The 110,380-nt window shown below is 47.4% G+C and overlaps 7 protein-coding genes and 1 long non-coding RNA gene across 12 annotated transcripts; 6 read left to right on the forward strand and 2 right to left on the reverse strand.

Annotated features, from left to right (window-relative positions):
* Positions 1 to 1,730: 1,730 nt before the first annotated feature.
* On the forward strand, positions 1,731 to 3,748 carry LOC112894565 (sugar transport protein MST8-like). The gene is made up of 4 exons (XM_025962316.1): positions 1,731 to 1,921; positions 1,999 to 2,321; positions 2,425 to 3,057; positions 3,138 to 3,748. The coding sequence occupies exons 1-4, from the start codon at positions 1,795 to 1,797 to the stop codon at positions 3,591 to 3,593; spliced, it is 1,539 nt and encodes a 512-aa protein (XP_025818101.1). The 5' UTR covers positions 1,731 to 1,794; the 3' UTR covers positions 3,594 to 3,748.
* Positions 3,749 to 23,739: 19,991 nt separating this feature from the next.
* On the forward strand, positions 23,740 to 26,060 carry LOC112894559. Of its 4 annotated transcripts, none has more exons than XR_003228995.1 (8): positions 23,740 to 23,916; positions 24,470 to 24,772; positions 24,868 to 24,911; positions 24,992 to 25,054; positions 25,215 to 25,347; positions 25,435 to 25,477; positions 25,562 to 25,812; positions 25,898 to 26,060. XR_003228995.1 is itself a non-coding variant. In XM_025962308.1 (7 exons), exons 1-6 carry the CDS (start codon positions 23,805 to 23,807, stop codon positions 25,467 to 25,469), a joined length of 690 nt encoding a protein of 229 aa, XP_025818093.1. In that variant the 5' UTR covers positions 23,740 to 23,804; the 3' UTR covers positions 25,470 to 25,477; positions 25,562 to 25,896. The 4 variants fall into 4 exon arrangements, 2 of the variants coding, with proteins under 2 accessions (XP_025818093.1, XP_025818094.1); XR_003228996.1 differs by having other exon boundaries at positions 25,880 to 26,016; XM_025962308.1 differs by lacking the exon at positions 25,898 to 26,060 and having other exon boundaries at positions 25,562 to 25,896.
* A 486-nt stretch (positions 26,061 to 26,546) lies between these two features.
* On the forward strand, positions 26,547 to 27,518 carry LOC112896008. Its single transcript, XM_025964042.1, has one exon. It carries the CDS (start codon positions 26,775 to 26,777, stop codon positions 27,144 to 27,146), a length of 372 nt encoding a protein of 123 aa, XP_025819827.1. The 5' UTR covers positions 26,547 to 26,774; the 3' UTR covers positions 27,147 to 27,518.
* An 8,311-nt stretch (positions 27,519 to 35,829) lies between these two features.
* Positions 35,830 to 36,717, reverse strand: LOC112895913. The gene is made up of 2 exons (XM_025963917.1): positions 36,002 to 36,717; positions 35,830 to 35,886 (listed from the first exon to the last, which is right to left on the reverse strand). Exons 1-2 carry the CDS (start codon positions 36,517 to 36,519, stop codon positions 35,862 to 35,864), a joined length of 543 nt encoding a protein of 180 aa, XP_025819702.1. The 5' UTR covers positions 36,520 to 36,717; the 3' UTR covers positions 35,830 to 35,861.
* Positions 36,718 to 52,420: 15,703 nt separating this feature from the next.
* On the reverse strand, positions 52,421 to 58,684 carry LOC112891827 (pentatricopeptide repeat-containing protein At5g61400-like). Of its 2 annotated transcripts, XM_025958804.1 has the most exons (4): positions 56,658 to 58,684; positions 55,935 to 55,992; positions 55,651 to 55,829; positions 52,421 to 52,956 (listed from the first exon to the last, which is right to left on the reverse strand). In XM_025958804.1, exon 1 carries the CDS (start codon positions 58,662 to 58,664, stop codon positions 56,754 to 56,756), a length of 1,911 nt encoding a protein of 636 aa, XP_025814589.1. In that variant the 5' UTR covers positions 58,665 to 58,684; the 3' UTR covers positions 52,421 to 52,956; positions 55,651 to 55,829; positions 55,935 to 55,992; positions 56,658 to 56,753. The 2 variants fall into 2 exon arrangements, with proteins under 2 accessions (XP_025814589.1, XP_025814588.1); XM_025958803.1 differs by lacking the exon at positions 55,935 to 55,992.
* Positions 58,685 to 69,828: 11,144 nt separating this feature from the next.
* Positions 69,829 to 76,044, forward strand: LOC112895520. Its single transcript, XM_025963471.1, has 10 exons — positions 69,829 to 70,005; positions 71,051 to 71,211; positions 71,576 to 71,707; positions 71,810 to 71,860; positions 72,115 to 72,211; positions 73,670 to 73,716; positions 73,861 to 74,077; positions 74,585 to 74,714; positions 74,809 to 74,851; positions 75,722 to 76,044. The coding sequence occupies exons 1-10, from the start codon at positions 69,948 to 69,950 to the stop codon at positions 75,794 to 75,796; spliced, it is 1,011 nt and encodes a 336-aa protein (XP_025819256.1). The 5' UTR covers positions 69,829 to 69,947; the 3' UTR covers positions 75,797 to 76,044.
* Positions 76,045 to 92,350: 16,306 nt separating this feature from the next.
* LOC112891895 (transcription factor LATE FLOWERING-like) lies at positions 92,351 to 94,613 on the forward strand. Its single transcript, XM_025958895.1, has 2 exons — positions 92,351 to 92,846; positions 93,046 to 94,613. Exon 2 carries the CDS (start codon positions 93,062 to 93,064, stop codon positions 94,307 to 94,309), a length of 1,248 nt encoding a protein of 415 aa, XP_025814680.1. The 5' UTR covers positions 92,351 to 92,846; positions 93,046 to 93,061; the 3' UTR covers positions 94,310 to 94,613.
* Positions 94,614 to 102,160: 7,547 nt separating this feature from the next.
* Positions 102,161 to 104,057, forward strand: LOC112896017. The gene is made up of 3 exons (XR_003229315.1): positions 102,161 to 102,494; positions 102,603 to 103,466; positions 103,884 to 104,057. It is a non-coding gene; the product is annotated as an uncharacterized LOC112896017 (long non-coding RNA).
* Positions 104,058 to 110,380: the final 6,323 nt, after the last annotated feature.

The following is a 110,380-nucleotide window of genomic DNA, read 5'->3' on the forward strand; positions in this document are numbered from 1 at the left end:
CTCAGTGTCTCAGCGAGTCAGTAATTCAGTACTTGGTGGAAAACTCCACAGGAGCATCCTATATAGGGTGACTAATCATGTCAGTTATTGTTCCCAATCCCAGATAATATATATTTATTATGTGAATGGATGAGCAGACACTGGTTCAATGCTTCAAGCACAATTTCTATAAGTGCAGCCAAAAGAAGCATATGCTCATCTACACTGCACTGGAAAAAAATGCATACACATTGATCGAGGATAATTATATTGACACACAAAATTTGTTGACCGTACGCCTTCTGTGAAAATACAAAGAGTCTATCACTTTTTGAAGAAAAATAATAAGAAATTTGTATTTCTCTTGTAGCGAATATATGGTCAAGTTTCGGAAGAAAATTTTGTGTGTCAGCATCTAGAACAATACATCTTTTTCCCTCTAATTCTGAAAACGCACAAATGCATTTTTGACATGGGTAGTAGCTAAGCCTAAGGTCACTCAAACCTTTACCCAATTTCTAGTCAAGATTCTGCAAATCGAAAAACGAAGGAAGAAAGCAAATAAAAGGGATGATTACCTTGACGATGTCAAAATTTCTAAGGAAAATCCGGAACTCAGATGCATCGAGCCGCCACTAACTAAACGGACGACATTCGCCGAAGCACAGACGGCGGCGGTGGCGAGCGAGTAAGGGCATTTCTGTGTAGTGTGGTGGGGGGCCATAGCCGCGCTAGGGAATACATGAGGCTTCCTAACCGGCGGCGGAATGCAGTGTCGAGCTCAATGAGTCCGATCGCCGCACGCACCAGATCACCGCGACGGCGGCCGGTGGCTGCCGGAGCTGCTGGGCGGAGTACCTCCGGTGGGACCGTGGGAGTGCGGTGGCGTTTCCAGCAGAGTAGGTTTTGGCCTTCGTGCGGTACGCCGGCCCCCCTTCTGTTCGATGAATGGAGTCAGCCCAGCAACAAAGAAATGAGTCCGAGCCAACAATAAAGCCCATCAAAGCTCGCAAGGTCTAGCTAGCGTGACCGCGTAAGCCCGTAGTATCTAGAGAGAAAAAAATTTAATCCTTGTATGCCATCAAAAATTATACGCATCCCTTCTATGCCATTGAAAATTATAGTTTCCCTTCTAGGCAGCAGCACTCTACTTCTCCATTTTCCGTCTTTGCATCAGACGAATTTGCTCTGCATCCATGCACGAACGAACTAGTAAACAAAAGTAACCCTAGAGTCCAGAGAAATACGAAATACCTTTGGTGTGAAAAAAAAACGTTAAAAAAAACAAATCCACACGCTGACACGATCAATGCGAGCGTGCCGCGCGCAGTAATCCAACGTGGAGCTAGCCATCCACCATGGAGCGGCTAGCTGCCTGCCAGCGTAGAGTGCGGCGTCAGGTACTCCGTACACGTCGAGGAAATGGATGGATCCTATCTTGCTGCACGCGGAGGATGGGATGAGTTTGTTACCGTGGCTCTCAGGGACTTGGTTGGAGACGCGTCCTAGCTAGCGTAGGATCCATGGGATAACGGTCAGCTGGCAATCATACTAGTTCATTGGGTCATTATCCAAAAAAAATTATAGCAAGGTAATGAGCAGTAGAAATCTTTTCTTGGACGGATTTACTCGGGATTACAATGGATAAGATTGGATAGGGCTCTATTCTCTCTCTCTCTAACTACCTTCTATATATTCCGTATAAATACCTACGTTTACTCGACTGCCAATTCATCCTACTTCCTCTCTTCCGACGATCCCCTTCTCCCTCCGCTTCCTGGGTACGGTGTTGTTTCGGTGCATCGGCCGTCGATCATGGCCGGCGGCAACTTCACCGAGAAGGGCAAGGAGTACCCGGGGAAGATGACGGTCTTCGTCTTCCTCGCCTGCCTCGTCGCCTCCTCCGGCGGCCTCATCTTCGGCTACGACATCGGCATCTCCGGTAAGTGATTTAATTTGCGGTATTGATCATCCATGCATGAAGTACTCCGGATGATGAAATGCAATGATCCAATACAGGCGGTGTGACGTCCATGGACCCGTTCCTGCTCAAGTTCTTCCCGTCGGTGTACGCCAAGGAGCAGGAGGTGGTGGAGACCAACCAGTACTGCAAGTTCGACAGCACGCTGCTCACGCTCTTCACCTCCTCCCTCTACCTCGCCGCGCTCGTCGCCTCCCTCTTCGCCGGATACATCACCAAGAGCTGCGGCCGCAGGGTGTCCATGCTCGGCGGCGGCGTCATCTTCCTCGCCGGCGCAATCCTCAACGGACTCGCGCAGAACGTCGCCATGCTCATCATCGGGAGGATCTTCCTCGGCATCGGCGTCGGCTTCAGCAATCAGGTATATATAGTAATTAAGATCGGATCAGGAAATTGGATCTACTCCAATTTGCATGCCGTGTATGACTGTGTGATGTCCAAATAAATTCCTCCGTGGCGTGCAGTCCGTGCCGCTGTACCTGTCGGAGATGGCGCCGGCGAAGATGCGGGGCATGCTCAACATCAGCTTCCAGCTCATGATCACCATCGGCATCCTTGCCGCGAACCTCATCAACTACTTCACGGCCAAGATCCCCGGCGGCTGGGGCTGGCGCGTCGGCCTCGGCCTCGCCGCCGTCCCGGCCGTCATCATGGTCGGCGGCTCCATCTTCCTCCCCGACACGCCCAACTCCCTGGTCGCCCGCGGCAAGCCGGAGAAGGCCCGCGTCATGCTCCGCCGCATCCGCGGCACCGACGACGTCGACCTCGAGTTCGACGACCTTGTCGCAGCCAGCGACGCCACCGAGGCCATCGCGAAAAACCCCTGGAGCACGCTCCTGCAGCGCCGGTACCGGCCGCAGCTGGCGATGGCCCTCCTCATCCCGACGCTGCAGCAACTCACGGGGATCAACGTCGTCATGTTCTACGCCCCCGTCCTCTTCAAGACCATCGGCTTCGGCGGCACCGCCTCGCTCATGTCCGCCGTCATCACCGGCCTTGTCAACATGATCGCCACCTTCGTCTCCATCGCCACCGTCGACCGCCTCGGCCGCCGCAAGCTCCTCCTCCAGGGCGGCACCCAAATGATCCTTGCCCAGGTACCTTCTTTAATCCATTCATTATCCTTTCAACCTTAATAATGGTAGATAAATAATCCAATCTATATGCATGGCGGCAGTTCGTGCTTGGGACGCTGATCGCGGTCAAGTTCGGGACGAGTGGCGTGGCGGAGATCTCGCGGCCGTACGCCATCGGCGTGGTGTTCTGCATCTGCGTGTTCGTGTCGGCGTTCGCGTGGTCGTGGGGCCCGCTGGGGTGGCTGGTGCCGAGCGAGATCTTCCCGCTGGAGATCCGGTCGGCGGCGCAGAGCGCGGTGGTGGTGTTCAACATGACCTTCACCTTCGCCATCGCGCAGGTCTTCCTCATGCTGCTCTGCCGCCTCAAGTTCGGCCTCTTCTACTTCTTCGGCGCATGGGAGGTGGTCATGACGCTCTTCGTCTACTTCTTCCTGCCGGAGACCAAGGGGATCCCCATCGAGGAGATGGACACCATCTGGGGCCAGCACTGGTACTGGAAGAGATTCGTCGACGACGGCAGCAGCAACAAGGTCGAGATGACGTCCACGGCCGTATGACACTTGATATTGTTCTAGTGCTGAACGCTGATTGATGACCATCTTGATCAGTGTCATCATATACATGTTACTGTAGTACCTGTAATGGTAAATAAAATTAGGACTTATATGAAGAGTAGTATCTAGGCATGTGGTATTTACCCCAGATAGATGCAGGCCACAAGGGTGTTTCAAACTGGTTGCTCCAAAAAAAAAGGATACTGAACTGAACAATCTGCAGTTCTGCACCGGCAATGCTCCTAGCTTACTGGATTTATTTCTTTTCTATTTTGATAGATCAGGTAGTAGAATTGATAAAAAAAAATGCTGCTCGCAAGGAAGCAAGGTGTTAGAAATATCAAATTCAAATATGAGCACGAGAGATGATAAGATCGAGGAGAACACACCACTTGCTATTAGTACGTTGCCAATCTAATTCAGAACTCAGAAGTGAGGTAATGCATGAGAAACGAAAACTGTGAAGCGGCCCAAACATATTTTGCTCCTCAAACTAAACAATCTCCTGGATTACAGTCTCTCTTCAACAGATACTTCGAAACGAACCAACAACAACAACATGACTATATTTCAGCAGCACACATGCAAGGTCGAAGCTAACGAACAATAACGTTGTTCACACAGGAATAACATCGGCAGTAATCACATTCACATCACAAGTTCAGAAGTTCTAGATCAGCAGTAAAATTAATTGACTGATGACGAAACAAAAAAAAAAGGATTTACTAGCGCCCGGACATCCGACGTCAGGGTCTAGCGTCGGACGGCACGCAGCTCCCTCCGTGAAACTCCCACCGCAATATAGGTATCGTGATCAGACGGAACATCCCAAAATACCATATGCCTCAGAAAAATTCTTGAACAACACGTCCAAATATAGTTGCAACATAAGAAATATGAAAAAGATATCTCATTTACCATCCAATCAGGAGAGAAAAACACAGCCGCGAACAACAAGATGAAAAAAATCTTAATGTTGCACGTACTGTTATTGTTAGTTGCACATCTGACACGTGAATGTTGCAAGAATAATTTATAATTGCAACATGGAAATGAGACAACCTGAACATCCCAAATGATCTACTGCAACAAAATAGAAAGGATTCTAAGAAAATACATTTCTACAAGCATCCAATGCCGAATCCTCGCCATAACACATCTCAAATAAGTCATTGCAACAACCGGAATCAAATATTGAGACCTCACAAATCTCAGAGTGAGAAAGGTAAGCAGAAGGGGGACGTTGGTGACTTCTACCACCGGCCCCACCAGCAAGGGCATGCGGCCGAGAGGCACCAGATGCTCACTCGCCAGGAGAAGAGGGATACAGGGCGAGGGGAAAGAAAGAGGAGAGCGGAGGCGACAAGAGCGGGTGGACGGCGTGAGGAGAGTCTTGAGAAAATTAGGAGTTACTAGGTGTTGGCTGGATGGGTACGTAGGATAGAGGGATGAAGGAGGGAGATGGGAAGGAAGGCAGACCACCATGACCTTGCTGCTCTCGGGGCAGTTCATGGCGATACCTGTGAGCGAAGCAGATCAAATAATGCTGAATCCTAATGCTGGTAGGTGCCTTGGTGGGATAAGTCTCAGGTGGGACCCATCTGATATTTGTACCAAGCATGAGACAAGTTGCATTGAGCATTTGCATTGATGCTACCTCGGCTGGAATGCGTCCAAGAAATTAAGCGGTATTGAACGTATGATGTAGCATTATCGAAGAAAAATACTCGAGCAGGGGCAAAAACACGGGCTGGGAATGGGCCGTCAACAAAACATGGGCTAAATAGAGAATAAGGGTCCGTTTGAATGTTGTGATTTTAGAAAACTATAGTATCAAGAAACTGTAGTTTTATAAGTTAAAAGATGTGTAAAACCACAGGTTTAGAACAAAGATCTGGATTGGAGTTTTTTGAACTCCAAAAAGACTACGATTTCAACAATACTACGATTTTTAAAACTACAAAGTTTGTTACATCCAAACACCTATAAGCTTTTATAAACTAAAGTATTTTGTAAAACTATAGTATTTATCTAATACTCCAAAAATACTTTGTATCAAACACGCCCTAACATTTTTACCGGTTTCTCTTCTCCAAATGGGTCGCTCGGCACGATCCGGTCCTAGCACGGCTTGGCCTAGGCACGATTCGGCCTGGCCCTATCTAGCCCGATCAGTTAATCAGGCCAGGCTGGACCGCCCGACGTGCCGACTCAGCGGCCTAGGCACGACCCTAAGCCCTCGTAATAGGGCCGGGCCAGGCCACTCGGCACGCGCCCTACATGTCTGTGCCGGCCCAGACACTATGCCACAAATCACCACTCATTCAACTCATGCTCTATGTATCAAGCGGAAAACATGAATCATTCAAGCAGTTTCACGGTACCAGATCAAGAAAACTTATAATTCAAAAGAGAAAGAAACAAAGACAGGCCTAGAGATAAGAGATGATCCAAATATTGAATATTATTGAGCTATAGTGCAATGGCTGCCTCATTAAAAATCTATCTAGGTAAAAACTCACACCTAGTGAGAAAACTCTAGATAGGAAAAGAGTCCAGCCCAGCTCAAGTCAAATAGTTCAAGTTCAACCACATTACAGTACAGTTACACCCCAATATTACAATTACAAACTTGGACCATCAAGAAAAAGTTCTCTAAATGAAGTTTCAAGATCTTTATTCTCCACTGAGTGTTGGGCCCTTGCTTGACAAGCTTCCCAATCCTTGGTGCAGGTGAGCATCTCCTCCATCTCCGGGTTTAGTCGACGCCGCCTTTCTTCAATGATCCTGCCAGTAATACTAAATGCAGATTCTGAAGAGATGGTAGAAATAGGGAGAGTTAAAACATCCTTAGCTAAGATTGAAAATACTGGATAGGTTAGTTTGTGCTCATACCACCAGATTAAGATGTTGAAGTCATCAGCATCATATTGGTCCACAATGTCACTATCTAAATATGAAGACAATTCAGATCCAATACCAAGGTCAGCAGTAGTGCTTGCTGCATGCAGCACGGCACTTGCTGAGGTCCTTCTAGATAGAGAGGGTGTGGAGGAAATACAAGAACCCATACCAGATGAACTTGAACATGAAGCACCAGCACCATCAAATGCAAAAATCTTACCCCAGCCAGCACCATCAAATGCAAAAATCTTACCCCAGCCTATTTTCTTCCTACCAATAGAGGGTTGTTGCGCAGACTTCTGCAATCTCACTGTACCAAACTTACTATTATACATGTTAAACATGGTTGCAAGCTCAGCTCTTACCTCAGTGAAGTAAGCAGAATAATAGTACCAGTAAGTTTAGCTAACAACAGTAACACATTGTTGAAACCTCTTAACTTAGCTCTAGGATCCAAGATGAATGCAACAGAATAAAGTATGAGAATGTCACTCCAATACTTCAGGTATTTATCTTTCATAGGGACTACAACATTTTTAAGTAAACTATCATTCTCAAAGAATTTAGGTGGCCAACAATCTCAATTATATGATGCAGTATTAGTGGAGATGTAGGATAATAAATACCAGAGAGTGCAATAGTTAAATCATAAAGTTGAGTCATAGAAAAGTTGAAGAAATTCAAAGATCTTCTCACCAACATATCAATGTGCTTCAGTCAAGAGCATAGGATCACCTTGTCCCCTGGGATAGTGAGTCTGGAGGAACACACTGAATGTGTTCCATGTCCAAACCAAACTTTCTAGGTCGTGCACCAGTAGCAATGCAATAGTTTTTGTATGCAGCAATGCGCTGGTTAGAAGAGTTCAAGAATGAAATTGCAGTTCTGAATACCTCCAGGTAAGGCTTAAGCCTTTTCAAGCCACACTTAACAATCAGATTAATTATGTGAGAGGCACAACGTTGATGCAAAAAGAGTTCACCAACATAAGCAGACAATCTAGGGGTCAGTCTTTCCACCGCATTAGAATTAGCAGAGGCATTATCTAAAGTAATAGCAAACACCTCATCAGCCAAAGCATACTCCTCAAGCACATGAAGCAAACGCTCAGCAATATCTCTCCAGAGTGAGACACATCAATGAGCCTAAGATCAATTATCCTTTTTTCTAATTGCCAATCAGAGTTAACAAAATGGGCAACCACACTAAGGTAGTCCTTAGCATTTCCAGACCATATATCATAGATGTAAGAGCAACAGAAGAAACCCCATCACCCAAAGTTGCAATAAGCTTAGCATGACAATCAGCATAATACTTCACAATATCTCTAGTCGTGGTCTACCTAGACACAGAAGCAAACCTAGGGTTGTAGGCAATTTTAATGTACTCCTCAAAAGCATCAACCTCACCCAAACATATAGGAAGATCAAGTCTAGCAATCAAACGACAGAGCTGGGTACGAGCAACCTCAGCATTATACTCCCAATGCCACACACTACCATCAGGGTTAAACTGGATCATGGTTTGAGACATACGAGACTCACGCGACTTAGCATTTCTAACTTCACATCTCTCTCTATGCTATTGCAGATGACCAGTACCATTGGAAGACATACCAGAGTAGACAGTTTTACAATACTTGCATACAACTTGGGAGCGAATGTTCTTACCGTCCACAATTTTGTAGACCTTGTCGAAATCATTCCATACATCAGAGGTGCACGGGCGCCTCCTCTTGGCGCTGATGGTCACGGTGTCGGGCTCGGCACTAGCACCAGCCGCATCACCTGCACCATCACCATCACCGTTGTCAGCAGCAAGATTAATTGGCGAGGCGGTGCTACGGCCGAACAGGGCTTCCTGGTCCACCACAAGGTCCTCTTCGTCATCTCCAGGGAGCCCCATCATACGAAGATCATCATTGATGGAGTACCCTTCGTCGTTGGTGGCCATCGCGGCTGCTCTAGTCCCTCAACGGCCTGCAAAAGAACAAGAACATAAGAACAAGAACAGAGGCACAAGAACAGAAGAACAAGACCAAGGAAATGGGGTTTACCTGCTGCAGGACTGGAGCACCAGAGCAGTCAACGAGGTCAACGACCAAACGACCCACTGGTTCCTCATGACTTCACAGATCTGCAACCGATATGCAAAGCCGGAGCACCATAGCGGCTGCTAGATGGAGCACCAGGACCAGGGCACCAGGATCTACGAGACCACGAGAAGGAGCTCTAGAGCAAGAATACAAGAACAAGACCAAGGATCCACGAGACCGGATCACCGGAGCACCATGGTTCAACATAGCTTCACAAATCGGCAATAGATCTATCGGAGCACCATGGCGGCCGCCGAGTTGAGGAGAGGATGAGAGCTCCAGATCTAGAACACGAGCGTGCTCAAGATCCAGTGGCAAGAGTGGGCGGAGAGAGCGAGGTGAGAGCTGGAGGCGACGAGTCGGTCAGGGTGCCGTTGTCGGCCAAAACCCACTGGCGGGCAATGACAGGCAACACGAGGAGCCGGGAGGCTTCCGGGACGGCTGGTGGGCCCCGGTCCCTCGGTCAACGGCCCAGTGATCTGGCGCACACCCTAACTTGAAGTCTCTAGGCGTGCCACCTGATCCTGCACCTAATCAGGAAGGTGTGACGTGTCAAACTCCTGCGTACACAAACATGTGTAAAGATTAGTCCGAGCCGTAGTCGGCTCATTACCTCCTCCCCGGTATCGGCTATAGAGAGCCGATTGCATCAATACCGGATCGGATCTTTGGAACAGCCAACATGCAACGTGTATATATATATATATATATATATATATATAAATAAGCCTTGCTTCGTAAATATCAATCTAATCCAACCCACGATAACTAAGCCCTCACTGCACGATCGGAACATCCTACACGTGATTGAGCCTAACAGATACACGAAAGCATCGGAACAAACAATCTAAACAGAGATTACAGAAACAACCGAAAAGCCGATTCCTAGAGCGACCCCTGTTCAAGCTACAAGCCGATACTAACGCGTCCTGTCGGAACATTCAACTCGTTTGCAAGGCCTAATCATGCACATATCAAACCAAGCTTCTAAATAAACAGAAACTAGCCATAACAGATCGGATCTACTGATAAAGACGAAACAAGATACAATCATCGCGTTCGTGATCGAACACGATGATTAAGCACACGAGAGCAACGAACAAAGCGTGATTAAGATGCAAAAGAATAACATCACTCTATGCGTGCTAGGATAACTAATGCCACTCGCCATCTACGAGGCTTCAGAACGAGCAACATATGAACAAACGAGCAAGGGTAATGCTACCCCGATCACGCAAAGCATGATCGGGGCCGCATGGCACTTACCCGATGAAAACCCTAAAACAGGGGAGGCGATGCGCCGAGAGTTGTTGATGAATGATTCTGTCCTTCTTGTTTATTCATGGTACATATTTATAGTCTGTAGACTTGTCCTCTTTAACTAACCCTAACCAAACACGACACGAATCTTAACTGCCTATATCTAAATTACACGGCCTTTCTGGCCCCATTCTCCTGTACACGGTCCGATTCGCAAGTTTATCGTGACTGCCTTCCAAGCCCATCTTGCTCCATGTTCCACTTCTGGCCCGGTCAGATTATGGCGATAGCACATGCCCCCTGGTTTCGGCAATGGTAATTCCGAAATCACCTATTTTTAAAATCGCCTCGACCCTTCGGCTTCCGATCCGTACAGCCACGCCCTTTCGACTTCCAATGGATGTGCCTGCTTTGTATCAGTCTCCTAGGGAACTGTCACGGTGCTGATTCACTTCACCTCTCTGTTTACCTTTATAAACTTACCCCCGGCATCTCCCCAGTCATCTTTCTCTCACAGCCATTAGTCATTACGCTTCCTTCTTCTCTCTTGTTATGGCCTCTTCTTCTGCTGCTTCCTCTGTCATCTCTTTTGAATCCGAAACCTCCCAAGAGCCAACTCCAGAATATGATCCGATAGCTGCTTACGAAGTCTGTGCTCCCCCACACTGGGATGCAGAAGAATGGGATTTCCATTTCCAGTCGGAGGATGATGAATCTCTGACCGATGGCGAGGATCTTGCACTCCTCTTCGGAGCCGAGCTGGAGGAGGACGAAGATGATGCATCTTGGGGCGAAGACTTCTCCTCCTCAGAAGAAAAAGTCGATTCCTTTTCTTCCGATGAAGACCCAATGGCAGGTAACTTCCTCTTTGGCAGGTCATCAGACGAAGCTTCCGACAACACCGAGAAAGCCGAAGATGATGACAGCTTCACCCACACCAGCAGCGAGAATGATGGCAACAGTGACAACAGTAGCGATGATAGTGATGCTAGTGTTGCTCCGCCGACCAAGCGCCGCAAGACTACTCGCGTGTACTAGTGGTAGGCTGTAGTACCACCATTAGTTTGTTTCAAAGAGCAGTTAGCTCTTTTTTTGTACTTACTGGCTTGCTGTGAATGGAATCCTCTTTGTATCAATAATTTTCTTGCACATAACAATCTGCTCAAGAGCCGATGGCAACACATCGGCCTTAGAATATACCAATCCGGATCCGAAATAACCTTCCAATTTGTTTTACCCTCTGCCGGACCTCAAATCCAAAGCAGATTTCTGGTGATTCTGGAATCCAGGCTGACTGCGCAACTCTTTTGCTCATAAACCCTAGCCGCAAGATCCTCCTCTGCTCCTTGAAACGCACACTCGATCCTGCGCCGCCAACCCTAGATCTACTCTCCAAGATCTCGATTCAAGACTCCTGATGGCGGAATCTTCAAACACCGCCACCGCCGTCTTTGGTCTGAAGGTAAACTTCGACCCCCATTAATTTAATACAGCAACTGTGAAATTTACTGCGTGGTTAAATGACTCTTTCCTCGGCAACCTTGTTTCCTTGGGGTTTTTTCAGGCTTCCGATATCTTCTTACCACACCCTTTTTCCCCCAATTCTTACTGCCTCGGGCCTCGTTCCTTCGAGAAGCCCGTAGATCTGATTTCATCCGAAGCCAATCAGATCCCTTTTGTGAGTCAGGACATAGACCTAGAGTCTTGGTCAGATAGCCTCCGCGCTTGGCCAAATCCTCCTGAAGGTTGGATAGTTTGGTACAACAGAATGGCGGATGCCTACCAGCCCCTATGGGAATCCATCGGGATAGCCAATGCCCTGTCTCTGTCCCTTTCTCCTCTTGAAAAAGATGAGAACCTTCTGAAGACTATCGGCTACTTCTGGTCCGATGCCTTGAATTGTTTTCTTTTTGGGCACGGTCCGATGACACCAACGCTGCTGGATGTCATGATGATCACTGGCTTAGACATATCATCAGCTTGTCCTTCTGCTTATAGACTCTCTATAGTTCCCTTCAAACTGTCTTCCAAGGCAGAATGTACTAACTGGAGTACATACTTGAGCCAACATCAGAAGAGCAAGGGTCCTGTATCGGAGAAGGAGCACACGGCCTTTCTAAATCTGTGGCTTGAACATTTCCTCTTCTGCAGCCCTTCCCTTGCCCCAACCAAGAATTACCTCTCCCTGGCTTACGAGCTGGCCAAGGGTCACCCTGTTGGCCTTGGTAAACTATTTCTTGGGGAACTTTACAGATACCTTCATCTGATGACTTCGAGCCTTCTTTCACAGAAGAAACTCAGAACTGGTGGTCCGTGGTGGTTCATCCAATTGTGGGCTCACCTTTATTTCCAAAGTTCCATCCCCAATTTCCCTTCCTTAGTTGGCAATTCTTTCCCTGATCTGAGTGGGAGACAGATTAGGTGTACCAGTTTTGGGCAGGCTTTATACAGTCTCCCCGGCGGGAAATTGAATCCCCTAGATGCTTCTCGCTGGTTCAGGATTTTCTACAAAGTCCTAGTTAACCCAAACTTCCTTCCATATGCCGATTCTGAACTTTTCAAGAACCCAGCTATGTTCCGGCTGGCCGATCTTTCCCATGACGCTTACACTAGGCGCCTATATTCCATCATGGTTTGGCCTTGCCTTCTTCCAGTTGGCATGAGTACCTCTAATCGGATCATCAAGCCTAGTTATGAATTCTACCAGCCAGTCGTGGCAGCCCGGCAGTTTGGTCTTGGGCAGGTGCCTCCCCATTTTCTTCTTCACTTCTTGACATCCAATAGGGTGGATCTCCCTGATGCCTTGACCACCCAGAGGTGCTACGGTCTGTTTACAGACCTTCCCCTATCTGTCCCTGCCAATCTAACCTTCACTTCTTCAACTGTCGAGTTTGAGGGGTGGTGGTCGATGTGGAAAACCCACGTTTTCCGAAGAGCTCTGGGTCCGATGCTGCAGCAGGTTCATTCCGAATATGAAATTCCCGCTGGAGAGGTATTGCTTCTCGACTAATGTTTCTCTTTTGACCTTATTGAACCCTTTCTGACTTCGTCTTTCATTTCTGTAGCAGGAAGATGGCCCAGAGTCGACAAATGATGATGGATCGCCCTTCCGTTTCTCGCCGATCACCCCTGTGGTCCTTTTCGGCAAAAACACACCATCTCCTTCGAAGAGCATCATGCAAATCCAGCCCAGTATTGCAAAGCTGACCCCCAAGCGGAGGCAATCTTCTGAGGCTGTTGCCCCTCGAGCTCGCGCTAAGACGAGGAAGGTCCTGGTCAGAAAGGTTCGGAAGGAAACTGCGCCATCTTCCCCTAATCCAGAAATTCCAGTTGTTAACCAGGTTCGGATCTTCCTCCTATCTTCGTAATCGGACTTCTGTTCGTGGCTGTCTTCTTTAATCATACTCTGTCCCCTTGCAGCCTGCCGTCGTGGACGTCTCCAGCGGGGAGGAGCCCCTATGCCAGAAGGGCTCATCTTCGAAAGTGCTAGAGGACGTGGATGTGCCCATCAGGGCTTTGATCACTCTTCGCGATCCTGGTGCAGCAATCCTGGAGGATCCTTCTGCATCGGCTGACGTCTCGGCTGCTTCGCCAGGTCCGCAGGAGCCTGTCGTGACCGCGTCCCTTGTTAGCCCTTCTATGGAAAGACCATCCATCACTTCAGTTACTGCCGATCTCCCTGCACGAGAGACACATCCAGCAGAGCCGACCGCCACCTCATCGGCTGTTGCTTCTTCTTCTGGAGGCGTGGCTCCTCTGGCCTCTACCGTCGTCGCTCAGCCTTCGGAAGGGGCGCGCCCTCAGGAGCCGATCGTTCCTTCATCGGCTATCACTACATCTCTCTCGGGACAGGTATGCCTTATTCTTTTTTACTACTTTGGTCTTTTTCCTCTATGCCTTACTCACCCTCTTTTCCGCCAGAATCTGGATCTTTCAGAGCTCCTCGCGTTTGATCCTGCCTCAATCGGATCGGCCATATTGGAAGCCGATGACTCTCCCCTGGGCTTGACCAGCATTGCCAATCGTCTTCTCCGTATGAAGGATCTCCTATCGGGTCCGATTGACGCCCTGATCCAGGATTCCAGCGCGGTGAAGCAGATCCTTGACGAGGTCAACTCCCAGCTCCCTGTGAGCCTTCAAGTCAAGCTTTTGCCAGCCGGGTACCTCCCTTCTTTCCGAGCAAAAGTGGCAGAGGCTCGCCGTCGGATTGAGACTCGGCGTTCCCAGTCGCTCTTAAGGACTATCATCACCGAGATGTGCCAATCAGTCAACAAGAAGAAAGCAGAACTCGACGCCAAGGTTGACACAACTGCCTCTGCCCAGCGGCTTCATCTCCTGGAGAGAGAACTAGAAGACCTTGAGGCTAAAGTCCGGGCCACCAAACAGCGCATTCAAGAGGAGAAGGATCTTATTGCAGGTTCCAAACAGGAGGCAGCAGTCTTGACCGCTGAGCTGAAGGCAGACCTGGCCGAGCTGAGCGGCCTAAGCAAGCAAGTGGTGCCGGGGGCGGACGAAGAAGATGAAGCAGTGATTGCTGAAGTTGACCGCATCCGCCTTGATGCCATTGCTGCCATCGATGATTTCCTCCAGAAGACCCGCCCAAGATGAACTCTATATTTTCATGTCGTGACCCTGAAGTCGATGGTTGTACATCGGCCATTAGCTGACCTGTGGTGATTAACTGCTACAAAACTTCTAGAGTCGATTGTTTCACCTCGGCTGTTCTGATGTCTTTTGTTAACGTATGGGCCGATCATACTCATCGGCCTCCTTTTTCGTTTCTTGTCTTGTCAAAACGCCATCGACTCGGCCCGTGTTACCTTTCTTAGTTTGCTGGCCATATCGGCTTATTGCCTGATGGGTGCCATCGGCTTCACTGTTCGTCAGCCCACATACTTGGGAAGTATTTCTTAAGATGTTGGCCGTTGACTGCCACTGAAAACTTGACGCCAACCAATTCTTCAAGCATGTACGCATTTCCAGGTAGGACCTGGTCAACCCTGTACGGCCCGTGCCAATTCGGGGACCACTTGCCATATGCCGCGTCCTTAGTTCCTAATGGTAGTACTGCTTCCCAGACCAAGTCTCCTACTTGAAATTCCTTCAGTTTGACCTTTTTATTGTATGCACGGGCTACCTTAGCCTTATTCTCCTTAATCTTCTCTAGCGACCATAGCCTGAGTTCCGTGAGGTCCTCCACATTGTCACTCATCAGAGTAGCATATTCTTCAGCAGACAAGTCATTCTGGAATTCTACGCGCCTTGACCCGGCCGTAACTTCCCATGGTAACACGGCTTCCTGCCCGTAGACCAAGTGATAAGGGGAAGTTTTTGTCGCCCTATGACAGGATACACGGTATGCCCACAGTGCTTCTGACAGGACCTCGTGCCAGCGTCTGGGGTATTCATCAATCTTCCTCTTGATCAACTTGATAAGGCTCTGATTGGACGCTTCGGCCTATCCATTTGCCTAAGCATAATATGGAGACGATCTAATCAGCTTGATACCCATATCAGCGGCAAACTTCTTGAATTCTTCTGAAATAAAAACCGAACCACCATCTATTGTAATGGTCTGTGGGATCCCAAATCTGTGAATGACGTGTTCCTTGACGAACTGAATAACAACCTTAGATGCCACTGATTTCATTGGGACTGCTTCCACCCATTTGGTGAAATAATCTGTGATAGCTAAAATGAACTGATGACCCTTGCTAGATGGAGGATTGATTTTGCCGATCATATCCATACCCCAGCCTCTGAACGGCCATGGTTTAATGATGGGGTTCATCACGGATGCTGGCACCATCTGGATCTTTCCGAACCTCTGACATGCTTGACACCCTTTATAATACTTAAAACAATCTTCAAGCATGGTGGGCCAGTAACACCCTGATCGCCTAATTAGCCACTTCATCTTGTGAGCCGATTGATGAGTCCCACATGTTCCTTCATGAACTTCATGCAGGAGCCGATTGGATTCGACCGGCCCCAAACACTTAAGCAATAACCCTTCCAAGGTCCTGTAAAACATATCATCCCCTATCAGGACATACCTCTTGGCTTTGTACCGTATCCTCTTGGGTGCCCCCCGAGCCGAATTCTTCAAGTAATTGAAGATATCGGCTCTCCAATCTCCCTGGTCCAGTAAGTACACCTGATGATTTGACCCATCGGTTTTGTACCCTGAAGCCAGTTGCGCTAGATCATTGGCCTCTGCATTCCGAGCCCTAGGTATCCAATAAAAATTTATATACCTCAACTGGGCCATTAGCTCCTGGCATTGAACCCACACCGGGAACAGCAGCTCACTTTCGCATCTATATTCTTCCGTAAGTTGGGAGATTACCAATTTTGAATCCCCGAAGACTTCCACTGCTTCAGCTCCGGCCTCCAGAAGCAATTTCAGGCCTTTATGCACCGCCTCATATTCGGCAAGGTTGTTGGTACAGATAGCAGGTAATCTGATCGAGAAAGAATACGTTGCCCCCCGAGGCGATACCAGTAAGATGCCGATGCCACATCCGTCTCCACAAACTGATCCATCAAAATACATAGCCCAAGCTCGTACAGAAAGTGCTGCTATATTGGTATTAACCCTCTCAGCAATGAGATCCGCTAACGCCTGCCCTTTAACTGTTTTTGCGGGTTGATATCGGATATCGAACTCTGATAATGCAAACATCCATTTTCCCAATCGGCCTTTCAATACAGGAGCCGATAGCATGTGTTTTATGACGTACGATCTGCAAATGATGATTACCTTAGCTTATGGCAGGATATGGCGAAGCTTGGTGCACGTAAAAAATAAACAAAGACAAAGTTTCTCCATATCAGGGTACCTTGTCTCTGCGTCCAACATTCTCCTGCAGAGATAGAATACCACCCTCTCCTTGCCATCATATAATTGTACTACCAGTGAAGCAATAGAGGTATCGCCAACTGACAAATATATGTAAAATGGCCTATCCTGTTGTGGTGGCACCAACACAGGCGGTCTCGACAAATATTCTTTAATTTCTTCGAATGCCCGCTGCTGTTCTGCTCCCCAGCGGAATTCTTCATTGGTTCTGATTTTCACTAACTCCATAAAGGGTTCAATCCGCCCAGATAGATTAGAAATAAACCTCCTGACGAAGTTAATCTTGCCAATAAGTTGCTGGAGCTCCTTCTTGGTAGTGGGTGGCACCATAGTGCGTACAGCTTCCTAGCTTTTTAAGCCAATCTCTATTCCTCTTTCATGAACCAAAAAACCCAAGAACTGCCCGGCTGACACACCAAAGGCGCACTTTTTCGGGTTCATCCTGAGCCCGAACTTTCTAGTTCGTTCCAGAACCTGCTGTAAATCTTCCAGATGTCCCTCAACCAATGCTGACTTTACCACGACGTCATCGATGTAAACTTCTACCAAGTTGCCGATCAAATCATGGAAGATGTGGTTCATGGCACGCTGATACGTAGCACCAGCATTTTTCAGACCGAAGGTCATAACCACGTACTCGAATAGACCCACCGCTCCGGGTACTCTGAATGCACTCTTGTGTATATCTTCAGGGGCCATAAAAATCTGATTATACCCAGCATTACCATCCATGAAACTCAAAATTTTGTGACCGGCAGCTGCATTAATCAATATTTCTGCAACAAGCATTGGATATTCGTCCTTAGGAGTGGCCCTGTTGAGATCTCTGAAATCCACGCAAACCTGCCATCGGCCATCCTTCTTCTGTACGGGCACAACGCTGGAGATCCATTCAGTGTATCTGCAAGTCCTGATAAATCCAGCTTCTAACATCTTTTCTACTTCTTTCTTTACTTCAACCAGGACTTCGGCTTTCATCTGCCGTGCCCGCTGCTGGAATGGTCGAAATCCGCTCTTAAGAGGGAGCCGATGTTCAACTATACTCCTATCCAGCCCAGGCATCTCTGTGTAATCCCAAGCAAAGCAATCGGCATATCCCTTCAGCAAAGTTATCATCGGCTCTCGTAGAGATGGGTGCAACTTCCTACTTATAAACGTTGGTCGTGGCTTATCCCCAGGACCAATATCTATCTCCTCAAGTTCGTCAGCCGACGTGAAACCGTATCCTAGCTTCCCCTCCTGCAGATGGAAAAGGAAGACAGTAAAAAGAATTCCGGCCGATCGTTAAGATCGGCCGTTCCACGCATCCCATTATTTTCCAAGTTTTTACAAAAAGAATAAGGCCGGCTCCTAGCACTGGCCATCCCATAACAACTATTTAGAACACTTGACCTTACAAATTCAATTTTTTGGGGCCGATTGCAGGAATCGGCCTCTATGGCTTCGCTGCAACGTCTAGCTCCTTGCGGCCCCTTTATTCTGTAAGGCCGGTGGATAAGACCAGCCTTACTCCGTTTTTTGTAGCCTCGATGCGGTCACACCCTTCTAGGCTCATCCCTGAAATCGGCTCTTGATCTTCTGCATCCCAGATGCTCATGGCAGCATGCGAAATTTCGATCGAGTCGTCTGCCTGGACCACCTCCACCTCGTCTCCATCCCACTGGATCAAACATTGATGCATTGTGGAGGGAATGCAACAGTTGGTGTGAATCCAGTCCCTGCCAAGTAAAACATTGTAAGTACTTTTGCTGTTGACGACGAAGAACGAAGTTGGGTCGGTCTTGTTTCCAACGGTGAGATCCACACTGAGGACGCCCTGAGCTTCTGAAGTCTGCCCATTAAAGTCACTCAGCGTGACGTTGGTCTTAATTAGATCTCCGGTGGACCGCCCCAAACGGCGCAGAACTAAGTACGGCATGATGTTAACTACCGCTCCCGTATCCACCAGCATTTTATTAACAGGCTAACCATTAATATACCCTTTAAGATACAAGGCCTTCAGGTGCTTGTAGTTCTTGGCTTGTGGCTTTTCAAATATCACCAGCCGTGGTCCCAAATCAAGCTAGGCTACTGACGGCTCCTCCTGGGTCCGAGCATGGAACTCTGCAGGAAGTACAAAAACCATGTGTGCATCAGCCGATACCTTCTTATCGGCTTTCGTTGACTTGGGCCGCCACTCCTTTCTGGGTGGGCGCGACTCTTTTTCCTGCACATAATGGACTTGTTCTGCCAGATCTGGTCGCGCTTTCCTTAAAGTCTCGATGTACTTGGCCTCGGCCTCCTCCAAGCTACGCAGCCGCTGAACCCTGCGCTTCTGGGAACGATTAAGTCCATTGGGGCACCAACGTGGACGATGATATCTATCTTCTTCTTTATCTCCCTTTCGTGGTGACCGAACCCGCTCTTGCCGGGTTGGAGCAGGTCCTAGCTGCCAGAAAACTGAATCCCTTACTTCTGACTTCATTGGTCCACACTCTGGGCAATCCCTGACAGTAGGCAGTCGGCTCATACCTGAATCCCAACAGTACCTGAAGAACGGGCAGTGCCAATGATCACGGGCATCTTCGTGCTTCTTCAAGCGTTTTACGGTGCGACGCTCATATTCTTCTTCCTCAGATTCCCGCTAGAGACGCTGCTGGTATTGGTATTCATATTTCCTGAGAAGATCAGAGGAAGTTGGCCGTTGATTCCTTACATACCTTACTTGTCTCTCTGTGACGTACTCTTTCTTCTCTTTTTGGGGCCGATCACTGGGATCAGCCTCTCTGTTATTGCCCTGACGGCGTGATTTCACCCCCGCCATGTTGATGCCAAGCGCGAAATCCAGTTGTTGCCTTGCAGACCGGTCGTAATTTTCCACCATATTGACACCAGGGAACGGTTGAGTGTCGACTTTCATGGCGGTCTGGCCTATGATCAATCGGCCCTGCTCAATAGCCGATTGGATTTGCCGACGGAGCTCCTTGCAATCACTGGTGCTGTGGGTAAAAGAATCATGCCATTTACAATATGATCTTCCTTTTAACTCCTGTGCCGTGGGAGGTTTGTATCCTTCTGGAAACTTCAACTGCTTTTCTTTTAATAACAAGTCGAAAATTTGTTCGACTTTACTCACATCAAAATCGTACCCCTTCGCTGGCCCAGTTTGCTTTACCCACTTGCATGGTACGGGATTTGCACCACGAGCCCATTTTGCAACTGATACTTCCATTTCTTCCCCGGAGTCATCGGCTTCTTCTGTATCAGCTAGCGCTCCTTGGCACTTAAATTTTTCTTGGTACAGCTCAGGGTGACGCTGCTCATGCGTCATCAACTTTTGGACTAGATGCGCCAAGGAAGTGAACTCCAATTGAAAAGCCAGATCTCTGATCGGCTTCAATAATCCCAATGACGCCAACTCGACAGCTTCCTTTTCTGAGATCCGTGTTGAATAACACCTGTTCTTCATCTCCCTGAAGCGTCGAACGAACTCTGCCACGGTTTCTCCACGCTTCTGTCGGAGCTGCGCCAGATCAGCAATTCCCGCCTCTGCAGCTTCTGAATGGTACTGAATATGGAATTGTTCTTCCAGCTGCTTCCAGGTTCGGATGGAGTCAGGACCTAATGACGTATACCACCCAAAGGCCGGTCCTGTGAGCGATTGCGAGAAGAACCTTACTCGCAACGGATCTGATACAGAGATCATACCCAACTGTACCAAATATCGGCTCACATGTTCGATACAACTAGAACCTTCTGCTCCACTGAACTTGGTAAACTCAGGGAGCCGATACTTGGGCGGCAATGGAATTAGATCGTAGTCACTTGGATACGGCTTAGTATAGCCGATTGCTCTCCTCTTTGGTAATATGCCAAACTGATCCCTCAGAATGGCGCTGATTTGCTCCGCTATTTGTAATCCAGGGGCCGAGTGCATACTGTCATGACTCGGCCCGGTAGCATAAGTTGCTAGCCACGCTTGCTTGTCTGCGTCGGCTCTAGAAACCCCTCCAACTACTTTTTGTGCGGAATGTACCGGGTTATTGCTGTCCGGTATGTATGCACACATGTAGCCATGTGGGATTTCCTTGGGTGGCTCGCTGAAGAACTGGTGATCCATGGGATCACCTCCCACTTTATAAACCACATAAGCTGGAGCGCCATATGATTCTCTAGCTGCAAGTGCATAAGGCAATGGAGGTCTGGTCTGGAACGGCAATTCTCCCTTATAACTTCCCAAAGTAGGCCCAGTTGGAGAATGTTGATGCTTCATAATTTCTTGGACCACTCGCAAAGCTACACGCTCAAAAGCGTTGACCAAACTTTCAGAATGCTGGTGCAATGAATGAGCCACCGCATAATTTACCTCCTGCCGCAAAGCTCTAGTGCGATCTTCAGAAGGGGTAGATAGATCTACTCCATCAAGAGCACCCTCAGGTGAAAACCCTCTCCACCTGACACCGTGGTTGCGAGTCCTTTCAAAAGAGCCGATGAGGTCAGCTTCAAATTGAGCCTTGATTTCGTCGTATCTTTGCTTATGCTCGGCAGAGAGCTCTTCATAAGTGATTGGATCATCTCTTGCCATTCTACCGTCCGCGGTTGACGCAGTCAATCGGTGATGATGAAGTCGATGAAGATGGTGATGACGAAGTCGATGAAGATAGTGATGACGAAGTCGATGAAGATGGTCCCACCGGGCGTGCCAGAATGTGTTGTCGGCCAAAACCCACTGGCGGGCAATGACAGGCAACACGAGGAGCCGGGAGGCTTCCGGGACGGCTGGTGGGCCCCGGTCCCTTGGTCAACGGCCCAGTGATCTGGCGCACAACCTGGCTTGAAGTCGCTAGGCGTGCCACCTGATCCTGCACCTGATCAGGAAGGTGTGACATGTCAAACTCCTGCGTACACAAACATGTGTAAAGATTAGTCCGAGCCGTGGTCGGCTCATTACCTCCTCCCCGGTATCGGCTATAGAGAGCCGATTGCATCAATACCGGATCGGATCTTTGGAACAGGCAACATGCAACGTATATATATATATATATATATATATTTAAATAAGCCTTGCTTCGTAAATATCAATCTAATCCAACCCACGATAACTAAGCCCTCACTGCACGATCGGAACATCCTACACGTGATTGAGCCTAACAGATACACGAAAGCATCGGAACAAACAATCTAAACAGAGATTACAAAAACAACCGAAAAGCCGATTCCTAGAGCGACCCCTGTTCAAGCTACAAGCCGATACTAACGCGTCCTATCGGAACATTCAACTCGTTTGCAAGGCCTAATCATGCACATATCGAACCAAGCTTCTAAATAAACAGAAACTAGCCATAACAGATCGGATCTGCTGATAAAGATGAAACAAGATACAATCATCGCATTCGTGATCGAACACGATGATTAAGCACACGAGAGCAACGAACAAAGCGTGATTAAGATGCAAAAGAATAACATCACTCTATGCGTGCTAGGATAACTAATGCCACTCGCCATCTACGAGGCTTCAGAACGAGCAACATATGAACAAACGAGCAAGGGTAATGCTACCCCGATCACGCAAAGCATGATCGGGGCCGCATGGCACTTACCCGATGAAAACCCTAAAACAGGGGAGGCGATGCGCCGAGAGTTGTTGATGAATGATTCTGTCCTTCTTGTTTATTCATGGTACATATTTATAGTCCGTAGACTTGTCCTCTTTAACTAACCTTAACCAAACACGACACGAATCTTAACTGCCTATATCTAAATTACACGGCCTTTCTGGCCCCATTCTCTTGTACAGGGTCCGATTCGCAAGTTTATCGTGACTGCCTTCCAAGCCCATCTTGCTCCATGGCCCACTTCTAGCCCGGTCAGATTATGGCCATAACAGGTGCAGAGGAGAGGCCAGCGGTGGCCGCTGCCGGCCGCTGGAGAGCTAGGGTTTTGGGAGGGGAGCGGAGAGCGGAGAGAGAGACAAGAAGGCGAGGCGTCGGGGAGGCGAGTGGAAGGAGCCGGAGGCTAGGGTTTCAAGTGCTGAGGGAGGTCGATCCGGCAGGGCATATATGCCCCCCTCCCAACGGCTAGTGGGCTGGGCCAACGGCTCGCAGGCTGGGGGGGGGGGCAACGGACCAACGCCTATAGCAGGCTGGGAAACCGAGCCGTCATCGGGCTTGGCCATTAGTTGGGCTGTGCCTAGGCCAGTACTATAGGCTAGGGTGGCGGCCTAGGCACGGCCTGCTCCATCGTGCCGGGCCGGCCCGGGCACGATTGCCATCATGCCAGGCCGGGCTCGAACTGGGCTTTTTTAGGCCAGGTTTCGTGCCGCCCGTTTGGCCCATCCCAGGTGGCCAACTATAGGTGGACGGCGTGGGGAGAGTCTTGAGGAAATTAGGGGTCACTAGGTGCTGGCTAGATGGGTACGCAGGATAGAGGGATGAAGGAGGGAGATGGGAAGGGAGCCAGACCACCATGACCTTGCTGCTCTCGGGGCAGTTCATGGCGATACCTGCGAGCGAAGGAGATGAAACAGATACTGAATCTTAATGCTGGTGGGTGCCTCGGTCTCGGATGGGACCCATCTGATATTTATAACAAGTATTAGACATGCTGCATTGAGCATTTCCATTGATGCTATCGCGGCTGGAATGCGTCCGAAAAATTAAGCGTTATCGAACGCTTGATGTATAGCATTACCGAAAAAATACTCGAGTAGAGGCAGTCACACAGGGTGGGAATGGGCCGTCAACAAAATATGGGGTAAATAGAGAATAAGGGTCTGTTTAAATGTTGTGATTTTAGAAAACTATAGTATCAAGAAACTGTAGTTTTATAAGTTAAAAGATGTGTAAAATCACAGCTTAGAAAAAAGATCTGGATTGGAGTTTTTTAAACTCCAAAAAACTACAATTTCAATGATACTATATTTTTAAAACTACAAAGCTTGTTACATCCACACACACCTTTAAGCTTCTATAAACTAAAATATTTTATAAAACTATAGTATTTATCTAAAACTCCAAAAATACTTTGTATCGAACACGCCCTAACATTTTTACCGGTTTCTCTTCTCCCCACGGAATCTTCCCCCGCATCCCTTGCCTTCACGAGATCCTCCTCGATGCCGCCGAGGCGGCGGCGGCGAGCGCCCCCCACCAAACCGCAGCCGGAGGAGCCACCAGGCGCCGACGCGCCGTTGGAGGAGCGCCTGGCATGGGAAAGCCACCAAGAAAGTACGGCACCCTAAACCCCTCCCCACTCCCTCCTTCCCCATCTATGCCAGCGGAATGCTCTAAATTTCCCCTCTTAATTGATGCGCCTTGCAAACATATCATGCGGCCGTAGTTTCTGTAATTTGGGCAAGATTAGGATGCGAAGGATTTCGTTGCTCTCAAGTATACTGCGCTAGATGTACCAGTTGATCAAGCGGAATGGGTGGTTCACTTGCCCTGTTTCTCGGGAGCTCTTATTGGCAGCAACAATCCACTTCCACAGCTAATTTGGTTAGCTGTTCGAGTTCTTAGATGGAAGAATCGTATGAATCTAACAAAAATTATGTGAAACTACCATAATGAATGGCATCAGAAAACCTGATGGTGGGTTAACTGTTGAAAGTAATTCTGTTTTAGCAGATTCAGAATAGTGGCTTCAAATTATGATTCATGATTCATTAAACCCTGCTGAGCCGCTATTGTTGAAGGCCAATGGAATGTACTGTTCATCGCATTTGGTAGTCTCATGCAATGATTATGATTCAAATTGCTAATCCAGGGGTCCAATAAACAGGTGAACGCCAGATTACTGCCATCAAAGCAATAAAAAAAGCAGAGGCTGGGGACATATGTTCTTGGTTGCAATTGGTGCGGTCCTACTTATCCAAGGAGCAGCTAGAGGCAAATGCCTTGGAATATTTTCAGGAGAACTTGCCCAATTTATCAGCTGTCCCTAATGAAAAATATGATGTGCTTGAGCTGAAATGGAATGGCGGTGACAGATGCATAATTGGAGACTTTGTAGATGACAAGAATCTGCAAGCTTCAATCGCATCATTGCCAAATGCTGGTGGCCTTCAGTGCCCTGGTATTTCAGGTTAGACCATGTCATCTACCTACTAATTGTTTATTTACTTGATGAGAAGTAACCAGTAGCAACGTGCTTAAATCATTTTATCACCACATATGTAGTTGGAAAGGATTTCTATGGGCACATTAGCAGTTTCAGTGATTTTGTAAGTATTTCTGTGTGTCCGGACACCAGATGTTTCTGCTTTACCCTTCACCACTCTTATCAGTGTATGTTGCTATGAAGGCTTGTAGTGAGCAGCTACCTGAAGGCCAAAGGGCAGGAGCAGATGCTTTTCAGACTCCTGGGGTATGCATTTTTCCTCTTTGTGGTTTACAGACCTGGTAACACATTGTATTACTTTAATTTGTACTTCCGCAGTACGCATCATGTCTGCTCCAAGTGGATGAGTTGCTTCTGGATTCCCTTGCAATCTCACCTTTTGAGTTTAAACATAATCCTTCAACAGGTTGTGAGTAACCAGCTGTCCTTCGGCATGACACCCAAAACCGTAAGGTTACCCAAGAATGGTGAGATGCTCCTGTCTGTGCATGGTTCACCTGTTGGGGTATACAAAGAAGAAAATTTAGAAGTTATTCAGGGTATCCATCCCTTTTTTCCTCCTTACTTTCCTTTATCATAAGCGCCATTTGGTGTTTTCCCGTTGTCTAACCATTTTTCTCTTCCAGAATCTGGTAATGGAACTGAAGACGCTCCCAGCTAACGCACTAGGTAGGTATTGCTAGTAAGAAAGTTGTGTGATTGGTTCATCACTACGTTTACACTCCTATCTCTTGATTGCTATTTACACTGCAGGATGTTACCAGCCCTGGAGTCCTTGACAATAACCTAAGTGCTGCTAATCAAGAGTTTGACACTGACAATTTCAAGTATCGCGAATCGCTCGGTCTTGAATGTTTATACAGGCAGGAAATGATGTGGGGTTCAATCCTTTTTTTCAGTTCCTTTCTTCATCTTTCTTCCTTGAATCTTTACGAAACAGGGGTGCCAACTCCTTTTGTGTGCAGAAGATAAACTGGGAAAGAACCCTGACCCTAATGATCCAGGTATCTGGACGCGCCCCGGCTTTGATGTATTTAGTTAACTCCGTAAATTTGATGGATCACGTTTCAGGGTGCCGTCTTTATTCAGCTGAAATGGTGTATCAAGTGCGTGGGCACTGTTCTTGTTGGCATTTCTGTCCGGCCAGGATGTCAGCAAAAACTCAGTCGAACAAGAGTTGCTTTGTGTAGCTCTAGCCTGTTGACTCACAAGTGTTTATGGTTTACGAATGCATATCATTTCCGCCACCTCTTGCATCCTGTGTGTAATAGTTGCGAGATGTTAAAAGTGAAAGCTTAATTAGCAGGAGGCCTTAATCTGTTTGTGGCAGCATGACCTAGCCAATGCATATATGGCCTCACATACTCTGCTGGCACCTCCCCACTCCAACTAACCAAACCATGCCTGTCAGTCTGTCACTCAGCCGTCACGCGCACACATAATCCAATCCGCGTCGGCTGGCCGACCACGAACCAACTGGATTAGTTCCCGCGTAATCAGCTCTAATCCCATGTGTAAACCTACCAGAAGATACCACTGCCACCGCACCAATTCGCTCCGCTTGAAATTAAATCAAATCCACATCAACCTCTCGTGCCGGCGCCTCCTCCTTTTTCTTGTTTTTTTTTTGAAAGGTCCTCCTTTTGCTTGTTGGAATTAAGAAAAGAGAGAAGAGAAAAAAATCTTTCATTCTTTGAGCAAAAAATTCTCACGGTCACGGCAACTGGCAGTATTTCAACACACGGCCGTTGACAAAACCGCGCGCTTGGATGCTTAGTCTAGTCTGCCGTTTCCATCCCAAATTCCCAACCCAGCAGACATTCCCAACCACCAAAGCCGCCTCCGCCTCCCTCCATTTCTTGTCTGCTTCGTCCCCCCAACCGTCGCTGAGCCCCCTACTAATCGCCAAGAAGCTCTCCTCCTCTGCCTCCACCGCCAAGAACCCACCCAGTTGGTGGTATCCGCCATGGATCGGTCCAAGTCGTACGCGGGGGGGCGCATGCAGATCGAGCCGTACTACGGCGGCGGCGGCGGAGGCGCGCGGCCGGACTTCCGGTCCTACTCGTACAGCGCCGGCGGAGCTGGTGGCGGGATGGGGATGTCGTCGTACTCGTACCAGTACGAGTACGGCGGCGGCGCGGCGGCGGACGGGGACCTGAAGCGGAGCAAGTCGTCGAAGCGGCGGTGGCTGGCGCTGGGGGACCCGGACATGGAGCGCAAGCGGCGGGTGGCGGCGTACAAGGCGTACGCCGTGGAGGGCAAGGTGAAGGGCTCCTTCCGCAAGAGCTTCAAGTGGATCAAGGACCGGTACCTCCACCTCGTCTACGGATGGTCATGAAGCAACTCACTTCTTCGATCATGTCAAGTCTCTAGTTTTGGCTGCCTTCTTCGATTCTCCCTCTCTGTTCGTTCCTTCTTGCTTGCTTCGACCATGGTGAGTACGATCGAGTACATATTAAGAAACAGTATACATAAACGCTGCTTCGATTTTTCCTCCTCCTTTTTCCAGGGCTTTGGTAGATGTTGTTCTTGATCGATGATGATACCAAGCAGTCGAGTGTTATATCCAAAAAAAGAGAAAGAAAAAGTCGAGTGTTTGATGGATGATGTAACCTAATGAAGGGGATGTTGTTTCAAATTGTTCTTGGATGAATCGATCGATCGATCGATCGATGATTGATGGATGGATGGTGGCACGTGCTTGGTCGTTGCTGCGATCGTTTCAGTCTTTCTCAGTGTTCTAGCTGGGTTTAGATGTAAAAAGCTCTTTGATTTAATTTGTCCAACCTTTTCTGGTCAATTATTGCGCGCTGATGCGATTAGCTTTGCGTGCGTGGATCGAGTAGCTGGCGTGCGTGGAGGGGCCAAGGAAATTGAAACTTTGTCTTTCATGGATGCATCGGTTGGCGATCGATGACACAAGCGAGCATGCCTCTCCTCTGTTTTTTTTTGACGAGTTCTTGGCACAAGTCTTCAGCGTTACTATGCCCAGATACATTACGATTAATTCGGCGAGTGTGCACCCGTCGTCTCAGCTACTAACAAGTATGGATTGTGACTTCGTTTTGTTAGTTTTCTGCGTCCACTAGCTGAACGTACACGTAATCGAGCTTACGCGAATTTTTTTTTGTGAGTCTGAATTAAATTTTTTGAAAAGGAAGTCTGAATGAAATACAGAAGGTTGCGGAATAGTTTGCGGTGTCTCACTCTACCTTTCGTCTGTATGATCAACCAGAGGAGGTTTAATTCCTCAACATAACAACAACAAAATGTAGGGGCTTCGCACAAATCTCGAGCAAATTTGAATTCTGCCAACAATAAATCCACCATCGGTCCATCCTTGCATAGTTGCATGCATGTATCAGTGAGTGATGATGGTGCAGCTTTCAATTTGCTCCCGATGGAGATGGGCCATGGAATCCCCAGGGCACCGCGAACCCAACCCTGGACGTCGACGTGCTCGATCCAACGGCCGCCAGTTGGCCGCCTTCGAAGTTCGACGGGATCCACACACAAAACAGATATTCCTGGCGCACATGGACATGGACAAGGGCAAGGTGGTGGCGGGGGCCTCACGCGGCTAAGCTATACTTGAACCTGAACGGCCCTGTCGCTAGCTGTTGCAATCACGCTGCTGCGCCCCCAAAATCCTTCGGTTCCAACGCTCACGCTCTCTAACCGTCGAACCAAACACTGAGATACGGGCGCGGGGCTTTCTTCAAATGTTCTTCCTCATGTCAGCATGCGCTCCGCCGTGCGTGCCGGTGATCGTCGGCGGCGGCGTAAACCAGCCTGATTAAGTTTTCTGTGAGTTTAATAGCTACTACGTGTATTCCTAGTCTGTGCAGGTGTATAAAGTTACAGTTGCTTTATTGCTAAAAGAATGCCTAACTTGTACTATCTTCGTTCTATCTTCGTTCCAAATTGTAGTTTGTTTTGACAAATTTAGATATATAGATTTTGTTATGCATATATATATCTAGATACGTAGTAAAATTTATGTGCTTAAATTTATCAAAACGAATTATAATTTGGAACGGAAGGAGTAGCTGATTGCTGATCGAGATAACAATCGGGAGATTACGGCCGGATTGGTTCCGTTGGAAAAAGGAGCACATGCTGATTCAGAAACAGGAAGAGGAAAAGCGCATAATCAAAAGTTTCGACTACTTTCTTTTCAAAAGATAGTTTTCGCACCTTGGATACGAACAAAAAAAAACAATCACCGTTTGGTTACTACCAGGGTCGAAGCCGGAAAATCTATAAAAACAGCGACAGAAGAGTTATTAGGATGGCTGTAACTTTTTTCATGATTTATATGGTAAATTTTCGTTTACATTATTGAAGTACCTCTAGCTGGCATTGAATAGAGAAGCAAAGCATGTTTCCCGTCACGTCAGCTTAGTTCTTGTGTACATCCTGAAGGCCTGAAGCCATGGCAAATGCTCCCTCCATCCCAGTCACAAATAAGTGACGGTTTCACTTTCTTAACTTTGATCGATTAAATTTTATGCGTTGGGTTTGGAGATTTTGAAAAATGATATTAGCGTATTTGTCTCGAACTTTAGTTTTATAAAAACATACTTCTACCATATTTCATAAATATTTTATAACAAAAGGTACTAGTTAATCTTACGCTTTGGAGACTCTGTTGATATCTAAAATATCACTAATTTGTGACTGGATGGAGTAAACCTACAGCCACCAGGTACTACCCACTTTGTGAAACAGGCAGCTATAACAATCCAAGGTGGGAAAATGAATGTGCTATACATTAGATACGAACAATACCATGAAACCTGTTTTGAAAATGAACATACGATATTTTCCAGATAACCGAAAATCAAACATTGCAGCCTCTGCATTACAGCGCATATACCCTTTTTTGGATAGGGGAAAAGTTCCCTTTTTTGCATTATGATGCATACCTTGATAGTCACATTATTACTCATCCAAATCATAAACTCTGAAAATGGGGTGAAAAAATATAAAATACATATTATATGTGACACCAAACACATAGTCTACCCTTGAACGGACACTCATTCTTGGTAAAAAAAAAGACTCCACGGCCACCAACTCCATAATATGGCGTGCTTGTGCGATATTCTCTCACTGTCCTTTTGCAACAATCTCCAAGATTTTAACTAGTATGTGCCCCCTGAAAACCACATTCATAGATGATGTTATATTATTGGAAACAACGTCACTCCTATAGCCTAAAAGAAAGCAGCCACCCCCATTAAAGCTTTTCTTAAAAAAAACTCGACGGGTGGGGGAAAGACCGCCCCTACAGCATTGTATTAAGAAGAAACTCAACTTTCTTTTGGTCGAGAAAATCCTCCGAACCCTAACTATTCTTTCGATCGAGAAAATCCTCTGAACCCTAACTATGCTAGCGAGCGGGATTTTTTTTGCAGCGTCCGAGTACAACCCATGCGAGGATGGCCACAACTGGACACATCCGTTCCACCGCGCAAATATGTGCTCCTGCAAGGTGCGAGACCGGGGCTCGAACCCCCCGACCGTTTGGTTGCCCATTGGCAGCCCAACCACCGCGCTACACGCGCGTTCTTAATTCCCGCGTTGATAAGCTAATCATCTATGATATAATTAAAAAATTCCTTCTATTTCAGATAAGATTGTTTTCACTTTCATCAGACCTGACTATAATTGGGAGTCACCAGGCTTCTGTTCCACTTAAGTGGTAGTTTCGCCATATTTAAAACACTACAGCTAAGAAAATAGTTCTATATAAATGTAGAGCATGTGAAAGATAATTATGAAGAAGGGCTTTCATGGGTACTCAACTAACAAAATTGTGTACGAGTAGGACCAACAACTAATTCAGGAGGCATCAAGCTTAACACTGAACATAGAACCTTGTTGCCTCCCGTCTAAGTTTAAATGATGAAGCAGATCAAATTCTTTCAGGAGAACATCTACTGCTATGTTGGTACACAGTGAACACAGAAGAGATGTACTGACAAACATGGTTAGGACAAAAGGAAACAATGGTATCATCCTCAGCCGTAAGCAATTTGAAGCTTTATAAATGTTGCACTGGAGCGAGTCCATCGAGAAATCATCTCTAGGTGCATTATTTTTGTATATAGGCCATGCACAATTCAGCTGCCTTTATGTCAATAGTATTCAAGCTCATGAGCATTTAGCTTAAATGGCATCGCAAGAAATAAATTCTAAGTTCACATAAAGCAAAACGAATTTGGCAACTACTTGAGATCAGCTGTAGTTAACATGTTGATTGATACTTTAAAATGATTTTCACAAGTGAGAGGGTACTGGTAATCTACCACAGAGCAGAGAGAAGCCCTGCTCGGGACAATAGAGCTTCTAAATTGATCGGGTAGAACTATACATCTGATGTAGTAAGGAACATAAAAATGCTACAGCAATCAAGCAAATCAGCAATATAATTTCTCCTGCAAATCTTAAATCTAAACGGATACTCCGTTGTTGTCTTCAGATGCCTTCAGATGAGGAAAAGGTGAAAAATCAAAAGGTACAAAGATGACCAAAACGGATACTTGAATCTGTTAGATAACTAGGCAATTTTCGGTATATTTTAATTCCAAATATTAATATCAATTTCATGATATAGATGAGTGATAATGTGTGTACAATATATGTGCTAGTGTTCATGTTATTCTCACTAATAAGCATGAACAAAGAATTAAACAAGAGTAGGTTTAGTAAGTACCCCAAGGCGGGACCAGTGCCGGAGGCACCGGTTGCGCCGTTACCAGCTGGAATAGACATGCTATTCGACTGGCCTTGCTCGAAGTAGCCGAACTATGTCGATGCAGGAAGATGTTCGCAGTGCAGTCCCACGAACGGTCACGCCGGGAAGTAGACGAAGTAGTCGTTCGCACGAGCGGTTACGCCGGGAAGTAGACGAAGTAGTCGTTCGCACGAGCGGTTGCGCCGGGAAGTAGACGAAGGAGTCGTTCAGGGAGCGAGCAGTCGCGTCAAGACGCTCCCCAAAAACCTAATTGCCCGCGTCCCGTGCAGGACCTTCAGCGAGCAGAGGTTCCGGAGGCCCTGCTCTCGCTAGACCTGTGCGCGCAGTGCTACCGGTGGGGAAGGCAGAAAGCAGCTGAGGGAGAAGGGAGAGGTCTCCTGAAAGAGGAGTACCTGGATGAGTGCTTGAGATGAGTGAGGATGGGAGGAGAGGGTGCTGGTCATTAGAATCGACATTAACCCTCTGTTTGAATGCTCTTTACTGCAAAAACGTTCTCATCACGTCGCACGTCACGTCCGGCCGCGCACGCGCACGCGCACCGCACCGCCCGGCCGCGCCTCGCCTCGCCTCGCCTCGCCTCGTCCACGGCCACGGCTCGGCGAGGCGAGCGAGCGCGCGCGCGCGTGTGGTTCACCGTCCTCCTCTTACCGGCTTCTCAAGTGGTGTACACGAAGTCCACCTTTTAAGTCGGTTGAGATCCTCCTCAATTCCCGGTACGGAATTAAGCATTGATTCCCTAGCATTAATAGTGGGCTTTAAATTCTTTTAATGCAATGGAATGAATGGGCCAAGCCCATTACTCCAACAATCCCCACCAAGAAATTCAAGCCGCACTAGAAATGCCCTCATTCCCTCATTGATATACCAGTATTCGACAGAGACTGTTAAGTTGAACTTCCATCTAGGATAAAGGCTACACTTATTCACAACTGTGCAATGGACTATGCCTTGAATTGCCAGTTTTATGTAAACAAGTTTGACCAGAGCCCTACACTGATACTAGGCTGCAAGAGCATCCCCGCGGTTTGGAGCTTATAAGTCATACTCCAGGCCCTTCTTGAGTTTTTAGAGAATACCCGGTTCTCATAGACCATGACCAGTAGTCAAACTCATATAGGTGTGTTCCTTTCAGATGTTCTGTAGGACAACATCTTTGTTTCAAGAAAACAACTCATTTGTTTTAAAGAAACCACCTGGAACACATTAAGGTATAGACCAACCTGCCATACAGATTAGAAGAGAAATGCACCTTATACACGGAATGAGCCCTTTTCACAAAGGTTCTCTTCTCACCGTCAGACTTTAGTTTGTTTCACCATCCTAATTCACGGGATCTCCGATCACATAGGACAGGTTTCCACTATAGAATGACTCACGTGGGTCTCAAGCTCAATTCCATAGATGCATTGTCTATCACATTTCGTGAAAGACCCTTTGTAAACTGATCTGCCAGATTTTTAGCCGTCTGAACATAGTCCAGGGCTATAACTCCGGAGTTTCTCAATTTCCTGACAGATTTCAACCGCCTTTTCACATGTCTAGATGACTTCATGTTATCCTTTGAACTATTCACCTTGACAATTACCGTTTGATTGTCACAGTTCATTAGGATTGCCGGTAACGGTTTTTCAACTATCGGCAAGTCCATAAGGAGCTCACGAAGCCACTCAGCCTCAACAGTGGCGGTATCTAATGCTGTGGGTTCTGCTTCCATAGTTGACCTTGTTAAGATGGTCTGCTTGCAAGACTTTCAGGAAACAGCTCCACCACTAAGTGTAAACACATATCCACTTGTGGCCTTTATCTCATCAGCATTAGAGATCCAATTTGAATCACTGTACCCTTCTAGTACCCTTGGGTACCCGGTGTAGTGAATTCCATAGTTCATTGTCCCCTTCAGATAGCGCATTACTCTTTCAAGAGCCTTCCAATGATCATCTCCCGGGTTTGAAACAAACCGGCTCAGTTTGCTTACAGCAAACGAGATGTCAGGTCTTGTAGCGCTCGCTAAATATATTAATGAACCAATGATCTGAGAGTATCTCAGTTGATCTCGCATTATCCTTTTGTTCTTTCTAAGAATTAAACTGGCATTATATGGTGTTGAGACAGGTTTATAGTCGCTATAACCAAAGCGACTTAACACCTTCTCCACATAGTGAGACTGTGTAAGAATCACCCCACCATTGATCTCTTTTACCAGTTTTATATTAAGGATAACATCAGCTTCTCCCAGATCCTTCATCTCAAAATTTTGAGATAAAAACTCTTTGACTTCCTTAATCACATTAAGGCTAGTGCCAAAGATCAGTATGTCATCCACATACAAGCACAAAATCACTCCTTCAGCCCCACCATAGCGATAGTACACACATCTGTCAGCTTCGTTCACAACAAAGCCGGCAGAGGTCAAAGTTCTATCAAACTTTTCATGCCACTGCTTAGGCGCTTGCTTGAGACCATATAAAGACTTTAACAACTTACAAACCATTCCTTCCTGACCCTTTGATACAAACCCATCCGGCTGATCCATATAGATCTCCTCTTCTAACTCTCCATTGAGGAAAGCCGTCTTAACGTCCATCTGATGAACGAGAAGACCATAAGAGGCTGCCAGGGAAAGTAACACTCGAATTGTGGTCAATCGGGCAACTGGTGAATAAGTGTCAAAGAAATCTTCTCCTTCTTTTTGGGTATAACCCTTGGCCACAAGCCTAGCCTTGTACTTTTCAATAGTACCATCTGGCCTAAGCTTTTTCTTGAACACCCACTTGCATCCAATTGGTTTACATCCATAAGGACGTTCAACGACCTCCCAGGTTCCATTAGACATAATAGAATCCATCTCACTCCTTACTGCTTCCTTCCAATAATCAGCATCAGGAGATGAATATGCTTCTTCAATGGTTCTGGGTGTATCATCTATGAGGTATACAATGAAATCATTACCAAAAGACTTTACAGTCATTTGTCTCTTGCTCTTTCTCGGAGCATCATTGTTCTCCTCATCAAGATTTTCTACAAGTGTATGTTCATTGTGTTCTATCGGCTCAGCAGAGCCATCATCCTCGATGAACTCTTGCCTAGATGAACTTGTTTCATCTCTCATGGGAAAAATGTTTTCAAAAAATGTAGCATCTCTGGACTCCATTATAGTACCAACATGCATGTCAGGTACTCCAGATTTCACTATTAAAAATCTATATCCAACGCTGTGAATAGTATAACCTAGAAAGATACAATCCACAGTTTTAGGTCCAAGCTTACGTTTCTTGGTTATTGGCACACTCACTTTTGCCAAACAACCCCATGTACGTAAGTATGACAGTGTTGGCCTTTTCTTCTCCCATTGCTCGAATGGAGTTATCTCTTTATTCTTTGTAGGAACACGGTTTAGGACATGACATGCAGTCAATATAGCCTCACCCCACCATTCCTTGGAAAGTCCCGCTGTATCTAACATGGCGTTAACCAAATCCGTTAGAGTGCGGTTCTTTCTTTCGGCAACCCCATTTGACTGAGGTGAATAGGGAGGCGTCCTCTCATGAATAATACCATGTTCCTCGCAGAATAAAGTAAATAAATTTGATAAATACTCGCCACCACGATCTGACCTAACTCTTTTGATCTTTCTCTCAAGTTGGTTTTCTACTTCAGCTTTATAGACTTTAAAGTAGTGTAAAGCTTCATCTTTTGACTTCAACAAATACATGTAACAAAATCTAGTACTATCATCAATCAAAGTCATGAAATATTTTTTACCACCTTTTGTCAACACTCCATTCATTTCGCACAAATCGGAATGAATTAATTCTAAGGGTGCCAAGCTCCTTGCCTCCGCGGTCTTATGAGGCTTACGAGTTTGTTTTGATTCAACACATACGTGGCACTTAGAATTTTTGACAAAAGTAAACTTTGGAATTAAGCTCAAATTAGCTAAGCGCATCATACAACCAAAATTAACGTGACAAAGCCTCGAATGCCAAACATTTGTTTCATCAACGTTAATAACATTGTATGCAACTTTATTACAAACATGTGACAAAGAAAGACGGAACAAGCCTCCGCTTTCATAACCTTTTCCAACAAAAGTACCACACTTAGACAAGATACATTTATTGGACTCAAAGACTAATTTGAAACCATCTCTACACAGTAGAGAGCCGCTGACTAAATTCTTCTTGATGGTGGGGACATGCTGCACGTTCTTCAGCTGCACGGTCTTCCCCGAAGTAAACTTCAGATTTACCGTACCAACACCAAGAACACGCGCATGTGATCCGTTCCCCATCAGCAAGGAGGAAGTCCCGCCGGTCTGGTAAGAAGAGAACAAAGAAGCATCAGCACAAACATGAATATTAGCACCAGTGTCAACCCACCACTCGGGTGAACCAAAGACTGAAAGAACCGTAGGTAATAAATTACCGTACCCCGATGTTCCTCCAGGCTCGCTAATAACCATGTTGGCGGAGTCGTTGCCTTTGCGGTTCGGACACTTTGCAGCAAAGTGATCCGTACTACCGCACACATAGCAAGCTCCCGTCTTCTTCTTCTTCTTAAAAGTGGTTGTCTTCTTAGTCTTTGGTTGGTTCTGCGGTGGCTTTTTCTTGTTCTTGTGGGAGTTGTTCTTTTGAACAAGATTGGCACTTGAAGCACCAACAACTCCTTTCCCACGTATGTCCTTTGCTCTCGCCTTCTCCTCAACATCAAGAGTCCATATGAGTCCATCTATTGTGAACTCTTGTCTCTTGTGTTTTAGAGAAGTAGCAAAGTCCCTCCAAGAAGGTGGCAGCTTAGAGATTATACCTCCGGCCACAAACTTATTGGGTAACACACATGGGGACTCTTTGCTGCAATTTTTGAGATCTTTTGCTAGAGTATGTATTTCATGAGCCTGTTCCACTACAGAACGGTCTTCGACCATCCTGTACTCAAGGAACTGCTCCATGATATACAACTCACTCCCGGCGTCAGATACTCCATATTGAGCCTCAAGAGCATCCCACAATGCCTTGCCAGTTGGCAGCCGGATATAAGAATCCACCAGGTTATCACCGAGAACACTAATGATCAAGCCTCGAAAGAGGATATCAGCCTCATCGAACGCACTCCCTTCCTCTGGAGAGAATTGTTCAGGCTTACCCTCTTTCACATGGATCACTCTCGACAGTGTTAACCACAGTATAAGCCGCTTTTGCCAACGTTTGTAATTTGAACCATCAAAAGGTGGTGGTTTGATTGATGCAACAAAGCTAGATACCGAAAGCCTATTAACAAGATTAGGTTTTTGGATTGTTAGATAACTAGGCAATTTTCGGTATATTTTAATTCCAAATATTAATATCAATTTCATGATATAGATGAGTGATAATGTGTGTACAATATATGTGCTAGTGTTCATGTTATTCTCACTAATAAGCATGAACAAAGAATTAAACCAGAGTAGGTTTAGTAAGTACCCCAAGGCGGGACCAGTGCCGGAGGCACCGGTTGCGCCGTTACCAGCTGGAATAGACATGCTATTCGACTGGCCTTGCTCGAAGTAGCCGAACTATGTCGATGCAGGAAGATGTTCGCAGTGCAGTCCCACGAATGGTCACGCCGGGAAGTAGACGAAGTAGTCGTTCGCACGAGCGGTTACGCCGGGAAGTAGACGAAGTAGTCGTTCGCACGAGCGGTTGCGCCGGGAAGTAGACGAAGGAGTCGTTCAGGGAGCGAGCAGTCGCGTCAAGACGCTCCCCAAAAACCTAATTGCCCGCGTCCCGTGCAGGACCTTCAGCGAGCAGAGGTTCCGGAGGCCCTGCTCTCGCTAGACCTGTGCGCGCAGTGCTACCGGTGGGGAAGGCAGAAAGCAGCTGAGGGAGAAGCACGTCGCACGTCACGTCCGGCCGCGCACGCGCACGCGCACCGCCCGGCCGGCCTCGCCTCATCCACGGCCACGGCCCGGCTCGGCGAGGCAAGCGAGCGCGCGCGCGCGTGTGGTTCACCGTCCTCCTCTTACCGGCTTCTCAAGTGGTGTACACGAAATCCACCTTTTAAGTCGGTTGAGATCCTTCTCAATTCCCGGTACGGAATTAAGCATTGATTCCCTAGCATTAATAGTGGGCTTTAAATTCTTTTAATGCAATGGAATGAATGGGCCAAGCCCATTACTCCAACAGAATCTAGCCACGATTCGTCCGAAACAACCCAACCGAACACAAAAACTCTCATTTGCCAAATTGCGAGCAAAGGTTCAACTCCCAATATTTTAGCGCTGTCATTGTTGGTCTATTTCATTCTTTTCTCCATTACTGAAGCCAGTAGGGAATGTCTTGTCTTCCGAAGTGCATTAATTGGGCTGGTAAATAGAGTGGACCCTCCACTCTAACAGAGGGATATTGGCATGCAACAATGCCCATGTTGAACTTCGCACGGAACTGGCAACAGTTATATCATCAACATGATATTCCGTTGTTGTCTTCAGATGCCTTCATATGAGGCCTTAGTCTGCCACCATGAAAGTGCATCTAGACCTCTAATAGATTTTAATAAATAGAATAACACCACGATTCAAGAACTAATGATTATGAGCAGAAATTGTTATATCAATAGAATATTTATGATAAAAGATATTGAAAGTAAAGATAAAAGGCTCATATAACAAGATGTGTAACTAGGTTATGATTAAAGTGATAATATTGACAAGCAATGAATACTATATGGATTGAGTTACGTGTTTGATGATATCTATTTATTCTTATATCCAAATGAAGCTTGTTGACAAAGTCATAACACTAGAAGGGAATTTCTTGTGAAGAAATGGACGTAGAAGATATAAGTTGCAAAGAATTGTGAAGAATGAATTTTATTGATGATTTGATTATGATATAAACCTATATGGAACTCTATGTGATGCAAGAATGAAGAGTTGGAATTCGGGATAGTGTTTCGAGGGGCTAAGCTTGGTGAAGGGTAATTGGTTTGTGCCGAGGTACCAACGTTAGGGTGAAGAAACTTTTTTTATTCAACTTGAAGAATCTTAGTCATGTACAGTATTCATATTAGCAAGTATCAATCTTTCTAAAATCTTATTGTGAAGATGGTAATTTGAACTATGTCGGAGGAATTCTCCAGCCGGGTGGCGGAAAGCACCCGCCTAATCCTAGTTAAGGATGGGTTTGGAGGGGACTTAGGGACGCTCGACCAGTGGACAGATGAACACAGGAAGGACACGAAGATTTTAGAGTGGTTCGGGCCGCCGGAGCGTAATACCCTACGTCCACTTTGGTGTTGTATTGGCCGCATGAGCCTGAATGGGAAGCCGCATAAGCTTGTGTGTGTGCAACCTGGAACTTGGAACGTCTAGTGTGAGTGTTTTTGATCTTGTGTTCTAACGAGTGCATTCTCCCTTTTATAGTCCAAGAGGAGTGCTTACACTGAGCGGGACCCCGACATGTGGGTCCGGCCAACAGGAGCTTGTTCTACGAGAGATATGGAGGTCATCTCCTCGAGCTCCTCTCCGTAGTCCTCTCGATCGGGAAGTTGATGTGCGTATCCACAGTCGGGATACGGCCGTGTACAGCCTTGTCTTGTACAGTGTTCGGTGTCAGCGTTGCCCAACAGTGTAGCCGTGCTGTCACTGTTGGGATGGAACCTCCAGTCAGGGGGTGAGCCAGCGCTGGCTCGTGCCATGCGCACTGTTACAGCGCAAGCCTTAGCACGCCTATTACAGACCATCATCACGCGCGCAGTACCATGACGGGACTGCACACAGTCCGCGCACTGTGCGCGGTGATACGACGCGCCGCCTTCAGATCAGGCAGGCTTACCGTGGTGTCAGCTTACCTGCCCCGTGTGTCAGTGGCAGGCCGCACCTTTTGACCTTGGCGCGCCCAACTCAGCTACCGCATTAAATGCTGGTAGGTGGAGAGGCGACCCGTAAGGGGCCTCCGGCCGCAGGCACGCGGCGGGGTCAGCCCCGCTCCTCCCGCTGGGCAGCACATGGCGGCACCGGACCCCTTCCCGGGGGAAAGAGGGGGTCGGGGCCCCCGTGGCCGGCCGGAGCGGGCTGGCCTGTGATGGTCTGGCCATCACTCGTGGCGGCTCCGGACCTCCCAGGGGAGGCCGGGTCCGTAGGGGTTACCCGAGAGCTCTCCCGCCCACGTGGGTGTGCAGAGGACCCGGACCTCACGGAACTCGGGGAGGGTCCGGAGACCGTGGTCCCAGCTGTCAGGCCCGGAGGCCGTATGCCACGTGGCCCAGAGGTGAGGGGGAGCGTGGATTATGAGAAGTCCCAGGGCCTGGACACCCTAGCAGGAGGTACCCCTATCTGTATGTACCGACAGAGGCCCCCAGGCCCACCTCGGGAGAGGGATGAACCCGCAGGTGGGGCCAAATCCCAGCATCGCGCCGGGTGTACAGCTCGTTCCCGCCAGGCGAGGGCACAGATGTCCTTTCGCCCGTAGCGGGATCCCCGAGGGACCCGTCTTCCGCGTGCACCGTGCGCGTCAGACGGTTCAGATTCTTGTCTCATTCGAGCCCGCCGCGCGGCTCGGGCGGTTCGGATTCCGCCCTTCCCACGATCCTCCAGCACCCACGCCAATGACTGGTGGACCCGAGCCCACCGGTCATTGAGTGTGAGGGTAGGGGAAGGCGGCGCTGGCGACCGCTCGGCTTCCCCTCAGCCGCCGCGGGATGCTAAGGGGGGAGCAGCCTTTTGCATAAAAGGTATGCGCCGAAGGGAACGGCTACCTTTTCGCTCTTGCCAACAACAGACGCCGTAGCGCCCCTTCGTCTCCGCATCCCTTCTCGCGATCAGCTTCCTTGTGCCCGGCTCCTCTCTCCTCCTTGCCCCTTCGCGATCCACACCAACAATCTCCATGGCTTCACTTCCTTTCCCGCGCCGCTTCCAGACCCAGGATCAGCTGGACGCGGTGCGGCGCCTTCTAGGGTGGACCACGTCGGCGAATGCCGGGAAGGTCAGGGCCGGCGAGTTTCCCCTCCGCGACCTTGCCGCGGGGGAGTTCGTCCTCTTCAACTCGTACATTATGTGCGGGTTGGTTCCTCCGATCTCCTCCTTCTTCCTCCTGCTTCTAGAGGAGTTCGGCCTCCAACTCCATCATCTCACCCCCCACTCCGTTCTCCTCGCAGCGGTCTTCGCCCACTTCATGGAGATGTTCGTGGGGGTGTGCCCCTGCACCACCATCTTCAAGCACTTCTACTCCCTGGTCGGGACCGGGAAGAAGCGCGGCGAGATCGGCGCTTACTACTTCCAACTCCGGCACGGGATGTCGAGCGCCTACATCGCCGCCTTCCCCAGCTCCAAGTGGGAGGACTGGCGTGAAGGCTGGGTCATTGCGGTGACGGACCCCCACGACCGCCTAGAATTGCCGGAAGGGGGCCCCCAGAGCGACCGGAGCACCTGGAAGGCCAGGCCGTCAATACCGGTAGAGCTCGACCCAGTCCTGAACCGGATCAAGAAGCTGGCAAGGAGCGGCCTGACTTCCATGATGGTGCTGGGCGACTTCCTGAAGCGGCGAATCGCCCCCCTGCAGCATCAGTCCCGGATGGCCTACGTGTACACGGGGCTAAATGACTGCTGCAGGATCGCGCGGGGGCCCGGCGGCGACTTCACCCGGGCGGAGCTGGAGGCGGCGATCCGGGCGATGACCGGCGAGGCGTTCGTTCCAGAGTCCCTGGTCCTCCCGAGCGGGGTGAAGGCCCTGTGCGAGGACCAGGCTCTGCGGTCAACGGTCCTGGCGTCGATGCCGACCCTGGACGAGGGCGGCCTGGCGATCCGGCAACTGGGGGGCGACCCCAACCGCGGGCTCCAGATCCCTGGCGCCACACCGGACCGCCAGCAACGCCCCAGCGGAGGTGCCGGTGAGCCGGGACCCAGAGGTCCGGCCCCCGGCGGGAAAGGAAAAGAGAAAGCGCCGGTGCCAGAGCACCGGCAGAAAGACAGTGCGGGTGCTGCCCCGGCCTAAAGGAGCGGCGAAGCTCAGGGGGCGGCACCCGAGCGGCGCAGCCAAGCCGAAGGGAGCAAGTCCCGGAGGCTCCAGCGAGGCGATGGCTCCCTGGTGGGGGAGCCAGCGCCCAAGCGTCAGAAGACAACGGGGGTGGAAAAACAGAGCGGAGCTGCACCACCGCCACCACAGTACCGGCCTCCGCCGGGACAACAGTCTCCTCCGCCACCACCACCAGGGCCGCGGCCAGCGACACCACCGCCTCCGTCCGAGACCAGACCACCGTCCCCAACGCCGCCGCCAGGAGGCTCAAAGGTCGGGGACAGCCCCCAGAGATCCGGGGGGTCCTCGGCAGGGAGGAAGGTCCCCCCGGCCGCCCGGGGCAGATGGGAGTGGTACGACTTCCCGTAAGTGGTTTTATCAAGGTTTTTCATTTCCTTTCACGGCTTCTGGTGCTTAACCAAACAGGTGGTGCGGCAGGCCGCAACCTTCAAATGCTCCAACTGGGGGACCCGGCCCCCAGCCAGCGCCGGAGTCCTCGGCATCGGCTCCAGCAGGGCCTCCGCCAGGAGCAGCCCCAGAAGCCTCCGGACCCAGTGGTCTGGAGCTGGAGGCTACCACGCCACCACGTCCAGAAGCCGCCCCCCAGGAGGAGGCGATCAGGCCCACTGCGGCGGCAGAGGCCCCGGCAACAGCGCCGGGCGCCGAGGTCGGGCCTTCCCCAGCCGAACCGGCAGCTGAGGGGGTCGCTGCTACGGCGGAGGCTGCTAGGCCAGAGGCGGCGGCGGCGGCGGCGGCACCGGAGGCAGTGGAGGTGGCGGCTCCGGAGGCAGCGGAGGCTGCGGCTCCGGAGGCAGCAGAGGTTGCGGCTCCGGAGGCCGCCGAAGTCGCCAGCAGCGCCGCCCCACCAGCGGAGGAGGAGGAACCGGAGGTGGTACTGGGAAGGTATCTCCTCCCGAGCACAGCGGAGGTCCCACTCCCCCGGCTCATAGCCAAATGCCAACAAGCTCAACTGGAGCTAGAGGCTGGCATGCGCCGGGAGTGGGAGAGGCTGGAGGCGGAGCGCCAGCGGCTCTCCGACTGGGAGGTCCGCCTGGGGGACCGCATCAACACTGTCTCCGCCCGCTACGCCGAAGAGCACGCCAAGCTCGCACAGGGACGCGAGCTCCTGCGGGAGGAGCTGGAGCAGGCGCGCTATCGAGAGGCAGCAGCGCTCGAGCGGGAGAAGGCAGCCAACCGGCGGGAAAAGGAGGCCCTCGAGGCGCAAATCGTCGCGGAGAGGCTGAAGGAGGCGGCGACGGCCAGGGAGCGGGCCGCCCGAGAGCTGGCGGAGGCGGCCAGGGAGGCGTTTACAACGGCCGAGGTGCAACAGGCCTCCCTCGCAGAACAGGTGGCGGCAGCAGCGAAGAAAGAAGAAGAGCTGACCGCCCGAGAGGCAGAAGAGGTGGCCCGGCTGCAGGAGCTCCGGAAGCGGGAAGAGGCCGTAGAGAAGGAGCTGGCAGCCGGGTACCAGAGGCTCCAGGAGCGCGAGGTAGCGCTCCAGGAGAGGGAGGCCAAGGTGGAGGGGCTCCTTGCAGAGCAGCACGCCGGCGCCAACCGATTAACAAGATGGGTTGGCGCGGTGAACCCTCTGCTAGAGGCGCTCAGGGTCAACCTCATCTGGGTACCGGAGGCTCCTTCACCATTCGGCGCCGCACTCCAGCTGCTGGACACCACCGCCAGGCGGCTACAGGATGCGAAGGCCGGCCTCCAGGACCTCCTGGAGACAGAGGGACGAGCAGTCGCTCGGGGGGTGGCGGAGTACATCCTCACCAGCTTCCGGAGCCATGATCCTGCCGTCCAGCTGACGCCCGTCCTGGTCGGACCCCTCCGGGCGACAGCGGCCGCCGCGCGAGAAGGGGTCCAGGAAGCGGTGGACATGGTCGCGGCCCGCCTCCGGCGACGTCCCGAACCTTCAGAGGGTGGAAGTGCCTCCGGACCGCCAGAACAGTAGTGCTAGTATTTTTTAGTTATTTCTTTTGTAATATAACTTTTGTTATTGTAAGATAACCTTATAATATTACGCGTATTCAACGCAATTTTTGTGAAAAACTTAGCTGTTTTCCTGTTGTCGGTTTGTAAGGTGTTCTTGTGCATACCGAGGTCCCGTGTGGCCCCCTGGCAGGTAGTCGCGATAGGATGGGACTAGCTGCCATAGAACCGAGGTCCTGCACATGACTTAGAACGACGCTTAGTAGACGTCCCTACGAGGTACCGGTCCGGCCAGCGAAAGCCTACTATGTTGCGTAACGAGTCAGAGCACCGGAGCCATAGTTCGGGATTCTAAGGGGTCCCGGCCCCCGGGTCCATTGTTCAAGGTACAACGATACCCGTCCTAGGGGGGCAGGGCGTGTAGGCTTAGGGTACGGAACCAGGCTAAGCGGCTACACAGCCCTGGACCCCGGCAAAGAACGAGCACGCCTCCCTGAAGCCAGTCCCGGGTGCCCAGTTCCTTTTCTTCCGCGAGACAGGGGTCCCGGGCAAAGACATAGTGTAGCAACCTAAGTAGGACCTTCGACACGACACAGACGCGAAACACCACGTGGGGGTTAGCGTAACAAGATGCGAAAAAACCTTAGAATCGCATAGAGTTCAAGGACGCGTTTGAGAACAAATTTCCCCTTAAATGAATTGGTACAGAAGAGTTGTGCGATGTACGCCAGGGGCCGGATTTACGAGGGCGGACCTCTACCGCCCTGGTCCGCACGGCAATGCTACCAATTACAAAGGAAAAATTTCCTCCCAACCAGGTCCTAGGGGTAGAACTTACGGAGGTGCTCAATGTTCCATGGATTGGGTAGTTGCATTCCATCCTCCGCAGCCAAACGAACAGATCCGGGTCGGCACACCTTTGTCACCTTGAAGGGCCCCTCCCAGCTGGGGGAGAGCTTGTGCATACCCTCTCGGTTCAGGATCCGCCTTAGGACTAGGTCCCCGACCCGGAGCTCCCTACTGCGCACAAACCGTTGGTGGTAGCGCCGGAGCGCTTGGTTGTACCGTGCGTTTCGGACTGCTGCTCGCCATCTGCGCTCGTCGACGAGGTCCACATCTTGACGACGCTCCTGTTCCTGCATTCCCTCATCAAAAGACCGGACTCGCAGAGAGCCCATGGTGATCTCCGGGGGAAGGCACGCCTCGGCCCCGTAAACCAAGAAGAAAGGGGTTTCCCCTGTTGCCCGGCTAGGTGTGGTCCGGTTCCCCCATAACACACTTGGGAGTTCTTCAATCCACCTTGCGCCATGCTTCTCAAGGTCACAGTAGGTCCGGATCTTGAGCCCTTTGAGGATCTCGGCGTTGGCCCGCTCAACCTGGCCATTACTCCTGGGGTGCGCCACTGAGGCGAAACAGAGCTGAATGCCCATATCCTCACAGTACTCCTGGAAGTACTGGCTCGTGAACTGGGTCCCATTGTCTGTGATGACGCGGTTCGGGACCCCGAACCGGCACACAATTGACCTGAGAAAAGCTGTTGCTGACGCCTTAGTGATATTGACCACTGGGGTTGCCTCCGGCCACTTAGTGAATTTGTCAATGGCAACATAGAGGTACCGATACCCGCCAACGGCCCTAGGGAAAGGTCCCAAGATATCCAACCCCCATACCGCAAAGGGCCAAGAGGGAGGAATCATCTGCAGAGCCTGAGCTGGAGTGTGTATTTGCTTTGCGTGGAACTGACACGCTTTGCAGGACCTTACCAACTCAGCTGCATCCTGGAGTGCTGTCGGCCAGTAAAAAGCCATGCCGGAAAGCTTTACCAACCAGCGTGCGGGATGAAGAATGACTTCCGCACTCGCCTCCATGGATCTCCGCAAGCAAGTCACGGCCCTCTTCCTGGGTGATGCACCGCATGAGGACGCCGTTGGCGCCACGGCGGTAGAGATCCCCTTCTACCACTGTGTATCGCTTAGCCATCCGGACTATGCGTTCAACAGATGCTTGATCTTCAGGAAGGTAATTATCTTTCAGGTAGTCCCGGACCTTAGAGATCCATGCATCGGGACCTTTCTGAGAAACTGGGCGTGGCTCCCCGAGGTCTCCGGGACCCTCAAGGGAGCACACGACCCTTGGCGGGCTCCACGGATGGAGCGCCGCCGGGACCGCCAGCTTCGAGGTGCTAGTCCGACCCCCTTCGCCCAGGTCGGCAGGCTGGGCGGAAGGCTTCAGCAGACGTCTCTGGAAGACGCCCTCAGGCACAGGTGCCTGGGTCGATGCGCTCGCGGAGAGTGCATCAGCTGCTGTGTTGCCTTCGCGTGCAACATGTTGCAGTTCCAGCACAACGAAGTCCTTCTCGAGCCTCTTCACATGAATGAGGTAGGCCGCGAGCTGGGGGTTGTTGCAGCAACACTCCCCCCGGACTTGCCTGATGATGAGTTGGGAGTCCCCTTTGACCAAGAGCTCTCGGACCCCCAGGGACAGAGCCGCCGTAAGTCCGAAGATTAAGGCCTCATACTCCGCCATGTTGTTGGTGGCCTCAAAATCAAGGTGCACCATGTACTTTAGCTGCTCGCCATGTGGGTCGATGAGGACCACACCAGCCCCGGCCCTCTTGCTGCGGGCGGACCCGTCAAAGAAGAGGGTCCAGTGAGGCCTGGTGAAGACCGGAGCCCTGTCCACCGGACGTGGGGGGTCCGTCCCTTGGTCCGGACCCCCAGAGGCGTTTGGTGCCGGCGTCCATTCCGCGATGAAGTCAGCCAGGATCTGGCTCTTGACGGCGTGACGCGGCTGGAAGTCGAGCTGGAACCCCGCGAGCTCTGCAGCCCACTTGGCAATGTTGCCTGTGGCGTTGGAGTTGTGGAGGATGGCCCTCAACGGATAGGCGGTCACCACCACAATCTTGTGGGCCTGAAAGTAGTGGCGGAGCTTCCTGGACGCAACAAGTATAGCATAAAGGAGCTTATGCGTTTCAGGATACCTGGCCTTTGTCTCATGAAGGACCTCACTGACGTAGTAGACCGGCTTCTGGACGGTCCTGACTCTGCCAGGTGGACTGGATTCTTCAATTTGGGCTGAGGACCCTTCGGCCCCCAAGCTGCTCAGTGCTTCTCCGGGTCGGAACCCGGCCGGACCCTCCGAAGCAGAGCCGGTTGCTGGAGTGGAGGAGGCCGGACCTCCTTCTCCCGCAGGGGGGTCCACAGGGGCCCCCTGCGAGGGAAACTGGGACCTCTCGGTGACCAGCACCATGCTGATCACTTCGGTCGTTGCTGCAAGATAAAGAAACAGTGTCTCACCTGGGTCCGGAGCGACCAGGACCGGCAAGGAGGTAAGGTACTGCTTTATCTCTTGGAAGGCACGTTCTGCCTCTTCGGTCCATACAAACGGGCCGGACCCCCTCATCAACTTGAAGAAGGGAAGCGCCCTCTCCGCCAGCCTCGAAATGAAACGGCTGAGGGCTGCAAGGGACCCCGCCAACCTCTGTACATCTTTGAGGCGTGCAGGAGGCCTCATTGCCTCGATCGCCCGGACCTTGTCCGGGTTGGCCTCGATCCCCCGGTGGGAGACCAGGAAACCAAGGAGCCTTCCCGCCGATACGCCGAAGGCGCACTTCTCGGGGTTAAGCTTGGTGGAAGTCGCCCGTAACTTGTCGAAGACTTGAGCTAAGTTTTCTAAGAGGGAATTCGACTCTCTAGTCTTGACAACGATGTCATCAACATACACCTCGACTATATCTCTAACCAAATCACCTAGAGTGATGTTCATTGCTCGAGCAAAGGTGGGTAGAGCATTAAGCAACCCATAAGGCATCACTACATAACAATAAAGTCCATCCACTGTTACAAAAGCTGTGTGCTTCCTATCATCACAAGCCATCTTGATTTGGTGGAAACCAGAATAGGCATCTATGAAGGACAGCAAATCACACCCGGAGGTGGAGTCTACAATCTGGTCTATACGCGGAAGTGGATAAGGGTCTTTTGGACATGCCTTGTTTAGATTGGTGTAGTCGATGCACATCCGAAGCTTCCCGTTGGCCTTTGGGACTACAACCGGGTTGGCCAACCATACGGGATGGTAGACCTCCTCGATGAAGCCAGCCTGCAGCAGCTTGCGGACCTCTTCACGGATGAAGTTTTGCCGCTCGATGGACTGCTTGCGTGGCTTCTGCCGGACCGGCCTGGCGCCAGGGTGGATCTTCAAATGATGCTCAATCACCTCCCTAGGGATCCCGGGCATCTGTGACGGTTCCCAAGTGAACACGTCAACATTTGCCCGGAGGAAGGCGATGAGCGCGCTTTCCTATTTCTCTCCCAGGTTGCCACCGATGCGGGTGGTCTGGGAGGTCTCCGCTCCGACCTGGACGATCTTCACGGGGACATCGTCCATATCGGACGGACGGACCTTCGGTGCCTTGGCCAGGGCCTTGGCTCGTGAGGTCGAGGGGTCGGACCCCTGGGTGCCAGCTGCAGGGGCAAGCCCCGTAGCCAGCGCATGGAGCTTTTCGACCGCTACAACAGCAGCGGCCCGATCGCTTTGGACGGTGAGGACGCCCGCCGGAGAGGGCATCTTTAGGACCAGGTACCCGTAGTGGGCAACGGCCATGAACCGGTACAGGGCCGGTCTGCCGATGATGGCGTTGAAGGGGAGGTTAACTTCCGCGACCTCGAACTGCACGTTCTCGGTACGGAAATTGTCCTCCGTCCCGAATGTAACCGGTAAGGTGATGGTCCCTACCGGGTACACGGGATCGGGTCCCACTCCTGAGAATGGGCGTGATGGAGCCAGCTTGGACTCCGGGATCTGCAGGTGCTTGAACGCCGCATAGCTGATGACGTTGAGGCCGGCGCCTCCGTCGATCAGCACATGGTGAAGGCGTACATTGGCGATGGTGGGTGCCGTGATGAGCGGCAGCACCCCTGCACCCGCCATGTTCTCTGGGCAATCGGATGGCCCAAAGGAGATGGTGATGCCCTTCCACCGCTGGTGGGGCGCTGCCCTCGGCACCCCTGGTTTCACCGAGAGGACCTCCCGGCGAAGGGCCTTCACGTCCCGTCGGGAGACGAGCTCCGAACTGCCACCGTACATAACGTACAGCTTTTTGCGGCGCTCATCCCCGCCGGACTCGGAATCGGACTGCTGGAACAGTCCCTTGAGGTCTTTATTGGGGGTTTGATACCCCAATTCCCTCTCAGTCGCAGCAGCGTCGGCATCAGAGGCCTTCTCCTTGCCGGACCGCCGCGGAGGGGAGGAGCCTTCCTTGCAGGCTTGGTCACGCCTCTTGCTGAGGCGTTCCGCGAGCTTCTAGATCTCGCGGCACTCAGCGGCGCTGTGGCGAGCCCCAGGATGAACAGGGCACGACCCGGGGTCGGTGCGCTGCTGTCGTGGGCGCTTGCCGCGGGAGTTCTGGCCCCCGGTCGTTGCAGCCGCAACGGCCGGACCCCCGACCCGTGACTTGTCGAAGCCACGGTTCTTCTTGTTCTTCTTCTTGCCGCTGCCAGGGCAGCGACACTGGGCCCGCTCGTTTGAGTAGGTCCTACCTGAGTTGCAGAGTGCCACGCACGGCCTTCTGCAGCTCGGGCGCATTTGTCCGCCAGAGCGAACAGGGTGGTGACGGCTTCCACCTGGTGGGTCGCCAGCTTCTCTAGCATCTTCTCGTCTCGGACCCCCTGTCGGAAAGCCGTGATAATAGATGCATCGGAGATACGTGGGATGGTTCCACGTACCTTAGTGAAGCGGGAGATGAAGGCCCGGAGGGTTTCCCCGGGTTGTTGCCTCACGGCGTGGAGGTGGGCTTCCACGCCATGCTGTTGGTACGCACTGGCGAAGTTCGCCGTGAACTGTGCGCAGAGTTCTCCCCAGGAATGGATGGATCCCGGGGTAAGGTTCATGAGCCAGGTCCGGGCCGGCCCGGTCAAGGCTACATGAAAGTAACTTGCCATGACGGCTTCGTTACCCCCAGCCGCCGTGATGGCGGTGATGTAGACCTGCAGGAACTCTGACGGGTTGGAGGACCCGTCATATTTTTCCGGCAGGTGAGGCCGAAACTTGGACGGCCAAGCGACCACACGAAGGTGGTTTGCGAGCGCTGCACAGCCCACGCCCGATACCGGCGCCTGGGCTAGTCCTTGCGGCCTGGCCGCAGCCGCATCGAGCTCGGGCGCAAGGTCCCGACCCTCAATGTTAAGCCGTCGGTTGCGTGCTCGCTCGATGGAGATCCTGGCAACCTCTCCCGCATGCCTGCGGTTGAGCTCTGCCCGGAGGTCCTCAGTCCGTGCACTCCTTACTGATGGTGAGTGCACAGAACCGGATGCGCCGCCCTGGCGACGGCGCTGCCTGGATACAGACCCCCCCGCTGAGCCTGGGGAAGCCTGTGCCAGGTTGAGGAGGCGGTCGACGTCGTCACGCCATTGTCTGTGCGCGTCTGGCCGACGCCGCTTCGCCAGGGGGGTTGCGGAGCAACTCCCTGGCTGCCATGAGGGGCCCGCTTGGTGGGAGCACCGATTGGGCCACAGAGGCTTGCACCGCCGCACATGGTGGAGCAGCGCGCGGGGCCACCCTGGAGGCGGGATGGCGCGAGGCGTGTGGCGCCGTCGATGCCACTTCTTCACCGATCAGGAGGTTGTGGTGACCATTTTCCTGCGCCATCGAGGTTGTGAAGGTCGACCGAGCGCAAACCAAACTTCCCCCTACCTGGCGCGCCAAATGTCGGAGGAATTCTCCAGCCGGGTGGCGGAAAGCACCCGCCTAATCCTAGTTAAGGATGGGTTTGGAGGGGACTTAGGGACGCTCGACCAGTGGACAGATGAACACAGGAAGGACACGAAGATTTTAGAGTGGTTCGGGCCGCCGGAGCGTAATACCCTACGTCCACTTTGGTGTTGTATTGGCCGCGTGAGCCTGAATGGGAAGCCGCATAAGCTTGTGTGTGTGCAACCTGGAACTTGGAATGTCTAGTGTGAGTGTTTTTGATCTTGTGTTCTAACGAGTGCATTCTCCCTTTTATAGTCCAAGAGGAGTGCTTACACTGAGCGGGACCCCGACATGTGGGTCCGGCCAACAGGAGCTTGTTCTACGAGAGATATGGAGGTCATCTCCTCGAGCTCCTCTCCGTAGTCCTCTCGATCGGGAAGTTGATGTGCGTATCCACAGTCGGGATACGGCCGTGTACAGCCTTGTCTTGTACAGTGTTCGGTGTCAGCGTTGCCCAACAGTGTAGCCGTGCTGTCCTGTTGGGATGGAACCTCCAGTCAAGGGGTGAGCCAGCGCTGGCTCGTGCCATGCGCACTGTTACAGCGCAAGCCTTAAGCACGCCTATTACAGACCATCATCAGCGCGCAGTACCGTGACGGGACTGCACAGAGTCCGCGCACTGTGCGCGGTGATACGACGCGCCGCCTTCAGATCAGGCAGGCTTACCGTGGTGTCAGCTTACCTGCCCCGTGTGTCAGTGGCAGGCCGGCACCTTTTGACCTTGGCGCGCCCAACTCAGCTACCGCATTAAATGCTGGTAGGTGGAGAGGCGACCCGTAAGGGGCCTCCGGCCGCAGGCACGCGGCGGGGTCAGCCCCGCTCCTCCCGCTGGGCAGCACATGGCGGCACCGGACCCCTTCCCGGGGAAAGAGGGGGTCGGGGCCCCCGTGACCGGCCGGAGCGGGCTGGCCTGTGATGGTCTGGCCATCACTCGTGGCGGCTCCGGACCTCCCAGGGGAGGCCGGGTCCGCAGGGGTTACCCGAGAGCTCTCCCGCCCACGTGGGTGGTGCAGAGGACCCGGACCTCACGGAACTCGGGGAGGGTCCGGAGACCGTAGTCCCAGCTGTCAGGCCCGGAGGCCGTATGCCACGTGGCCCAGAGGTGAGGGGAGCGTGGATTATGAGAAGTCCCAGGGCCTGGACACCCTAGCAGGAGGTACCCCTATCTGTATGTACCGACAAACTAGAAGTGGATTTCATTCTTTGAAGATGGTGATTTGAACTAGAAGTGGATTTCATTCAAAGATAATAGTTTAAGTCACCAACTTAAGGAAGTTGTGTTTCAGTTATAGAAACCAAGTTGGATGCACTCCTCATATTTGAGAATGATCGAGGTACAATATGGTACACTTTTGAGAAACTCAAATGCTTGAAATGTAATCTATCTTTGATCTTGAGTATAGGTGTGTCGTACTATCAAAAGGGATGCATCACATTGTATTTTAATTTAGTCTCAGTGCTCAAGTAACCCAAGTAAGTTGAGAGAAATACAAAAGCCTCAAATGCACATATGGTGGAATTAATAGAAGCAACCCGGAAGTTCCGAGTTTTGCATACGTGGCACTAATGGCCAGTAGGTTTGAAAATCCGGAAGTTCCGAGTACGAGAATTCGAAAGTTCCAGGTTCTAACTATCATATAACAGCTAGTTTATTTTGACCCAGCTATTTATACCCTTGAGTCCCCTCCTTCGTGGGCTACTGTTCCAGGCATTCTTTTGCTGCTTGCTGGTCGTCCTAAGAAAGTTTGACAGCCTTGTTGAGCTCTCCAACCTCTCTTTGTGAGATTGTGTGGTTCTTGTAATATCTTTAATAAGTTGGGTTTGAGAGAGTGAAAGTTTGAGAGCATTAGAGAGCACAGCAAACCTTGAGCATTTGAGTTTGGCCGAAATCATGTGTTTTGCATTTGCTACTCTTGGAGCTTTAGCTCCTAAACGGCTAGATGTTGCCCAGACGATAAACGGCTAGGTGTTGCCCGACGAGCATCCAATTGTATTGAGTTATCGCGGAAAGTTTGTAAGGATCAATTTCCACCTCCTCAAGAGAAGGGAATCAAGATAGTGGAAGATCAAGATGTGCTTGTGTAGCGCCTTGGCGGAGGCTTCGCGGAGCTACTCAACAAAATCTGTATGATTCACTGAGCTTGTATAGCACATGCAGTGAATCCGAACTTCGGTAAACAAAATTATGTCAATTGTGTTCGATTTAACCTTGTGGATTTGAGGAGCTCTCCATTGAACATTTGTGTTCTTTAAGAGATTGTTATTTTTTAATTACAAGTATTGTATGGAGCTGCTCTAGAAACTCCACTTAACCTACTCTAGTTCTAACGGGGTTTGATCTTGTATCCATTTACTCGCACTAGATTTACTGTCTTAACTCTACTCTGTGTGAACTCGGAAGTTCCGTTTTGTAGAATCCGGAAGTTCCGAATTTATCTACTGCCCTACTCAAATTCGGAAGTTCCGGATTTGCTAATCTGGAAGTTCCAGATTTACCAGGCAGTAAATTTTATCCGTTGAAGTGAAAATTTATAGATACGGCTATTCAAGCCCCCCTCTAGGCAATATCACAATCCTTTCACTCCAGCCTTCAGCTTCTGGAGTAGTGGCTTTCAACTAGCAAATCTCCACGTCTTGAGGCTGCACGCATGTTGGATGGTTGCCTGAGACTTCAGATAGTGTGCATCTGCTGCAGATATTCATTGTTTTCCTTCCTGGAACAGGGAAAGCAAACTGAAAAATCAATCACCAATTAATAGAGGGTAGAAGACGACAGTAATAATACCACTCTTGGTAAACAAACATTGCGCATTTATCACGGAAACTTTGAAATACCAAAAAAAAATAGTGCAAGAAATGCCATACAGCATATTCAAATCATTCAGAGAGCATGAAAGTATTCATTCAACTGGATAAGAAGTTTAACTTCAACTTCGATAATGAAGACATGGTAATAACAATCCATTAGGCCAATAAGAATTATCCGTTAAACCATAAGGTATGTATATGTGTCGCACAAAACAACATAATGCGTACAAACTAAAAAAGCATACTATCTGCAACCTAAAATATAGCTACTTTCACGTTCAAAATTTGTCAATATAGCTATTTATGTGTTCCCAGGAGTGATTCGAGTCGTACGTCTATCTGCATCCATATGCTGTGACGCATGTTTATTTTAGTTGCATATACAAATAAACTTGGAAATGTGTTGGCGGTAAAAAAATGGTGGGCATGCAGGTGTAGCATGCATGTTTAATTTTATTGCATGCAAATAAATGTGGACCTTTACTGGCACATATAGCAAGACTGGGTAAATGAAGGGCATTTAGACATTTAATCGCTCTCATTATTCAGTCTGAGAAGGGATGGAGGGAGTACTACTAGGTAACTTCTAAACCAATGCCATTGTCATAGAATACATGCCTAGTGCTTCCACTGAAAGAAGACATGGTCAGGAAACAGAATAAAGTTCCAAACCTGACAGGAAATTCTACTCTTGCATTAATTATCAATTATCATTATGGCATGTACTATAGATAAACATTCAATAGTTAGCATTAGTGTTAAACACACTATTAGGCACAAACTGCTCAATCCCCACAAACGGTGGTGAAAGGGCAATGTGAGCAAGTGAGCCAGAAACAGATGGCCATCGGGGCTATTTTGCTAAAACCTGGTTAAACCGTGGTTTATGCTGCAATTATTCAAAACTAACATTAGCTCTACAATCTTTCTGTCTATGCCAGATCTCCGGTATGCTATAAATATTGTAATTTGCAGTGCAGAATGACTGAATGAGCATCATACTACACAATACTTTCTTTCAACTACTGCCATGATAATTGGCAAGAATCGGATGCAGCATTTGTCTGAATAAACCCTCTTAAATTTTTCTAAAGCAACTGAGGGATTGTTTGGATCCCTTGCCCGCCATGGCCCATGGCTTGCTTTGCCTGGCTGGACAATGAACGCAGTATTTGGTTGCCTTGCTTGCTACCTTGTTTCCTGCACTTTCCAGGATTTCCATCGCCAACACGGCAACACGGCTGAGTGAAACCACTCTGCAACGCTGGCAAGGCTAGCCTTGCCAAGTGAGGCGAGCTGGATGGGCAAGCCAGCCAAATGTGCCTTGACTCAACCTTGCTAAGGCAACTAAGCAAGCCAGACAATATTTTAAGATAACTAGGATTGCCAACACAATTTTATTAAAAAATGTTAAATTATATTGGCTAGAAATATCCAACCTTGTAGCTCCAACCTCAAGCCTAAAAAAATGTGATTTTTGTGAAGTTAAGAGCACCTGAGTAGCACCTTGCAGGCCTGGGAGCTCAACTCCCAGTGGGAGCGAATTAAATGGAGCTGGATTAGAAAAAGGGCCCTCGCTGTGCAAACTACTTTCAGCTGCTGGCGCAGGGAGCGCCGCCTGGGTGGGGCAGCCTTCGGGACCATTTGTAGACCCAGAAGTGGTTAGGTTTCTTCTTAAAGCAATGCCGTGGAGGCAGTCTTTCCCCCGTTTTTTTTCATAAAATTAAGATGCAAAATTGATTCACTATAGTTCTAGGTGCCATAGACCTTAAATTACCATTTCATCTTTGAAGGTCAGAAAGTACAAAACAGAAACATGATGGATCACCCCACAACAATTAGCAATTAATTGAACAAGCAGAAAGACAGTTCATGTTTATTGTAGTTTAATGTCTTGTACAATGTGGATAAATGATAGTTAACAATTCATCCAGTCAGTCATGAATACAGAATAACTGAACCGTAGTCTGCAATGGAAAACAGTGTTAAGTTCATTATTTCATTAAGGTTACAGAGTTAAGTTATTGGACAGTATGGTAACAATGGCAAATAATGTTAAATTCAATATTTCATTTTCCTATGAGGATATCAAAAGTCATAAAAATATAAATGCACATAAGGCCAGTCTCAGTGTAGTAAGTATAACATAACAATGGTTGCTTGTTATATGTGACGTATCTCTCAAAATACCATTATAACAGATGACTGGTGCATATCAGACTTAGAAAACAATGCTAAATGGATTTGATAAGCTTCCAAGTTCCAACCATTGAAACAGAACATTTCAATAGACACAGAAAGTTGACCTAGATAAGCATGTCCTGCAGGCACGATTAGTTTTGGCATGCTACACTAACCTACCAGTAACCAAAAGTTCATGTGCAGTCCTACAGACGTACAAGTTGGCATGCTTATATGCAAGGTAAAAAAAAACTAAGTGGAGATATCTACACATGCAACATTTTGAATCCCAATCTTAAGAAATTAAGTTATTGCAATCATGAATTTATTGGATCTGAGATCCAGCAGGCTAAGACAAATAACATATATGCATTAATGTGAGATCAGGAAGGCATGCTAAATAAAAGAAATAATATTACCTGTCAACCATCAATTAAAGTGACTTTGGATAGTTCCTGAAATTGTGAACACCTCAATGCTAATTTTTTTTTGAGGATTTGCTACTCCATAGCCTAACTAAACATGGGCACATGGTCGGCATGTCAGTTTGCAACCAGCACCTTCTGTACGGCTCCACGGCCAACATCAGCTATTTCCCCTGTCATTCAAACCAACACAGTAGAATCAGAGCATGCACCGAATACACATATCACAGATATAATAAAAGAAAATGTTGGCCGATGAAACATCTTTAAATAGACACCTGAGTTCTCATATTTAGGTGTTAGGCTAGGCAAGCATAAAACTCCACCAAATTTACTCTGTTGCAGAACCATCCTGGTTAGTGGTTTTCATCAACGAAAAATACTAAAAACATGTATACCCTCTAGAGACTGCAAAGCTAGAGCTTTTGAACCACCTACAGGCTTACATACCAACATCCATAAACATCATTCAAGACTAACAATGTACAGATCACATTCATATTGATAATGAAATGAGGAATGTAGTGCATAACTTTCAGTTAAGGTGCTAAAAATATTATCACATAAAGAATACACCACATTTGCTCTGCTAGTTGAGATTTTGGGAAATAAAGCAATCCTAATAAAATTTGTGTTGCACTTCATCAAAACTTCATCAAAACTGCATATAATTGCAAATGTAGGGGTGCCAATTAGTGCCCTTAAGGGTCAGCACCAACCCTCTTGGGTTTAATTAATTGAACTATGTCATCAAAATCTGCCATACTTTGAAAAAAATTGGTTTGATTCAGTGAAGTAAAGAGGGTCGGTGGTGCCCCTTGGAGGCACCAATTGGCACCTCTACACAACTGTAAGTCTGAAACCTATCACTTATGATGAAGTAATGGATGGCAAGCATGTTTAAATAAATCCTTGTGCTAAATTTGCAAAAGAAATCCTTAAGAGTTTAAAGTATGCATGCTTATCCATATATATAAACATATAAATAAAAATGAAGCAACCTTAATAACAACGTGATATTTTCATCCACATGATCGTCTGTAGGCTGCAGTAGGACAGATAGAGATGAGGCTTGAATCTTAGTTGAAAGCTGATTCCTAACTTGCAAAAGTTCTGGTGTCATTCAGTGGTACCCGTGACCAAATCTCAGGGCAGACTGTCTTGTACCTCATTGGTTTGACACCAATCTTCACCATATCAGCATAGAGCATCATGGCATTTAAGACATAGCCAAGCATGCACTGCCCACGAATCAGTAGTGTATAGGTAAAGCTATCAGGCACCATACCTGACTTTCTCATATAAGAGAAGAGCTTACCAGCTTCGCAGTGTTGGCTATCTATGTAGAGTCCATATATCAATGTCATATATATCACACAGTTTGGAATCAAATGGTCTTCTTCAGTCGTAGAGTTTGAGAAGAAAGAATGAAGATCACTGTACTTCATCCCTGAGTACTCCATCACAAACCTGACCGCATCCTGAACCCGATTCTCTCTGCACAGACCATCAGCAAGAACTGACACTGTAATAGCATTAGGTGAAATACCTTTCTCTATCATCTCCTTATGCAAACGAAAAGCAGCATCTATGCCACCATTCTTGGCATGGCCACAAATAAGAGCGGTGTATGTAACCACATTAGGCTCAATCCCCTTAGCCACCATTTCAGTGTATATAGCCATTGCTATTTGCGTATTCCCTACCTTTGAATGCCCATCTATCAAGGAGGAGTATGACACCACATTGGGATCAATTCCAACCTCAGTCATTCTTGTGCATGTTGCTAGTGCTTCCTCCAAATTCCCATTCTTGCAGTACTCATCAATCAGTGCATTGTAAGCAGCTGCATTCAGATTAGCACCAGATTGCCTCACTCCTTCAAGGAACCTGGCCGCTACTTGAATTTGCCCTCCGTCACAAAGGCCTCTCACAACTATGCTGCAGGTGAACTCATCTGGGCACAACCCTAGGTGAGTCATCTCCTGATAAACTGCTAATGCTTCTCGTGCATTTCCAGATTTGAAAGCTCCATCCATCAAACTGTTAAACACAGGAACTGTAGGAGCAACCCCAAACCTGGGCATGTCAAGAAACATCTCCTTTGCTTCACTGAACCTCATCGCCTTGCAGAAACCATCAATCAGGGTTGTAAAGATAATAGCATTTGGGACGAGGCCACTCTTCAGTAGTTCCTGGTACAGCATAAATGCACGGTTGACATCTTGTATCTGACAATGGCTGCTCATCAGCACATTGTATGTGTACAGATTAGGCTGCATCCCTGCTTCCTTCATAGCGTCAAACACCTGCTCAGCATCACCAATGGAGCCCTCTTCACAAAGCACACATATCATTGTCGTGTATGTGACCACATTCGGATCAATCCGCCTCGCCACCATCTGATCCCACACCTCCTGAGCCTTCGCCACAGCACCCTGATGCCGGCACGCGTTGATGAGCGTATTGTACGTCACCACACTTGGCACCATCCCCCGGCTAAGCATTTCGTCGAACAACTCCCAGGCGCACCCGAGCCTGCGGGCTTTGACGAGCCCGTCCAGAATCGCGTTGCACGCAGGTAGCTCCGGCAGCGTCCGAAGGCGGCGGAACACGAACAGCGCCTCGTCGAGCAGCCGCATCTGGCAGAGGGCGATGACGAGCACGCCCAGTGCTGGGGCCGGGGAGGTGGAGGTGGAGGCGAGAGCGGCGAAGGCTGCTCCGGCGGCGGTGGGGGTGGTGGAGGCGGGGCTTCGTCCGGGGCAGGAAGAGGAGGCCTGGACGAGGGATTTCGTCAAACGGATAGCGTGCGCGAAGCTCTTGGCCGCGGCCGCGCCGTGGACGGCGGTGGCGAGGCGCGCGGCGCGGTCGCGGGATGGAGCTGGGGTGGCGGCGGCGCCCGCTGAGGAGGCGGAGAGGCTGTGGCGGCAGCGGAGACGGTGGTGCGTAGTGAGGGGGTGGCGACGGCAGAAGAGAAGGCGGCGGAGCGACGGGGAGGAGGGAGTCATGGGTTAGGCATTGGGACGGCGGCAAATCTCCCGTGTTTGACTACGGGTTTGGTCATTGTTCTACCATCTGATGACGTCACAACTATTTGAACGCCAAATTTTTATTATTTTTTTAAAAAAAGCTTTGAGCACCAAAGGTTTAAGGTTCTCTCTTGGGGAGCAGGAAGCTGCTGCTACTGCTCATTGAACCCGGACGAGTTTCAGCTAATCAGCCATCACAAATATAGCTGTGTTTGATCCTAAGCATAATCGTATTGGTGCCTAGGAAATGTGACAGTTTCACAGGATTTTTGTGAATTTGATAAGAAACAATTCATTTGGCATGGTGGTGCTTAGTCTCCTTCTATTTTGAAAATATTATGATAGCGGAAACTATAAGAAAGTAGTAATCATCTACATGGAAACTCAATAAAAAGAATACGTTACGCATTACGTCTCACCTTTTGAACATCCATTCTAAGGATGGCCATGGAAACGGTTCCTCATTCCCGTTCTTTTTGTGTGTGGTGGTGGAAGAGTGTATTTCTAATGGTGATCTCCCTCCCTGCATAAACAGAAGCTAGGATGCTTTTTTACATCCATAAGTTGCCACACATCTCCATTGAAATATGCTTAAGGCGTAATCAACAATTTAAAGACTACACTTTAGGCGAGGTTTGGTAAATGTGCATGTCTATATATGTGATATAGAAATTTTAAAAAGTACGACAAACCATAATTTTGATACCGAATGTGCCTAACTTTTAGATTCGTATGCTGTGGAAATAGATTAGCAATCAAATCTTTTTTCGCGAATGTGACTGAGTACATATTTCATTTAGAGGAAGTACGAGATTATCCTCGTAGTGCAAAGTTACAAAACCACCAAACAAGTGCCAAACAACCGAATACGTACTGAAGCAAATAAAAAAGAAAAGAAAGGGCATTCACTCAGCCTAACAAACCTAGATCTCAAATAAACGACCAAGAATATCTATTTCGCTGAAGAGAGGCATTGTAACAGTGATTATCTACGGAAATTACTAAATGACTAAGGCTTTGTTTGGAAGAGCTTCCTCAAAACAGCTTTACCGGTGAAGCTGAAGCCACTCAAATAAAAAAATGGCTTCACCAGGCGTCTAGACCCTAAGGTACAACTATGGTGGCAAAACATTCGTCTAGACCCTAAGGTACAACCATGGTGGCAAAATATTCATCTAGAGAAAATGAAACATCAGTCACGGCACGATCGGGGCAGCTATATATCGCCTGTGCTGCAAATCAATCATCCCTGAAGGATTTGGTGAGATCAATTCAGCCTAATATTACTTAGCGCGCGAAGTTCTCTTTTTTTACTGATTCTTTATTATATATTGGGATGTTGTGATCCACGTGCTATTAATCCATCAACCTGCTAGCACGCTGCTTTTTATATTATCTTTTTTTTTCTTTTCTTCTTCTTATTCTTTTTCCTTTTTCTTTTCTTCCTGGTTGCTTGTCATGCTTTTTCCTTCTTCCGACCTTGCTTCCTTCGTGCCTTTACTTCCTATTTTCTTTTCCATTTCTATTTTTAATTATTTTATAGATGACTTCTTGCTTTTCTTATTCTTTGCTTTTATCATTTCTTCAATACCTTTTCATTATTCTTTTTTTCACGTTTTCTCTTTTCTTAATTTTGGATATTTTATATTGTATAATATTCATATTATCTATTTTTTGGTTCATATATCTTGTTTCTTTAAACTATGTGCATAAATGGTGGAAAGATATTAAAATTTGATGTTTCTTTTTTCTCTTCTTTATAATATTTTAATTTATTTGGTTCCCCTCATTTCTTATATAATAAGTATTTTAATTTATCTTTCTATTTCATATTAAATTGCTTATCTATTTTTACCTATCTTATAATTTTATTCTTATTTAGTTTAATTCTCCCTTACTTTCTTTACATAACAACATCCATTTAAAATTTTTAAAAGATTATAAAAGTTATTGTTTGTTTATATAGTATTTGTTTGAGGTATATAAATTGTTGCATTGTGCATGATGTCATTAATTTCATCTCCACATGCATGCATGCGTCCATTATTTTATTTCCTTCTCATTAATTTTTATTTTCTTCTCTATTTTCTTTCTTTTCTTTAAATGCACTAATAATTGATGTATTTTTCCAATATAGTTTTTCCATTATTTCTTATCTAATTTTTTTCTTTTATTCTTTAATTTCTTATTCCACTCTTTTTACCTATTCTTTATGTACCTATCCACTTTTTTTATATTTTCTATATTCTTCTGTTACTCCTTGTTGTTCAATCTATCCATTAATTTTTTATAGGTAGTAATATCAAGTTCTTTTTTATAATATAATTATTTCAGATGTGTAATTTACTTGTTCACTTTGTAGATTAAATTGTTCGGCCATGTTAGCTCATTTGTTCACGGTTTTATTTCCTATTATTTAAATCTATACAATCAAATGTTCACGATGTTTAATATTTTATTCGCTGCATATTATTATTTGTTCCTTATGTTTAGTTTTCTGTTCATAAAAATAATTATTTGCTCGTGTTGTTAAAATACTAGTGGAGATGTACGTGCCACAAGCACATGTTTAAAGTTAAAATATTTAAAAATGATTTGATTGCATCGAATTACTACTAAAAAATCTTATTTGTCGCGTGATGGAATAACCAATTATTTTTGCTATCTATAAGTCTAAAAGGTAAGTAATATTTAGCATCTATATAAGACTACCCTTGATTAAATATGGAAGCATATTATTTTTACGTGGATATTTATGGAATTAGTTAGTCAACAAATTGGCGAGGGACGTAGTGAGCCAGTGCTAATAGGAAGGAATGCCTAGCCTGGTTTGCTACCAATAGGAGTTTGCATGAGTTTATTTGGAGCGACTTCTCTCTCAGCCCTTTTACCGATGTAACTTTCCTACCTATTTGCATTCAACTCTGCTTTTTTATCAGCTGGCAGACTTGCGTACTTCTCCCTTGCCCTTTGCCGCTTAGTTTCTCTTTGATAAGTGGAATCACCTGCAACCGTAAAAGAACCATAAATAGATTATTTGTTCATTAATCACAACCATGAAGCACAAAATTTATAATAACAATTTACTAAAAGAAGATATGAGAAAAAGATACCATCACCGACATCATGGATAATAGGCTCCTCATTTAATTATCACTTATGACAATTCAATGTGTTTGTGATATCTCCAAATGGTCGACGGCCATCCATTCCTAGAAAATATTCAATTGATCAAAATATATATCGTTTGCATAAAGTCATAATAAAAAACTACATGATCATGGATCTTTATAAACACAGAAACCTAAAATACATGGTTTATTATAAGCATTATACTAAAAAAAATTATTAAAAGTTAAATGAGAACAATATCTTACCTCTAGTGGTTTCAGCAAAGAGCTCGATTTTTCGGTGTCAACGTGAAATACAGGGCAAGCTGATTGGCGTCCCGGTGCAACGGTGGTGAGCAACACGCTAGGGGCGCCGATCATGAAGATCAACACAGGATGACCAGGTAAACATTCGAATGCATGAATGCATGTAAGAAAAAATCAATGAAAAATATTTAAATGGATAACAGAACCTTACCTCTACAAACTTCTATGCACCATTGCATCCATGTAACATCCCAGTTTTCATCACTATTGAAAGAAATGCAAGGCAACATCTAGAACATTCTCCACTAAGCAAGAGTGAGATATTTTCCATGGAGTACTCTAGAATTAGTAATAAGTAAAATTTTAAAAATGTTAGAATATTTTGAAATTCTCTAGAAGGGGGGCACTTGTCCTAATACCATGGCTCCCCTTGACCTATAAATAGAGCCCCCTCCTTGCTATGGCATCCATCCATGAGCAAGATAGATGAGTTGTGGTAGGGCTAGAAGGGTGAGTGCTAGGCTAGCCACTTAAAGGTGTGTATTCAAGGTGTGTGTTCCTTTGTAACTTGGTTGCTCCAATAAGGTAAATGTCTTTATAAGTGTTAGTCTTCTGTTTAAACTTAAGTACTTAGTGTATAAGTTGTGATCCATTGAAAGTTGGCTCTGTCACCCGGGATCACAAAAGGGGCTAGGCTTCATCGAAGGTTGGCTCTGTCACCCGGAAGCCAGCTTCATCTGTTGATAGGCTCTGCCTCCCAGAAGCAAAAGGCGGCTCTGCCGTCAAAAGGACCCGGTACACTAAGTAACTAGAAGCTGACCGACTCTGAAGTGAGTTGGTGTGTCATAGGGGTAGATCCTCAACCTAGTGGTTATTAGGGCCACCTCAATTTCCAACAATCACTGAAATAAAACTTATGTTGCAATTAAACTAGTAACGTAAAATAATACTAACGTTATATGAGGTATTACATAACTACTAGGCAAACTATTTTATACTCTCGCCTTGCGTTAGTACATTCGTTCCCTTCGGTAACCAGCGTACGCATGCTTGCACCTACGACAAAAATCATCTCGTCTCTTTCCATAGAAGCCTCTCGAGTCACCGTACCACACCATAATTCCCAGACAATCATGACAGCGCCTACTTTCTTCGCCATAACTTCATCATCCCCTGGAAGCCACAGAGTACCCACACTATTGACCTTGAAATGACCCGTCATGATAGCACGCACTCCAGTTCCTGGAAGCTGGCAAGAGTGCTCACAATATTAAATAACCCGCCATGCAAATATGGCGGCACCCACCTTGCCATAAATCGGGGTCGTCGCGCACAGTGCCGACCGAGATTTTTTTCCACCGCACGAACCGCCTCACCTCGTCTATAAAAGAAGTCGACGCCCCCTCCCTGCCGTCCTCACCCGCGCTCGCTCTCGCTCGCGCACGCGCGACACGCCGGCCCCACGACGGGACCGCGCACTGCCGTCGGCACCACGCCGTGCCGCCCACCTCCGCATCCCCACCTCGCCCACGCCGCTGCAGCGTCCTCGCCGGCTTTGCCACCTTGACGCTCGCGCCTTCAGCGCTGCCACTGTTCGCGTTGACGACGAGCTGCAGCAGCCCACGCCGTCGCCCGTCCCTGCACGACGCCGTTGCTGCTCTCCTCGCCTATAAAAGGAGCGAGGCCGTGACGAGCCCCATCATCAGGCCAAGCACACCAAGCTGCTTCGCTCCACTAGCTGAACCACTTCTCACGAGCCCAGCTCACTCACGAGACGAAGCTCCAACAGTTGGCCCTCTTCCTCGAGCTGTTCCGCGCCACGGTGAGATGGTAGGCAGCTCCCTGACCATTAACTCCGCAATACTAATAAAGGCCCAAAACACGCACCAGGCCGTGAGCACTTAATCCAAATTATTCTATTTTCGGAATTAAATACCAACCAATACTATAAACTCAATATCTCCTTCATATCAACTCTTTTTCACGTAACTCTTTTTCCTAAACTCTCCTCAAATCATATACTATCTATTCCTCCTATTTTCATCTCCATTTGAGCTTATTTTATAGCTTGCTTGTGTTTGTTTGCCGGTTGTGCTATTTTCGCCCGTAGATCACAGAGTGACCGAGGAGGAGCCTGCCAAGGAGTACGAAGGCCAGTACAGCGAGCCGGAGCCAGAAGACCCATACCGCGAGTAGGAAGCCGTCACCGCCGACGCGTACGTAAGCGAAGGCAAGTTTCATCGACCCCTACGTGAGCGGTTGCATCCATGTGAGGACGTCTAGTTGTAGCCCTAGTTTAGGATCGATTACATATACCGGTACTTGAGTGATTGAGTGTGCTCATACATGCATATGAGTAGTGATGCATACCCAGAGTTGAGACTAGGATATGAAGGGATTTGGCTGAGGCTAGGGCAGCTGGGTATGCTGGAGCCGGCGCTACCGTGGTGGTAGACTGGCAGACGAGTGCTACCGTGGTGGTAGGCTCGAGTTGACATGTTGAGGGATGGTTGCTGCCCTGGTGAACCATAAGGACCGAGTCGTTTTAACATCTCACCTAGCTTACTTTAGTACGACCACAGGTTCCGGTATGGGCCAGACTTAGCCTAATCCCACTGGTTAGACTGACGGTCGCAGGGATGGTTTACAGGTATAGACCACTGGGGTCAGGGCCCGAGGGTTTGTGCGGCCGGGCTAGGGCGTGACCACGGCTGGGTGTCGGCTATATTGGTTGTCCGTTCGGGCAGTCGAGCTTGTGGGTACAGTGTACGACCTCTGCAGAGTGTATAATCCATTCGAATGGTCCGTGTCCACGGTATGGACAGGCTACGGTGTGGTCGTGACAACTAGTGAGCTACCTACCGCGGGTTGTATCGGGAAGAGTTGCATACCATGAGTTGCATTGCTAATGCATTGTGCTTAATGTGCGTTGTGCATGTCATTCCCCTCCCGTAGGGTGAGGTGGAACTTGCTGAGTACTCTTGTACTCAACCCTTGTTGATTATTCTCCAGAGGATCCTGACTTTGTGCCAGAGGACTGCGAGTAGATCATGTCTGCAATCAAGCTGATCGAGTGGAGTCGTGATGGATGAAGACTAGTCCTCCATGCCGTCATGCTAGTCGTTATCCTATGGTTGTGCTGTGTAGCTCTGTGTTGTCGCTTTACCCCTCGTGTACATGTTGAATAAAGCTCTGTATGACTTTGGACTCCACTTGATGTAACATGTATTATGCCGGAGACCTCATTCGGTAATTAATACATAGTTTAGCCCTGATCTTTGGGTCGGGGCTCTTCAATCCAGCAACGAAACTACTAGCACAGCTTAATTCACACCTCCAGGGCCAGCTTCTAGCGGGATAGGGTCACCGGTGACCTCTAGGACAACAGGTGCTGGTGCTGACGACCTCGCAATGTGCGACGTTAGGAGAGGCAGGGAGAACGAGGAAACGCCAGACGAATAGGAAAACACGGTCGATATGTTATGCCGGTGACCTAAGACATGGTTTCAATACCATGATGAACAACATTCTTGCCTAACCAACAACATAAAACTGCTATCACAGCAAACATTGCAACATGGGCAGAGGTAGACCTTGGTATTGGATGCGATGTTTTCTGTTGGATAGCTTCCGATCGGCGGAGAGGTCCTATCTTGAAAGAAGAAATCAGATGGTACCAACTTCTTTGCGCGGCGGCGTCAATAATGGGGTGACTAATTAACCCTATAGGTGCATGGCTTTACAAGTGCAGTGATGGAAAGCAGGAAGACATCATGTTTTTGAAACACTTTCTGCGGCAATAAGATCACCCGCAATTAGCCTCTTATTGATTAACATGATATTTTGATCTAGTATCCAAAGAATTTATACTACTTAATTTATTCCTATCCATTTATACTACTCCATTTTCTATTTGTCCGTATAAGTTATTCATAAGTAGGGAAAGAAATATTCATAAATCGAGTTTATGCACAAGGAAAGAAATATGCGGTATCAATTTTCTTCCTTAATTGTGCATGTCTTGATGTTGCAATTAGCCTCTTAATTGATTGATAGGGATATCTTAATTTATTTTGATTTATTTAGTATGGAAAGAATTTATAATACTTAATTTATGCCCCTCCATTTACGCTACTCTATTTCCTATTTGTACGTACGTAAGAAAGAAATATGTGAGGATCAGTTTTCTCTCTTGATTGTGCGCGTGAGGGTGCTCCATGCGTGTGACGCCATGAAAATTCGCCAAATTAAATCACGTGCTAGGATGTTTCATTTAAAAACCGCTCGTCGTCAAAACCCTAACTTGACCCCTGTCCCGCACCGCTCGGCGGTCCGACGACCGCGCGACCGCTTTTCCGCAATCAGCGCCGGCGCGATTCTTTTCGTCTCGCGCAGCGCGCGGATGACGCACGCGCATGGCCGACCGACCGCGGTCGCCGCCACGATCGGCGCCGACGCGATTTTCCCCCTTTTTCTCCTCGCGCAGCGCGCGAGCGTCACGCGTGCGTGGCCAACTGGCCACGGTCGCCGCCGCGAATTCCGCCGGCACGCGTCGTTCTTTTCTTTTTTTCTCTTTTCCCCATTTTCTTTCTTTCCTCCCCTCCTTTTCTCTTTCTCTTTTTTTCCCATTTCTTTCTCCCCTTTTTCCTTTTCCTCTTCCCTTTTCTTTTCCCTCCTCCCTTCTTCTCCCTGTTCCTCCTTCCTCCCTCTGCTCCCGAACGCCACACGGCTGCGCGCTTGCCGTGCCGCGCGCACGCGTTCGCCCCGCGTGCCCCGCGTGCCCAGCGTGCACCGCGCGCCGCGCCCGTGCCGCCGCCGCTCGCGCCCCGCCCTGGCCCGCGCCCCGCCGCGCCGTGCGCGCACGCGCGCGCTCGGTCCCGCGCGTGCCGCGCCGCCCGCCGCTAGCGCCCCGCCCCGCCGCGCGCGCCGTCGCTTCCCCGCCCTGTGCCGCACAACGCCCGGCCCTCCTCCACGTGCCACGCTCGGCGCCCTCGCCGCCACGCCACAACACGACGCACACAAAGGGCCGAAACGCCATTAATGGCGCTCCGCGCCGGCAACCGTCGCGACCCCCTCCCCACCGCCTTTGGTCGCCTATAAAAGGACCCCACCCCGCCCCCGAGCTCGGCACCCGCATCCACCACCACACGGCCTTCTCCCCAAGCTCGTACCACCGCCGCCACGCATGCCACCACCGGCCGCCGCCCACCCCACCGCGGTCCCGCCTCCTCGCTGCGACCCAAGCCGAGGTGGGTAGGGGAATACGACCCCCTCGCCTCCCTTCTCCTTTTCCCTCTGCCCCGAGCCGCCTCTGGGCCCGGCCGGCCGTATTGGCCGCCGCCGCCGGCGCCCTGCCCCTCCTCTGTTTCCCGTGGGGGAGGCGGAAGAAAAGGGCTGATGCCCAAAAGCCCCCCCCCCCTTTTTCTGTTTTTCCAAGAAGACCCCCCCCTTCTCTCTCTAATTCCCATAAACACCTCTATTCACTCCTGTTCGCAAAGAAAGCCTCGCTCTTTTTATTATTTCAAACCGAACCCTTCATTACATAAACCTAGATACCCTTTAGCATGCCCTGAATATTTCTAGGGTTCGCAAATAGGTCCTTAGTCCCTTTGGATAATTACGAATAAGCCCCTGGACCCTTGTTTAGCCCCTGAAACCCCCTTCGCGTCGTCATTTTATGCACCAAACGACCTCCGATCGACCCGAAACTTTACCACGCCCTTTCTAGTAAAGTTTTAACCATGCCATTAAGAAACCATCCAAAAATATTACCCCTACCTCCATAACTAAATTATTTCCGATTCAAGCTCAACAATAAAAGCTTTTAGTTCTTTCGCTTGATTGTGTGCCTGTTTGTTTGCGTCGTAGGACACGGAGTGAACGAGGAAGGTCCCGAGTGTGATCAAGTGAACGAGTACCAGTTCTGCGACCCCGAACCCGAGGGACAGTGCTTCGATCAGGACCTCTCGCAAGGGTTTGATGATGGCAAGTTCAATCCCGCCCTTTGATGCATGTTTCTGTCCTAGTTTTTATAAATACAACACAGTGGCCTGTTTTATAAAATTGCATGGTTTTGCTTGCTGAAAACATGGTAGGATAGCCACCCTTGTTTGTGATAACCATACCTTGACAACCTGGTTTTATAAAGAAATGTGTGCGTGTGGGAAGGGATAAAATATGGTTTTGAAAGATGAGTCAGACGGGATGGATGGCATTTCTGTGTGAATTGCCGTTGGTGTGCTCGTACCTGTGTGGTTGAGCGAGGAAGGGAGATATCCATCTTGTCACCCCTAAGGACCGAGTTGATGTGTCATCTCACCTAGCTTCCTGTCGTGCAAACCACTTGACCGTTGTATGGGCAACGGCTTAGCATAAATCCCACTAGTTAGTCTGGTAGCCATCAGGAGAGCTGAGAGCAACGGGTGATCAAGGAGAAGGGATAAGCTCTGTGTGACTTATGCCCCGGTTAAACCTCGGAGATAGGTCGAATGACCCCTTGATGGATCCCGTGGTGGCTAGTCAGGTCTAGCTAAGGTGGGTAATGACTTTGTTGGGATCTGCACCGTCACTAAGGTGATCGTGCTGTGGTACCCGACCTGTGGGTAAAGTTGCACACCTCTGCAGAGTTGAAAATCTATTCGAATAGCCGTGCCCACGGTATTGGGCAAGTTACGGTGTGGTCACATAACTAGTGTTTCTCTCTGTGGATGGTTGGATTGGTGTGAGATGTTTGGAAAGTATCCGGCAGTTGTGCCGTGTGCTACGGCGGACGGGGAGTCCGGTAGCGGTTTAAAACTTGGATCCTGTGTGGATCAACATCGTGTGCTCCTTGGTACTAGAAAACTCGTTTTGGAAATGTTTTTAAAACGAACCTTTGCATACAACTAAGTTTTCCGCAAATGAACCATAACCTTATCCTTGGATTGTCCTGTGCATTGATTTCTGTTATACCTCCTCCGTGGGTGTGACTGGACTTGCTGAGTACGTTTGTACTCACCCCATTCTTACTTTTACAGTGGAAGATCCAGACTACATCCCCGAAGACGTCGAGTAGGGTTTCGTCCTGCACCCAGTCTTACTTGTGGTTAAGGCCACCGCTGGAACTCCGCATGGCGCAAGACTCTGATAACCCTCTTTTCGTAGCTAGTATAGTAGTGTGGGCTTTAGTTGTAATCCTCGCGATAGTGGCGTTTCACTGCCCATTACCGCGTAGAGCTGTACGGTGATGTACCATCTGATGTAATAAAAGTGTTATCAGCCTCCTGGGACTGATAAAGCATCACTTTTAAGTCTTCCCTGATGGGAGGACGCTTCAATACGGCGGGTACACCGGGTGGGTATGTAGAAAGCTTTGGTGAAAATTTTTTAAGTTTTTGGGTGGAAATATTTTTCTTCTGTCAAAAAATAGACTCCACCCCTTTTGTCAAACCTTTTTGCCTGCCAAGTGGGATCTCCGTGAGAAGTACGGTGGGTCTAATCTTCGTGATAATTTTGATAAGAAAGAGTTTCGATTGTTTCAACTACAAAACTAATTATTTAGTATAAAATATATTTTTAAAAATATCATGTAAAGGTAGACGAGTGTGGCCAATACACCGTCACGGGTTGGGCTTCTAGCGGACCTCACCACCACGAAAGGGCCCTCCTTGTGATTAAGGCCATCACAAAGCCCAGGCCCAGCCGACACCCGCGGAACACGGCCGTAACCGTCGCCGCAGCACCGGCGCGGCGAGCACAGTAGTACTAGAGCCAGCCTAGGCGCAGCCGGGCAGTCTCGCTTCCCGTGTCCCCTATTCGTCCTCGTCCCTATTCCCGTTCCTCTCCCGTCGCCGGTGCGCCCGCGCCCTGTCTCCCTCCCACGGCGAGCGATCGTGAGGGGATCGGGATGGCCTCCCACCATTCCGAGCCCCTCGACCCTGTCCCCGCCGCCGACGCCCCCGCAGGTGCGGCGCCTGCCTCTGCCTCCCCCTCCCCCCTCTCGCTCTCGATCCTACTGGTGCCTCGGCGCCCCGAAGCGCCCCTTCTGCTCTCGGCGTAGGCCGTGGGTGGTCCGGTCGCTGCGATCCTGTTGCCCCTGTGCTCCGTTGCGGTTGGAGTGGCCTCGGATTCGCGCTCGGAGTGCTGCGCCCGTGCGGCGCGAGCGCGTGCGTGCTTGCGCGGCCGCATCATCGGCATCCGCTGCTTTTAGGTTCTGGGAGTTTGTTTAGGCCTTGTGACTTGTGTTCTAGCTTCTGCGTTGCTATGTTTTGTTGGAATGTTTTGTGCTGTGGTTTAATCCTAGGGTTTTAGGACTGGTAATGCTGGGATGCAGATGGTCCTGGATTGTGCTGCTAGCCGCTTCGTGCGGATTCCCTATTTTGTGGAATTGATGGGTGATTTTTAAGAGCGGAATGGTCGTAGTTCCAAGTGGAATGATTGTGCTTGTTGAAATGTGAATAGTTGTGTACTTTATATGCAAATCATTTGTAGAGTTCCTAGTGCCTGATCTTGTGGATGTTTTTTGTTTTAGTTACCTGCTGATAGGTGTTTGCCACTAGCCTTCATAGGTACCTTTAGCATTGATTGTGAATCATTTGTGCAGCAGCATTGGATCTGAAATTCTGGAACAGGACGATTCTTATGATTCGATTCACATGCACCTTATCCATTTATTTGATAGTTTGGCTGTGAAATTAGTTGCATCTAGGCATCTAGCTAGCTATATACTCCTTCTGTTTCAAATTTTAGGTCGTTTTTGCAAATCTAGATACATAGTTTTTGCTATGTATCTAGACATAATGTTTATCTAGGTGCATAGTAAAATCTATGTATCTAGATTTACCAAAATGGCCTACAATTTGGAGCGGAGGGAGTAGTTTACGGGAGACCTCCACTCAGAACTGCTTTTGTCCACATCTTACATTTCCTTGACTTGGTGTTGCTTGTACAGATGTGCACCAATGAACCAATATTAGTTGCTTTGTTATGATCATTTGAATCCTCTTGCAGATAACAACCCAGAATTGCCATCCCCACCCTATCATATTGTCACCAAACCTGGTCAACTCCCAGTCGAGTTTCTTGAACCCTCAGCTGCCCAGAAGTTGGTAATCGGATTTGACTGTGAAGGTGTTGATCTCTGTCGCAATGGTGCTCTCTGTATCATGCAGGTGAGCTGAACACTCACCAGGCATGATATTTGTATTATGGACTTCTGTTTCATGATTTTAACATCACAAAGCTGTATGCGGCAGCCATAGTTTTTCTTAACTGCGCTACATTGCTGCATCGATTCTGCTAGCAATGCTGCTTCATTACCTTCAATTCAAAGCCCATGCATCCACATGTATTTCTTTTCAGGCATCTAGAGATATACCTGCGGTTTCATCTGAATTCTTATATGTGCTTATATTTCTCTTCTTATATATGCTTATATTTCTCTTCTTATATATGCTTATATTTTTCTTGAGGTTGTCCTGAAGTAGCAATAATTCTGTTTCTAAGATGCTGATGCGAGTTGTCTTGATACTGCAGCTTGCATTTCCTGATGCTGTTTACTTAGTTGATGCTATTGAGGGTGGAAAAGAACTCATTCAAGCTTGTAAGCCCGCACTTGAGTCTGATCATATCACCAAAGTTATTCATGATTGTAAAAGAGACAGCGAGGTGCCTAACTATGTATTTGTGAAGCTTGCTATGTTTTTCTTTAACTTTTTAGGGGATTTTAGACTTGACTAACAAGTTTAGAGTTTATCACTTTTTTTGCAGGCTTTGTACTTTCAGTTTGGCATCAAATTGCATAATGTGATGGATACACAGGTAATCACCATATACATTTACAATTCTAGTGATTTTCATAAGCATGGTAATTTCTCTGTACTACTCAAGCATTGTGGTTTTCTCTTCTTTGGCAACAAGCTTTAGAACTGAGCATTATCTCAAATTAGGGACTGTGTACTCTGCCGAGAACTTATGTGACCTCCCCTTTTCTAGAGAGTTCTCTGAGTACTAGCTAAGGTATTGGGGTTATTCTTCGCAAAAAAAAAGGCTTCAATTGCACTTATTGTGTGCAGATCGCTTATTCTCTGATAGAAGAGCAGGAAGGGAAAGAGAGAACACTTGATGATTACATATCTTTTGTCAGTCTTCTTGCTGATCCGCGGTACTGTGGTATGTACTGAACTCTGATTCAAGCTTTCTACCTTTGCATGAATGCTAGCAGACCTTTTACATAGTTTCCTTATTATATTTACTCAGTGCAACCTTCACTTTATATTGTGAAACCTAGTCCCGAAGATACTTGTGTTTATGCTTATGTCATATGCCATGGGAGCTATTGGAAGTGTTTGACCAAATTCTTGTTGACTCGACTTGGTAGTCTGGAATTTTTATCTAATGGTGGACTTTATGCCTTACTATATACTCAGTTGCCTAAATATGATTAGGATGCTTTCTATTTTCGTTTGCAAATATAAAAAAACTGAGATGATGTCATCATTCGATTTTATAATTTTGATATAAAAATTTGATACTTTTGAAATAAAATTTCGATATACTTTAAACAGCAGAATTTGGATATGATGTGCTTTCAATTCTATGTTACCTGTATTGATTGGTGTTTTTGGGGATACCAACCTGCCTGGTTAGGTCTACTGGGACCTTTGACTCAACTAGCAGGGGTAAGTTGACTGGACAGCAATGACCAGAGACAGTCTATCCAAGAGACAGAGGGTGGGTGAGGTTGAGAAGGCTCGTAGGTCTTGAGTGCAGGACATAGCCATGTGATGTATTACAGATTAACACACAATTCCTACTGCTCAGCTAGTCACATCATTACAACAGACCATCAACAACTAATAGAGCCACAAGAACAGTGCAGCTTTGATGAAACCCCAAAGTCCTAAACCAATAGTCACATACGGAGTGAAAGCCAGAAAAGTACCCATTGCGCTCTGCAGCCACCATTCGTCCTACATTGCTGCAACTTCCTATCATCAACTCATGTGAGCTCTTGTGCATTGCAACCCTTGCTGTCAGCTATCACCGTCACCTTATTACTATCCATTCCCATCCTCCTTTTGTCTCCTACAGTCCTACTTCACTCAGCCTTCTCCCTTCCTCTCTTTCCTATTTTTCTCTGCTCTGTTCTAGATCTAGATATAGTAGCAGCAACAGCCAATTTCAGGTGGTAGATGTAGATTATGCTAAGTTGCATTAGGTGGTAGTGCCATAGTGAACTATTGGTAACAACTAGCAAGTAGCTCATGGTTGCGGCAAGACTTGAAGTCATCACAACTAGTCAGCCAATTCTAGAACCATGTTTGTCAGCTTGTTAGTAGCCTATGGTTGATCTTGATCTGATTGGTTTGGCTAAGTGAGCTGATATCTTTGTTGAGATGATAATTGGGTGCATACAGCTTAGCTAGAAGCATAGAACTGATATCATCTCAATCGCTCATATTGTTAAAAAGTGCTGTTGCTACGAAACATCATATTTGTTTATCCTGCTTTCTGTACACTGTATATGTTCGTTCGGTGTATGATGTGGTGCGTTTCATTCCTCATTATTTTCTATTTTTAATGTTTGGTTGTCCGTATGGTGTGATATTGTGGTACTGCTTTATGTAGGCATACCATATCCTGAAAAGGAAGAAGTCCGTACCCTTCTAAGGCAGGTTAGCAACCTGCTGTTTAGAACAACCTTGTTGCTGATATTGTGTTTACTTTCTACGACATTGCCTTGCCATTTGATGTTCTGTTATTTCAATAATGTCTTCCTGAGGAAACCTGATAAATAATATTGTTTTAATGGATTTCAGGACCCTAACTTTTGGACAATTAGGCCCTTGTCCGATATGATGGTTAGAGCAGCCACAGATGATGTCCGCTTCCTTCTCAACATCCATGAGAAAATGATGGAGAAGTTAAGCAAAGTATCTTTATGGCGTCTGGCAGTTCGCAGTGAGCTATACTGCAGGTGTTTTTGCTTAAACAACAACCAGTTTGCAGATTGGCCACTTCTTCCTCCTGTCCCAGGTCAGTACTATAATAATATTTTCTAATCTTCTTTTGAAAATTAAGGAGCTTTCCAAATACTAAATCTATTTTACCTTTTGCTTTGAGTCTCTGAGATAAATGTGAATGCATGACTGTTATTTTAATGTGGGTTTACTGTAGGTCTGTATAAAGCTGTTCACAATCCTTTTTTGAAACTGCTTGTTGTGGCTAGCAAGCCACACGACAGCAAACAGCTGTAGCAAAGGCAGCATGCTGCTGGATCAAACCAATTTTTCATGGGTTAGCAAAACTCAGTTTGAACAGCCGCAGTTCACAATGTAGGCTCAGACTTCTATAAACTAACTTGAAAATTTGACAACCTACCTTGCTCTAGATATAATCCTCAATAACATGGCATGGATTTGTTCAGATAACATTTTTAAGTTCTTTGACCAAAGATTTTCTATTTTGTCAGTCGAATCAATTGAACATTTTTTGGCATTGCAGAGCATTTGTTCTGATTGATATTTCATATTTGTGAGACAGGTGACATTGAAGCTGATGTTCATGTTCCTGAAGTGGATATCCTATCAGTCTTAGATGTGCCTCCTGGGAAAATGGGACGAGTCATTGGCAGAAAAGGATCAACAATAAAGGGTGTCAAAGAATCTTGCAAGTAAACATCTTGAGTCTGATTTTGTAAATATCACATCCTCTATGCTGTTAAGCTTCATTGATCTTCTCTCTGTTTTTTTGGTTCCTCTCTGCAGCGTTGAAATCCATATTGGTGGTGCTAAGGGACCTCCAGACAGGGTAGGTTTCCCATAGCCTTGTTTGTCACAAATAATTTATTCATACCAGAGAGTCATGCTGGGCTTCGCTGAATTGCTGATTCAATTTCCTGTTTGAATATTGAACTGCAATAGCTAGAGTTTTTTTAGAGAATTCAATTAACACGGCATTTTCATTAATACACGTGAAAATATTTTGCTCAAAGCTAAGCTCATTTCTGAATTCGAAATATCACAAACATATGAAAATAGATTCGAACTGTGTGATTCTTGACGGGGAATAGTTGTAAATGACATGTTCTGCATGAGTGTTGCTGTTTTTCCTTTTCTTTTGTTTTGTCCTGTGGAGACCATTCAATCTTTGTCTTCACCATCAGAATGCCTATAGTGATAGACTTTATTGTAGCAATAATTCCTCATATACCACTGATCTTATGCAGTTATGCTTAATCCTGGATATGTTCATTGCCTGTGCCTACAAGTAGTCCTTGGTCCGCATGTCATAGAAACTCTAGAAACAATTATGGCATATTTTTCAGTGATCACTATTGGACGGGCGCATATATCTTGTGGCTGAGGTGTGGTATATACCACAATAGGCTGGCCTGAACGGAGCTCAGGTCCAGATGAAAGTTTTCTATCCCATTTGCATGATATGCAAACCTCTAAATGTCTCAATCATGGCCTTGAATCATTCGAGCTGTATGCACCCATAAGCCAACACCTGCTTGAAAGCGATTGGTGTTAGTGTTAGAATAAGATCACACTAGGAGGTTCTTCCTAATGCACAGACATACGTACTATTTAGTTAATAAGCTTGAATCATTCTGCAGCTACTGAACCAAATGAACATATTGCTTTACTGATGTTTTTATGCGTGTGCTATATGTAGGTGTTCATCATTGGACCAGTGAAGGAAGTCAGGAAGGCTGAGGCCATCCTCAGAGGCCGATTGCTGGAGTTCTAGAGATGCTGCCCCTCTTTGACCCAGGTTTCAACTGCTTTATCTTTTGAACACAAAAGGGGGATATACAAAAAGTGTATGTGGTACCGTGAGTCTTTCTTGATCACCCGTGACATGAATCATTGAAACAAATAAGGGAATTCAACTTGGCTGATGTTAGTGTTCTCCATGCTCTCATAGAATCGGTATCCTGTTAAACAATTAAGTTTCTGGCCAATCTTGGCTAACGCGTCGGATCCAGAAGTTTGTTAGATTTCACTCTCTTAACCCTCCACCTGTGCATTAAACATTGTAATGATCGCCTTAATTGCGGCGCATTCATTTGCTCACCTGGTCCTCCGGAAGCTTAAGCAGAGTGACCACCAAAATAAGGAACTGGAGCCAGAGCTGGAGCCTGTTGTCCTACCAGCACCGTTAGGTCCGTCGCGCAGGATTTAGCTCGGAGATCTTGCTTTGAATGCTGATAGCAACTGGGGGGTTGGGAACAAACTGGCTATGCTTTGCCTGGATGTCCGGCTAAAGCTCATTTAAGGGTAAGAGGGGATCGAGCCCCACAGGAGATCCATCAACTTGATGGAGAGGCCAAAAATTCGGACTTGGCAACAAACTGGATGGACCCGGCACACGGATGGGTATGTCCCAGGAGGACCACCTCTTGTTTCACTGTTCCTCGTGTGATACACCGCTGTCTATCACTTCTTACCACTGTTCCTCATCCTGGTCGATCGTTAAAAGTCAGCTCCCAGCTCCTCTGGAACTCCTCTTTTCGCCGTCACCTTTAGTTTCTTCTTCTCTCATGCCTGCTTATGATATGCTCTTAAGCTCTGTCATTACCGTGTTTTTTTTATGCTTTTCCCTTTGGAATCATCTTGTTTGAATCAAAGCCGAGTTCCTTCACAAAGCCGAGTGTATGTTTTGGAGCATCACATCACTCAATATACGCCATCGCAGCAAGTAGAGTAGACTGGTAAGGACTGATGACGAGTCACGGGTGGTGACTGCTGTCGGAACATCCGCCCTATCCAAAATCCAAGAGAGACTAATATGAGAGTAAACTTGGTGGCTGCGCAACTCCGGCCTGGAAGTGGGAAATTTCGCCAGCAAAGATTTTCCGCGTCTTGGTACTAGGATGAACGCCGCCGTGCTCTCACATCGCCGGCCGAAGCTAGGGCGCAGACCGGCTAGCCGATCGGGATCCGCCGCCTGCCCCACGCGGCATCCACGCGCGACGGCGACCGGCGGCGTCCGACATGTGATGAGAGGTGACCACTGGCCAGAGGACGACCGCGACGGGGGCGCGCGCTTGGCGCCTCGCGCCGGAGTGCTCATCGGGTCTGGCTGGGCCCCTCGCCCACGAGGCCGAGTGGGCCGCCCGCATAACTCGCATACGGCCAAGCGGGCCGACCGCCGGACGGCGACGGCGACGGCCCGGCCGCTGGTCCCCATGTTCGACGGAGGGCGCCGCCTTGATGCGCGCTCGATCGGCCCGGAAAGGGCTGGTTACGTGTTACCTATTCGGAGCCGTTACATGTCGCTTCTCCAGGCTTGACGCGTCATTAATTAACTGGCGCCGATTCAATGATGCAGCGTAATCCTCGGAGCTGACCTGATTGAGATGGGAATGTTGCCAGCCATTGTGGTAGTACAATTCTATTGAGCTAGCTAGGTGAAATACCGACCTTACTTCCACTTCCATGCGCATTCAGCACCATGCTCCTTGGAGTTTAGCTAGCTTTTCACTAGTTTATTTCTGGTCTTTCAAACTAGTGGTACAAAATTCTGTACTATAACTTGCACAGAATAATTGCAGGTCAGATTAAGTACCAGTCATAATCCCCTAGGACAAACACTTAGAAAATATTGACACGTTTTGTTACCATACATGTGTCCCATGACATCACAAGAAAGTAAGAAACCACATGAGAAATGTGCTTGACAAGCCCTAAATAATTCTCTATGAGAAAAGGAGCCCTAAACACATAAGGTGGTACCTTCGAATGGCAATTCATATTAAAATAACTTATGATGTGTCAATCCTTGTGGTTCTTTTGTTCATTGATTGTTAAAACCAAAAGCAGGTAAAAAGAGGTCTATCTGCCATGAATCAATTCCTAGACTTTCTTTGCCAATCGGCATGCATGTTTACATTCGTATTAAGATTAGGGCATGTTTGGATACCTTGGGCTAAACTTAGTCAAGTGCTAAAGATTAGCCCTAAAAAAGGAGGGCTAAAATTTAGACCCTTTTGCTGTTTGGTTTCAAGGTTCAAAGTTTAGACCAGTATGTTGAAAAGATACCTTTACCCATAATTAATACCCATGGGTGGTGGAGAGAGGGTTGGTGGGAGGGTAGGGTGTGTCTTTCGCACCCCTCACTACTATAAAATGGGATAAAGATTCAGGTCTAAAGTACCAGCTACTGTTGCAGCCGGTACTGATCCGAGGTATCAGTACCCGCTGCAACGGCCGCTGTCCTGGAGAGAGCCTTAGCCACTGGGTCGTGCCACGACCCGGTACCAAAGGCTTCGCGGGGCCTCAAGCACCGGGTCGTGGCATGACCCGTGCCTATGCAGCAGACATGAGCACCGGTTCGTGTCACGACCCGGTGTCTAATAACCCCAACAGCATTAGTACCGGGTCATGGCACAACCCGGCGCTAATGATTGACCATAAGCACCAGGTCATACCAAGATCCGGTACTAATGCCTCCGCCTATAAATACCAGACCACCTCCTCTCCCTGAGCTGCCATGAAGTCAGCAATATTCATGGCAGCTGGGTGAGGGGAGGGGAGGGGAATTTTTGCAATTTTTTCTAAAAAGGTTAGAAGTTTTTTCTTGAGCTAGCAATTAATTTTCTTCCATGTAGTTAGTTTTTGATTTAGTTTATGATTGTTATACACTTGCTCATTAATTTTTGTAGTTTCAGTTTGCAAGTGATTCAGATGTAGTTAGCTACCTATTTAGTTTATTATTATATAATAATTGTTAGACATGTGATAATTATTTTTTTAGATGTAGATACCATGTGATTTAGATGTAGTTAGCAATTGGTTTAGTTTATTATTGTTATAATAATTATTATACATATTATAATTAATTTATTTAGACACTCTAATGAGGTGGTTTTATTGTATTTAATTTTAGGTTGTATTTAATTATTTTGACACTCTAATGGTGTATATATGGTATGTTTCCCAAAAAAATTTTATGTTTCTTCTACCATAGTCTTAGAAACATTAAAATCTTTCATGCTTACACTATAACTTATTGAGAACTAAAAATTCCATCAACAATGGCTGCAGCACATCTAGAAAACTAGAATCTCTCCTAGACCATTTTCAGTAAGAGAGAGGACACCAAATGTTAAGATCCAACTTTATAAATGATGTTATAAAGTTGTATCTTCATAAAGATTTTATTCATGACTCCTTCATTGATTTGGTATCCTCTATTCTGTCTAAGAAGGGTTCAGGAGAGGCTCTCCAATTTCTGAATCTACTGCAGCCAGCGTTGATAGAATCTTTAATTCTCTAGGGTTTTAGTGTCAGCCTAAAAGATTTTAATGTCCCGAAGGCTATGTTGAAAGAAATACATAAATCTTTTCAAAAACAAACAGTCATCTCTGAAAGTCTGCTTGTGGAGATGTGATTTGAAAAAAAACTGAAGAGTGTTAAAACAATTCTATTGACTTTTGTATTAAAGTATCGGTTAATGAGTAATTATCGGTTAGGCCTTTTAATTAATCATTGTGTGTGATGGATATTTGGACCTTATAATTATTCATGTTGTTGTAATTATTAGAATTTATTCATTTTTGTTCATTTATTTGGATTTATTCATTTTTGTTCATTTATTTGATCATTGTACCGAAATGGCGTACATTTGAACATAAGTAATTTGTAGATTTACTCTTTATTTTTTCAGATGAGTCGACAATGGATGTACAACGCCAACCGGCATTCAACGGAGTTCATTAATAGTGTACACGAATTCATCGATGCGGCTAAGAAACACAAGCATGATGGTTTCTTTCGTTGTCCATGCTGAATCTGTAAGAATGAGAAGGATTACTCATCAACAGGAAAAATTCACAGTCACTTGTTCAAAAACAGTTCCAAGCCCAACTACAATGTTTGGATTGAACATGGAGAAAGAGAGATTATGCTAGAGAATGATGAAGAAGAAGATGATTTCGTTACTCACTTTGACAACGATTACTACGGTGCCTTCTTTGAAGATACTACAATGGGTGAGCCTGAAGAAGATGTTGAAGCACAGGTTGCAGAAGATGATCTTGGTCAGATTCTGCGCGAAGCAGAGGAAGTATGTGAAACTAGGAATCCAAGAATCTGAAGCGTATGTTGGAGGACTACAGAACATTGTTGCAAACAAGGGCACAAAAAGTTGGGTACCATATTAGAATTGTTGCAATGGAAGGCATCAAGCAGTTTGTCTGACAAGGGATTTGAGGAGTTGCTGAAACTAATAAAAAACCTACTCCCTGAGAGTAACACATTGCCCGAAACAACATACGAGGCAAGACGTGCTGTTTGTCCTCTAGGATTGGAAGCACAAAAGATACATGCATTTCCTAATGACTGCATCCTCTATCGTGGTGAGGAGTATGAATATTTGGATGCCTGTCCGGTATGCAAAGCATGTCGATATAAGATCCCTCAAGAAGATCCAGGAGACGTTGAGGGGGTGCACACCAAGAAGAGAGTTCCTGCCAAGGTGATATGGTATTTTGCTATAATAACACGTTTGAAATGTCTGTTCATGAACAAAACCAATGCAAAGTTGATGCGATGGCACAAAGAAACAAGGAAGCAAGAAAATATGTTGAGACACCCCGTTGATGGATCCCAGAGGACAAAGGTGGACAGACCATTCCTAATTTTTGCAGATGATGCAAGAAACATAAGGTTTGGATTAATTACGGATGGCATGAATCCTTTCGGTAAGCAGAGCAGTGGCCATAGTACTTGGCTTGTGATACTATGTATATACAATCTTTCTCCTTGGCTTTGTATGAAGCGTAAGTTCATTATGATGCCGGTGCTTATCCCCGGCCCAAAACAACATGGTAACGATATTGATGTGTACCTAAAACCACTTGACGATCTTCTTTTGCTGTGGAAAGAGGAGGGGGTTCATGTGTGGGATGCGCAGGCAGAGGAACAGTTTGACCTGCGTGCATTGCTTTTCGTAACCGTCAATGATTGGCTTGCACTTAGCAATCTGTCTGGACACTCTAATGAGGGTTATAAGACATGCACCCATTATTTAGATGAAATCGACAGCATATATCTGAAGCACTGTAGGAAGATTGTATACATGGGCCATCGTTGATTTCTTCCTGTCAAGCATCCATTAAGAAAGAAGCATGCTCATTATGGTGGAAAGGCAGACCATCGTACGAAGTCTAGGCACATTTATGGGAAAATGGTATTTGAAATGGTGAAAGATATAAAAGTAGTCTTCGGAAAGGGACCTGATAGCAGATCAGCTTCCAGTATTGAAGGACGTGCACCTAGGAAGAAGAGTATTTTTGGAGATTTACCTTATTGGGAAGTCTTAGAGATCCACAACGCAATTGACGTCATGCACCTCACCAAGAATCTTTGTGTGAACCTGCTAGGCTTTCTTGGTGTGTATGTAAGCTGAAAGATATACTGGAAGTGCGCAAAGACCTGCAACGTATGAAACAAAGAGCGGCCTGCATCCAGAGAAGAGGGATAAAGGACGCCATTACTTAGGTCCTGCCTGCTGCACTCTAAGCAAGCGAGAGAAGGAAACTATGTTTGAATGTTTGAACAGTATCAAGGTCACATCAGGCTACTCTTCGAATGTAAAGAGGCTACTAAATATGAAAGAGAAGAAATTCGCACATGCAAAGTCACGTGATTGTCACATGCTTATGATGCAATTGCTTCCAGTTGCATTGAGAGTTATTCTACCGGATAATGTTCGAGCAACAATCATAAAACTATGTGCATTCCTCAACGTAATTTCACAGAAGGCAATCGATCCGACGAGTCTACTGAAACTACAGGAAGATGTTGTCCAAAGTATAGTTAGTCTTGAGATGATATTTGCTCCATCATTTTTTAATATTATGATGCATCTTCTGGTTCACCTTGTCAAAGAGATCGGTATTCACGGGCCTGTCTTCCTCCATAACATGTTTCCTTTTGAACGATTCTTTGCAGTCCTAAAGAAATACGTTTGTAACTGTGGAAGGGTGTGGAGAAAGTTTGTGAAAAAGTAGAGGTCAAGGTGAATAGAAGGATGAATTGACTGTTAGAATGGACTTTCCGGTATGTAGGGTCGTTACCATTTTGCATATCTCATATGGTGTTATGTATACGCATACACAAATATTGTATATCTAATTTATTCCTCCTATAGTGTTCGAGACAAGAAGCAGGAAATAATTGGTGTGGGTACTATGTATGTGATTTCATGCACACCCTAACCGATTTTGGGAAGTGTACGACGGAGGACCTAAGAGTACGCACAAACCTTTCATAAATATGTTTACAATTATGTTTACAATTATTCTGACGCGATGAACTAATATATCGAGCTTTATTTTTTTTGAAAATAATAGATGATGCAAATAAAGAATGCTACATGTGGATATGATTGATGCCGTGTCGGAGTAGCTGATAGGATTCATTGAGGGAGATCCTAGATCCTAAAGGTGAGTTCTACCACGACGGCCCTATTAATGGAGTAGCATCCGCATCGACGTCATGAGGGTTTAGAACTTGTAATCGTGATATTTGTATATTTGTAAATATTATTATGTCTAGATAACTTAACTACATGATTGTCAACGATATTTAGTTATTTTCATACATTATTTTCATACGAACGTGATGAATGGATGTACAGTAGTGTATAGCTCGGGTACGCATAGCAATTATGCAAACATAAATAGTAATAAACAATTCAAATAAAACAGAATTTATGAAAAATGGGAGAAAACCCTCAGGTACCGGTTGGAAAGACCAACCGGTACCTAAGTGTGCGTTAGGCACCAGGTAAAATATCCAGTGTATAAAGCCGAAACTTTCAGTCTCGGTTCTCTAGTACTGGTTGAAGAACCGGGACCTATGCCGGTTTTCAACCGTTACTAAGGGCTTATTTTCTAGTAGTGCCTGGACCATTTTTAGACTCTTTTAATCTCTTTCAGTACACTTTGGAGAGACTAATGGTCTAATGAGGTCTAAAGTTTAGACGTGCACTTTTAAACCACGTGTTTGGTTCCCTAATGTCTAAATGAGGGCTAAAAGTGCTGATCTAATCTTTAGACTATAGGAACCAAACAGAACCTAATATTCATTATATTGGGTAGTTGGGGACAGGGCGGGTGTTGACCATTGAGGGGGCATTAATAAGTGTTTTTCTCAATTCCACAAACTCTATCAGACCCTGATGTAAACATGAAGATCGAGCAACCGACCAATATTCAGCTTGTTTTGAAATTTGCGCGGATGACTACTAGTCTCTACAAAGGTTTGAAAAAATAACCGATACTCTCCCTGTCCCGAAATATTACAAGGCATCCTAGAGATTTTGGAACAAACTAGAGAGACTAGCAAAAGACGCATATACCCCTGCGTTATTACGTGGGGAGTTGTATTATCTGGTTGTTTAATGGATGTTGTGGATAATAATAAGGAACTTACTTTAACTAGCCCACCAATCAGCCAAAGTAATAGTACTAACTCTGAGGAGAATTAAATGAAAAAAATACTGAAATGTGCATAGGATTTCTTATATTTAAGGATAAATTTTGAATGCTTTGATACATTATATATAAAGGTAGAGGGAGTTTAGGACTGTTCGTTCTATCTAGAGACGGAGGACTAATATAGCTATAATTCTTAGATGGAATAGAAAACCAGCTTTGACCACAGATTCTACCCGTTTGTGGTACCTCTTTCTCCCTCGTATTGTGTGTCCCACATGAATGTAAGCACGAGGAAGAGAGCAAGAGGTAATAGAATTCAAGTTGTCAAACACAGGTACCAATAGCTTTTGGACCCTTCAGCCTTTTGCAATCTGCTTTTCACAATTCACTATCCACAAGCTTTGTTTTGTACAATCTTTAGCTGAGCCAAAAATGGGTCTTAGAATCCTTCCATTTTTCAACTGTGGAGATGCTGGATAACAGTAGTATTTCTGTGTAACGGATAAAGGAGTTGCAAGGCAAAATGGGGGTCAGGATATATATGGCATCAAGACTGGTTTGTGCTTATCCATCCTCACTTTAGACCGCGATGTGACACTTCTCTAGGCCACCTGCATGATTTATGTAAGAATATGAGAAGGTACAAGGGTCCCCAAGCATGCAAGGGACTGCAGAAAAGTATTAGGTGAACAAGGGTCTCCGGCAAGATCAAGTGGTCTCTTATCTTGGGCCAGCTGGGGTAGCAGATCGATATCACATTCCAGCTGCTGGGTCACTTGATCTCTTCTGGGTCTGAGGATCGAGTACTTCGCAGTTCACACACGAAAAGCAGTTCAGCTTAATCTTCCCGCTCCTCAAACCACAAGCTTGCATGTTAATAGGATGTCATGTCATGACGCCAAACTAGAGTTACTCGGGGTCGAGGACTACCTTAAGAGCTATTACCTTCGTTCTTAAATATATGATAACGTTGACGTATCATCTTTCTACAAATTAAATCTAAAATACTTTTGATGATAGACGTATTGGTACTCGTTTCAGTTTATTTAACTAATTTATTGAACAAATAAAAGAACAAAGTCAACGGCGTTATAGTGTTGTCTCTCCCATTTCCATGTGAACCATATCAAACAGTTCCTAACACAATTACTGAAAAATCTTGCGTTCCAAAGAAGCCTCGGTACGAACAGGGTGGGATTGAACTGAAGAGGATCGGAAGCTAATTAAGTAATGACAAACAAGAAGATCACTTCTCTTAGACATTGAGTAAAATATATATGTTTTTGATCTGCCTAATAATATTTCCATGACTTGAAACATATATAAACCCGCAACAAATTGTTACCAGCTCGGCAGCTCTTAGCTAGTGGTCTATACTGGATTATTTTCTTACTGATAATTCGATACATGTACGCGTCTCCCTCACACATGTGCATCATGCATGGACCAATAACAGCTTGTATCAATCTGCAACTTGCAAACAAGATGATCCAAGGAAAATCAAGTGGTCCCCCGCCAGTGCATCATATGAGACTCAAGTACAAAACGGCATTATGTGTGTATATAGGACCGCCCGATCGCACAGCATTAATTTAGCAGCATGCATAATCGATACACTTTAGCCCAAATTACAAAAATAATACTTCATCAGTTTTAAATTATTGTTCACCCTTAGCTTGGTTTTAAGGGGGTGTTTGGTTCCAGCGGGGCTAAACTTTAGCCCTGTCATATCGGATGTTTGATACGAATTAGAAGTATTAATTAAACGTAGACTAATGATAAAATTAATTGCATAACCTCGGGCTAATTCACGAGAAGCCTAATTAGTTCTTGATTTGATAATGTGGTGCTACAATAAATATGTGCTAATGATAGATTAATTAGACTTAATAGATTCATCTCGCGAATTAGCCTAGGGGTTATGCAATTAATTTTATAATTAACTCATGTTTAGTCTTCCTAATTAACATCCGAACATCCAATGCGTTAGGGTTAAACTTTAGCCTTTAGGATCCAAACACCCCCTAAGTCAAACTTCTCTAACTTTAGCTAAATTTGTAAGAAAAAGGACACCAATATGTATAACATTCAATTAGTTTCATCTAGTCCACCATGAAATATATTGATAGTCCTTTATTTGGTACTATAGATGTTAGTATATTTTTTAAAAACTTGGTGGTCAAAGTTAGAGCTGTTTTAACTTAAAAGTTACAAATATAAAGTGAACTATAATTTTAGAATCGAGGATGTACTAACCTTGCCGTTTGAGATTGTTGTTTTCTTTTGTTTTGCTTTCTCTCTGTAATGTAACCGAATGCAAAGCTGCTAGCTCCAGCTTAGACTTGACACAACTGCTAGCTCCAGCATTATTTTAAAATACCGCTTCATGGGAAATCATCATCTTAATTATGTATGCTTGAGAATTCGGGACAACATGAGATTATTGCTTCATATTAAATTTGTGAATGTCTCGATGATATCTCTTGATCTACTGCTATTTTGTTTCTTCTTTTTATTTTCCTTGTAATACTTTTTCTATAACTTTCAGTTATAATTGTTTTTATGAATACATAACCTGTGTTGGCGGAGGCGACCCTTTAATTTCACTGAAATAGCTTTCAGTTATAATTGTTTTTATGAATACATAACCTGTGTTGGCGGAGGCGACCCTTTAATTTCACTGAAAAAAAGATTGCTTCGATCTGCTGCTAGCTTTAGGTTCTGTGCACACGAAATTTAGAAAAGAAAATAAAGGTAGGGCCCTGTAATTGACCTAGTAAGTGGATCCAGAAATACACTTTTATACCTTTAAATAAAATTTGATTCGCAAAATGCACTTACTCGAAGTTGACGCACACAGTGATCGTCGTCGCAAGATAGATAGTATACTTACTCGCGAATCAAATTTTACAACAGTGATCGTAGTCGCAAGTAAGTGTATGTGCGTGTGATTTATTTAGATCCGTCAGCTTGAAAAATGCATTTCTGGCCACAAATTTGTAACGACGCACACACAGCTCGCACGCAAGACGTTACTCGCGAATCGAATCTTACGACAGTGATCGTCGTCGCAAGGCGTGCGGCAGAATAGAGATCACTTAAAATACTCGGCAAGTTGGTAAAATAATGGGAAAAACATTTTATATTCTCCCTTTTCAACGACAACTGCACTTGCACTCCACCCAGCTCTTGTCTCTTTGCCTGCGCACACAGATAGTAATAATCTATACCTTTATTTCCCCGGTGTCCACGGCTGCGCCACAAACTCTCCACAGCTCCTCCAACATGCTCCAGGCTTGTCGTCTACTACTCACAAGCATCTATGGCCTGATGGGTAAGCAGATAAAAAAAAATGCTGCAGCTATTACTATGTGGTGTGTGTCATTTGTATACATGTAAAAAAAAAATTGCGCCTACAAATCTCACTCTTGTGTCCTTCCCCTTGGTGTATATACATAGCTGCGGTTAGTTAGATGTCCTGTTACTTGGCACCGTTGGATCGTAGCTCCAGTGAGGCAGCAGCCTCTTTGTGCAGTGTTGTTTTCTCTCTTGTCATCACCTTCTCTGGCTGGAGATCGAGCGAGCAACAATGCGATACTACATCAAGTTTGCTGGCCACAATAATCTTGTCCTCTCCTCCTTGGCTATTCTCCATTAGCCGTTTCCTTTGTTTCCTCAATTAATCACATGCCTTTCTCGTGTTTTGTTTAAATTATATTTGTGGGGTAGTTGACAAGTAGTAGTAATTATTAGTAGTAAGTCTTTCTTTATCAGTGAACTGATATATAGAATAGGAACTGAAACCAGCTGCTATCTATTGAATGAATTGGTTTAATTGTTCACACAAGATCAGCTTGTATTTTGCAATTAATACTAATACATATACCAGTTCTACTTCTACCACGTCCACAGAGGCAGATAACACTAGTCAATAAGGATGCAAGTGGGTACCCAATAGTATTTTTAGGTTAGCAAATTAATTACGATGGCATGTCACTCTAGTTCATTTTTCCTCTCTCAAATTATTTACGCAGATGCCATTCTAACTTATTTTATTAATTTTTTGGATCGACCTAATGACCCAAAATATATTTAACTTGCATCCCTACTGGTCAACATTGAATGTATCGTTTCGTTTTGGTTGTGTTATTTCTTAGCGATGCAATTGTTCTTCTACAATTGCAAAGATTGGACCAAAGTCCAGTACTATTGGACCGCTTTTTTTCTATCTCCACTACCGGAATTAGGGGCTTTGCCGAGTGTCTGGGACACTCGGCAAAGCCCCGATTACACTCGGCAAAAGGCACTCGGTAGCGATTTCGTTGGCAAAGACGTCTTTGCCGAGTGCCTTGCCGAGTGCCAAAAAACACTCGGCAAAGAGAAGCACTCGGCAAAATGTAAATCGAAAAAAATGAAACAGGAAAAAAATTTATTAGGGGAGGCATGCACATCCAGCTAGTGACTCATGTAATGGGTTGCACATTTTTTTCAGCAATTTTTCATAATTTGTCGATGATAGGTTTCGAACTCACGACCTCCTGCACACAAACAACTCCCTCTACCACTGCACCATTGGACCAAGTGTGTTAACATTACGTTTTTATTCTCCACATATTATAATTAACCGAGTGTAAATTATTTATTTGAGATAGTAAATAAATTCAAATGAAAAGGTTGTGAACTATAAAGTGGCATAACTTTTTGAGATCTACAACTTTTATTTTGGTAGTTTCTTCATCCGAGATCGTTTACAAAATTTGAATTTCAAATTTGAAAACTTCAAACATATTTTAATGTGACACAATGATTTCAAATCAAAACGTTGTCAACTACAAACTTTTATAACTTTTTGAGATCTACAACTTTAATTTTGATGGTTTTTCCATTCGAGGTCATTTGCAAAATTCGAATTTTAAATTTTCTATATTCAGATGTAGTTTTTGTTGACAAGATGACTTCAAATTAAAATGTTATCAACTGTAAAATCTTATAACTTCTCAAGATCTATAAAGTTTATTTTGATTGTTTTGTCATTTCTTCATCTGACATGATAATTCTAATATTGTTCACAAATCTTATATATCTCTCTTCTAGTTTCATAAACTACGAGAGAGATATATATATTTTGTGAACAAATATACATTTATTTGGTAAAATAAAGAAATATCCAAAATAAGAATTGTGCATCTTGATGAGTTATACAACTTTGTAGTTGAAAATATTTTTATTTGAATTAATTTACTACTTCAAAATATGATTTGAAAATTATCTTTGCCGAGTGTCTAAAAAAGGCACTCGGCAAAGAGCTTCTTTGCCGAGTGTCTAATCAAGGCACTCGGCAAAGAGATTCTTTGCCGAGTGTCTTAAAAAAGGCGCTCGGCAAAGAGCTTCTTTGCCGAGTGCCGGTCTACTCGGCAAAGAAGCTCTTTGCCAAGTGCCTGAAAAAAAACACTCGGCAAAATATTTGACACTCGGCAAAGATTTTTTTTCCGGTAGTGAGCTCGGTTTTAGATCCGTGCTGGTTCAAATTAATAACACAATAGAAAAAGGTTGGGTAATTGTAGCAAAAATTTTGAAAATACAAGACTGTTTATAGGAGTATGGTTTCTATGTACACATGATAATGTGTTTTCCGTGTCAGTAAACCCCGCAGTGCGCAGTTATTCATTACTTGGGTCTACCACACTATGTATATAGCTACAAAATGATGACACAGTAGCAGCAGGGCTACGGCCTACGGCCCCTCGCTGAGATGACCCTATCGATCTGGTCCTTGTACAAGCTCTCCCCACACCCTGCAATCCTAACTTCTCTTTGAATAATATCTCCTCCGATCCCCACTGTGCCATCCAGCCACAATAAACACCTGGCGTTGTTGGTGTTAGAAAATGGAAACATTCAAATTAAAGCCAATATTGTATGCTGAATTAAGATCTAGTAAATCCTTTTAACTTTGCAGCCTGTTTCTACAAAACATGTGAGACTTACGGGAAAAAAATTTCTATGGGATTGGAAGCAAATTTCCTCCACACTGAAATAATCGCTATATCCATTTTTTTGGCACAATTTTTCCAAACTTGAATATTTGAAAATTGGAACAGGCATTATATGACCCTCATCAACAAAACAATATATTTTATTCCTAACACTACAAGATTTGCGATATTTGCTGAGAGATAGCCGTCAAGTAGCCGCCGGGGCCTTTGTTTATTTGTGCACTTGGTCTGATTTTCCTAATCGGTAAATGTATAGTTGGTCGGGAATTTATCTTCACTCATAGGAAATGGTTCCGTTACACTTAAACACAGTAGGCCATTAAGAGGGAAAAATGCTGATCAGTGAATCCCGCTTTGGCCACTTACAAAGTTTTGTCGTTGGTTGTTCTAAATCTAGTAGTGTAGACCCTAAACCTTAACAAACATTGGTTCATGGATAAGACATGGATAGTTTTGCAAAATACGTGCTCAGATATGTTCGCTAAAAAGATATAGATAGTAATCTCAACTGGACTTACACAAATGAGAAACTATAAGCAAGCTTGCATTGGTGCTGGTTGCTCCGACCCAGCAGAGTACAAAGAAAGAAAAGGAAGAAACTCCAAGCTAGCAGCAGTGCCGGGACGACGACGTGACATCATGGGAGTGGAGCAGCAGTATAAACATGTACCGATCCAAACCGTCAATGTCACCCCGCCGCGCTGCATCCATGCATGCATCCATCCAATCCACCGATCGTCTCTGCTCTGCGAGCCCGCTCATATTTACGCCCCGGCCAGTACGAATGTTTAGCTGCGCGCGAGCCCTACTACCACCAAGCAGCACTGCACAGCAGCAGCAGCGGAAGCAGAGCCTACGACCAGTAGCTCCGGCTTCCACAGTGCTGTAGTTGCAGGTGTCGTATATTCATATCGCACACTGTATATAAGGTAGTACTCCATCGATCCCTACTAGCTGTCGCAGCAAATAACGGCATGGCAGATGCTATCTATGCATCGACCGATCAATAGTGTGCTTCTGTAGCCAGCCTTGTACTGTGGGGGGTAAATCTCTGCAGCGCAGCACCAGCAGCACACATTCATGCATACATGCATGAAAGTGCCCAAAGTTAAAGCTGTCAGCCAGTACATACATATATATATGAGGGTAGTAAAGGTAAGAACGAAGTAAGTAAAAACCTTTTGATTCGCTGGTACCACCCTTTTTCTTTTCTTTTCTTTCTTTGCTAGGCTCTGCATTAATCAATAACGCTCTACCTAATACAACATGTGCATGCCTGTATATGCATGCATGCCATGAGAGTATACTGTATAGTATAGGAGACAAGGGGCGGTGGTGCGCATGAGCTCTCCTAGCTCTGCAACCATGCATGCAAGACATGTATGCATGTAGCCCAAAAGACGCCGGTACTTTGATCGATACCTTTCTCGCGCTTAATCATAATGAAATCATAGCGATGCAACTGGATAGATAGATAGATAGATGCTGTCACCTAATTTAATTAATACCAGCAGTCTTTTGCCGGCCTCTACCTTTGCTGGCTATTATACATAAGATCATTCAGGTTAGCTAAAGTAATCCCATCAGATTACTCCTGCCCTGCTATGTTGACTCATCATAGGGCTGGAATGAATAGTACGTCCCTCTCCCTCTCACAAGGTGACGGTACTCCCTCCAGCAAAGAGAGCGTAGTCGTTTTAGGCTGCGAGTAGCTCAAACTTGGAATATCATCTTTATCCAATACTCCCTCCGTTCAGAAATGTAAGACACATTTTAATTCCAAAGTAGATTTTGACTTTTAATTTCTCTTAGAATATAATTAATGCCAGTTACTAAAGACTATATATATAACCGCAAGACTCCATATATATGCCAGTTACTAAAATTTGACTTTTCCCTGATCAAAATATGTAAGAAACGGAGAGAGTATTTTCATTGAACTCATAAAGATGGTATATGTATATTTATATTTGAGAAAATAGTTTCTTCATAATACTACGAGTTCGCCAATTTTGCATATTTTCCATTAGTAATAGTATAATTATACTTGTCAAATTAGCCCAAAGGAGTCTCTTTCATGACTTAAGAGAGTATTGCCTGCACCACATAATTGAGCCCGCCTGCCCCTATCCATCCATGTCTAGGTGTCTCTAGCCCGCTAGGCATCGAGTAGGACCGTGCTGACTGCCGAGTAAAGGGAGGCCCTGCTGCCTAGCTAGGTAGAGCCTAGAGCTTATCTTTCAGAACCCAGTTTAATGAGGCCATTAATTAGCTAGAGGTGCACACCAAAGTGAGTGATACTACAGTGAAAGCCCGGGGCAGCTACATCCTACAAGCTAAGCTGAGATAGATGTCATGTGTATAGTATGTGGATCTACATATCTGTCACCGCACAAAGAGTATGTTCGTTTACTAGGTTCAAAGTTTAGACCCGTCACATCAAAGAGAATCTTATCATTTAGAAGTATTAAATAAAGTCTAATTATAAAACTAATTGCAGAACCCTAGGGCTAATTCGCGAGACGAATCTAATGAGGTATATTAGCCCATGATTAGCGGATGATTACTGTAGCATCACTGTGGCAGATTATGGATTAATTAGGCTCATTAAATTTGTCTCGCGAATTGGCACCCATCTATGCAAAAAGTTTTATAATTAGACTTTATTTAATACTTCTAAATGATAAGATTCTCTTTGATGTGACGGGTCTAAAGTTTAGAGGGTAGGAAACGAACACACCCAAAGTGTGTCGAGTGTGCACACTGTGAGAGGACCATGTACTCTACTGTTGTAAGTGTGTGCTTGTAGTCCCCCTCCCAAGCTACCATATATGCTTATGCAAAATGCAGTGCACACACGCACACACAAATGTATCCATCTATTCCTTGGCTGGCCACTCGGCCTCTTTATAAGAGCATACTTTTTCTCCCTGCAGCCTTTTGCTACAGCACACTCACTGCATACACAGGGGAGGGAGAGAGAGAGCCCTTGGAGAGAGAGAGAGAGAGAGAGAGAGCGCTCAGACTCAAGAGAGAGATAAATTGCTCCATAGCAAATCCAGTCGTTGAGCCTGAGTAGTAGAGTACCTCGCCGCAGGCAGGCATCTTGTCTTGTTGCTTTTTCCTTGATCCGTCCATGGCGCTTTTGCAGCCGCAGGGCTCTCCTCCCCTCCAGCCATAGCGTTTTAGTGCATGAATGCTCCTTCTGCACCTCCCTCGCCATAGCTTTCAGCATCATCATCAGCCTAGGTCGCGAGTATTAGATCAACAGTGCAGTGAAAGTGTCTAGTGCCAGCCACCCCACCGGCACTCATCACCTCCATCAGACCTGCAGCTTTGCCTCGCATTAATCAAGGTGTGTTAATGTGTACGCTGCCCGCAATCTCTCATACTGGTATATCATGCGTCTGTGCAAGTTCTTGATCGATTTAATGGCTTTTCCCGTCTGGGGCTAGCGCACAGCTTTCTTCCACCTTCGGTAGCTCTTCTCTGCGTATCAGATCAGCTCGATATAGCTAACCTGCAAGCGCATGCCTCCGATCGTTTCTTGATAGGTTTCATTTGCAAGATATGGATCATAGCTTCAGCGACATGATCTTGAGCGAGAGCGCGTGGAGCGGCGGCGGCGGGGTTGGCGGCGACGGAGGGGCGGTCTTGCTGCCGCCGGAGGTGGTCGGTGTTGGAGGCGTTGGCGTCGACGGTGGCAACATGACGGTGCTGGAGAGGTTGGTGCTCGACGAGGCCCTGGCGGCGGCGATCGTGGAGCTACAGGGCATTCAGGCGCCCGCCGCCTGCGCTGTCAAGGTGCCGGCGGCCGGTGGTGGAGTGGTCGGGGAGGCCGTCGCCTTCCCCCCGATGGCGACGCCAACGCCCGCCTACGCGGACGTTGACGCGGATGTCCTGCAGCGACAGCAGCATCGCCATCGCCATCAGGGCGCGATGGGGATGGCACCGGACTACGACCTCACACCAGCAACAGCCGCTGTCGCGGTAACTACTGTGCCGGCTGCCTTCACATGCGCCGCAGCGGCGGTTGACAGCGCCGCCGGCCTCGTCGTTGACGCGCCGGTCTTCTCCGGCAACGAGACCGACGCGCCGGGTGCGGCAACAACAGCAACCGCGGCGGCCATGACGGCGACGACGAGCCAGCAGCAGTGTGAAGAAGGAAAAGGTGGCGGCCGGAGGCAACGCCGGCCCAACAGGAAGCGGAAGGCCGCCGAGCCGTCCTCCGTGCCGGCACAGGAGAGCACCCTGTGCAGCCTCCTGGCGTCCACCACGGCGGGCGAGGGCGGCATCCAGATCGCTTTCAACACGAGCGCTCAGGCTCCCGCTGGCGCCAAGAGGGCGAAGCCGTCGCTGAGCGGCAGCGGGTCTTCGAGCATCAGCTTCGACGGCCGGAACGCCGGGGCCAACGGCGGCGTGGACGACCCCATGTACGAGCCGGACACGGAGGCGCTGGCGCAGGTGAAGGAGATGATCTACCGCGCGGCGGCGATGCGCCCCGTCTCTCTCGGCTCCGACGACGCCGGCGAGCGGCCGCGCCGGCGCAACGTGCGCATCTCCTCCGACCCGCAGACGGTGGCGGCGCGGCAGCGGCGGGAGCGCATCAGCGAGCGCCTCCGCGTGCTGCAGAAGCTCGTCCCGGGCGGCGCCAAGATGGACACCGCCTCCATGCTGGACGAGGCCGCCAACTACCTCCGCTTCCTCAAGTCCCAGGTCCGGGAGCTGCAAACCCTAGACCGCCGGAACTTCGCCGCGAACGCCACCAACGTGAACGACGCCATAGCGGCACCGCCTCCACCATGGCCGGGTCACTGAGCAACAACAATGGCAACGGTGTGCCATGCCGGCCTTCGACTTCCCGGCAGCAGCCAAAACCCTACGAGGAGGACGGGGAGGTGTTGATCGAGCTAGCAGCTGATTTAGTCACTTAGCTGGAAGATGCATGATATAGATTTGTAACACTCATGCGCGCGTGTTGCTGTTAACACTTTTTATGTCTGTCCGATGTGCATGAGACCATCTTATGATGTATTCATCATTGTTAGCTCAAAGACTAGGGAGATGATGATCATATCAATGATGGGATCTATCGATGCAACAAGGATGCAAATTGGCTTAATTAACCTCTATTTCTTTTCTCTTTTCTTGAGGAAAATAATCTCTATTTGAAAATTAATCAATCCGAGTGCATGCGTCTTGAAACTTGATTTTCGAGATTATACATATAACTAAATTAAAACTTCTTTTTGCCGAGCACAAGGAGAAGGGCTTGGAAAGTTTGCGCCTTTTTTTGAACTAGCTTTTCTAGGGTTATCGAGTCCAAGCAGCAGCTTAGTCGTCTCCATCTTTTCATGTGCGTGCATGCACCCATGCAAGTAAGCAAGCTGCTTTCCAGTGCGTGTGTGCTAGCAGCAAGTGCTCGAGCTTTGCGAGTCCCGATCCAAATGGAAAAATGGTGATGGAGGGGAGAAGAGAGAGGTCATCAGCAGGCCGTACTTGCAGCTCCAAAACACCATCATGGCGCCTTTCTAACACGCGTTATTAGCCTGCTGATCAAAGCCCCTTTCCCCACCCTCGCTTCGTGCGTATGCAAAACCCTAGCAAAGGTGATTGAAGGTTATCATAGGGCTATCATTGCTCACTTTCTCGTCGCCGTCGTCGACCGGAGGGAAGGCATCGCAGTCGCAGGCGGCAAAGCAAAAGCGACGGTGAAAAGCACAGCTTAATGGTATTTTAATGGCGTCTCGCCTCGCCGAGGCGAGGAGGACGACGGAGCCTCGCGTCCATGGCGATGCCGATGCACCGAGGCCCACCGGTCGGGGGCCGCCCGGGGCGGTGAGCTTTTCCAGACAGGCCTGCCTGGGCAGCTGCAGGCGGGAGGAGGCAGAGGGCGCGCACACTGCTGCATCAAAAGTGATGTAAAGGAATCATTCCCTTTCCCTTTTTGATTCAATCCAGCGCTTTGTTTAAAAGGCAAGGAAAACGGGACGGCCTGCCTTTTTGCGCCTCGGGCAGCGTGCCGAACAAATTCTTGATGGGATGCTGAATCTTAGTCTGATTCGTTCTACTGTTTTGCTTATTTTCATCAGCACCGTGGCTGTGTTTAAATTTTGCTTGGTGGTTAATTTTAAAGAAGATGAGAAACGAACTATGGTTGTATTTAGCTTCAAATTTCTTATGCAACATGGAGAGGGCTCTCGATTTAGACTTAGCTCGAGAGCCCTCCCGATTTGGAACGACAAAAAAGAAGATGTCAGGTCGGAAGACAAACGATGAAAAAGAAGAGAGAAGTAATAAAAGGATCAAGGAACTAACAACACCGGCGATGTCGAATTTTGGCGTTCTATCCTAGCTTCGGCAGGAGGTGGGTGGAGCGGTTGGTGGCAGGGTCGCCGCCGGCCACGGGCAGCAGTGATTCCATCAGGGGCGAAGGAGGGATTCAAGTTACGGGTTAGAGTTTCTGGGTTTGGGGGATTCTATAGCCGGCGGGTTTAGAGGGATGCCCGGCGGCGGTGGCAAATCCAGCAGTGGTGGTGGGTTGAGCGCGGTGAGGCTGGCAGTGAAGGCGCCATGTAGCCTGGTGGTGGAAGAAGCCGGTTGGGTAGGGCCGGTGGCAGGGCGTAGGAGTGGCGGTGGATCCGATGGCAGTGATGGTGAATCCGACGGCGGCGGCGGTGCCAGAGCTGGAAGGGATGATAGAGGAGGTAGGGAAGAATGGGGCATAGGGAAGGAGAGAATGAACGGGAAGGGGAACGAGAGGGGCCGGAGAGAGGAGGGTGGTTCTCGCCAGCTCGGCGGAGGATAGCGGTGGGGGCGGGGGCGAAGGCTAGGCGGGCAGGCGGCATGTGACGGAGGCGAGGTCATCGCGACGGATAATTTTCTTTTTCGGTATCGAGGGCGGGGCTAAGAGAGGAGGGGAGGAGGCCGCTAGGAGAGGAGGGGAGGAGGCCACTGGGAGAGGAGAGGACCAGAGGAGGCCTCTCCCTGTGACCTTATCGGGAGAGGCTCCTCCTCCTAGTTGCCTCCAATTTCTTATTAATATGATGGTCTACTGTTTTAGCGATGCATGTTAGGTGCTCGCTATCGTTATCGCATCAATATGCCTGAGTGCATCCCTGCCCTCTGGTAGGTGCTGAGACATGAATATTAGCTTTATATAACAAAAATGTTATCACGCATCACACATCAATGTTTCCAACTCTTTTCACCTCCCCTTTTGTACGCTTCAAATAAAATCAGATATCTTCACCAAGTTGCATGCAGTTTTCAGCTCGAAAGGGTGGTATGATTTGCCTCATGTCTTCCTCTCATTCGTCCTTTTTCTCAAGAAAATCTCCCGGTTAGCCTTCAATAGTGGCATTGCCAAATTCACAGCATCTGTAGCCACCAGCACCCCCACATCTACCTTTCCTTTGACCATGCATCAAGCATAGTATTCCTTGGACTCTTGGAGCCCACAAGTATTGCTAGCTATAACTACCACCTCACCTATCTGTCTATAACTGGTGATCCCCATTTCCCATCCACTTGGTAGCCGCTAGTTTCCATTGTAGATAAAAGTGATGAGCTGCTTTTTGGTTGACTCCAATAACCTACGGTTCCTAACTGCAATCTCGTCAAGAGATAGGAAGGACATTTATGAGTTTTTTTTTTTGCCGGTGCCCTTTGTTTTATCTATCTAGCTGAATAAGTATAAGTCTTTGTGCCAAAAGCTTCTCAAATTTTCAAATGCTTTTTTTCAAGTGTTACAGAGGTAATTAGTGTAAGGCCCCGTTTGAATCACCTACGTCTAAAACAAAGTTTAGGAAACTAAATATTAACTTTTGTCCATACCTGTTTGGATTCATGGAGTAATACCTTTGAATTTTAATAATATGTACATGTATGTGCATAGTGTGGGGTAGTTTGATCTTTTCGCAATCTGCTGGTTGCTTTAGTCCAAATTAAGTAGATTTTGAGGACTAATGTATTAGTTGGATTGAAACTAAACTTTAGTCCATATATATCCACCTATTTGGATAATCTAGTGGACTAAACTATAGATCTAATTTTAATTCTTGGATCCAAACATGACCTAAATAGACAGTAAAAAATGTTGTTGCACACCGCTAGCTAATCCCAAACATTGTAAACAAAAGAAAGGGTGCGGTAGGACATTCCCGTTGGGCCTAGGCCCACGTGCGTCAGGGTCACACTCACACAGACGGAGAGGAATCTGAATTCGAGCCGAGCGAGCATGGTCTCGAGAAGCCCACCCACCCCCCAGCAATGCCAAATGGGCCAACCTGACTACCTGAGCCCCACCCAGCAGGCGCCATGCTGGTGCTGGCCCGCAGGGCCGCACCTGCGTCCATGGCTTCTGTGACACATGCGTTGCATACTTGCATGCCATCCAGTCAGTACACCACGCCCATCACCTTCGACTGTCAAACGAGTCGTGAACTGATGATGACTGATCGATGCATGCGCCCGGCGTGCTTGGGCGTGGCTATATATCACCTTAGGTGACAATCCCACCAACTATCATCTAAAAAATTAATCAGTGTGGACTACATGAACCCTCATCTCAATAATATAGCTTACATGTACACTTTGCCAGCTAAAGAGTAGAGAAATTGAGGCTCCGTTTAGTTGGGTTTTTCGGGCTGTGGCTTTCAGCCAAAGCCTAAAAACCAACCAAACAGTTTGCCCTGTTAGAGATTCTTCCTCGAAAACAGTTGTGGAGCCGATACAAATCGCGTAGCATCTCAGAACGTGCTTTTAGCAGCTGTGGAGTCCAATTGTTCCCCGAAATTACCCGCACTGCCACTCGTTATGTGTACCGGTTTATTTCTTTTATTTTTCCCCCTCCGTGTTGGCTGCTTGCCGTCCTTCCCGCGCCGCCCTATCCCGCCCCGTCGCACCTCTGCCAACGTGCCACGGGCCGCTCCCCGTGCCACCCTGTCCCTCCGCCGACATGCTCCCGCGCGCAAGCAGCTGCCAGCACGGGCTCCGTCCTGAGGGCGAGCTCCGCCGCGCGCGAGCCGCCACCGGCGCAAGCCTCCGTGGCTGCAGGCCCCAAGCCTGCTCCACCAGCCGCCGGCGACGCCCCGAGATCCCGACGCTGTTCTCCACCGCGCGCTCGGGAGGAGATGCTGACAAGCGGGGCCCACTCATCAGTGAGAGGGAAAAAGAGTTGAGTGATAGGCCGTGGATGACACGTGGGGTCCGGTTAATAGTTTTCCTCAAAAGCCACAGCTGCCCAACCAAACGGCTTTCAGCTTTCTTACAGCCCATACCTTAGAGCAACTTTCTACAGCCCATAGCCCACAATTACCTTTTTCAAAAGCCACAGCTCAACCAAATACACCTTGAATGCATGCATGCGGAAGAAGACAATGATGATGACGTCTCCCACGTGCATGCAAATTCAAAACTAAAAAAGCTATAAGCATTAAATCGAGCATCCAAATTAAATTTAGGTTGCAACTTTATCTTACTTATCACGAGATCTTCAAAACAAGACCACATTTGCTTATGTCTGCACGGTATTTTCAAAATAATAATTTTAATACTAAGTACTTAATTTCGGATAGTGTGAACAAATATTACAGCATGAACAAATAATTATTTTTACAAAAAATACTAAACATAACGAACAAATAATAATTATAATGCACGACATACAAAATACTAAATATCACGAACATTTAATTATATAGGATAAATAATAAAAATGAATATTGCCAACAAATAAGTCAACATCACCAAATGATTTAATCTACAAAGCGAATAAATAATTTAGCATTACGAACAAAAATTACACATAAATAAATAATTTTACATGAAGAACAAATGCATCTACATAGTAAAAAATATTCTTATAAATATATATATACGTGCTAAACAAGTTAGTAAATAAAAAATAAATTATAAAATAACTCTACACGGCATGTCCACAACTTACATAAATTTTATAACATGAATAATAATTTAAATTTAGTCAAAAAATATGAAAGAAAAAATGAAAAATTAGTATTACTGAAAGGAAGAGATAAGTAGATTAAAGAAATAAAGAAAAAAAATTATGCCTCATCATGTTTGGATCGCGAAAAAATAAATCTGCACATGAAAAAATTATACTAAGTAATAGCAAATATGGAGCGGATCGAGACGCTAAATCTGCATGTGAAAAGAAATATACTAAGTAATAACAAATATACTAAGTGTTGTAGAGGTAAAATATATAATTCTCTATTAAAAATTTAGAAAAGAAAATAATTTAAAATTTAAAATAATTGTATGGACTAGCAGAACAAATTAGGATACAAAGTAACTTAAGAAAAGAAATGAAAAATTTAATCCAGAAAAATTAACGTGAAATACAAGGAAGTAAACTGAAAACAAAATGAAAAAATAAAAATAGAAGAAAAAACATGCTAAAAGAGAGAAAACAAATAACGAAAGGAAAAATGAAAAAAAAAGTATGGAAGGAAAAAAGAATAAAAAGAAAATATGAAAGAGAACAGAAAAAATAATGAAAATCTTTTTCTATTTTGATGACTACTGCATGCACGGTATACATAGTGGAGCCAGCCTAGTCAGACCAGATAATACACATGTTCAGACTAGTATGAGCTGAGTTGGGCTAAACTAAAGCCCCTCCCAACATAAGTGTTTGTTCAGGTTATAGAAGTTTTAAAATCACGCAGGCGATATATAGGTGTTCCGGGCGTGCTTCGTGAGGCGTGTCATAATATGACGTCTCTAGGTTGAGGTGATGAACTGACGATGGACCATCAAGTATGGACTGGTCAGGTCAGACCATATCTAACAGCGAGAGAGATGAGAATGAAGCAGAGAGGCGGTTTATGCGTTCGTTTTCTACTCTCTAAAGTTTAGACCCGTCATATTAAAGAGAATCTTGTCATTTAGAAGTATTAAATAAAGTCTAATTATAAAACTTTTTGCACAGATGGATGCTAATTCGCGAGACAAATTTAATGAGCCTAATTAATCCATAATTTGCCACAGTGATACTACAGTAATCATCCGTTAATCATGGACTAATATACCTCATTAGATTCGTCTCGCGAATTAGTCCTGAGATTCTGCAATTAATTTTATAATTAAATTTTATTTAATACTTCTAAATAAAATTTTCTTTGATGCGACGGGTGTAAACTCTAGACCCTCTGAGACGAATCAGGACGGGCTCGGCGGCCGCGCAGCCTGGGCACGTTACCAGAAAATCTGCCCCTCGTACTATCCTGATCGGTTGGCTCCCGACGCATGGTGAATCAAGCAGCCGCCGCGCGTCCTCCTGCCGACGACACGTGCGCCCTCTTTGGTGTGTCGTGTTTTTCTACTGATGTGGTGGCGACGACCCACGGTGACTCGTCGGTGGCTTGCGACCGGGCGAGGATAAACTCCAGCCGCCGCCGATTGACTCCCCTTCTCGCCTGTTCCTTTCCTTCTGCGGTAAGTTTGCGCTGCCTTCGTCGCTCAGCCCTTCTCTTTGGTTGTTGCCTCTGTTGGAGGTTGGGTTTCTTGCTTCTTTTCGAGATTTCGTCGGCCCCTGCCTCCTGCGTTGCTCCGTTCCATCCAGGATTCCATGCCTCCAGCGCTCCCCTGCTCGTCTGCTACTTCTAGGCTGCAGCTGCTACCCAGCCAAACCCCAAACGCGACCACACCTCGCCGGCTCGCCCAACCACCGGTCTACCCGCGTGCCTCCGACGCGACGAGATGACGTCGCCTCTCTCCTCGTCGCCGTCGTGTGCCATTCTGGGCAGCGTCGCGCGCGACTGCACCGCGGACACCGACCTTCCGCCGGGCGCCGACCTCTCCCTCGCGCTGGCGCCGTCCCCGCGTGCCTCGCTCTTCACCGTCCCGCCGCGCCTCTTCCCGGAGCCCCACCGCCCGCAACTTCCCCGCCGTCCTCGCCGCCGACCCCTCCAGCCTCCTCCACCACCACTCCAAGCAGGGCCGCGCCACGGGGCCCCTGGTCATCGACCGCCTCGGCTGGCCCAAGTTCGTCGGCGGCTACTTCGTCCTAGACGCCGCCTCCACCTCCGCGTTCACCATCCCCGAGCCCGAGCTCATCTCGGAGCGGCCTTGCTGGGCCTGCTCCACCCCGGCGGCGGCCGCCGCTAAGTGGTGTCCGAGCTCCAGCCCATCGTCAGCCACGACCACGCCTACCTCTTCTGCTTCTCCTCTGACGTCGGCGATTGGGTGCAGAAGGTTGTCCCGAGGACGCTCCTGCCCCGGCTGCTCTGGTGGGCCGGCTTCTCCTTCGGCCTCATCACCTGCGATCCCTTCGCCGACGCGACGGTCCTGGCGTTCGTTCCGCTCCCTCCGGGCAAGGCGCTCCGCTACAGGGAGGCTGCGGGAGTGCTCGACAGGTACCGCGTCGTGGGGCTTAGAGCCGGAAAGCTGCGCTTCGTCGACATGTACAGGAATCGTGATCGCCGCGGCGCTCTCCAGGTCAGCGTGTGGACGTTGGCCGATTCCGACGCCATAGAGTGGGCGTTGGAGCACGAGGCCAGCTTCCCCGACATCCTGGGCCGATCGGAGCTGCAAGGCCGCGGGTCTGCATATGAAGATCCCCGTGCTCGCGCTCATCCACCCCAAGGACCCCGCCATCATCTACTTCTTCCTCGAGGAGCACCTCTTCAGCGTTGACTTGCGCGCCCGCAGCATCCTCGTGGCCACCCGCTTCGTTCACGCTTGGGAGCTGCCGCACGCTCTCTCCTCTTCCTTTGGTATGGCAATTCCATTGCACACCTCCTGACCTCCTGCCTCCTCTGTATCCAGTTCACCCCACTAACTGACGTCTGTTGTTGAGCATGGTCGTTGAGGCATTCCTTACCATCACTTCCACGGCGTGACCACGTACACGCACATTCCCCATAACCCTCAACACGACACCCTACACTGAACAAGAACATCCCTTCTTCAGAATGGGCACAGGATTCTTCAGCAGATGTTGACCTTAATGATTGCTCAAGCCATTTTGACGCAGGTAAACAGCTACCTACATCCAAGAATATATATACCGCCTTCCACTTTTTTTTCCACAAATCAAAGGGAAGCAACATAATTATATCTAACTATTACCTTTGAATAACAGAGCTCTACCAAGACCCAGATATGGTTGCACAGGCTGGATATGAATTATTATCTTGAACACTCTTTTCAAGTACCTATAAATTAAAAGAAAAGAAAACTTACTCCTGCACCTATATGTACAGAGCTATATTTCCCTGCTGCAGTCTGTGGCTGATCGATATGCTCATTGCCATTGCCATATGTGTCCACTATTCGTGAGGTTACTGATGACGGCTCTGTGGTTCATGGAATAGAGATAGAAATACCTGCACAGAGCCAATTCTCACCGCCAAAACAAGTATTCTTTTGGGCATATGCTCAGCCAAACGCAATATCTGCTTATGAAAAAGCTGCTTTTGCAAGCAGTTCGTTATTTGCAATCTATATATGGGTGATTTGTTTGTTCCTTTTGCTGTGTCGTGCCCATGAGTCAAAAATCAAGTTCTTGTTCCTTTTGCTGTCGTTTCGTTGGTTCTGCGCGATTGGTTCTGCTGCTGCTCCTTATTTCCGGTTGCCTGTGCTGCTTAGATTTAGTTTGCTTGCTCTGAGGCCCGGAAGACTCGAGATCCCATCACCTGTTTTGCTTCGTCCCAGGCGCTGCCTTCCGCGCTCTCGTAGGAGGCGCTCCACGTCGAAAGCGGAAGCTGTTTGCGCATGAAAACCTCGCGCCCAAGCTTTGCGCATTCCAGGTGGGCCGCACGGCTAGACGGCGGCGCTCGCGATGACGGGCGGAGGTGCTGCAGGGGGCACGTGGGGTGCAAGCGAGCGGAGCTGCGGGCAGCCGCAGCGGAAAGCAGAGGCGCAGAGGAAGACGCAACATCAAGCGAGGGTAGGCGGCCGCACGGCAGCAGCAGGTGTAATGGCAGCAAAGAAGATGATGATTCAGGTAATCAGCAACCTGAAGTGATCGGGTGGGGCAAGCCGTACCTTGTTGTGGTGGCTATGGACACCCCATCGTCCCTCTACTCTCTTCCCTTCCCCTCATCTTCCTCACTAGAAAAGTCAAGATTCACCTCTTAGATTTGGTTTGATTTTCCCTTTGGGTGACTTGGTGGGGAGTGATCCAATTTGGGGGAGCACCGAGCAGTGACTTAATTTGGTGATTGATTAAAACGAGCAGCAGTACTAATATTTTAGCTCCTGGCCCTATCGCGTAAAAATCCAATAAATAATCACGGAGCAGTACTGAGTACTAACCTTGCAAAATTGTGACCTAAGTTGATTGTAATTTTTAGAAACAAGCCAAAACATGGCTCACACTTAATTTGTCTGACATATCTTTCTGTTGCATCCTTCCTTGCAGACTTGCGGGATCCATGGAAATGAGATAGTGTAACCTGTACTGTTTCTTTGTGTTTAAATCACTTGGCTTTGCAGTACTCAATATGAGGCTTGTTGATTTTCTGAATTATTTGTGGACAAAATGTCCAGGTCGATGTATTGCAATGTGAGTTCTCAATAATGCTTATGATTTCAATCTCGAGACAAGCAACAATATGACTTATCTGCAATTGAAAAGAACAAGAATACAAAAAACAGGCTATATGCATCATGTTTTGTTTCAAAATTTGAGCAACATGTTTTCTATTTTTCAATTTAGTTTGATAGAATTGCAAATGATTTCTAGCAATCATTAGCATATCACTTTACCATCTTGTGTTAAATGGCAGTTAGATCCTGTTGAACCTGATACTACTAAATTTGGTGTTCCTTTTTCTTCCCCTACGAACACCTTAGAAAGTTTGTACCCGTTACCTGCGTAATATACAGTGATATCAACCTTTTATGTGTGAATCCTGTCCTAACCATTCATTTAACCCATGTTTAATTCAAAGTAAGATAGAATCGCAAGATTTCTACACGCACTCGCCGTCTGCCTGCAGATTTTCATGGTTGGCATATGTGTTCAGTTAACATTCAGATGAATCAAATGTTTAAATTGGGACCTAACGAAAATAGCTGAAGATGATATAGCACATCAACAACCAGCGCGCATGGGCGCGTGCCAATCACTAGTCATAGTTAGACTGGGCGATCGCCAATGCGACGTACATTGCTTGATGGCATCGCGGCTCCAGCTCAGTGAGAGTGTGCATGTGGAATACATACATTCTCTGAGCTTCTGAAGCGATGGGTCCTGCCCAGCAGATGCGATTATGCATCGCTTCAGGTGATGGTTCGCGGAACCATCACCTGAAGGCAGCGGCCCATGAGCGCGGCCCACCCGAGCCCCTTTGTCTTTCGCCCGCGCTTTCGTCTTCCTCCTACGTGAGCGCCTTCATCTTCCTCCCCCACGCCGCCGGCCGCCTCCGTCTTCGAGGGCTCCCGCCCTTGGAGACGCTACCGCCGCTGCCATCGACCCTGCCGCCGCCGGCCGCAACCACGCATAGCTCGCCGTGACTCCCCCGCCGCCTTCGCGGGTGTTGGTGTTTCTTATGCTCCAATAGAATTGATATTCTGTAAGCGCACAGAATTACCGTTGTAGCATTTCAACTGTTGAATGCTTCCTTGTTGGTGTAGAACCACATCTTTGCTTTTCCAAACAAAGAGAATGCGAACATATGAAGACGAATGTTATCCATTGTAGTGCCTTTGGGGTCCATTATGCTACTCACTCACAGGAAGTTCTGAAGGTGAGCGTTGGCATCTTCCGATGCCTTACCACATAAGAGACTTGCTTGGACCATGTTGACAAGTCTAGTCTTCAGCTCAAAGCCTTCAGTACCTTGGTCGGTGTTTAATCCAGTAGGGATATGGCTGCTGGACGGGGTTGAGAACTGATGGAGTGTCTTCTGAGCTATGGGTGATGAAGGTGGTGTTGTCGAATCTTGGCCTAAGGAAAGTCTCTTCTGAGGTGAGACGACTCTATGTTGAACAATTCTCCCAATTCTTTCTGGATTCAAGTTGAAGTTTTGTGGTAGATTGAAGCCGGTCATGCACTGCTCTGCATAAATCACAAGGAAAAAAAGAGAAGTGGTAATCGTGCTAAAATTAGCGGTGACAAATCAGTAAATTTTATCAAACTATTCAACGATATCTTTAGCTGATTGCTTCCCTGACAACGACGCTAGAAATGCTTGTTTGTGTTTCTTATGCTCCAATAGAATTGATATTCTGCAAGCGCATAGAATTACCGCCGTAGCATTTCACCTTGGAGTATTCCAGGGTGTCGTAAATTTTCTCGGGGAAGCACTATGGTTAAAGAGTACTGAAGAATCAAATGATAAACTTTACCAAAGATATCAACCGACTAAATAATAGGGGTAAGCCAAATAAGATAGGTAAGATAATGTCCAAGTGATGACCGTATGATACAGGAGACTTAAACTTAGAGCGGCAAGTAGCTAGGAGGACAACAAGTGAGAAAGACTCATAAAACACTTCTAGACTATCAAACTAGCCTCACTAGACTAAACCTTGCTTCTAACTAGTTATCGGGAATCTAGATCTTACTTCGGCAGCTGGAAGAGGAAGGACTGTAGAAAGGGGTGAGATGGGAGTCCAATGGCAACCTTCTATTGCTGCTATAAAAGCACCTGAACATGGTGAGCTACAAGGGACGATAAGGTTGTCACCACCTGCTGCGTACCACAGCGGTACCGTGGGGTGGAACACACTTCCTAGCTACACTAAGCTCAGACACCACATCTGAGACATCGAACGTGGTGAACTACAAGGAACGGATGAGGCTGTCACCACCTACCACCTACCACAACGATACCGTAGGGTGGAACACACTTCCTAACTACACTAAGCTCAGGCACCATGTCTACACTCGGTGTTAGGATTTCTCTTGACGCGTTCAAGAGCAATCCCCCTCAACCTAGGGAACTGACTTGAGCCCCCTAGTCCGAGCGAGAAAACCCGCAAGGTAGTCCCGATAAACAAGATAGAACACAAAGCCTAAGCTAGAGAAAAGAACTTCCGCAGAAAAATTGGATAACTTGGAAAAATAAATAAATGTGGAAAGTAAAATTGACTCGAAAAGTAAAGAAGATAAATTATATTGATAAATATCAAAAGGAAAGATACAAGAGTTATACCAGACTTCCGATGATGACTCCGGAATCCTGAGACAAGCTCAACTTGACTCTAACTCCCAGACTACTAAACCTACTCTAGAAAGAAAAGAGAGAAGAGAACTCTTCGGTGTAAGTGAGTGTGCACCCCTAGTTACAGTGTAGAGCTATCTAGGGGAAGGTCGGTGGAACGGTTGGAGAAGTTGCATAACTTTGAGGCCTGCCGGCGTAGGGGAGGTCAGGCGGCCTTTGATCTGCACCGACTTCGATCTTGCGGCTTGGATTGAGTCCTGAAGGCGGTGGAGATAACTGCCGAGGCTACATCTTGGACTTGGCGTGAAATTGTAGACCGGTCGGCCTAGGTGAGGCTGGCCATCCTGGGACTTTGTCCTCACACGTCCAATCAACCATCATTGCTTCTGGACATCTTGGATTGCTTGCCAAGAAGCGGTTTTGTGGAAGTTGCACGTGTGGCATCCGAGTATGGGCCCTTCAATCCAAGTGCTAGGCCTTTCGATCCATTTGATCAAACCGACTTTGATTACACGGCTCAGGATCATCTTGCGTGTGCTTCTTGCATGTTGGTGAAATTTGGGCTCGAAAGGTCGCAGTGCTAGGCCGGCCGGCCTTGGGGTGGCTGGCCGACCTGGGATTTATCCCATTTTGGCTCATTTTTGCACCACGTGTTCCTACAATCACAACTCACCCAAAACTTGTTGCACTTGCTACAGATAAGCAAATTATGTATGGAACTTAGTGCAAAGCTCTGATTTATTCCCGAGAAATTGACAGCCACAAAGTGTTTTAATGGTCGTGAACAGCGGGCCAACCGGATATCCTCCACCACCCACGCCCGGCGGCGTCCGCCACCTCGCTGCCCCGCCCACAACCCGCCACCACCGCCCGCTACCCTGCCGCTGGCAACCTCCCTCTATGGTCCGGCACACCGAAGACCCCGACCCCAGCAACTCGAACCCTCGAAGCCCCGAACCCTCGAAACCCCGACCCCAGCGATAGCCACGAGCAGCGGCGGTGCAAGGAGGAAGAAGAGGAAGAGCTAGGCTGGAATTATAGTTGGGCTGAAATCATCTAAAAATCGCCTTTAGTCGATGGCATAGCGCGAGCGACATATAGCTCCTACGCTGCCCAGCTCCATCGTCAGCTAGCAGTGCTGCTCGCTGCTATTCTCAACTGGGCTATGGGCATGTGACAGTGTTGTTGGTGGACACGTGCCGGGCCTTGGCAGACAAATGGATTTGCAACCTTACGGCCTGCCACACGATCCATGTACATCTTCCGGAAGATTTTTTCTTCCCCACCTTCCACTATTTGAGATTCGTGCAAGCAATCTCGTCCGTTGGATCCCCATCTGTCACTTGCCTCAACCCTAGCTCCTGACCTCCTGCTGCCGGCGCCGGCTCCTTCCTCAACCCCGTGCAACGCTGCCGCCTATTGCGCCCCCTGCGTCACCATGGCTGGCCGCTGCCGCCATCGCGCTCGCACCTTCGGGCACCGTGACCGGCGTACGCCACCATCACACCTGTGCCCCGCTGCCCTGCGCGGCCGCCGCTGTTGTGCCCGCACCTCCAGGCTCGCGGCCGGCCTGCGCCACCGTTGCGCTCGGGCCCCGCAGACTTGCGCGGCCGCTGCTCCGCGCACGTCATACTGGCCCCCGCGCCGCTGTCACGCCCGTGCACCGCGGCCCTGAGCGGCGCACCGCCCCTAGCCCTAACGCCGCTGCCAGCCGCTGGAGCTGGAGAAGAAGGTGCAGCCGGCATCGTTTTTTTTTAAAAAAGTTGAAAATATATGAAAATGTTGGTTCAACATTTTTGAAATGTTGAGGTTCAACATTTTTTTAGTTTCCAAATGTTGAGGTTCAACATTTTTTCAGTAAAATGTTGAATGGGCCGTCAGCTGGGCTTTATAAGTAGGTTGCTTAACCATCTTCCACAAGATCTATATAGCCCCCGCATAGAACTCATCCTATTGTAACGCCTCCATCCCATCCATCCTCTAGCAACCGTCTCGGCGATATCTCTCTGGTCTGTTTCCATTACCTATCTTTGCGCTAATCCGTCGATATCGAGCTCTCCAATCATAAATTTGGCTCACCGGTTGTCCCCCGACTCCGACGTCTGGCAGCGTCCCTATCGTCTTGCCACACTGCCCTCGCAACTTGTCTCCGTCGCCGGACTTTCCTATCCCCTCCTCTCTAAGGTCGTTGAACCCTGGCAAGACACCACTCCGAACTCCTGTTGTTGTCGTCTCGACGAGGAAGATGAACGGGAGCACAATAATAGGGTTCTACGACGCCGCGGATTCTAATCGCGTGTGATGGGTAGATTCTGTTCCACATCCGACGGTAATCAGGCACACGTATGCGCACAAAGGCGACTGCCGACGCAATTCGACCTGCGCGGTCCGTCGCATCAATCTTGCATGCATATAGTAGAGAGACATAGAGACCGGGAAAGCTGACGCAGCTATGCATTACCGAAGGTGATGGTTCGGTGATGGAATTGTTTCCATCAACTGAAAATGTGGACACGCGTGGCCCATGAAAAACGGTCCATGAACTCCTTTTCCTAGCCCCCGCGCCTCCCACCATCTGTCTCCAGCGACTCCTGCCGCCGAATCCACGGCCGATCTCTGCGCTTGCGCTAGCAAACCCTCCACCTACTCCCCTACCCCGTGTCGCCGCCCTCTTCATCTCCAGCGGCTTCCGCGACTGAATCCACCGCCACCAAACTCCGCTGCCGCCTTTACCGCCTACCGGATGTCCCCACAACCCGTTGTCGGTGGCACCCTGCAGCTCTGCCCACAACCCATCGCCACCGCCGGTCCGCCGCCGCCCCCCCCCCCCCCCCTAGCTCTCCTCTACGGTTGGGGAATATCACGGGCAACAACCCTGGATCTGAGCCCTCTAACTTCAATTGCGGCGAGAAACTCGGCGAGCACCGCGAGCTCAAGAAGAAGAAAGGAATTGTTGGACCATTTGGGCCGAATTGATTTGCTTTAGATGATGGTTTGCGTATTTGTTGCGCGAGCGATGTATAACTACGGCGGGGAAAGCAGCAGTACCGCGTTGCCGACGCAGGCGACCCGTTCCACCACCACGCCCACGCGTAGCTGGTGACGACGCCACAGCCAACGGTATTCGCAGGTCCCAAGACACGGTCCAAGAGGCAGGAGGCCTCCATCCATCCAACAATAATAAACGTTCTGTTTGGGTTCAGGCACTGCAGTGACTAAACAAAGATATCTGAAACTGAGACCGTGTTGTGTACTGTACGCTCGATCGATCATTGCGGCACTGCGTGCGCGTGTGCCTGCCATTGCCTGGCATCATGCATGCATGCTGCATCAAAATTCTCCCAAAGAAAAAATTTCACGCAAATCCGCCGCCGTGAGCATGCAAGCACATGAATAGGAGGAATGCTTGGCCCTGAAGCCTCCAACCAGCCAATGCAAGCAGCTCTGGCTCGGATTCGCACGCGTGCTACTGCTACCCTGTCCTAGGCTTAGCAAGACAGCCAAGCTACCAGCCAGATGCATGGGGTTGTGCGGCGGCGAGCCGCCTGACCTGCTGGCCGCTTGGCAGCCTCTCCTCCTCGATCCCCAGCTCCTCTCGTAACCTTCCCAACAATACCCATATTTGTATCGTGCCGACATCCCGTCCGATCCCCAGCTCCAGCGCTCACAATCTAATCATGGCATGATGCATGCGTATCGAATCGTACAGATTTATTTCTTCATTTATGGGATATATGGATATCTTTTC

Source organism: Panicum hallii, chromosome 5 (assembly GCF_002211085.1).
Source record: "Panicum hallii strain FIL2 chromosome 5, PHallii_v3.1, whole genome shotgun sequence".
Taxonomy (NCBI): domain Eukaryota; kingdom Viridiplantae; phylum Streptophyta; class Magnoliopsida; order Poales; family Poaceae; genus Panicum; species Panicum hallii.

Bases quoted from the DNA above. Each gene is read 5' to 3' on its own strand.
- LOC112894565 (XM_025962316.1), top strand. From the start codon at position 1,795: ATGGCCGGCGGCAACTTCACCGAGAAGGGCAAGGAGTACCCGGGGAAG. The intron at 1,922-1,998 runs GTAAGTGATTTA...GATCCAATACAG, and splicing joins CTACGACATCGGCATCTCCG to GCGGTGTGACGTCCATGGAC. The intron at 2,322-2,424 runs GTATATATAGTA...CGTGGCGTGCAG, and splicing joins GCGTCGGCTTCAGCAATCAG to TCCGTGCCGCTGTACCTGTC.
- LOC112894559 (XM_025962308.1), top strand. From the start codon at position 23,805: ATGCCGCCGAGGCGGCGGCGGCGAGCGCCCCCCACCAAACCGCAGCCG. The intron at 25,055-25,214 runs GTATGCATTTTT...ATCCTTCAACAG, and splicing joins ATGCTTTTCAGACTCCTGGG to GTTGTGAGTAACCAGCTGTC. The intron at 25,348-25,434 runs GTATCCATCCCT...TTTCTCTTCCAG, and splicing joins AAATTTAGAAGTTATTCAGG to AATCTGGTAATGGAACTGAA.
- LOC112896008 (XM_025964042.1), top strand. From the start codon at position 26,775: ATGGATCGGTCCAAGTCGTACGCGGGGGGGCGCATGCAGATCGAGCCG.
- LOC112895913 (XM_025963917.1), bottom strand. From the start codon at position 36,519: ATGGAGCAGTTCCTTGAGTACAGGATGGTCGAAGACCGTTCTGTAGTG. The intron at 35,887-36,001 runs GTACGGTAATTT...TCTTCTTACCAG, and splicing joins GAGCCTGGAGGAACATCGGG to ACCGGCGGGACTTCCTCCTT.
- LOC112891827 (XM_025958803.1), bottom strand. From the start codon at position 58,664: ATGACTCCCTCCTCCCCGTCGCTCCGCCGCCTTCTCTTCTGCCGTCGC.
- LOC112895520 (XM_025963471.1), top strand. From the start codon at position 69,948: ATGGCCTCCCACCATTCCGAGCCCCTCGACCCTGTCCCCGCCGCCGAC. The intron at 73,717-73,860 runs GTTAGCAACCTG...AATGGATTTCAG, and splicing joins TCCGTACCCTTCTAAGGCAG to GACCCTAACTTTTGGACAAT. The intron at 74,852-75,721 runs GTAGGTTTCCCA...TGCTATATGTAG, and splicing joins CTAAGGGACCTCCAGACAGG to GTGTTCATCATTGGACCAGT.
- LOC112891895 (XM_025958895.1), top strand. From the start codon at position 93,062: ATGGATCATAGCTTCAGCGACATGATCTTGAGCGAGAGCGCGTGGAGC.